The sequence below is a fragment of the Anas acuta genome, chromosome Z (assembly GCF_963932015.1).
Source record: "Anas acuta chromosome Z, bAnaAcu1.1, whole genome shotgun sequence".
Classification (NCBI taxonomy): Eukaryota; Metazoa; Chordata; class Aves; order Anseriformes; family Anatidae; genus Anas; species Anas acuta.
In genome coordinates, this window is record NC_089017.1 from 46,410,570 (window position 1) to 46,554,748 (window position 144,179).

At 40.3% G+C, this 144,179-nt stretch overlaps 1 protein-coding gene across 9 annotated transcripts; it reads right to left on the bottom strand.

Annotated features, from left to right (window-relative positions):
- Window positions 1-9,962: 9,962 nt before the first annotated feature.
- Window positions 9,963-109,419, bottom strand: ZNF462 (zinc finger protein 462). 9 transcript variants are annotated; one of them, XM_068667998.1, is made up of 13 exons: window positions 108,808-109,415; window positions 68,523-68,774; window positions 62,420-67,923; window positions 61,324-61,488; window positions 59,000-59,271; window positions 52,674-52,792; window positions 48,634-48,825; window positions 31,170-31,434; window positions 29,049-29,185; window positions 21,672-21,895; window positions 19,073-19,205; window positions 13,761-13,875; window positions 9,963-12,680 (listed from the first exon to the last, which is right to left on the bottom strand). In XM_068667998.1, the coding sequence occupies exons 2-13, from the start codon at window positions 68,740-68,742 to the stop codon at window positions 12,479-12,481; spliced, it is 7,548 nt and encodes a 2,515-aa protein (XP_068524099.1). In that variant the 5' UTR covers window positions 68,743-68,774; window positions 108,808-109,415; the 3' UTR covers window positions 9,963-12,478. The 9 variants fall into 9 exon arrangements, with proteins under 9 accessions (XP_068524099.1, XP_068524107.1, XP_068524104.1 ...); XM_068668006.1 differs by having other exon boundaries at window positions 59,000-59,103; window positions 62,420-67,506; window positions 108,808-109,414; XM_068668003.1 differs by having other exon boundaries at window positions 59,000-59,103; window positions 108,808-109,414.
- Window positions 109,420-144,179: the final 34,760 nt, after the last annotated feature.

Sequence of the window (144,179 nt, forward strand, 5' to 3'; positions counted from 1 at the left end):
CTAGCATACCAACTCATGTCTCCAATAACCACCAGCAAAAGTACCAGAAGTCCTGATATCATCTAACCTGCAAAGTAACAAATGTGTGTCCTTATCAAGTGTTTGGACAACATGATGCCGCTCAAAGAAAACAAGTAGCTTGCCAAAGGAACATATTGTTCCTCTCCCCTGTAGCCGAATGTGTTTTGCAAGTCCTTGGAGTAAGCCGCTTCTTTTTACACTAAGAAATGGCATATTCGGGTCTATATTCTTTACCCAGGGGACTTATTCTTGATCTGGCATTTGTTGCCTAGCTCTGGGGTGGGTTTATTATCCTTCTGTGTACAGATGTGCACAGGAGCAGATGTTTAGTCTTTTTTTCAGGGCTGAACCAATTTTACGGTTAGTTCAGTTTGGCTGGACCCTTCTCCATGATGCAGACACTCCCTTCTAGGTTTACATGCTTGTTCTGGTTAAAAAGAGAAAAGAAGAAGAAGAAAAAATGGTAAGTGCTTCATCAAAAAGTGATGAACAAGGGCCCAACTCACAAGAGCTTATGTCCCAGTTATGATAGACTTCCCCAAGACAATATTATTTCCTATTCTTCCTGCACCAGTTCTCCATCTAGTAAATGGAGCTATTGAAACCTCTTTCTTCTCCAACACCAACACACAGCATATTTGTCCCTCTGATTGTAAGATTTCTTTTAGATGAAGAGTTTGTGCTCTGTTCATACTACAGCAAGCACTACAAAAATACTTCTGTGGCATGACTTCTGTATGCTATTGTCATGTACAAAAAGAATAGTGTCTTGTTCCTTTTTTTATTCCATCCTCTAACTATAAATTACTGTGTCTGAGGGTGCACGAGTGACAGAGGATACTAGCATGAAATACTAATGGGCTTTTGCTGAAATTATGACTACCATTGCTGAAAAGAAACATGAGAATTAAAATAATTGAAACATTTCATTAACAGCAGAAGCCTTCCCAGTGCTATGGATCCTTCATAAAGCAGACTTTGAAATGGTGATAGGAGACATTTATAAATAGGTTTAAGCCCTTGTCTGTCACTGGAGTATAAACAGGAATTAAGGTTTAGGAATTTTGAATGCAAGTTTGTACAACTCTTCCTGCTCAAATTCTTTGAGAGGACTCAAAGTCTAAATATTATATATTTCATGAATGTAATTCAGAACACATGAAAGCTAGTCAAGAGGGCAGTTTCACTACCTTTTAAAGACTGAAATCCCAGTATGAAATTGGACACAATATGGACTAACTAAAGCTGCACTGGAAACCTTCTGTTGGAGAAGCAAACAAGATTTATCACTCTTCACAGACAGCTAAAGATGTCTGGAAAGCTGTGAAGTCCAACAATGAAGCAGCTGCACAGAGAGATTATTTAGGAACCATCAATTTAGATGTTCAGATTAGAGATGGATTCAAGACACAGGACTTTGATCAGGATTCAGACATGCTGTAAGTTTTCAGTCTGACATGCCATAGGAACTGGGCAGTATTCAGCTCCTGACTTCTCCAAAGTTTATGCAGAATTTGGATCTGAGAGATAGATTGCACCCAACTGCAGCTCCTAGAGGTCAGGTGCCTCGGTGTTGAAAAGAAGTGCTTGCACCTTGAGTCACTTCATCAGTGGCTTTGAGGTCTGTAAGGAAAAGCACTGTGTCAGTATGGTTGACAGTCACAGGTAACAACAACAATGGACTAAAATTGAGAAGCAAGCATGTGGCATGGCTCTGTGTGTTTATATTTTCTCTTTTCCATCATTAGCTTTCAGATGACACTAGACATCTGGAAAATATAAGCATAATGGCCAGGTTTGAGATACATAATCTATCATAAAAAGGCAAGCGACCTACAAATGCATAAGATCCAACCACGAAATGAAGTCCTTGTTTTTGAAGAAAGTGTGACTAAAACTCAGAATCTGTCAGTAAAACTTGCATAAAGCAGAAACTCACCTGAGTGCTGGAGAACAGCTCATTTGTATTACATGCATGCTGCTTCCTTACAGCCTTTGCTTGTGTTCTTATCAGCATGCAGCTCTCTGAGTATGATCATTTTAATTGAGAAAACTTGAGGGTTCATACTATTCAAGGAAAATCAAAATGAACTCCTCTTTCATGAAAAGATTAGCCACCTGTGAACACAACACTTTCCACTGCTGACAGGTGGCTGTATCTTATCAGGCTCCTACGTGCATGTGGAGCAAGTAATGATGGAGTTTGGTCTCATCTGTATTACACCAAGGAGGAAGTCTCTTATTCTATAAGAGGCTGAAAGGTCTGCTGTAAGTGACTGAAGTCTTCTGCTCCAGTTGAATGGAGACACATAAGAAAAGTAGACACTTCCCTTCCTACAGTCAGAGATGTACTAGGAGGCCCTCTCAGTCACCATCACACCTATAATACAAACTCCCTTATTAACTCCTGAGCTGACATCTCCTGCAGTGGAAAGTAGGATTTTTGGATGTTTTTGAAACTACTCAGGTGCAAAAGGATTCCAACAGGCCCCTGGAAATAGAAATTTCAAACTTCTAAAAATCTCAAGCTGACATTTCAGCTGTTCAAAGGCAAGGAGGCTGCCAAGGAAGTAGTGCATTTGCTTACTTTTGCCACCATGTGTGTCATTAGCATATTGTTTGGAGAGCCTTATCCCTTATTCCTCTTCTCCATCTCACTCTCAGGCTATCCCAGCTTGCGCAGTGTTCCTGTGAGCAGCCCACCCACTCAGGGTCAACACCCATTTGATTTAAGTTAATGGGAAAACAGCATTTCCTTTTCAACTTTCCAATTCCATTACATTGAAAGAAATCTAAGCTACAGCATGCCTGAGGGGATGAATGAGGTCCTAACTGCTAAACATGTATGTTAAATGGATTAAATAACAACATACATTTAATCCGATTATAAGAATATAATTACTCTTTTATTGCTCCTGTTAATTAATTACATAGGATATGTACAGCTATATCTAGAGCAGACCGCCTGTTCCTCCTGCTTTTGGTGGATAGGACAGTTGACCAGCCTGCTCCTGAGAGATGGATCAGGCGCATTTACATTCTTTCACCCCTCGAAATCTTTTTTCTGTGTGTGAGCTGAAACAGCAGACATCCTGTTTGCACCTCTGCTCCAGAGCTGATCAGAAGGACTGTTGAAGGCATGGACAACTGCTCTTTTGATTGCCATGTGCGTTGTGTCCGGTCCCAACTAGACATAGCCCAGCAGATAGCTCTGCTCGCTTGCCTTGCTGCACGCTCCACCCTTCCAGGTAGGGACAGTGCCTGCACGGTCTGTCATGCCCATACACAAGCATGGAATCCCTGTAGCACCAGGAACCACATTGACTTTGTCACTCTCCTAAGGATAATAGCTGAACTCCTACCAGTTCTAGTGTGGCCAGGGTTTGTCATCTGATTACTAGGAGCAACCCTGCAAAGGAAAGTGGAATAGGTAATTATAGGAGCAGCTGGGGTAAGGGGGAGGCAAACCTCATTTTCTGACCGTTTTCCAGTAGGAGACTCCTATAACAATAGCAAGAAATACCTGGTAGCTGCAGCAAGATGGCTCAAAGACCTTACTTTTTTTTTTTTTTTTTTTTTTTTTCTGCAGACAACATCCTTTTTAATGCCACATATTTATTTACCTATGGGAAACCAACGCCTTTGTACTTCTGAGTTATTATCATTACCTAAATTGTGTGGTTTCAACAATCACATACCTGAGGTTCTGAAGAGCCTAAGCAGAGGAAAACAGTCTCTGGAAATAACACATAAAATGCTCATTGCTTTACAGAGCCTGCTGTCTAATTATCCACTGTTTCATACAGACCAAAACTACCACTTCTCTTACTGCAGCATCGCTGATAGAAGTCTTTGGTGACTCCAGTCTAAATGACTCCACAGACCCAAAGCATCATTTGGCTCAGGAGCTTAATATGATTTCCTTCCGCTGCAGAGAAAAGTTGAAATTTCAGTCCAACATTTTCAACACAAGCTAAATTAATTTGCGGCATAGCTGGTAAATATATTCCTCTCTTTAAACACTACCGAGAGCACAGCAGAACAGCTGCAAAGAGACACATTTTGCTTAGATTTGGAAGTCATGCATGTACAGTTGGCTAGACTAAGCTAAGCTCTTCATTAATAGAAGAGTAAACTCAATAGAGAATTCAAGAATCAAGCTGAGCCATATTTGCTTTTACTCTAAACTATTCAAAGAGGCAAATTATTTGAGAAGAACAGAAGCACATCTCTTCTCATTCCAGTGGATGACTTCATTTTTTCCTAAGCATCCTAGCTGAAATGAATCAACTGGAATTCTTGACAGATTATTTTATAGACATGAAAAAATGCTTTCTATGGACAACATAAGAACAACAAGAGTTCACACAACTAACTTTCAGGATAACTAAAATTATTAAATTAATTTCAACACACAAAAATATTTTACTTGTCAATTCTCATCACAGAAGCCAAGAGTTCAGTAAAATTTACAATGGAATTAGTAGTGAAACTACAACATATTATGGAAAATGAATGTGAAAGAGGCAGGGCTCCTTATGTTTCTGAACATAAAACTGTCTTCAGAATGGATTATGATGACATTTTCATTAGGGACACACTATTCTCTTCCTGTTCAGCAGTCAATATTCTGCTTTTTCCTTCAGGAGTCAAGACCCTGACCTAGTCAGACACATGATCTGATCAACTCTCCCATTCCTCTGTGGGACTTGATGAAATGCATTCCCAAGTTCTAAGGAAACTGGTGGATGTAGTGGTTAAGCCAGAGTCCATCACAGTTAAGAAACCATTGCAGAGCAGTAAAGTTCCTACTGACTGGAGAAGAAGAAATATAATACCCATTTTCAACAAGAGAAGGAAGGAGGAAGTACAGGCCAGTCAGTCTCACCTGTGCTCTTGGCAAGATCATGGAGCAGATCCTACTGGAAACTAGGCTAAGGCACATGGAAAATAAGGTGACTGTTGACAGCCAACATGACTTCACTAAGGGCCTTTTTACTATGGGGTTACAGCATTGGTGGATAGGGGAAGAGCAACTGACATAATCTACTTGGACTTGTGCAAAGCATTTGTCATTGTCCCCCATGATGTCCTTGTCTTTAAATTGGAGAGGTGTGGATTTGATGGATGGACCACTCGGTGGGTAAGGAATTGGCTGGATGATCACAAAAAGTTTTGGCCAACGGCTCAACGTCCAGGTGGAGACCAGAAACAAGTGGTGTTCCTCAGAGGTTGGTACTGGGACCAGCGTTGTTTAACATCTTTGTAGATGTCATGGACAGTGTGATCGAGTGCGCCCTCAGCACATTTGCTGATGACACTGAGCTGTGTGGGAAGGGATGACACACTGGAGGGAAGGGACGCCATCCAGAGGGACCTGGGCAGGTTTGAGAGGTGGGCCTGTGTGAACGTCATGGGGTTCCACAAGGCCAAGTGCAAGGTCCTGCATCTAGGCCAGGGCATTGCCAAGGATAAAGAGAGGTTTGGCAGAGCATGGATTGCAAACAGCCCTAAGGAGAAGGACCTGGGGGTGTCGGCTGATGAGAAGCCAGCACTGACCATAAGGCAGCACTGTGTGCTTGCAGCCCAGAAAGCCAACCGTATCCTGGCTGCACCAAAAGCAGTGTGGCCAGCAGGGCTGGGGAGCTGATTGTCCCCATCTGCTCTGCTCTCATGAGACCCTACCTGGAGTGCTGTGTTCTGCTCTGGGGCCCCCAGCACAAGGAAAACATGGACGTAAAGAAGTTCAGAGTTGGGTCATGAGGATAATCAAAGTGCTGCAGCAGCTCTCCTGTGAAGACAGGCTGAGGGAGTTGGGGTTGTTCAGCTGGAGAAGAGAAGGCTTCATGCAGCCTTCCAGTGCCTAAAGGGGGCCTACGGGAAAGCTGAGGAGGAACATTTTGTCAGGAGGTGTAGAGATAGGACAAGGAGCAATGACTTTAAATTAAAAGAGGGTAGATTTAGATATAAGGAAGAAATTCTTCACTCTGGGGGTGGTGAGACACTGGCACAGGTTGCCCAGAGAAGCTGTGGATGACTTGTCCCTGGAAGTGTTCAAGGCCAGGATGGATGGGGTTTGAACAACCTGGTGTGGTGAGACGTGTTCCTGCCCATGGCAGAGTGTTGGAACTGGGTGATCTTGAAGGTCCCTTCCAACCCAAACCATTCTGTGATTCTATGATTCTGCTAGCAGAAAATAGTTCTCAAATGTAGAAGAAGAATAGCCAATAATGCTACCTGACTCTTAGCTGTGCAGTCTATCTGTTGGTACACAATGGAGTACGTTGCATGAGAAGTTATTTGTTTATGCTTTCTTTTTTTCTTGATGTTTTCATTCATTCTATTCTAAAACATCATTCTTGATTTATTTATTTTTTTTAAGTTGACAGAACTTTGGATGGGATTCTTCCAGTTGTAACAAGTGAGAATGCTGGCTCAATCACAAAAGCAAAGCAAAAACAAAACCCCACCACATTGACACTAGTTTTTTGGTTTTTGTTTTTTTTTTTTGTTTGTTTGTTTTTGGTTTTTTTTAATTATTATTTTATTTCACTTGATTTGTAGCATATTGCAGGAGTGCTGGAGAAAAGGAATTGTGAGATTCAAGGCTGAACTAATTAAACAGTTTGGGCCAAGAAGAAACCCAGAAGCACAGAGAGATATCTTCTACTATTTGATAGCTGTTTTCTACATCTAAGTACTGTTCAGTGCCGTCCTTAGCTAATGATGAAAATAAACCCACACAGAAAGTCTGCTAAAAATTTTCTTTGATTCTGCCATGAGATCTTTACCATAGGAGCATTACATCACTGAGCATATATTTGTATTGGTTAAGAATGAGTGGACATAGGATAGACAGAAATGCTGAGTTCAGAGAAGAACTCATGAGTCAATGAGCACATCCTTAAAGTATTTCATACCAAAAACATGGACTTGCAAAAAGTCAGGGGAAATTTATCTTGAAATAGGAAATGGGTCTGAGAGGGATTTTTGGAGGTCTCTGGTCTAACCTCTTGCTAAGAGCAGAATTATTGACAACGCTAGACTAGATCAGTCATGGCTTTTATGCGTTTGATAGAACAAAGGTGAAGATTCCATATCCTCCCTGGGTGACCTGCTCCATTGCTGTCCCACTCGGTTGTTCAGGAAGTTGTTCTGTTACTCTATCCAAATTCCTTCTCCCTTTCTATCCACACTCACACAACCTGCATGACTGATGAATCAGACTTCCTTCTCTTCCTGCACCCTTGCAAAAGGTGTACTGCATTTTCACATACAGGTAAGTAACTGCAGACAGAGCAAGAGGAATGATGCCTTCAGCTAGGTTCTCCAAACCTCTGTTGATCAAAACAGGCATCATCCTTCTTTACCAAAAATTTAACCAGGATGCTTGCTCTTTTACTTATGCCCCCCAGCCCTACCTTTGACTCATAGGGTTGTTTGACACCACCCGTTTATCTGAGGGCAGTCTGATAAGCGACAGACAAGACAACATCAAAAGGTCTATTTGTTGTGTCCCGGGAGGACTGTAGCCTTCATGCTGAAGGTTGCACTCTAGACTGCTCAAACTGAAATCCTTTTTTCCAGTGGCAGTTGGTGTGGGGGCAGTGCAATTAACCGCTCTGAAAACAAAGAGAGTTTTCTGTAACATCTTAAGCCTATCTTGGATTACACATTCCCTTTTTCCAAAATCTTCTTACCCAGAATCATTTCCTATTCAGTAATCTGGTTGCTTTGGAGCCGGACTGTTGGCTCACATGGTGGAAAAGTGCTGTGTTATCAGAAGAAGTATTGAACAAAACACACTTGAGGGTAGGGAGGAGAGGAGAAGCTTGGGGCAGTTTTCATTGAAATGTACCAAATATCTGTAATTGAGATATTTTCTTGAAGCCAGGAGACTGACTTTCACTGTTTAAGTTCACATGAAGTCTTCCATAAGGCACCAGTTTCCAAGATAACATAGGTACAAGTACAGGTAGGTCACTGGCCCTGTTCAGCCTGGAGAAGAGGAGGCTGAGGGGTGACCTCATCACGGTCTACAACTTCCTCATGAGGGAGTGGAGATGCAGGTGACCTAATCTCTGTAAACACCGGTGATAGGACCCGTGGGAATGGTGTTTAAGCTGAGGCAGGGGAAGTTTAGGCTGGACACCAGGAAGAGGTTCTTCACTGAGAGCGTGGTTGCACACTGGAACAGCTCCCCAGGGAAGTAGTCACTGCACCAAGTCTGTCTGAATTTAAAAAGCGTTTGGACTGTGCACTTAGTCATGTGGTCTAAACTTTTGGGTAGACCTGTGTGGTGCCAGGAGTTGGACAGGATGATCCTTATAGGTCCCTTCCAACTCGGGATATTCTATGATCCTAAGTATCACATAGGTCCCACTCATTTTGCAAACGGTAGACTTTCCACTGAAAGCCCTGCAGTACTGGACTTATAATCTTTACTGTGACGTTGACAATTCTCAGTTTTGGTCCCTAAGTCACTGGGTAACCTGTGGCCTACGCTGCTCAACCCAACTCTAGGGAGGCTGTGTGTTTGCAAGAGAGGGAGACCACCCTTCCCATAGCAACTCCAGCAAAGCCTTTGCACCAGTGTGAGCACCTCAAGGCCAAAAGAAAATGCCAGGAGTCAGCTAGCAATAAGGTAGTAAACATTTACCCAGACTTCTTAAGAAAAGGAAGGACAATGAGCCTGGGAACACTGTGTGCAGAGCACCAGTTGTCCAACAGCATGAATGCTTGTTGTGAAGCCCATGGCTCCCAGTTACAGAAAAAAAAAAAAAAAAAAAAGAAAGAAAAAAAAAAGGAATTGGGGAATTTCAAGTAAAGACTCATGATAGCAACTACTTCCTTTGCCTCTTCTTCCCCCAAAACCTTAAGTTGTATTTTAATTCAGAACAGGAATTTCAAGACAGGTGAGCCAGTCCTGTAAAGCCAGAAACCTGTAACTGGTTTAAAGACAGCGCTTTATTTCAATTTCACTTACACCTGTCCCTGAGGTGAATGGGATAACAGAACTGTAATACTCTAGAAGTCATTGCAAGGTCTTTCATTATGTCAGTGATGTAATTCTTGTTAGTGGCTGATCACTGAGCAACCCTTTCGCTTTTCAAAGTGCAGGTTAGTTCTGGGGTAGAACATAGTGTGCAAATTATTTGTAGGCCTCCCTCATGGACAAAGGTTTCCAGAAATCACTGAAAAAAAGACAATGTCTAAAAGCCTAAAATGCTTTTTTTTTTTTTTTTTTTTTTTTGGTATAGATAGGCTAAAGAATTAGTTATTTTAAGACACGTGGAAAATAAGGAGGTGATTGAGTGGGGGAGGGGGACACTTCTGACATCTTTTCAATGTGCTTTTAAAAACCTATACTTTGGAAAGAAAGATTCCAAGACAACACCACAAGCATCATTTAAAGTTTTCAACAGAGGAAAGGGCAAAAAAGTAACCCCCCTTGCTCCAGCCAACTGGACGTATATACAAGTCTGATTAAGCACAGTCTCAGGTCATCAGATACTGGAGCAAACAGTATCTCAAATCATGAAGAGACTGAGTTGATAATCCAAATAGTGGCCTGTCTCTATCAATTTTGATCCTTCAAGACAGACTGCAAAATTTCTTCATTTCTATGTTTGGGTTCAGGCAGAGTCACCAGACTTTGGCAATATGCCCTTGTCCTCTAATGGATCTCTGGCTGGTGGATATCCAAGGCATTCCTCGGGGATGTGGCAGACCCCTCATCCTGTGTGAGCTAGGTAAGAGCCACCCCACCCCACCTGTAAATCCAAAGTTCTGCATCCGTGAAATAGGGGGAGAAAGAATGAAGAGAGGAAAGAGATGCTCTGATCCCTCCCAGAGATGTTGAATGCAGAACCAGTCACATAGATATTTCCACAGTCCCACCACGAGAGAAGCCAATACAGAACAACACACAGACAGGCAAACACTCTTAAAAAGTTTTTATTAATTTTCATTGTTTTGTTTTTTTTAAAAAAAAACAAACCCGTCAGTGCAACAGTTCAGTATCCCCTTCCTATCCCCCATCAGTAAGCAGTAATTTTAAAATCAGGAAATACCGAGTGCTGAAGCCAATGGGTTAGCATTTTGCTATTTAATTCCTTCTGTCAAACTCTGAAAAAGTCCTCTGTATAAATTAAACAATGAAAAAAATGTTATTTTCAATTCTATGTCATTACAGTCAACAGAATCATAATAATGCATCTAAAATGTGTGTCCACAATATATCAGGTATACATTTTTGGGAAAAGAAAGAAAAGGAAAACAATATGACATTCTAAGCTTGTTAAAAGGATAATGGTCCCGTATGTTTTATTAACAGGTTAGCAAAACAAAATCCAATGGATTACAATATTTACATGTTATTTGAAAAATAAAGTAGTGATAAAAGCATGTCACAATCATTTATTTCTTTTTTTTTTTTTTTTTTCTTTTTTGGTAACCATTACAAACACCCAATCCAGGTATGGAACTGTTGAAATACATTTGAAATGAGGCCAATTAAAAACAAATACAGACACAAAATGTGTATTTATATTTGTCCCTCCAATGTGTTTTTCACATGACGTTCCCTCCCTACTTCAAAAAAAGGCAAAAAAGTTGGAAAAAAAAAATCAAAGGAATCCCCCTACCCCACAACTGATGAATCCTCAAACGCAAAACACCATGCTTCAAAAGTAGCACTTATTCTACAAATGCAACATTTTTGCCATCAATTTTATGTGAAGCTCTCTGGGACACCACTTTCCCAGCAGCTTCCTCTTTTCCCCCCTCCCCCTCCCATAGATCCCCCCCAAAACAAATGAAAAGAAAAAAAAAAAAAAAAAAAACAAAGACACATGCATTTCTAAAACTAGGTTTCAGTCAAGTACTTTCTACTTTTTGGAAAGAAACTCTTTTTTGTTCACAATCAGAACATACCATGGGCACCAGATCCTGTATTCCCTGTTCAAAATCCCCTTAAGTTTGGTAGGCTTTCCATTCCAGGAAAAGTGCAGGATCAGCCACTTAGGTATGCAGGTTCCTATTCATTCTACGCTGCTCCCCTCATGCTAAAAGCTAAGGAGGAGGGGAAAAACTCAGCAACTCCACCTTGAATCGAGTAAAGTAGTTCTCCAGGCTCAATGTCATATGTAACTATTACATCTCCACTTGCAAAAAGATGTGTTAACAAACACCCCTCCCCTCCCACCACACCGAAACAAAAAAGAAAGCACGCACACCACGGACAGAAGAAAACAAGGCAGCCAGTCTTAACAAAAAGTTACTGGTGTGAGACTGATAGATGTTAATATGACAAGCAACAGAACGGTTATGAGGACCTATGTGTTTGGCCCGCAAGCTGCATAGCTGTGCTGTAAGTTTGGTTCTTTAGTCTTAAAAAAAAAAAGTTAAAACATCTTTGTTATTTACGTATGTTTAAAATTAACAGCAACAACGACAACAGCAACAAAAAGTTCTATTCACAAGATCTAGTCTCCTTTCCCTGTCCCCCCTTGAAAAGAAATAATTCATTTTACATGACAAACTTAATTGTGCTGTATTTGTAACACCTCAGGCTGATAGAAAATAAATGTGGCAAACAAAACCGCACAATCAGTCACATGAAATCTATCAAATCCTAAAATTATAACTGAATACTAACAAACAGCTTACCTGGAATAAAGGATGACAATTCACAAACAGTTATCTAGGAATTAAAGTCTCTCTCTTTTTTTTTGTTTTTTTTTACTAAAATAATTAAAAAAATCACAGTATTTTAAGAAATAAAACCCACACTGGGATTTTAAGCACAATTTGTTTCTTTCTTTAAAACTTTTTTCTTCTTCCATTCACCACCTTGCCCAGCAGTCTCTCTACATTTAACCACAATGACAACAGGTAGTACTGACAAATGCAGAGATCTCCCTTGGTTAATTTTGAGGTACTAGGAAACAGGTGACTGTTTTAAGCAAAGCAGTTTCTGTTTTGTTTTTGTTTTCTTTTTTTTTTTTTTTTTTTCTTTTCATTTCTAAAGCAGTTGCATTCAGTCTGGAAAAGCATTATGTATTAAAACTAGAAAAACGCACCAAAATTTGTGCGTTGAAAAGTTATCCCCCTTACTTCTTCCACGCTCACGATGCTTCCATTCACAAACAATCCAAGTCTCCACTGCAAAGCACGTTGTGTAATGTAGGAGTATGGGGAGTTTCTTCATTAGTCCAAGATGAATGTAACTTCCCATTGTCAAGATCCAGAAGAAAAGATGCAGTGATGTAATGGAGCCACTTATTCCACCACTTAAATAACTTTAATACACACACACTCACACAGGTACCAGTGCTTTGAAAATAGATCATTCAGTCCTAAAAGCAGCTTTATTTCTTCCGTCTGCCCGCCCCACCCGCCCTCCCCATGCCACTCATCACTGTTCAAGTACGTTGGTTAAAATCACACCAAATGCTTATTCGTTTTTGGCCTCCGGGTTTTCTTGGAGAGGTTTGTCAGCAGCTACCACACTGACTACTGTTTCACTGTTGTGGGAATAGTCCAGCACCATTTTCTCAATGCTTTCTTTTTCTTCTGGCAGTGTGCTAACAGTCTCCTCCACGTCCTCCTTCGTCTGGCTGTCCTCGCTGGTCCCATGCTTACTTTCATTCAGTGCCCTGAAAGCCAAGCAGCAGAATACAGAAACACTTGCAGTCAATACAGAGAACAGCAAAGCCAATCCATGCGTATCACAGAAGGGGGAAAAACAGACCTCTTCCTAAAAAAGTTGACACAAGCAGCCACACCTTTGCTACCTCATGCTTAAGAGGAGAGGTGGTGGAATGAAGCTGCCAGTGGGACCCATGACATTACAGCTCAAAAAAAGGCACGGGAAAAGAGTATTTTTCCCAAAGAGTTAAAGATCTGATAAAACTTCTTCTAGCTTTCAACATTTCAAATACTCTTATCTAGGTGGACAAGATTAAAGGTATTAAGATTAAAGTATTTTTCATCCTGCCACATTTAAGTTACAATATTGTATTTAAATGTCTTCTGCAGGACAGCAACCTTGAACAAGATCTGTTCTTTGAAGAAACTCTTGTCAGCAAAGACATCTCTACTACAGAACTGATCTTCATCAAGAGAAGGAAAATTAAGCGTTCCAGAGACAGCTATCTTATCTGTGATGCGTATCATCCCACGGTGTGCAAACTGCAGTAGAAAGACAAAGATCTTTGCTATGAACTTCACTATGCTCATTTTAAGAGGAGTTCATTACAATTTTAACCTCCCTTTAAGGTCTTACCATAATTTCTCTGCACATAATCCTTCGCATTGTTCTACATGTTTAGCTGCAAGCATGCAAAAGAAACATAATAAGAAAGAAAGGAGAAAAAAAAAATGGTGCTTCCTAGAACATTCCTCGTAATTTTTTTGCCATTTTTAAGTTGCTCTACTGGCAGTTGAAGTCAACAGCACACTCTGATGAAGTTAATCCTGGGGCAACTATGTGGTATTCACTTAGGGACAGCCCTATAGTCTACAGCCACTCCGGGCTGTGCAGTTAAAAAAGGCTGAACTGGAAATTCTCATACAGAGACATCCAATAATTGCAGCAACACTTAAGATAGAATTCTTCCTTCATGTAAACATGTTTGTCTTCCTCATGGGACTTGCTGGCAGGTGAGAATACAGTGGGGGAATACACTACTACTGTTACCTCTGGCTCTTTGGTGAAGGAGTGTAAACCAACTTACATGCCATGTCTCAGCACATGTCGCTCCCACTCAGAGCCTTCTGTAAACGATCGGCCACAGAACTCACAAGGGAAGCGTTTCTCCGGAGGACCAGTGTCAGAAAACATCATGGGATCTGGAAAAGGTCAGCACAGCCTGTGAATTTTTACGTCCCAGGGCAAAAAGGGACCACTGCGATCCTACTCTGATCCCTTCTGCTGCTCCAAGAGAGAAAAAGTATCTCTAAGAAGCAAAAGGACATACCCATCAACTATTGTGTTTGTGAAAATGCAATTCCCCCAAAGCAAAATGACACTGCCAAGTAACATATTCCATCCTAAATCTTAGAACATCCCTGCAAAGAAACGTAACAGAGTTACTTATTACACCCTGTCCTTGTATTTCAATAAATGAAGGGACTGTGGAGTTTTAATTCAAAACTAACACTGAGATGAGCTTATGGTTAAAATGGCTTGAAAAAAAATGAAAAAAAGGCCATCTACATTTGAATTTTTTGAATTGGCTGTACACAAACTCTGAGAGCAGCCCTGAGGAGGACTTGGGGGTATTGGCTGATGAGAAGCTCAACACAAGCCAGCACTGTGCACTTACAGCTGAGAAAAGCCAGCTGTATCTTGGCTGCACCAAAAAGCAGCATGGCCAGCAGGGCTGGGGAGCTGATTGTCCCCCTCTGCTCTGCTCTCGTGAGACCCCACCTGGAGCGCTGTGTTCTGCTCTGGGGCGCCCTTCACAGGACCTCTTAACATGGACCTGTTAAGGGTGAGCCAAGAGGAGGCCACAGAGGTGATGAAGGGTCTGGAGCACCAACCCAAACCATTCTATGATTCTGTGGCTAACATGTGATCCTCAGAAGAAATAGACTGTTCATTATGAAGTCTTACAAGCTAGAGTATCTCTAAAAGTCTTGCATCATAACTGCATAGGTGTTTCATCCCATCCTAGCCTTTTTATATGAAGGCCTTGGGGCCTCATTTGCAGAAGTGTCTAGCACCTTGTAATACAAGTGAACTCAGTGGCAGCTGAGGGAGCAGTATTTCTGAAAGCCAAAACCCACGTGAACACAGCCAGCTTTAACAAAAGATGAAACATTTTCTCACAAATTAAGAAGATCACCACACAAGCCATTAAAAATAATTGCATGGACTATCTCACTTGATTCTTTTGCTGGATATGAGACAGCACCATCTGCTCAGAGCATTAATTCCTTAGCAGGGATTATCTTAAGCAAGGAATCAACAGAATGTCTTTCTGACTCCTCCCAAACTACATAATAAAAGGGATTTTGCTTCTTTCTAGTTCTGATCTCTGCTCACTTGATTTCTTCACTCACAGATTTACTCTGTTCAAGATCAGCCTATGATCCTAAAACTGTCCATGCAAGCACTACTATCCATATGTAAAGTTCTGTAAAGGTATTTTTGTGACACATATCCCACTTTACTAAAGTTCTATATGAAATTATTCTTAACACCATTTGTTGCTTCTTCCCCCTCAAAGAAACACCCTCACTTCCTATTTTTTACTGTTGGTGATTTATTTTGCAGATAAACATCACAAAGCAAGGTGCTGTGTCAATAGGAACACCAGAAATTAAATCAATACCATTAATTCAGTTTACACAGAATCACAGAATGGTTCCAACCCCCCTGCCATGGGCTGGGACACCTCCCACCAGACCAGGTTGCCTAAAACCCTATCCAATTTGTCTCTGAGCTCTTCCAGGGATGGGGAAATCCATCTGGATCTTAATACCATGTGTGTGGTACAAATTTGTAAGTACACTGCAACACACAGACATGGTACAGGGACAAATATTTGTAGAGGGCAGATGTTCTGGAAGCAGAAGTTGCTCTACTGTACAAGAAATATGCCTGCCATATAGTACACAATAGGAACTTCATTCTGGGCCTCTACAAATAAGAGATATGTACTACAGAGGATATTTTGCTGAAACAAATAGGGAGGATTTATATTGGCAATTCCCATTAAGATTTGCAAGTGCTACTCTAGTAAATCCACCTTCAGAATACACTCTATTGTTCACCCTACTTCCTGATCATTTTCATTTCTAGGGCTGTGAATTTGGACTGCTTCCCTGGAGGAGTATCAGAAGCTGCTCTTCTCTGGGGCCTGAGAATGAGAGGGAAGAGAGGTAACAAACCGCACAGACACCTGACACATTTTCATTTTTGGTGGTGTTTTGTTTGGTTGGTTGGTTGGTTTGTTTTTGTTTTGTTGTTGTTTTTGTTTTTGGTTGCTTGGTTTGGTTTAGTTTGCTTGTTTGTGTTTTGTTTGTTTGTTTTTGTTTTTGCATAATATTATGTACAAGAACTTCTGGATCCTTCCCTGCGCGCCCCCCCCCCCCCCCTTCTACCATGGAAGTAGATTCTGGTGAGACAGAGGTCATCTGGGACGCAGTCTCTAGCAGGGGCAGTGTTTCCTTTTGTGGTGTATGACAAACACCCTCTTTTTCCTCTCCAGCCCCTGCCATCTTCTTCATCCCAGGTCATTATGTTTTCTGCAGTCCTTCACCAGAAGCAAAACATTGTTTTCCTTTCCCATCAAAGACAGCTGTTCAGCTCTGCTGAGGGGACATACCTATCTCTGTCTGCTCGCATGGGCACTAGTTCTTCTTTGGTACACTGCCCCAGTTGTCCATCTGGAGAAGCAATATGCTCCTCTCTGCACCTTCAGTACTGTGCATTCCAGTCTCAAGTCAAAGCAGTGAATCTAGGCCACTTGTTTGACTCACAGGAAGAAACCTTGGTTCTGCCGAAGTCACAGACTTCAGAGGGTTCAGGCAGCATTTGCTTCCAGATACTCAGTGCACAAAGAGACACTCTCAGCAAATCCCACTTCCTGCTAACACCACAAAGGCTAGAATCATCAAAAGCACCCCCCAAGAGGAATATGAGACTACATAGTTTGATGTGGTTTGAAAGCTGTGACACCATTAGCCACTGTGACAGTCAATATTTAAAAGCATGGGTCTGGTCCTCTGCTAACACAGCAAACCATTTCTACGTTAGAAGTATCTTCTAAAAATCCATTGGGAGACGATGTCAACATGCAACTCTGCATCCAATCACACTTTTAGCTCCTGTCTCACTGGGACATTTTTCTAAAGTGTACTTTGGATCTTGCACCTTAAAGTAGTAAACTACAACTTGGCAAGAAAAATACAGTAAATATGACTTCTGCAGTAGGCATAAATGTTTTCCTATTCAACCCTGTTCAACCTATCATAGTATAAAATATTACAAGTTGTAATAGATTAAAAGGAGAAAAATTAATAATGGCGAAAAATCACCCGTATGGTCCAGTCAGGAAAGAATGCCTGCAAAACAAGTCAGAAAATACGCATGCTTTTTTAAAATTGGTCATCTAAACAATCATGCACAAGTCCCTTTTTAGCCAGCTGCTGATGAGAAATACACAGGTGGCAAAAGTACAGAATAAAACTTAGAAGTGTTCACACACTATCCCTTGCTTAACTATAGATCACATAAAGCACAGAGATAACACTTATCTATTTTCCCTGTAAGTTTAAATCTCCAGCATAGAAGGCAACATTTTTACATTTGCACAATGAATGTAACAAAATTAAGTATCCTAAAGCTAAGTTAACCAATGAACTTCACCTTGGGCTGTCCCCCTCCCTACAGCACATTTACACGGATTTGTAAGGCCTGGCAGACTGCATCTTCTTCCTCTTCGACTGGGTATCACAGTTTCCATGGTCACTTCAGTACCACTGCTTCTGTGTAATGCTAAGGTAATCCTCACAAGGTCAGCATGACTTTACTAGCTGTGGGTCTATACAAAACATTAATCACTATGCTGTATCTGCAACTGGGGGGGAGGGGTGGTCCTGTAGGCAAAGTGTTCCAGCCACGAGCCTCTGAGGGTTGAAGCTCTGCCTGAACTGACACCTGAGCAGGCTTTCAACACAACTTAATAACCCTGAACTTTGAAATGCATATGGAGCTAATATCCCTTTAGCAGGTCCTCTGATTTTTCTACTGCTACTACCTAAGATCTTGTGAAGGATACTTTTCATTAAAATGTAAATGGCTTCCTATCCAACTAGCTTCCTTTCTCATTTAAATAAAAACTATCATTAACTACACTTGAAGTGAAGTGCTACTGATAAGCACAGACTGAATTTATGCTGCAGGAACACTAAACAAAAGCCAAGACACTGAGGCCTGGCTATTAAGACGTGAGAGAAATGAGCTACACCTCTCTTGTTCTGAAAACAATTTGTGAATCCAGAAATCTTAATTTTTCAAGGTCTATAATGATTCGGGGAGACACTTTTTCTTTTGTGAACAACTCCTGTATGAGTTGGAAATCAGTCTTCCACTGAAAGTTGAAAATTCAGGAGGAAAAAGATAAACATCATGGCATATCTTTACTTAAGTACATACAAACTTAGCTAACTGCAGTCATTGGCACCTGGAGGGTGAATGACCCCCAAGATCCCAACATCGAGGCATCACAGGGCTTATTAAAGAGTCATGAACATACTGTATTTGACCAATGAACCAAACACCAGAGCAAACTAAACAACACACAGTTTAGACCAGATACTTGCAATAGGTTGGTTTTCAGACTGGGAAAGGGCAAGAACAACATACAGTTTGATTTATAAGGGTATTACTTTTTCCCTATTGACATAACTTTGACCAAAACAAATGCATTAGAGAGTACATGCCCTACCCTTGCTGAAATAAGTGGGATTATTCATAGAAATGCACTTATGCACATAAATACACAATGGTATATATTGGACATGGACCTACCCTAGCTCTAGAGTTGCCAACCGCAACAACTACAACAGGACTAGCTCTCTAACAAGGAAGGAATGCTGGGCACAGAGTTAGGAACAGCCCATAAAAAAAAAGTTTGGCCATGACTCCTTCGTCCCTTGCTTGATCACTGCCAACTGAGAAGCTAAAAACTGATTACCAACACAGAAAATCTGTCAGACCACTAAAGTACTCCCCGCTTGCATAGTTTTCCAAGACCTTATAGATGTTATCTGCATGGGCAGATAAAGTCAAAGATCCTATCTGCATTTTCTCATAGTACGTATTTTCTTAACAGACTGAAAACTTGCAATAAGGATTAGAAACATGAGATTCCCCCAGGAATGGTGTCTTCACAAAAGCTCCATTCTGTTCCTCCTGGCATGCCTACATGACTTTACTGGAATGTGCTGTAGAGTCAACAGCTGACCTTCCTTGTTGGGTCTGGTGGGGCACATTGCTGTGTCTTAAAAGAAAAAGAAAAAAAAGCACTGTACTGACCTCTCTCTTCAGTCTTGGGGCTTAACTCTTCTTCTTTTTCTTCCTCATCACTGCTGGAGCTCTCTGTTTTTCCCTTCATTTGTTCCAACTGGTCCAAGTTAACCCGTCCAACCAGCTCAAAGTTACGACTCACCTTTGACAAAAACACTTTTGTCAGCAATCAGCACAACCATCAGCTACTCAGAAAAAACACCACATATGCAAAATGAAATCCAGTACACCCCAAAGCCTACTCAGCCACAGGTGACATACAGATCTAGTCAAATTAACACATTTATTTTCACCAACAACAATTCATTTTTCACTGTTTCATCTGTGTTTCTCATTTTGTGGTTTTCAAAAAGTAATGCCATTCAATAAATTATCCTAATCTCTTCCTGTTTTTGAGGCATTAAAACAAAAGAAGTCCAAGAACTGTAAAGCACTAAGTTGTATCCTACTTTTACAGGATCATTCAACTATGATGGATCAAACATTGCCATTGCACAATTATATTGAAGGAAAATTGTTTGTGGCTGGTTCATTCAGCCTCACACATGAAAGCATGAGTCCTTTACTAAGCACGTGGCTGCTGCACACCATGTACACTTTCACTCATTAATAACAGATTAATTCTCACGAACAGCTTCAAAGTGCTTTGCAAACTGATATATAGACTATAACGTGAACACTTCACCCAGCAGTTAAACTCAGCAAACCCTAGGGTAAAATGCACCAGCACTTAATAGCTCAAGGCAGCAATATGTAAGCAGCAGCTTAGGGCACAGAAGTCAGGAACTCTACCACATTCACTAGAAACAGCAGAGGAACAGTCCAGATCTACAGTAGAGGCAGACAGTGGAAGCATGACCAGGAAACTATGGCTAATACTTGTTTGATGACGAGAGCCCTCTGAGCTCATTGATCACTGCTGGTAAGGATTTTGGATTCATCTTTCACACAAAAAGATAGCCCTCCAGCAGCACAGGCACTGAGCTACAGAGGCAGAGAGGATGGAGACAGGAATGAGTGCAGTAAAACACCTCCTGCAAGACGCTGAATGAAATACCAACCCCCACTATCTTTTATGCCTCTGCAGAAAAGGGAATCTGAATGAACCTAAGGGTCATATGAATTAGACTCTAGTATATGTCCAAATAGCAATCTATCCTAAACGCAGTGGTGTACAAGTAATCAGGTCCCTAGAACTACTACCTACAGACACCTGGGATGAGGTTCTCTGACTTGACATGTTACCCACTGAGACTTAAACAGACAAGATGATGTGCAAGGCATTTAATTCAACCCAGTTCACGCACAGGAACTCTTTAAGGTGCAACATATCATTTGGGTAACTGAGCCCAGAACTTGGACACAAATTAGTAAGATATGAATTAGTGAAGAGAGACACAGAAAAGATACTGTGAACTATTGGGATCATTATTGCAGGTCCAAACTGGAAGAAAAAAGGTGAGGAATAATATTCCCATTCTGATCCACTGTGAAATGAATGAGGATTAATGTCTCCTGGATATGCCAGAGCTTTTGCTGTGGTGATTGGAAAAGGAGGAGCATCTCATGTACCATATGAATTGCAGAAGACTCTGGTGGAGTTATAAAGAAGAAGACAAACAAAAATAAGCACATCAGGCCAACATTAGGTTTACAGAGTTTGTTTTTACAAGGCAGCCAAACGTTTATGTGTTTGCCTTTGTGTTTTTTTTGTTGTTGTTGTTGTTGTTTGTTGTTTTTTGTTTTTTTTGTGCGAAGAGTTTTGCTGGGACTTCTGATCTGCTAATACTGTCAACATAAACATGTTTAGAGGTAAGGGAAGTGTTGTTCAGTTAATGAAGTGAGAGTGAGTTTTAATGAGGACTTGGGCAGCTCAGCTCCAATAGACGGAAGCAAATAGCTGCCTCCCCTGGAAATGTAACAAGAAAATACTTTGATAAATACTCCAAAATACAACTAAATCCTAGAACTTCAGTGTCTCCCAGATACACAGTTCACAGCTACAGAAATTCAAAGTTAACAGGAGTCTGTGGGAAGTCTTGTAACAGCTTCTTAAAGACTGGATTAGGTCTGTACTCATTGACTCCACAAAAACTCCAAAGCAGTTTTAAACTAGGACCTAATTACAGTTGCTGTTTATCTTTCCTGTGTTAAATGTAAACGGAAGGTATTGCCCACTTTGTTATTAAAATATGCATGGCACTTCATGCTGCTGAAGTTGCCAGACCAATCTTATGTTTGGAATCTCCTGCCTTTTAGAAAGCTGAATCATATAGCCTTCATATTGTTTTCTAATGCTTTTTTCTTTTTTTTTCCCTTTAAAGAATAGCATTCATAAGTGCCTTTCCAGATGATCACATTCTGCAGAAAATAGTTTGCCAATTCTGATCAATCTAACAGTTTTAGAAACTCTCAGTTCTGACTTTCTAAAGAAAAAACAACAACAACAACAACAACAAGTGAAATACAACATGGGGTTAGTTTCCAGGTTGTCATGGGGTGGGAGGAAGAGAAGGCAGGTTGGCTTAATCAGAGTTAACATGCAAGTAAACTAAATGCTTCCTTTTCAAGAGTAGACTGTTACAAATTAAAACTATTTTGTAATTACCTTGTGCTCATCTCGAAGGTGAGCATCCAGCTCTTCTGTGTGTTTGGTCTCATAGTAGCAGAGTTGGCATTTGTAAGGTTTCAGTTCATTGTGCTTCTCTATGTGCTGCTGCAAGCTCTCATCACTGGAGCAGGTAAAGGTACACTTATCACAGCGGAAAACAACTCCCTGCAAGTACTTTGACAGTTTGGAACGGCAGACTTCAATGGGGACGACCCGCTCTTCTGTAGAAACAGGACAACATTCACTTAACAAATTTTATGAAATACCTGGCCACGTGTCAACAGCTTGGGAACTACCTCCCACACAAACAACAGAATTTTGTATAAGGCTATGCAAATCCACCTACATAGAAGTGGGACCCAAACTGGAGTAACACACCAAAAAAAAAAAAATTCTCTGCAACAACAGGGTCAATCCTCTAAGGCTACAGATGCACACAAATGTAACCACTCATTGGGTAAAGAGGATGGGAATGGAGCTTTTGGAGCAAATGATATTCAAAGCTACTTACTGGTGACTGTGAGGGCAAGTAAGGCAGCACCTTTTTCTGGAAGAGACTGTGCAGTTCAGCCAGCACCAGAAACTCCCAACACATCCATAACTGCTAGAAAGCTCAGATTCAAAATCTACACACACATCATGTCACACCTCCCACAGTTCAGATCAAGGATACAAGCATGTACAGCAAATGCTCTTGCTGAGTTTTTAAACTCTCAGCTTCTCAAACAAAATACAGATGTTTAACAGAGCAGCAATTAGTTTCAGTCTTTCGACAGAACCAGAATCTGATGTAACACACATCCACTGTGTTCCCCAAACTGTGTGCACAAGGGAAATCCCAAATTTGACCCTTCAGCTGAGGGTCACCAGAAGGTCCTCATTATGGGATTTTGTTACTCAACTGGCCTTTTTTAATTAGAACACTGAAATTTAGTACTGTTTTCCCTTATGGACTGCAGATTAAAGGAGGAGTTTGATCCTCCTCATGCAGGTCATCCTTAACATATTAAAACAAATTATTAAAAAAAAAAAAAAAAGCCTGAATATCTCAGGTGGTTGACAAGAAGGGTACAGGAATGAGATGTGGTAATCCACATACAAATCTGAGCAAATGGGCCCTTCTCTTTAGTGAGGAGGGTAACATCACAACACAAGACAACCAAAGAAATACAAAGTCCCCTATGGCTTCTGGAAGGTGGTAAAAGCTCCACTATTCTCTTATCTTCACCTAATCCATGTGCCCATGAAAATATTCCATCCTCCTCAGCTTCTCCCAGAATACAGAAGTTTTCCTACCTCATAACTGCCACTTCGGCCACTTCAAAAAACCAAAACCTCTAAAAAACCTGTAGGACTTTTCTACACCAGTAACAGCTTCTCTAGCTATAGAGCCGCTAAGTTTTGGCCATTTGGTGTGGGAAGCAGGGAAGGGAAAATACTGTCTAAGAGACAACAGAATTTAAAGCTGTGATTCTGTGGTCAAAGATTTTTTTAGAAGCTTGTTTCTACTGTGTACTTTTGGACTTGCTGAATAAGTGAAACAGCTGGTTTCAAAAGTGAAAAGGCTAAGTTAAGCATCCAAAAAGAGAAATACCAACTAAAATATCTGAAAATTCTCTTATCCTATAGTACATGGCACACATTTAAAATATAAAACAAAACACTAAAACATCAGATAGTACAAAATGTTTTATCTACTACTCTGGAACTCAGCATTTCCTTGCTCACATCAGGAAACCCTATTTTCTCGCAATTACACATACACTCTTCATATGGAAAGCAACACAGTAACATGAGAAAAGCAAAATAAACATAAATTCTAGAATGAAGGATTTTACTTTTAGGGAATGATTTAAAACTTTTACTTGATGAGCTCATAGTGTGATACCTCCAAGAAATTACTTTGGAACTCTCAGGATGATTTGGACCCAGAACCTCACATTTTGTAAGGTGATGTTCTTATATCTGGCTTGCCCCTATATAAAGATTTCTGTATTCAATTACTCATTTAGAACGCACTTATATGTGAGCAACTAGTGAAATTACAGCAAACCATAAAGCCTCTAACAAAATTGAAAGATTTAGCTTCTTAAGTGTAGACTTCTTCAGACTTTAGCTGTGTCTAAACTAATCTAATTTGGTGGTGGTGTCACCATTCCTGGGGGTGTTCAAGGAAAGGTTGGACCTGGCTCTTAGGGACATGGTTTAGTGGGTGACATTGGTAGAAGGGTGATAGTTGGACCAGATGATCTTGAAGGTCCAACTTAATGATTCTATGAAACAAAGACTTCTATATATGCTTCACGGAAAAGATGTCATGAATTGTGAAGTAGTAACAAGAGGTCTAAGAAAAAACAAGAACAACAAAATAAACACCTAAGCAGCATCAACTTGGTTTAAGAAATTCAAGCATAAATTAGACTCAAACATTCAGCTTAATTCCAGTGCAGATCAGAGAACACACTGAAAGGCCATTGACACGCTAGTTATTTGCTACTTAAAGCAGACATACATTTTTTGTCTAGAGTCATAAAAAAGACCATGACTCTATCAGTCCTTAGTTAACAAGGAAAATTATTTACTCACCAACAGACCATAGTACACACAACTCATTTCCTTCCCTTAAATGTAATGCAAGAGCAAATAAAATAGTTCTACTATCTGCTGAGCCTACAGAAAAGTTATTCGGTACTGTTGGGTGTTTGCACATACGCATTTTTTGCCTGTAATGAATGTAAATACAAACTACAGTCACAAAACACACAGCATTTTGTGTTTCATTAGCCAAAAGCAGGTAGACTACAAGGGTTCTGCATGTATGAATGAAGCTGTGTGTACAAGGGATAACAGCAGAAACAACCATGTGTAAGGAACATGGCAGCAATGAAGTCTTTTGTGGGGTAGATTAAGTTGGAAATTTGAATTTTTTATCTTGAACTTACTATTTGAGAGAAATCAGTGCAGTTTCTATTAAATGGAAGAACAAAATCATCATTTCAACCAGCAAGAGAGTAAAATGATCACTAAAAGAAGAAAATATAATTCCCCAAGGACTTTAAAGTAGACCTAACACTGATCTTGGTAAGTTGCATTCAGCCCTGGAAAAATACCAATGTGTTCCAAAATGCTACTGGACAGGATAATGTAACCTAATTACACTGTCCAGACTAAGTTAAAGGCCAGTAGTTCTGCTGGCCATGGAGTGAGATTTCTGTCTCCTCTGTAGAAGGTTCCTGTGCTTGCCTGCCAGAAAAGCTAGAAAGAACTCAAGAACCACACTCTGTCTCTTCACCTGCCCACATAGCTGAGGATCAAATCCTCTAGATGTGTCAGTCCCCAGATATGGCCCACCAAAAGGCAACGAATCTGTGCTCCACCTGTGCCTGCAAAAGGGATGGTGAGCAGCTTTTAAACTGATACGGAATTGATTGAACAGAATAGGTTACACGTGCAAGAAGGCTCTTGAAGGCATCCTGTTTGCCCGTGTCCTCAAGGTGAAGCAAATTTGTTTTCTAATTATTTCACACAGAATCACACAGAATTTCTAGGTTGGAAGAGACCTCAAGATCATCGAGTCCAACCTCTGACCTAACACTAACAGTCCCCACTAAACCATATCCCTAAGCCCTACATCTAAACGTCTTTTGAAGACTTCCAGGGATGGTGACTCCACCACCTCCCTGGGCAGCCCGTTCCAGTACCTAACAACCCTTTCAGTAAAGAAATTCTTCCTAACATCTAACCTAAAACTCCCCTGGCGTAACTTTAGCCCATTCCCCCTCGTCCTGTCACCAGGCACATGGGAGAACAGGCCAACCCCCACCTCGCTACAGCATCCTTTAATGTACTTATACAGAGCAATAAGGTCACCCCTGAGCCTCCTCTTCTCTAGGCTGAACAAGCCCAGCTCCTTCATCGGCTCCTCATAGGACTTGCTCTCCAGGCCCCTCACCAGCTTCGTCGCCCTTCTTTGGACCCGCTCAAGCACCTCGATGTCCTTCTTGTAGCGAGGGGCCAAAACTGAACACAGTACTCGAGGTGCGGCCTCACCAGAGCCGAGTACAGGGGGACGATCACCTCCCTAGCCCTGCTGGTCACAGTGTTTCTGATACAAGCCAGGATGCCGTTGGCCTTCTTGGCCACCAGAGCACACTGCTGGCTCATATTCAGCTGACTGTCCACCATCACTCCCAGGTCCTTCTCTGCCTGGCAGCTCTCCAACCATTCCTCACCCAGCCTGTAGTTCTGCTTGGGGTTATTGCGCCCCAGGTGCAGGACCCGGCACTTGGCCTTGTTAAACTTCATGCAGTTGACCTCAGCCCATCGGTGCAGCCTATCCAGATCCTCCTGCAGAGCCTTCCTACCCTCGAGCAGATCGACACACGCACCTAACTTGGTGTCATCTGCAAACTTACTGAGGGTGCACTCAATGCCGTCATCCAGATCATTGATGAATATGTTAAAGAGGACCGGCCCCAGCACCGAGCCCTGGGGGACGCCACTAGTGACTGGCCTCCAACTGGACTTGGCTCCATTTACCACAACTCTTTGGGCCCAGCTATCCAGCCAGTTTCTAACCCAACGAAGCGTGCGCCAGTCCAAGCCAAGAGCAGCCAGTTTCTTGAGGAGAATGCTGTGGGAGACGGTGTCAAAAGCCTTGCTGAAGTCAAGGTAGACCACATCCACAGCCTTTCCCTCATCCACCCAGCGCGTCACTTTGTCGTAGAAGGAGATCAGGTTCGTCAAGCAGGACCTGCCTTCCATAAACCCATGCTGGCTGGGCCTGATCGCCTGCTTGCCCTTCAAGTGCCGCATGATGACTCCCAAGAGGATCTGCTCCATGAGCTTCCCTGGTACTGAGGTCAAACTGACCGGCCTGTAGTTCCCCGGGTCTGCCCTCCGGCCCTTCTTGTAGATGGGCGTCACATTTGCTAGTCGCCAGTCAGCTGGGACCTCCCCCGATAGCCAGGACTGCTGATAAATGATTGATAGGGGCTTGGCCAGCTCCTCTGCCAGTTCTCTCAGTACCCTTGGGTGGATCCCATCCGGCCCCATCGATTTGTGGATATCCAAGTGCCGTAGCAGGTCACCAACCAGTTCTTCGTGGATGGTGAGGGCCACATCCTGCTCCCCGTCCCCTTCCACCAGTTCTGGGTACTGGGTATCCAGAGAGCAACCGGTTTTGCCGCTAAAGACTGAGGCAAAGAAGGCATTGAGCACCTCTGCCTTTTCCTCATCTCTTGTAACTAAGTTTCCCCCTGCATCCAGTAAAGGATGGAGGTTCTCCCTAGTCCTCCTTTTTGTGTTGATGTATTTATAAAAGCGTTTTTTGTTATCTTTAACAGCAGGCTCATTTCTCACAAGCCATTCAGCCTTAGAGCTTATAATGCTTTAGGCCTGTAAAATTCAACTTCCACAGACCCTAATTAAGAGGTAAATATACTCTCTATTTCAAGTGCATGCTGTTCCATGAAGGACTACAGGTGCAACAATTTGGAAGTAAGGTAAGAGTTATGCATCTGTAAATGTGCCTTTTTACACAGGCGGAACATGAAATGGATCAAATCCTTCACTCTTGATTTTACGCACTGCACCACTCCATCTACCTAAAAAATGATCTTCTTTGACCACAGATCACAACTGTACTCTTATTTTATCAGTGCAATGACTATAAAAGAAGAAGGCTATTCCAGACTGTATTCACCATCTCTCATTCTCTCTCGGTGCATGTTACTTCTTGTCAAAAATTGTAGGGGTGCCTTTTTTTCTTTTTTCTTTTTTATTGTTGTTCTGTTTTGTTTATTAAAACTTTTACTGTTTTACCTCTTCCAGTGCTCTAGCGGGTTGTTTTTTTGTTTTGTTTTGTTTTGTTTTGTTTTTCCAGCAGCACTATGGCTCAAGGCTAGTTTGTGCATTTGAAACAACAGGAAAACAAAAGAACAGGTCCAGAGTGTCCCCTACTCAGGAGGTAACCACCTCCTTGAAATGGGTCAGAAATACCTCTGTAAAGGCAGCACAGCTACATGAAGTGCTCTTTCGCTACTGCAACTAGATACTCGTAGTGTAAAGTCTATGTTTGATGGAAACTTCCCTAACTGAACCCATCATGTTCTTTCCTCCGTCTGTCTATCTGTATTTTAAATGTTTGGTAGCGTTCACTGGTGCGCTGGCACAGCCACAAACAAGAGCACACCTTGGCATCACTTGGAACCACACAGTCTACTGTACAGGGGTTAACTAAACCTTCCTCTCTTCTGAAAAGAGATAATTGTGGAATATGCCCTGAAGCTGGGCAAAATCTGACACTGCAACACCTTCAAAGACAGGAAGTAAAAGCATCTGCCAAACTTTTACAACCAAATAAGGCAGCTTTGTGATGTGCTTTTTGAATCACTGACAGGTCATTTTTTCCCAGATGTTTCATCAGAATAGCTGTGCTAGGAGATAGAAATATGTATCAAGTCTGCCAACCTCACTCCTTTGGTACAAGAAGGACTTTAACCAACAGTGGTAAGTGCTATGTTATAAGGAATTATGATAGCGCTTGTCACACCAGGATCTTCTCCAGGAAAAAGATGGCATGCAAAACTTGTGTTTGCACACCACCAGTATCCTACTGTGAAACTCTGCCCAACCTGCAAGCAGGCAGAGTGCCATCCCAACACATGGGTTTGGATTTCGGCAGCCAACAGACCATCTACAAGCATCAAATGTGATAGCTATGGGCAGGAATCCCAGCCCAGAGAGCCCAAACAGCTGTCTCTTCTGAGCTAGCAAGCCTGCAGTTAATACAATATAGAAATCCCTAATCCCATTTTTAGCTGGGTTAAAAAAAGAAGGGAGAAGAGCAGAAAGAAATGAAGTCTTAAAGAAAAAAAAAATATGATCATTCTTGTTTTGATCCTAAGAACAGTGACACATACTGAAGAGAAAGATTTCAAGGAAGTAATCAAGAGATATTCTGGGTACAGTAAGTTGGTATACTGTACCCCAGAGTTTTTGATAGCAAGGACTTTACAATAACAAGGACAAAAGCAGGATACAACTTTGGCCTAGATCAAAGCTGTAAAATAGTGCTACTCTTGGTAAATAGGTGCTTGAAGACTATTAAAATTGTTTTTAAGCTTTACTTTAGAGAGGTTGAATTTGTCCTGTTTCAACAGATTTGAATTTTACAGGAAACTATTAAGATGTATCATTTAGAAAAGAACAAAAAATACCGAAGGCTTGATGTCCTATTGGTATCCTAATGGCCTATTCAACATACTTGTGCTCAAGCACAGAGAGGTGAAAATTTAATGACGCCAGTCTAGAATACACGGATGTTGTTCAACATTTCCCTCATCAGACAGACACATAAAGGGATATCATTACCTCTGTGCAGAACTATGTGGTCAATCATGTTGCGTTTGTATTTGGTGTGATATAGGCAAAGAGGACAGCGAAGGTCTTTGGGTCCTTCCTCAGGAACTGCCGAATGCCCAGCTTCCACGTGCATAGTAAAAGCAGATCTGTGAAACAGGAGGGAGAGATGGAAGCAGTCAAAAGAGGTGTGCAGTGAACGATGAAGTGTCATGGCTCTATAAGGAAAGTGTCTTGTAAAATGGTACAGATACCACTCAGTCTTGTCTTCACAGTGCCACATGGCATTGCAGTAGGGCGACTCACATGAGTAACACATGAGCAAAAGTATTTGCAGGCTTGTATCCTCAAGTAACTGGCACACATTCTGACAATATATTCTGCATGGATTGCTCTATAGTCACATTGCTATAGTTAAGATAGCAAAAGAATTGCCATCTTCTATGTTCATTATTTGTCCTCAGGCTGAAATATTCTGTGTATTTTTTCTAACAAAAAATATTTGTTAGCAACTAACTGTTCTGGACTGCAGGGGTGAATACAGACATATTTTTGGAGGCAAATAATACTCTTAACCACCTCTGTCTTTGTAAGACAAGACTATTGTGATATTACATTACAGGCATACTTAGAAGTTGTAAGAGACGTGCAACTCTTCCTCCATACAGAGGAAAGTAACTATATATCTACCTATCCACAAGCTCAACTACTGAAATGAGAGTTCTCTGTAAACTTGGAGGACTTAGTTGTTTTGTTGTTGTTGTTGTTGTTGTTGTTGTTTTTTCCTAAGGTAGTCTGCAAAAACTAGTGAGATTGACACACTGAACTTGAGTTAAAAGTCCTCACTTAAATTCTGCAAGACTGCTAGCTTGAACAACTTACTAACACAAGTGGCTCTGGGCACAACCAAGTGATCATCGAATTTTACAGGTGTATTTCTATCAACTTCAGTGAGTGCTTTCATGCATTGAAGTTTCTACAGTGATTTTAAGAGGGGGTTTGTATGGGCTTTTTTACCCCTTTTCTTTAAAGGGAGAAAACATAGTGTACTTCCACAAGAAAACTTAGTTCTTGAAAGTTTGAGACACCACATGAAGAAATACAACTCCTTTATGCAAGTATGTGTATCTTTAATTGCCATTTGATTTAAGATGATTTCAATTAATCTCAGTAAAAGGCACTAGGAAGATGTGAGCAGATTTAATGGATCTAATAATAACTGGTAATCTTTAAGACAGATAGCAATAAGGGTATAAAGCATAATTGTACCATAAAGGCAGGGGGGGTCTGAAGGTATAAATAAATAATAAATTAAAAAAGGTTGTTCTTGTGGAAATTTATAAGGTTTGTGCTCAACATTTCCTTTAACACAACATCTTTCCTGTACCCAATCATACTATTTACTGTCACCAGTCTCCTAAGTACTTAACACATTTCAGAACTCAAATGGCAGCTAGGGAACTTAGGCTTGAGGGTCCAGCATATCAGAGTGAAATGATGCACAGGTGCATAAGCCTTTTATCCTTAGGGAACAACAGCTAAAATACACACACAATGACAGCTGAGATTTTACATTCTGCAACATCTAATTGGATTTGCTGAAATGTCTCTGTGTGCTATCAGTTACTCTGGAGAACACACTCCAGCTAGATAAACAATGGGAGAAATAAAATTACATGAGAGAGGTTTCTTCAGAAAGGGATATAACTTTTCATATCTCCTTAAAACACTTGTGTGTGTTGTTTTTTTTTTCTCATGCTTCATGCCAGTCTCACCGGGAAATGACCTTTTTTTCTAAGAGAACATTTTCACACCTGAGGATAAGGAAAACCCTCTACTTGCGTATGTTAAGGAAAAAGCACTACCTGTACCATCTCCCTCAGCAAGTAAAAGCTACTGCAAGGACTCACTGTGCTTTCGTCTGCAGCAGATGGTACCGGCTGTTGTAAGAGAGAGGAAAATGGATTACATGGATGCTGCTGTGATCTGGCATGGCATTTCCTATGTTTCTCTCTCTGGTCAGCAGTGGCCATGTTTCTGTTAGCTACAGCCAGCTCTCAAAGATCTCAGAAGTCTTTTCAAGTGCTAAAAAATCCTTGTGAGTTCAGTTTATCTGTTTTCCACAGTACTTACTTAAAGCCTGTATAAAAGGAACAATCTTTGCACTTGAAGAGTTTTTTCCCTCCATGCTTGTCACGGTAATGACGCCGAATGCTCTGTATGTAACCCGAGGAGAATTCACAAAATTCACAGTTAAGGATGGCTTCCGTTTTTTCCATTCCTGCAGCACTCCCTGAAAGTGGGATTGGACTGACATTGTTGTTGTTCCTGGCTAAAGCTGCAGACTGGTAGTGGTTCAACTGCTGTTGAACATCAGGAGGCTCTGAGTATGAAGAGTCTGTAGAGAAACAGAGAGAAGCTATTATTCCGTGTGGATCAGCAAACCTAAAAAGGTTCAAGACATGCTCCAGCACCTATTGGCTTTTAGAGAGGGTTGACCAGGGGAAAGACATCAGTTATGAAATCCGCTGACAGCATTCTGAAGGGCTTAAGAAGAAGAGGTATATCAATTCTATACCTAACATGCAATCTACAATATAAAAGTTGATCAGTATAAATTATGCTTTTTAAAATCTGATTTGGGGAGGGAAAAAAGAAGTGACAGGTTTAAGTTAAAAGTAGTTTAAAAAGAAGTCTTAAGACATTTTTAATTTATGAAGGTAAACCATATTAATCATACTGCTGAGCACTTATGCATTTGGCAAATCAGTCAGACCAGGTTCTTTCAAATTGTTTATGCCAATTCACGCCAGATAAAAATCTGGCATAGGATACATGTGAGTTGCCTGTGTAATAGGGGAAAAAATGGTAAAGAAAAAAGAAATGGATACTCTTCCCTAATCATTCATGGAATTATTTGAGAAACCCACACAGAAAGTTAACTAGCGAAAAGATGAAATTTTACTTTGTCACAGTTGAAGAGGTCTTCACAAAACATATTCAAGTACTCTGAGTTGAGGATGTTTGAAATCAAGTCATCATGGAAAAAAGATATTTACTCATAAATTTCAGTAAAGCAAACTTCTAAACCACATTTCCTTAGAAGTTACTAAGCTTTGATATACTGAGAAAAAGATAAATCTGTATAGCCACCTCCATTCTACAAGCCAGCAAAACTCTGTCACACCATTTTAATGGCATGTGGAAAAACACAGTCCAGAGGTATCTCAGTACTGACACTAAAAGCTGTAATACTTCTACTTGGACCCTTCAAAAAAGGGAGGTGTGGGTGTTGAACGTTTTCCGGCACACTGCTTATATGTGGAGGTTAGGAATTCATCTCTTTGTCCTGTGTAACCCACAGCTGCCCATGAATGGCACAAGTGAAAGCAAATGAATAAAGCACAGATGAATTTCAGTGTAACTTTCATGAAAAGAAGACAAAAGACTCTTTTCTTAAGCTTTTTGGAAGAAGGAAAAAAAGAAGAGAGAAAAAGAAAAGAAGTCGGGATACAAACTGTACCAGCCAGCTCCTGCTTTGATGGGTACTTCATTTTCCAAAGCTTAATTCCCTGAGGCTAGATATGCAGGAATTCTCTAACAGACATACTTGCGGGAACTTAATACCATCCATTCTAACCAATTAGTAAGGAGAAACAAAAGGCAAACAGGCCTATACAGCACTCAGCATGGGGACTTCTCCACCTGTCTTCAAAAGAGTAAAATGCTCACCCCTCATTTCTCATAAATACAAAAGAGGGTTATACATGCCTGAGAAACAAAAAAACAAACCAACACGAGAAAAAAAAAAAAATACAAGCTGGAGATAAATGTCTCCAGGCTCCCCTGGCTTCATCTCCAGGTGTACAGCAAAGACAAAAGCAGAGACATGAAAGATTCTGGTTAAATTAAATACTTTTTGTTTTTCCTATCCAAGTCTCATGAACAGAGGCTGGATTACAATACAGCATTTATCAAGTCTTGTTTTCACCAATTCTACAGCAGGTTCCCTCACCATGGAGGACTCACAGTGAGCTCTACCAATTCAAATGTCAAGTCTTTCTTTTCCCTTTTGTTTGAAGCAGGCTCCCATTAGATTAAAGTTAGTAATTAGCAATTTAGTTAGTAATTTACTGTTCTCTTCCTCCGAAAGAAGGCATCAAAATTTTACAACACATCATGAAGATTCCCAGCCAAGGCCTCAGTGATGTCCACCACTAAGAAATCTGTGGGTTTAAAAAAGATGTCTGGTGTCTATTATTCCAGTTTTGGAACTTTCAGTTGGGTATTTATATACTTTTGTGGAATCTGCCACATGAAAATTGCAGAAGTAGATAGCTACATGATTATTCCCACAGGAAGAAAAGTGTACAAGGTGGCTTTCCTTGTCATCAGGAACAGCCAAAACCAAATCCTACCTTTAAATATTTACACTGGTCACCTTATAATTTTTAGTCGATCATTCTGTTACAACTAAGAGTTATGATACAGGGGAAAAAAAAAATCTGAAGAGCTTATATGAAGAGTCTTAAACAATGGTAACATGCCTGTTCCTAGCTCTGTCTGAATATTCTTCCATTTTTGCCTTGCCAAAAGCTATCATTATTTTACTACCCTTCTGAAGTGCAAGATTTAGTACTTCCTTAAGAAAAATACCCATCATTAACACGTGTATTTGGCTTCTGTCAGTTTCTGAGGATCAGCTTGCCAGACAGCTATCCTAGCATGCAGGTGCAACCCAGCTCCACCAGGAACACTTTGGATAAAGTTCAAAGCCAAATAAAGGCATGTGAGGTTTTCCATGAACTTTCAGTGAGCACCGAACCACACACTGCTCATGCCCACTCTGAAATGAGTGAAGGTAGTGGAAGGATGGAAACTGCCTTGAGTTGCTTCCAACCATGCCGTTTAGCACACAGCACAGATGGGAATGCGAGAAAGTAAGAAACAAGTGATGGGGGCTGGAAGTTGGGATTTAAAAACAACAACAATCAAACAAACAAACAACAACATAGCAACTGAGGAAAGGACCAGTGAGACAAATCAAAAATTAAAAAATCAAAAAGTCACGGACAATGAGCAATGGTACAGTGACTTTTAAGGAACAGCACTACCTCAAACTGGCAAAGCACTTCCATGTGTGCACCTACTCTACACCTGCTGAAAGAGCAGGCTGATGTTCCAAACTACTCTGCGTATGCCAAACTGACTTAGATGATAACGAAGTACCATAAGTGCCTTTGCATTTACTCAGGTTTTGAGCTGGTGTGCATCAAAATGATGGACACCTTTTGCTGGTGTTGCTGCAACAACAAAATGCCCGGATGTTAAGACTGAAGAAGGAAGTAAGAAGAGAGAAGAGTTTTATCCTCAAAACTGCCCAACAACTGAGTAATGGCTACACGCAACGTAAGTTCCACTTCAGTCTTCCTGCTTGTATCCATGGCTAAAAGGGTTGGGATTACAGAAGGAGATCATCAACAATCTTGGTCAGAAGCAGGAAGATGGTCCAGCCACTCGTGTGAAAAAAATAAAGTGGCCATAGAAGACTATATCAAAGTCAGAAAACAGAAGAAAGACATTAAAATAAGCAAAGGGAAGAGTTAATGAAATTATATGAAGCAATGTAAAACAAGAAGTAAAAAAAAAAAACATACAGAGGGAGAAAATGAAGAAAAATTAAACACTAGGAAGTACTGATTACATGTTAACAAAAAAAAAAGATGTTTTCTTTTTCATAAAACAGCCTCAAAGTACCACAAGAAAATAAATGACAGAATACTTAGCCCTGGTAACTTAATAAAACACACACACGGGATCAATTTTTAAAAATTATTTTATCCAAAGTGAAATAAGGACCTTACTGTGCAACTCCAAAAGCAAGCTAATGGCATGGGATGTTCTGAGGTAAAAGAAGGACTCCTATAGTCATGCCAAGAGGCAAAAATTAAAGGTAATTGATGCAGTCGAACGCAGAAGAACAGTGGCAATGTTGCAAATCTTATGACTAGAATTTTGAACTAACATCTCTACCTACAGATTACCTGCACAGGAAGAATAACAACGTTAGCAGGCAGTTTAATCCATGCCAGCACATGTGGATCTAAAAGACCACAGCATTCACCCTTGCTATACAACACTCTCATATCCAAATGAGAAAATGACTAGCTGAAAGGAAAGCAGAAGAAAAGACTGCCTGCATGGTGTCCCATCAACACAGCCATATCTGAATTACTGCCATGTGCTGGTAACAATGCATTAGAAAGTCTCATAGTGGCTCCGCAAGGGGGGAAGAAAAACAGCATTTCCAGAAGTGTCTAAAACACTTCAGTGCCAGGTCAGTGATTTTGCCATTCTGAAAACTTTACCCAGAGTGCAAACACAAAGTGGCATGAAGTGCCTGTCCTATCTACTGAAAGTCACTACCTTGTTCAAAAAGGCATTCACAGTCTCCCCTGCAATGCAATGGTGAAAATGCAACTTGATACACACCTGCGTACTTTGAGACTATACACAGGTAAAGAATATACAGCAAAAACACACCACAAAAGCAAAATGAAAATTCAATTTTCAGGGATCCTGTGCAGCATATTACATGCATATAGCAAGTGTTTCAGATACCCGAAGAAGGAAAACTTAGGTATTTTCAGAAGAAAAAAGTAAATAAAGATTCTGATCCAGTTACACAAATTTGCTTGGAAGTTAAATGATGTTTTAGCCATTTGTAGGTGTTTTCAAAACTATCAATAACCATGGACACAAAAACAAAACAGACAAGAACATGGCACCTAAAAGAAACAAGAAAAACAGATCAGAGCAACACCTGGAAATGTCTAAGTAATGAACACTGAGCATCAGGTGAGAGATAGAAGGAAAATTATCTATTAAAGGAAAGAAATCAAACCATTGCTTCATCTTTTCGTGGTAAGCAGAACTTGATACATCTAATGTGGCTATTTACATTTGCATAATCAGAGATATGGATGGAGGGAGAAATATTGTTCAAGAGAGAAACTGTTCATCTACACTGGAAAGCATCTTTATTGCATGCACATCTACAAATAATCAAATAGCTGAATGACCAGAAGAAGACAGATAAAAATGAGGACATCATTCTTTCCTGGTAAATCCATATGGCAGCATCAACCAAAGTCAAAAAAGAGTAGCAACTGTGAGACAAATGAAACTGCAGAAGGCAATGTTTGGCTCCTGAGATAAGAACACTCAGACAGAATGTATAAATAACTAAAATAACTCTATGGGGAAAAATATTACATAATACCAATACAAGTCTAAGACATAAGAAAAAGTCCCAAAGAGACCAAAAGGAAAAAATTGGAATGCTATTTAATTTATTCTGAGTTCATTCATACAAATAGATTTCTATGAAGAAGGCCATAGAAATTCCAAGGAATTAAGAAAAGCACTAGACAAATGGAAACACATTTATGAAACCAAATCAAGATGCAATACTAGGTTTAAAAAAAAAAAAATTAAAAAAATGCATGTTTAAAAGCAAAGAGTATTGAACTACTAGTAACAATTATTTTTAAATGAGGAAGTTATGGCTACTAAGTTCAGAGTAGAGATGAGTAGAGTCCAGAGGAACCTTACAGTGTCTTTCCAATACCTAAACAGAGCCTACAGGAAATCTCTTTACCAGGGAGTGTAGTGATAGGATAAGGGGTAACAGTTTTAAACTAAAAGAGGGTAGATTTAGATTAGGAAGAAATTTTTTACTCTGAGGGTGGTGAGGCACTGGAACAGGTTGCCCAGAGAAGCTGTGGATGCCCAGTCTCTGAACTGTTCAGAGGCCAGACCAGATGGGGCTGTGGGCAACCTGAGCTTAGCAGGAAGTAATCTTTAAGGTCCCATCCAACCTAAACCATCCTATGGTACTATGAAGGCTAAGAGTGGAGCTTATGAGATTTAAGCACAAAACCCCTTCTGAAATTCAATGGAAATCAAAATTACTAGCTCAACAAATGGCAGGAAAGCATACAGTCATGAATGGCAACAGCTTGAAAAGTGGGAAGGTGGCAAAGCAGAGTGTCATACAAAGACTGTCAAGACTACACACATTTGTTCACTTTATGCCATGCAGCACTGACCTGGAAGGAAGAATATGTGGGAGGGTGAAATGTTCTGGCAGTAAATTAACTGAGGGAAGAGGATGATAGAACAGTATAAAATTCAGAGGGATGCAACAAAACATACATGAAAATGCTTAAGAAACCACACTATATATGTTTTATTCAATGAGAGTTTAAAAACAGATTATGAACCTACTCCTTTGCTTCATTCTGTTTTTTACCGAAGAACGTTTACATTGCTAGGATGTTATGAATGAATTGGAAAGGAAATAAACTTTGTATCCTTGTTCACACACTCCAAAGACTAATCACATGGGAAAGAAAATAAACCCTTTTAATTAAATAACTATTTAAAGGATTTCAAATAAATGAATAGATAAATAAAACAAAGAGCCTTCTTAGAGGAATTTATTTCACCACTATCTGTAAATCCACTTTTGGATAACTTTGGACTAGCTTGTACGTTTAAGAGAAAGATATTACATATCTGTCCAAGGTTCAGAAGAAGGAAACCAGAAGGATACATGGGCTGTGCAGTCTTACTCAGAAGAGGTGATGTCCAGGGATCAGTAACAAATGGTGTTCCTCAGGGGTCAGTATTGGGAACAGCACTTTGTAACATCTTTGTCAGTGATGTGGGCAATGAAATCAAGTGCATTCAGCTCTGGGGCCCCCAGCACAAGAAGGACATGGACCTGTTAGAATGAGTCCAGAGGAGGCCACAAAGATGATGAAAAGTCTGGAGCAGCTCTCCTATGAAGACAGGCTGAGGGAGTTGGGGTTGTTCAGTCTGGAGAAGAGAAGGCCCTGGGCAGACTTTACAGTGGCCTTCCAGTACCTAAAAGGGGCCTAAGGGAAAGCTGAGAATGGACTCTTTGTCAGGGAGTGCAGTGACAGGACAAGGAGCAATGGCTTTGAACTAGAAGAAGTTAGGTTTAGATTAGACAATAGGAAGAAATTCTTATACTCTGAGGGTGGTGAGGCACTGGCACAAGTTGCCAGAGAAGCTGTGGATGCCCCATCCCTGGAGGTGTTCAAGGCCAGGCTGGATGGGGCTTTGGGCAACCTGGTCTGGTGGGAGAGGTCTCTGCCCATGGCAGTCGGGTTGGAATTAGATGATCTTTAAGGTCCCTTCCAAACCAACCCATTCTATGATTCCTTATAACTTCGAATTCTCTTTTATGTGCATACCTGTCTGAGAATGGAACTGAGACAGGATATATTCTATGCAGATTCTTGTGCTAATATCAAAATTGCACAGAAGGGATATAAATTGAATCTACTATGAAGAAAATAAATAATTTTATCTTATGAATTCCTCTACACTGCCAGGCCCACACTGCTATCTAGTAAAGCATCTTGGAGTTTCATAATGGAGATCAAGGATAAAGCGATTATAAGATAAGATGCAAAGAAAAGCAGTAGAAATTATAAAAGGCCTGGTGAGGATTAACACAATCAATGAAATACATTGGACCATGTTCCTTCCCTCAGAAGAGAAGGACCAGTTCAAAATCTTCACATGTCCTCTCATTTTTGAGTTTCTAAAACTACAAGGTCCTATTAACATTGTCTTTAAAGACTTCCATCCATCCTTAGGCAAAGCATAACATGATCACGAACACTGCCCAATTCCTTACCATACTCTACCAATGCTGTGATTTGGAAGGATCTGTTTAGGGTGTCCATGAAACACTCCATCATATAGCCACTTAATTTCTAGTTATCCCTCTCCCACAGCAGAGTTTCTTACTTGGCTTCAACTCAGTTTAATTTTCCTTCAGTTCTTCAGGTGATTTGGTCACTTATTAATTTTTACACTGTACACAATCCTCCCTTTAAAATCTGGGCTTTTTAAGTAGCTACTTTACTGCTTGCAATTGTTGCAACATCAGTGGCAAAGTCAGTATACCATTTTAACCCCACCAGTTGCTTTGTCTATTGCCATTTCCCCTACAATAGAGAGATGCTCCATGCAGTTTGCATTGTGTTTCCCTGCTGCATGTTCTTCCATGTCTGTTTACCCACTGCCTTCTTTTAAAGTAAGAACATTGCAGGCTGAGAATCTACTGCTACCCACCTATACTGAGTGAATAGTTCAACCTGTTGGTCATGTTTCAATCGCGTGTTCTTATAATTTGTTATTGATAAAATAAAAATACGTTTCTGAATATAATGTGTCAGATAAAAACAAGCCTTCTGTCTACATGTCAAACATTCAGATTCATGTGCTTATCAATTTCCATACCATGCATAAACTACAAGTTGTCTAGCTGTTTCTTACTCTGTTGAATTAAATTCAATCTCCTAATGAAATCACACAGAATATAGGAACACAAGTAGCTTTAGCGAGATGCTTATTTACCCAATCTGCCCACAGGTAAACAGTTCTTTTCTGAAATGACCCTTTACTCAGGCAATAATCTATCAAGTTTTATTGTTGTTTTGTTTTGTTTCATTTTTGTTTGGGCACTGGTAACCAAACAAGCCTTGTGATTTCCTTCTCATTTTTAAGGGCAACTCATCAGATTTTTTTTCAGGTTCATTTCAGGTTTCCCTCTCTATTTTCCTGCCCCTTTTATCACAGAACCAGAAAGTATCATCAACTGGAAGGGAATCATGAGGATCACCAAGTCCAGCTCCCGACTCCTCATAGTGCAACCTAAGTTAAGCAGCATCTAAGGACATTGTTGAAAACATTCTGAAACAGTGACAGATTTGGGCCATGACCACTGCCCTGGGGAGTGTGTCCCAGTGCCCGACCATCCTCTGGGTGCAGACCCTTTTCCTAACCCCCAGCCTGACCCTCCCCTGTCCCAGCTCCATGCCGTTCCCTCGGGTCCTGTCGCTGTCCCCAGAGAGCAGAGCTCAGCGCCTGCCCCTCCGCTCCCCTCGTGAGGAAGCTGCAGGCTGCCATGAGGCCTCCCTCCCCTCAGTTTCTTCTCTGGGCTGACAAACCCAGGGACCTCAGCTGCTCCTCATATGTCTTGCCCTCTAGACCCATTGCTATCTTTATAACCTCCTTGGGACACTCTCTAATAGTTTTATGTCCTTCTTACACTGTGGCACCCAAAACTGTTCACAGTACATCAAGTTAGTCTGCACCAGAGCAGAGTAAAGCAAGACAATCACTTCTTTTGACTAGATATCTCTAGTAACACTAGATGTGCTCAGTGGACCCCAACTGAGCACACTAGATGTGCTCAATGCACCCCAAGATACCGTTGGTCCTTTTGGCCGTCACAGCACATTGTTGACTTATACTGAGCTTGCCACCAACAACCCACCCCAGATCCCTCTCAGCAGGGTTGCACTCCAACACTTGTTCTCCAACCTATGCATAAGCCAGGGTTGCCCCATCCCAGGTGCAGAATATGGCACTTGCTTTTGTTAAATTTGATATGGTTGGTGATGGCCTAGCACTGCAATCTATCAGGATCTCTCTGCAACACGTTTCTACCTCAAGAGAGTCAACACCTCCTCCTAACTTAGTATCATGTGCAAACTTACTTATTGTGCACTCAACTTCTGTGTCCACGTGATTGATAAAAAAAAAAAAAAAAAAAACTTGAAGAAAACAGGCCCTTAAAATTGAGCTCTAGGGAACAGCCCCGGTTACTGGCTGTTATCCCATTTACCCTAGCTCTTTGAGTCAGACCCTTCAGTCAATTGTTCACCCGTTATATTTGTTCATGTCTTGCTATATGCTGGACATTTTGTCCGGAAGGATACTGTGCAAGACAGTATCAAAAGCTTTACTTAAAAAAAAAAAACAAAAAAAAACAAAAAAAAAAAACAACAACAAAAAAAAAAAACTTCTACTGCATTCCCTTTTCCAGTAGGCAGGCAACCTTGTCATAAAAGGATATTAGGTTTGTATGGCATGACTTTCCCTTCAACAACACATGTTGGGTTTAGTATAAATATTAATACAAATACACAGAAACACACATGCTGCTGTCATCTAAATGCTTCACTTGTCTCTAAACTTGAGATGTAGAGGGAAAAGAAATTCAGCTCTATGAAGTGCTACATTTTTGCATTCTACTTTAAAACTGGCCCTATTAATGTAGTGAAAATACATGGGTGCTGAGGATCCATTCTACGTTTTAATGTTTTAGTCCTATGACAAAGTACCACCAGGTTCATGCTTCAATTCTACATAAAGCAAACATCTTAATTAACACCACATAGTTAGAATAGAACAGTTATAGCTGGAAGGGACCTATAAGGATCTGTGAGTCCAACAGTAATTCTAATAATATTCTACAGAAAATAATATTATAATCATAGAGCTCAGCAACTTGTAATTTGTTCAGGAGACCTGAAGCATACGCCTTGGCATTATTATTGCTGCCAATGGAAAGACCTCATCTCTATCCCTAGATCTGAGTCATCTCAGATCACTGCAGGCAGCATTTTCAAACATTGGAGCTGAAACATAGTAACATTTCTTAAAGAAAAAATAAACCCAGCTATTTAAATGTCAAACCTCCAGCCGCCAACTATGTTGATGCTAAAACGTATGCCCATTTCAAAACAGCTAAAATGAGCAAAGGCGTTTTACCTCTCTGTCAAACATCAAATCCCTCTAGCAGGTTTTAGATCAATGGAAAGCAACTGGTGTCTCAGGAAACAGGGAGAATATCAGTTAGCTTACACATGAAGACTACTAACATGCCTGCAGAAACACTACCTTGCACAGCGTTGGTCAAGTCATATCACATACTTCTTCTGAGCAACAGCATCCTATTTACTTTGTAGAGAGTTTTCACAAATTCCAGGGATGACAGTAGAAGTGTCACTACCATTTTGTCTCCTACCCTAGGTATAACAACCAGTACCAAGAATGAGCAAAAACCTCAAGAAATAAATAAAGGGATCTCCATATGCTTCTTTCTTTTTCTTGTAGGTGCAATGAGGTCTATTTCTGGCTAACAGGAAGGAATCCAACAGATGTTTCTTCCTTTATTACTCAATCCATCCTCACAACTTGTTCTATCTTTTCTCCACTCTGGGCAAGTCTTTCAGTATCACTTCAACCCTATCACAGCAGGCTGGCCAAATCCATACAAAGACTGGCAGCAACATCCTTCTCCCAGCTGCCCAAGTTCCTGTCTCCATCCTGTTCAATCTCAATTTTGCCTCTGCACATTCAGTTCAAGCACAAAAAAGCTCAGGACCAGAAAGGAGCACAATGAACAGCAAGTTGACACCCCCACAGAGCACAACCAGTGACGGAATAAACATCTTCCTCTGTTCCACTGGCCACAAAACTTTTCTTAAAATGCTGCAGGAAAAGGCCAAAAGCCAAAAATCCATACACCAGTGGAAGAGAGCTGCAGAGAACAAGGGCATCATTAGTGCCCTAGGGCCTTGAAACAGTGGGAAGTTTGTTCAGTAAACTTTGAGGTGAACAAGCCCTGCACTTGTTCTGCCAGTCCTTGCCAATCTGATGCAGGAGAAAAGTTCCCATCTGATCCCACATCTGATAATTAGCTAAATGCTGACCACAAGAAATAAGACACACCAACAAGTACCTGAGAGTTTTAACAAGTATTGGCAAGCAGTGTGGCCACTGACAGCACTTCTGGGAAGCCAAACTCTTGGGAAAGCAACAACTAGCTCTACGTTAGGGAAACAAAGAACACAGCTGGGTAAGGAATGTGGCTTGGGAAGGGCTGCAAGGAAGAAGCATTAATCTGATACTTGAGATTTAGGAGGTGGGCATGCAGTATTACTCCTACAGGGCACAAAGCCAGGGAAAAAGGCAGAACAGGGAGACATCCCTGTGAACCCTGACTATAACTACAAAAGCAGAGGCATCTTCTGTTCAGCAGTATGCAGACCACAATCTTGCATCCTTAACATGGACGCTACTCTTCCAATTCACCTTGCAATTGAAGAGTTTATGCATTAAAGCATCACCTAAATTTGCCCTGTAGTCACTGCTGGCTGGCTGGCTGCCCAGTCAAACAACAGTCAAAGGAAAGGGTATCGTATTCCAAAAGAGTGGGGTCCAAACTCCCTCACCTCAACAAACAAACAAACGACACAAACAAACAAACAAACAAACAACACAAATCCCAACTTAAAACACAACAGAAAGGCTATTCTGCTCCAAGATGAGGCTTCCAGGATTCTGACATTCCCTGGTTTTCCCTAAAAATGGTAGCCATAAAACACTAAGACGCAATAGCAACGAGACAGAAACAGCAACAAAGGTGAAGATTGATACTCTTAGGGATTGTGCTTCTGCCATGGTTGGAAGGCTGGAAAAACATACTTTATGAATTGCTTTTTTTGCTATTCATACTTTTTACTTTGTTACAAACTAAGAAATGGATTTAAAAAAAACAAACAAACAGGGGTAGCATGTCTAAGCATATGTAAAGCATGCCTCTTCCCTAAAGTAGAAGAGGGAGCTGAGTGTTTCTAGGGCTTACTGGATCACAGTAACAATCCTGTGTCACTGGCACCAGCTGAGAGAATTTTACTTAAAAGCCTCCTTGCTTCCACACAGGTCTCCTCTTATTCTGGCAGTATGTGAAATTGCTTCAGCAAACCTGCTAAAGATCCTCTGCACCCTTCAAGATTTCCTCTGACCAGCAGCATAGAAGAAACACACCCTGATTTTGTGTTACATATTTTGAAAAAGTGTACAGGAATAGGAAGGGATTTACAGTTCTTAAACAACAGTCCCAGAGACATTACTTAGTCAACCCCTTTTGTACCCTACTTAGCTCTGGCAAAGCATGCAGGTGTATTTAAATTCCAGTTTCTAGATGAGACAAAGTTCTTTTCCACTGGCAAAGGCTAAAGTTTAGAAAAAGCTGGAACAGGGTAATGGGTGTTTCACTTAGCAGTTCATGCAGTCAGTGCTCCATTTAATTAAATGTAATGAAGATGTTGACATAGCATGCACTGGGAAATCTTAAAAAATCTTCTAACTCTGACTCTGCATGTGTTTTGTGATGTGTGCTGTTATTAATGATAGATACTGTTTGGTTTGCATAATAGTGAAAACTGTGACTATTGAGCTTCAAGGGCAGACATGAACGGTGCTGCTTTCTACATTTCAAGAGCTGCTTACCACTAAAAAGGAATGATCTTGTGCAATGGCAGCATGACTGAGAAGACACTGGAAGCCACATCCAGATCTGTTTAGTTTATCACTTGCACTTAGTACTGTGTTATTCCTGCAATTCATTATCCTTAATCAGTAAAATTAAAAAACTATTATTTTGAATTACTGCACACAGTTGTGATACAAATAAATTTATGAGGCTCCAAGTCTGCTAGCCATATGAATATAGAGTGGTACTCTGCTCTACAACACAGTTAGGCCAGAGGGTTTTGTTTTGTTGCTTTTTAAAGAGCTACTCAAAAAAGCAACAGTATTAGCCAGGGCAATTTAGAGCAAGTATTTTATAAATTCCCAACAAGCTTTTGCTTAAGGGTGAAGTAATAATGTGAAACCATTTATCCATCTTTTGAGCCATTTTGCTTTATGGCTTTAAGACAATTGGCTACATTCATGGATTTCTCCAGTTTATACAAGGAAGGCAGTCCACCACCTCCACAGCTCTCGAATACAAGCAAACATGCATAACCTCGGTGCTTATACAAGCAGTGCCTCTCCACATATGCTTTCTCCTTAGCTGATGATCACATTGCAGGTAATACTTGTTCCTCTGTTTTCTTGTGTTCAGTCACTCGATTTTTGTGCTTGACTTGCTTTCAACTCTTTCTTACTGAAAGTGACAGTGGTCTTTTAATATTATGACTTGAACATACAGACCCTGGGAATCCATTGCCCCACACCCAAGTCAACAGAGCTAACTCTTCACACTGTAGTACTGGAAACCCTTATCTTTGATACATATTGCCACAACATGATAGTACCATTAATAAAGCCATACAATCCTTCTGGACTGAGAGTAATACAAATTTAAGTTCTGCTTCTCAAAAGGACTGTGAAAGAACACACAAATCTTGTTAGGTAATTCATCCACTACTCCTACTAACAGTTTGAAGTCTTTCAATATACACTTTTAATTTTTACTGTGTAAGACAGCAAAACTGTTAAGCCACAGTGTAACTGCTAAGTCAGTGTAAAGAGTAAATAAGGAAGAAAAAAGAATAACCACACAACAGCAAATAGTCGCAACACCACTATCCCTATTTTTGCAAGAAGACAAATACTTGTAAATTATCAGGAGTGCAAAAGAACAATTTACCACAACAGCAATCTTATCATTTTAAGAAGAGTTGGACACCACAAACTACTCAATGCCCTTATGTTATGCAAAATAGAGAGAAGTTGCAGAGGTGATCAACACTTGTTGATCTTTTGTGTCTCTCTTTTTATTTGAAAAAAAAAATGTTTTACATCTAGTTAGATTAGGATACAATAAAAACAGGTTCCTTACACATCTAAAAATCACACAACATGCAAGTAGGGTACAAAGAACAGCATTAAAAACAAAACAAAACCACCAATGACTATAAGAAAGCCTGCACTGCTGACTCTTTGCTGAGATGGACGCAAACACCTTCTTACACTACTGCCCCGAGAGAAGCATACAAGCATTAAAGTGGCTGTTATGCTTTCTAAGGACAATGTAGTTGCCAGTGATGACCTGCCTCAACCTTTCAGTATCTACCCTCCTTAAACTTCACTTCCACAGAAAGTACATCAAGCACCCAAAACACATCCAGGATATACAGTTGAACACTTCGGATATGCTTGCTGCTACCCACATAGAACTGAGTCACACAAATTCAAATATATTTGCAACTTTTAATGAATGGATCAATCTAGCAGAACAAAAGAAATGTTCTAAGAAAGGCCCCTCAGGGAACAATTTCTGCACAAAAAAAAAAAAGTATCAGCAGAAGATCCACTGTGCTCTTGTCCCAGAACAGTTCTATTCAGACATGCACTCTGCTATTACAGTTTAGGTACCCTTTTTCCTTTTCTCCATTTTTATAATGCTCAGCAATGGACGAGAGGAATTCTGTTATACACTCAAATCTCCACAAGCCATCCAGCTCCCTACCTTCTTCCAACTATGATATTAATCCAAAGACAAAAACAAAACTTTTCTGCAGCCATTTCAATTATACTGTATGCTGTATGCCTTCCAGCCTACAAAACAAGTCCATAACAATATGAGGCAGCATTTTGACAGTCACTCACCCCATCCCTAATTCAATTTTGTATCCCAAGTGAATTAACTTGATCAGAGCCCATGTGTAGATTATTTATACACAGAAAAACTATCAAAATCCAACTACACCTTGTATGAGCCCCTCTTATTGGCTCCAACAGGACATAACAGAACCTCTGACGTAGACATGCATTTCCAATTATTGGGACCAGTCTTTTATGTAGCTTTATGTATCACCTGCAATTTGCAGGCCTAGGTCACAGACAACTTGTTTTATTCCCTTTTAAAAACCAAAAATAAATGATGTCATAAGAGCCTTTGCCATTACCTTGATCTACAGCCAACTTCCTAATGAAAAAAAAAATAATAATTAAATCAGGTTATTCCTTCCTCAAACAATGCTGAAAATGTTAACACTATTATTATAACACCTGTACTCATATGACTAGCTCCCCAGTGGGTGGCTTCTATTATTGTCAAAGTGACTTAACCACTAACCCTGTTTAAAGATGATCAAGCTAATTGGGACAAATTCTGCCTTGGTCTCTGGCTGCAATACAAATCTAGGTAACTGAGTCAACCTCATAAGGTGTTTTTGTTAATAGATTCATCTTCTTTTATTTACTTTAGGAAGAATTTATATTAAAGATTATAAAATCATATTCTTTACTTGAATTTTTGACTTCTGCACTTGAAATTTTTAACTTCACTAATCATGACTTTGAGCTATGGGATAAGCAAAAAAGGTGTAAGTGTACCATTTTTCCCAAATTCAAATACTGTCCTTCTGTATGTCTCAACACCATTATTACTATTAAAAGATTGCTAATACACAGTGAAGAGTAGGACAGCCACTAAAAATTATTCCCTACTTCTTGAAAGAGAGCAGCTGATTTTTTTTTTTTTTAGCAATTAAAAAGCAGAATACAATCACAAGATGTACTCTGCTTGTTGGATTAGCTTAAGCTAGCATTAGCAAAAATAAAAGCTCAGTTAGTAAGTCTCCATCATACTGTTCCAGACAACCCTTTTACAAAAGGCAGTCTGAGAGCAGCTGGTCAAAATCGTTTGATAAAGATTCTGATTCTGACCCCAGAAGTGACTTGCTTAACCACAAAAATATTATTCACTTCTCTCTTTTTCTTCAACTAAGTGTTTCTATGCCAATTATTTTTTTTCTTTAAATTCCTTTCTGCCGTTTTCTGAACTTTCTTCTTATCTTTCGATTTATCATTTCACACTTTTTTTTTTTTCAGGAGAGAAATGAAAGAAAGGAAGATGGGAGACCAGAAATGCTACAAAATGACTACTGATAGTATTCAGAACATCCCCCCCCATTTTGCCAGTAATGAAGGAAAAAAGGAAAAAAAAAAAAAGGTTTTTACCAAGAAACAAAACAAACACAAACAAATCCATCAAGAACCTGGCAAACTTCTGGATTTTTCCCTCCTTTTCTAATACCTCTCATGCCAGTTCCCTGAACATCTGCAGATCTCAAACTTTTCTTTATATTCACCTACATTCTCTACCCATTTAACGCAACTCATCTAGGAATCAACATTTTTTTTGCCCAAAGACCAATTCTCTTGATTGCAAGGAAGTGACACCCAAAACTTGCCTCTTAAGCTACCCATTAAAAAGTCTTAACACTTTCTATGATACCACACAACATTTTTTTTTCTAGAAGCCTCTTTTCTTTGTTCACAGCGCCCTTCCTCTCCTGCTTTCTAAATATCTTCTATGTACTTCCCTAGCACTAGGTGATCAACAGGTTTGAAGAAAAGTGTAGGAAAGAAACAGTTTCTCACTCTTGCAGATGCAGCCTAGTATCTGGAGGTACTGTTTGTGTCCTCTGTAGCAAGAGCAAGAATAATAGCTTTTATTATCGCTACAGGTCTGCATTTTAAGCTTAATCATATGGTTTCATTGAAGTTCTCCAACAGGACAAAGGGCTGTTTTTCAGGTGCATGGATGGAATTAGATGATTCCTTTCCCACTGGTTATCAATAGGAGTTCTACATTTGAAAATTTTCTGCAACTTAAATCTTTCCTAAGAAGTAAAGCCAGCACTGACATATTCCAAAGTCAACTGGTGACAGGACAAGTTAATGAGGTATGCACTGGTGAAGGTCATGACCCAAAACACCACGTTTATTCTTGGTTTTGATGCAACTTCAGATTTTTATTAATAATCAAATGAAGTTGCTTTTGGACAAGCTGCCTGCTGGTTTTCTTTCTTTTTTTTTTTTTCTTTTTTTTTTTTCTTTTTTGTAATCAATATATTAAGTGGCACCTTAGAAAATTAAATTCTTGCTCTGAGGCACCTCTTACCATTAGAGTCCTCCACTTCTTCAGCAGGAGTGTGGTTCTTGGAGGTGTGGTGGGCGTGTGAGGCTGCAAGGTTGACAATGCGGGGTCTTGGTAGTGTCAGTGCTTTCCCATGCACTTTCAAGGAGTGCTCTTTCAGCTGGCTGATTGTCATGGTGGAAAATGAGCAGGAGGAACATTTGTAGGCATGTTCACCTGGGTGAGCGAAATACAGGCAAGTCATCAGCTCACAAAAGAAACAAAATGGGGTCCCCATACTTCTCCTATTGAACTTGGAAGTAAAGTTCCCATGGATTCCTTCAGCACTAGACTGATCCCAAAGAGAACAAGCTATGTGCACCTCCTCGTTGGAACAGCCTGAAGTCTGTGGGTACAGACACCTGCTTTGGAACAAAGTATTGCTTTTGGACAACTGCAGATCCTTGTAAAGTGACTGATGTCAAAAAAACAGAGACCAGACTATTAGCATGCCTGTGTTGCATGGTATGAGAAGAAAACAGACTCTGAGATGAAAATGGAGTCACTTAACTATAGCTTTCCAAACTTCTTTGGGAGCACAGCAGCTATAGAGAGTGAAATCACTTGTTTCTGCATGCAGCACGTTCAGCATCATTATTAAAGAAGAAAGAAGGATACTACAAAATGATATCAAAGGTTCCTCAGAAAACCAAAGACAAACAAACAAATGAACAAAGCAAAACAAACAAAAAAAAAATTACATTTTCTCCTTATCAAAAATTTCCCATTAGGCAGGAATAATCTCCACAGAACTGGTAACAAAGTCAAAGTTGTTTTACAACAAGAAGTGAACATGGCAATACCAAGAACAGCGCATATCTGTAGGGCTATGTGTGTTATGAGAAAGCACTAAAAGAAGTGAAAGAAAAGAAGTAATGAACAGTAGTGAACTTAATTTTGAATACATTCCAAGCTACAGAGACAGCAAACAAGGGGAAACAAATCTTGATATAAGATTTGTTTTGCATTAAGCATGGAGGCAATTGGAACACAAAGTGAAACTCTCCCAACACAAACAATGTGATAGTAACAGGTGCCAAGTTGTTGTTTTGGAAGTACCACTTCCATGTACACTGGCCACATATGAGCTGTATATAAAGAGCCACAACTCATATTGGAGTAAAATATTCATGAACAGTACAGCAGACCAAGGGCTCTGGTAATGAACAAGGCAGAAAATGTTTTCCATCTCTCAAATTTAGCAAACAGGATTCTCAAATAGCATCATTTCCAACACCACAAATACATGAACCAAAACAGCATGTGTAAACATGCATATTACATCAAGTCAGAATAAGCACACCTGAAAAAATCAGCAACCATCTTACAAAAAAAAATAACTCCCAACCCTCTCCTTCTGAAAAACTATGCTAATCATGGGGACAAAACATAAACTTAAAAAGACTCTTTTGGTACATCTGAAAATAGATCACGGACTCTGAAGAAGTAAAACAAGAAATTGTCCCATTTCTTCAAATGGTATTTCTCACCTGCATATTACATCAGTTATGTATTACCTTTATACAAACAGAAATAAAGCACTTTTTGGATAGCATGTACAACAAGCTGCTTAATGGAACACAAGAATGCAATGCCACAAGAAACTCCCAAAGTATAACATACCAGCAAGATTCAGATATAAACCTTCACAGTTTAAGAAATTGCCGGACAATGGTAGGCACCAACCATGAATTTATAAGCATCACAAGACATTCAAGGAAAGACGACGATTACATATTAAGAAGGCTGGACACAACTAACAAATATACGCGCTATCCATCAATAACAGTTCAGGTAGACTTCAACATGAAAGGATGTAGTAGCTTCTAGAGGCAAGACTACAGTTTGACTCAACATAAAACTTTGCATGTTTTCAACTGCCAGTTTTGCATTTCATAAAAAAGATTGTATAAATATACATACAAATACATACATCTAAAATTTTCAGGGGGCAGTAGGGGAGAGTACTCTCAGCACTTGATATATACTTGGAGCATTACGTTTCAGATTGTGTAGAATGTAAACAGGGCCAATACTCTTCCACTTCAGGATCTGGGATTTTAGTGAATTTTAAAAGATCTCCAGGAGACTAGATAAATGAATAAAGGGGCACGAAATTTCTACTTCTAAACAAACTGATAATGAGAAGATTGATAACAGAGAAAAAATGTTAACAAAAGAGGTTCAGAGAACCACTGTGTCACTGAAAAACTGGGGGAGTCTGAGGAGAAGTCTTCATAGAATGTTTATTCACTATCATATATTTCTGAAGGTCTGACTCAATACAAAACAAAGCAAATCTCTGACTGAAAAACATCTGAGCAATTTTCTGTGATGTGAAAATTTGGTAGAAATGGACTGAGGCAGAAACAGATCATAAGCCTCTGAAAACCCTATTACACAAATCATTGTGCAAAACACTATCTAGGCAACCATGAAATTGTGTTCTTGTATGATGCAAAACATGGCCCTTCGAGGAGTGTCCACTAATCAAGTTCAATAGCATGAATTCATACTAAGTAAATCAATAACCTACATGAAGAGGAGTGTGAAGTAAATATCAGTTGCATGCAAACTTCAGATCTAAAAATCTGGCAGGTTTGAACACGGTAACACAAAGAAGCCCAGCTTTACAATAGCGTAGAGAAAACATTTTATGGTTGGGGAAGATGAAGAAACATGTCATCTCTGTACAGGATGTGGGATTCTATAAACTGAAACTGCTGCATGTAGTTGGACTGCCTTGGAAGCAGAGAATGCCATAGTCATATACAGCATGAAGTTGGCAACAGACAAGCTAATCCACAACACCCATCCAAGTACAGAGAAGGGTCCTGGCAGAAGCTCTGTGAGATCTGAAACCAGTGTAGGAAATGGAGTACAAGAAAGACCAACAATCCCTCCTACATTTTGTAGACAAAAAGTGTCTTGGATCAAGGGTGAAAATTACCTTTATTAAAAATTATCAGACAGTTATGAATTCCTCTTATCTTTTCTCCCCATTTTCACATCTTCCTCCTCCATACCATCTTGAATGTAACATGATATGAACAAATAATATAGGAATGTACTTCTAGACCCTTGTTATCTGTGCCAGTAGCTTCTGCATGTGAGTTGGAAACAACTGATCTACTTTGCAGTCTTTTAGATCAGCCAATAGTATGTCATATGTATCAGAGTGGATGTCTGGACAGTGATTTGGGGTTCATTTTTTTGTCTGTCATCCAGGAAGATGCAACAATTGCAGACAGAAACAGCGGTTCTTGCCTCCAGTTTTCTGATAATTTTTCAATGCATGATGCATGACACTGCCAAGAATCTAGGGCCATGGAGTGAAGACAAGACACCTACCAGGATATTTCGAGGATCAAGTTTTTTAACAATCACATGTGCAATACTCTGTGGTGACCTATCCTGTATGATATATCACCTTCCCAGTTCTTGTTTAATAGAAGCACGTTTGCATGCTCACTTGTACGGATTCTGTACTGCAATACAGAGAACTCCAAGATAAATTTCCATGTGCAATAATGGAATGATGATGTTCTCAGTCTGCTGAACACAGACTTGAATCCCAAAACTTCCAGTGTTTGGCTTTACCATGAAAGCCAGCTTAAGAATCCACCAAAACCAAGATTCAGTTCACAACTGTTTTCCCACTTAAAACACAAACATAAATACAAACATAATAGAGCAAAGTTGAGACAGTGGTATAAGCTGACTAGATTTTCCTGGAAACAAGCAGGCATAATAAGAACAAATCATTTACAAAAATGAAACCAGAAGAAAAGGAAAAATTTCTAGAAGTACTCATCACAGTTTTATAATTTTTTTCTTTCTGAAAATGTTATCCAAATTTCTACTGATTCCAATAGGTGCACAGGTTGGCCAATCCTGACTTGCTGTTGAAATCTTACCCAAATCTGGTGACAAAACACGTGACTCGAACCAGCATTTCTCATCAGCAACAAGAATACATGGGCCATTTCTGCTGCTGCACTGCAAAACTGGGAGAGAAAACTTACCAGCATGAGCCTTGAGTATATGGGTTTTCAGGCGGCTATTATATGAGGACTTGAATGGGCACAACTTGCAACGGAACGGCTTATGATGTCCATGATGGGTCTGCATGTGACGATCCAGACTTGAAAAGAGAAAGGCAAAAAAGGGAAACACAAAAAGGTAAATAATTTCAACTATTCCTTCAGATGCAAGGCAAAACAGTTACAGCAATAATTAAATAAGAGCCAAACCAGGCTCAATTACAGTTTCTCATACAATCTCTTTAAATTCAACAGGTCTACCTACAGATAAAGTAGAATCTAATTTGAGGAAAAGGAGCAGAGCTGACACCAATTCTGTTATGCAGAAAGCAAGCCTCTTAAATAACTTCTAGTGCAAAATTAGTATAAATTAAATTATACCTGATTTAGACTTCAAGGACCAGTTGAAAGAAACAAGTAGCAGATGAAAACAGTAGAATTATCATTACAGAATATTTTTCCTTGGAAACATTTTTGTGGAAGTACGCCCACCTTTGTCCTCTTGAAAAAAAAAAAAAAAAGAAAAAAAAAAAAGAAAAAAAAAAAAGAGAGAAAAAAAAAGAAAAAAAAAAAAAGATATTTTTGACCAGCTTTAATGAGGAAGCCTTTTGGTTACAGCAGCAAAAGCAGATTAGAGATCCTGCTCTGGGGAGGGTGCCAGCAGGCTGCAGTTGATGAGTTCCAGGATTAAAAGGCAACAGAGTTTCAGGCAGAACAGAGTGGGATATGCTGCACAAAGCTCAACAAGAGAAGAAGGGGTGGCTAAGACCAGCCTCTACTTTCTTCAGGGAAACTGGAAGCTACTGACAGCTTGATAACCAGGGTGTGATCAGAACCTGCTCACCTGCTCTCTCTCCACAGTTTCTTTTAACAGTTCAGTAAAATTTAGATGGGGGGATAAAAAAGAAAGAAAGAAAAAAAAAAAAAGGACATTTCCACAGTCTTTAACAAAAGATCAAATTCATTCTAAAGTCCTGCAGAGCTCTGCAGTTTCTATGCTGTGTCTCACAGTCAAGAGTTCATAGTCTCCAGGTGGTAGGCAAGTAGCTTCAGCTTGTGTTGTAAACATTTCTAGTACAGCCTCTTCCCTGGAAACATTAATGCTTTGTGATCTAGTTTTCGCTTGAGTCTCCTTACACAAGGCAATGGAACAACAAGGTAGTTAGAGAGAGCTGTAGGAGTACTAATTTGACAGAACTGTCCCCCACTTGCCACCTTATTCTAAACATATTTTAGGCTTATTTCCTTGTTTTACCTAAATCATCACGTTCTGCTTTACTGAACATCAACATGGAATCAAGCGAAGGCTGTTCCAGCCCTCTTTCACTACACAGATTGTCATGGGATCTTGAGTCCCACACTGACAGAGCTTAAACCAGAACATCCCTGTTTACAAGACCTAACACTAAAGTCTGTGTCTTCAAAAATCTGATGGTTGCAAAAAAAAAAAAATTAGAAATAAACTTATGTCCCTCTCAGGGCCACTTCAAATAAAAAAAAAATAAAACAAATCCAGGATGAAGTTTGCAGCATGACAAACTGTACAGCTTTTCCAGGGAAATAGGAAAAAATGTCTCAATATGCAGACTGGACCCACTTCTTAGGGACATCTGCTGCTTCATTGGGACCCCAATTAAAGATGTGAAGACAAAGCTTCCTACTCTGTCTGATGCAGCCCTCAGGTTATTATCCATTATTGATTTTTCAGGCTAGTAGCACTGAAGTTTCAAAGTCTAAGGGCAATCAAGAGAGACTTCAGAGCCTTGTGCCAACTGGTTAAGGGATCAGGAGCACAAGTAGCATTCTCCCCTACCCCTCCAGTTGCAGGGAATGATGAGGGGAGAAACAGGAAGAATCAGCAGGTCAATACCTGGCTACGAGCCTCGTATCACTGGCAGGACTTTGGATCATGGGTTGTTGTACAGGATACCAGGTCTGCTGGCAACAGATGGGGTACACCCATCTCAAAGGGGGAAAAGAATTTTTGCACGGGAGTTACCAAAGTTCACTGAGGGAGATTTAAAGTAGATTTGAAGGGGGAAATGGATAAAACCAGGCTCACTAGAGACAAGTCTGAGGTAAACATACCAGTGGTTGTGGGACAGTGTGCTAGCAAGGTCCTATGGTCTGCCATCCCAGCAATGTTAGGGGATGGAGAGCTATGTGACAGAAAAGGCACAAGAGATATTGTTGATGGGTGACATCACTGAAGTGCCTGAGAATGGTCATGTAGTAATTAAAACTTCTTCCCCCCAAGAGGTGACAGAATCAGTAGCCCAATTGAAGTGCATCTACACCAATGAACACAACATGAGCAACAAACAGGAAGAACTGGAAGCCACTGTGCAGCAGGAAAACGAATATAGTTGCCATCACAGAAATATGGTAGGATGACTGGAGTGCTGCAAAGAATGGCTATAAATTTTTCTGATGCTAAAAGGAGAGTCAGTGGTGAGCCCTGTATGTTAGGGAGTGGTTTGACTGTCTTGAGCTTCATGATGGTGAAAACAGAGTTGAGTGCTTATGGGTAAAAATCAGGGGGAAGGCCAACAAGGCAGATGTCATGGTGGATTTCTGTTAAAGACCATCCAACCAGGCTGATGAAGCTCCTGGAGTGCATGGAAGATAACTTCCTGACTCAGCTGATGAGTGAGCCAACAAGGGACGGCGCCCTACTGTACAATTTGCTTGTGCACAAAGAAGGACTTGAGGGTGATGTGAAGGCTGGAGGCTGTCTTGGGCATAGTGATCACAAAATGATAGTTTTCAATTCTTGGAAAAGTAAAGAAGGAGGTTAGTGGAACTGCCACCCTGGACTTCCAGAGTGCAGACTTTAGCCTGCTTAGAAGAGTGGTTGGTGAAGTCCCTTGGGAGGCAGTCCTGAAGGGCAAAGGTGTCCAGGAAGGCTGGACACTCTTGAAAATGTAAGTCTTAAATGCAAAGGGGTTCCCATACCCCTGAGCTGGAAGATAGGGATAGGAAGCAGAATGAAGCCCCCGTAATCCAAGACAAAATGGTTAGTGACCTGCTACACATCTTAGACACATACAAGTCTATGGGGCCAAACGGCATCACCCGAGGGTAATGAGGGAGCTGGAAAAAGTGTTCACCCAGCCACTTTCCATCATTTATCAGCAGTCCTGGCTAGCCTGGGAGATGCCAGTTGGATGGAGGAAGCAAGTGTGATGCAAAACTCCAGGAAAGGCTCGAAGGAGAATCCAGTGAATGTACTGATCTGTCAGTCTGACCTCAGTGCCAGCAAAGATTACGGAGTAGATCATCCTGACTGCCATCATATGGCACATACAGGATAACCAGGTGATCAGGCCCAGTCAGCAGTGGTTTATGAAACTGTGGCTAACCTGATCTCATTCTGTCACAAGGTGACCTGCTTAGTAGATGAGAGAAATGCTGTGGATGTTGTCTACGTAGACCTCAGGAAAGCTTTTGACCCTGTTTCCCACAGCATTCTCCCGGAGAAACTGGCTGCTCATGGCTTGGATAGGCATATGCTCTGCTGAGTGAAAAACTGGCTGGGTCCAAAGAGTTGTAAGTGGAGTTAAATCCAGTTGGCAGCTGGTCACAAGTGGTGTCCGCCAAGGCTCAGTACTGGGGCCAGTTCTTTTTAATATGTTTATCAATGATCTAGACAAATGGATCAAGTGCACCCTTTGTAATTTCACAGATGACACCAAGTTAGGAGGGAGTGTTAAACAGCTTGAGGGTAGGAAGGCTCTACAGAGGGATCTGGATAGGCTGGATCAATGGGCCAAGGCCAACTGTATGAAGTTCAACAAGGCCAAGTGCCAGGTCATGTATTTGGGGCACAACAACCCCATCCGACACCACAGGCTGGGTGAAGAGTGGCTGGAAAGCTGGCCAGTGGAAAAGGGTCTGGAGCTATCGGTTGATAGCCAGCTGAATACAAGCCAGCTCTGGTGGCCAAGGCCAGCAGCATCCTGGCTTGTGTCAGAGTAGCATGGCCAGAAGGACTAGGTAAGTGATTGTTCCTCTGTACTTGGCTTTGGTGAGGCTGCAGCTTGAATAGTGCATTCAGTTTTGGGTTCCTCACTACAAGAAAGACATTGAGGTGCTGGAGCATGTCCAACGAAGGGCAACAAAGCTGATGAAGGGTCTAGACAACATGCCTTATGAGAAATGGGGTTACTCAACCTAAAGAAAAGAAGGCTCAGGGGAGACCTTATCACTCTCTACAACTACCTTAAAGGAGGCTGTAGTGAGGTGGGGGTTGGTCTCTTCTCCCAAGCAACAAGCAGTAGGACAAGAAGAAATGGCCTTAGAGTTGTCAGGGAAGATTTGGGTTGGATATTAGGAAAAGTTTCTTCACTGAAAGGGTTGTGAAGCATTCAAACAGGCTGCCAGGGAAGTGGTTGAGTCACCATCCCTGGAGGCATTTAAAAGTCACGCAGATGTGGTGCTTAGGGACATGGTTTAATTGCAGACTTGACAGTGCTAGGTTAAAGGTTGGACTTGATCTTAGAGGTCTTTTCCAACCTAAATGATTCCATGAAATCTCTCAAATAGTAAGATACTGAATGCTTGCAGTAAATACTTGTAGCAAATATTAAAACATGTTTTAAACAGCTGATAGGCAATGAGCTTGCTGAACAATTAAAGCACACTGTCAAAGATGTGTACAACACATGTCTAAGCTATTCTAAAATACATACCTTAAGATATTCAACATTATAATACTTAAAACTGTATTCATGACCACATATGTTGCCAGCACAATTCTTCCAAGGGCAGGTTTTTAAGTTTTGGTAAGATTCAGGAGAACAGTGTGTCAATTAAACACTGGTTTGGTTTCTTTCATAAACTTAATCTCTCAAGACAACAGTTGCATCAGGATCAAAAATAAAAGATAAAGCAGACCACCTCAACAATAGCAACAGCACCTATTATCAAACTAGGTGGTAACTGTAGTGTTCTTTGCTGCTATTCACTACTTTCTGACTTACCAATCCTTCTACTTGTAGGATAATACTTTATTCATTTCCTAGGTAGAAAACAGAGTAACCAGAGACAAAACTCAACACAAGTCTGATCTTGGAAGCAAACCAATTTACTAGGCAAACAGCAGGCTTGGCTTTGTGAGCCAAGAGAGGTCAGGACATCCCCATTGTCGGCCTCAACAGAGATGGGTGGTGTAGTATCCATGCTTCCACAGTAGTATCCATGCTTCCTCCACCCTATGGATCTTTCTAACATGGCACACCAAACTGTAGCATCAGTTTGTCATGACACTAGTAGAAAACTTGGTTTCCAGTGTAAGGAGTATAAAAACATTTTGTATTGTGCTTGTCTCCCACATACATTTAAAGGCAAAACAGCAACACATTCAACAAATTTGAGAGTGCTATTGATAGTGCTACAAAATGTCTATGTTGAATGAGCACGTGAATCATCTCTTCTTTTTTTAAAATGGTAAAGGAGCAGCTCTTTACCAAGAAACTAGAAAAATGTGTGTCACATATGATACATGTCACACAGAAAACTCTGTGTGTCAGTCCAACATGCTCCATTTTTTGGGGAAGGTTTATATATACATATATTTGTTGTGTGTGTATATATATATGTACGTGTGTATATGATGGTAAGAATTTTAAAAACTACCCATCTAATGGCGAACTCAACCTGTAGGAACAAAATCATAAGAATTCCGACTATTTTTGATGACAAATTTTTCACATGCTGCATGAGACAAGAAAACAACTGATGGAATCATAAGTGTACCATGCTGGTGTGAAATTGAAATATTTTAGAGTGAAATTGCACACCATGATTAAGGAAAAAAAATCTATTTTTAAGGAATCTTATGATAGCTATTTAACATTAGATATGAAAACACAATGATCAAGGATTTGTAGTAGTTACAAACGTGTAATTGTGTGCAGCAGAAGTTCACGGCGTATTAACAATTAAAAAGAAAAATACTTCTCTCCTCTTCTTGACCTGTTAGGTCTCATACATTTGACATGGCTTCATAAGTGGTAAGCTTCAATGTTTACCTACTGAAAAGAGTCATATTATTTGGATTGCATGCTTTTTCCCCTACATGCAACAAAAAGGGGCTTAAATAAATTCAAGAAGATATAAAGATGTGACGTTTTAGAAGCAGTTACAAATAATGATGGCTAAAGGGTTTGCAGCACATAAGATACCTAAATGCTGAGAAAATGGTTGCTCAAAATCAAGTTAAGTGTACTCGCCTTCACTGTCAACCTATAGAACAGTAGTGCTAATCTGTGCTTCTTTTGAAAACAAAAATAAAAGCCAGAACTTACTTGTGCCTGAAAGCAGAGACAAAGGAGCAATACTGGCAGCTGTACTTGTCTTCCCGGGTAAACATGGCCAGAGCCAAGTGACTCCTCTCGTGAGATCGCAGACCCTGCATAGACATCAAAACCCGGTCACACTGGCTGCAGTGGTAGCCCCCAGGCCTGGTTTCATCTTCCAAGGATGCTCCAGATTCAGCTTCTGTAAATTCCACAATGCCAGGGTCTTTGGCTCCCTCACAACCCTCCAAAGTTGTGTTTGAAGAATCTTCAGCTTCCTGCTAAAAAACACATACCCCCCCAAAGCCATCAATTCTCTCTCCCTTCTGCCCTTCAGGCTTTCCCACGTGTTCATCTTAATTCCTAGGTTTCCCACTACGTTGTTTTTCTAAATATATCCCTACATAAGCTCCATATTAATGGCTTTCTGAAAAAAGAGCCTATTCTCGGGAGGGGAAGAGGTAATTGTATGTATACATACATGTTAAAAAAAATCTCTCTGCACAATAAAATAATGAATGCAAAGAGATAAGAAACTGAATCAACTCTCTCTCAATAGCATTTATATGAATCTTCTAGACTTTATCAGTGAAACTTTGGTATGGTATAGAGCAAGTTCATTTTAATTTATATTGCTCTAGCTTATAGTGTAGCTACTTTACAGACTGATAGAGTAGTCCGTCTTACCACATAGACTTTGCCCATCAGCGTCAAATTCATAAGAAGCAGGTGCTCTAATATCCCAGAATCCTTCTTAAAACCAAAAGGCAAACAGAAAAGGTCTTTTCTTATTCCCTTTCTTAACTGATCTGTCTTTTCTCTCTTCTAACCAAAGCATGTGTATTTGCAGCAACTTTAAAAACCTGTAAGAATATCTGCATCATGTTCTTTCAGCCTTGGATTTCAACTTTTGTTCCCTGCTGCATAACATCTATTTATTCAAAAGATGGCATTGACCCCACATTAACTTCATAATTTCATGTGAGAAGCTGGGAGGAGAGGAAATGGTCTGATAGGAGGGAAACATCACTGTCTTATTAGCAGTAAGGTAAGGTTAAAAAAAAGGCACATGGGAGGGCAATTAAATCTCTCTGAGGTTGCATGAGTTTCCTCAAAACACACAGCTAGTGTCACAAAAGAGGCACCCTAAGTCAGGCACTGAAACCTGCAGCAGGAGCACAAGGAAAAGGAATACAGACCTAGCTCCTGCAGCCTTATTGCACCTGCACTGCCCCTGACAATACCGTGGAAATCAGTCTGTGGAGCATGGTCTATCTATCCTTGGAGATGTCCTAGAAGATGTTCTCTTTCAAAGGGAGAAAGGAACAACATTTACAACTAATCATCTGAATGGTACCACCCTCTCAGCTGGCCATTTAAATGTTTTGTCTGGAGCCAGTAAGGAAATCAGAGAACCATAGAACAGCTCGGGTTGGAAGGGACCTTAAAGGTCATCTAGTTCCAACCCTCCCCCCCCACCCAATGGAGGAGTAGGGACACCTCCCACTAGATCAGGTTGCCCAGGGCCTCATCCAACCTGGTCTTGAACACTTTGAGGGATGGGACAACCACAGTTTCTCTAAGCAACCGGGTCCACCGCCTCACCACTTACAGAGTGAAGAATTTCCTCCTAACATCTAATCTAAATCTACCATCTTTTAATTTAAAGCCATTCTCCCTCGTCCTGTCATTGTCTGCCCAAGCAAAGAGTTGTTCTCCATCTTTTTTATAAGCCCCCTTCAGCTATTGAAAAGCTGCAATGAGGTCTCCCCGGAGCCTTCTCTTCTTCAGGCTGAACATCCCCAGGTCTCTCAGCCTGTCTTCATAGGAGAGGTGCTCCAGCCCTCTGATCATCTTCGTGGCCCTCCTCTGGACCCAAAATTTCATGTGCAAAGGTATACCATAAGCAAGTTCACAATTCACCCATTTGAATGCACACTTACTCTTCTTAAAAGAAGAAACAAAAACAAACAAAACAGGAAAGCAGGTCTTTTATGTTTTAACTAAGCAGAAATGTATCCCAGAATAGCTGAGAGAAAGCCTCCTGCTCATAAACCAAGTCTTTCGGTCATCAACGACATCAATTCCTTTGTGGCTGAGAAGAAATGAGAATTAAATAGTCTTCGTGCCCCTAGATCAAGAGTGGAAAAAAGTTAAAACATCTTAAAATAAACCAAATACACTGCAGAAACTTAATGTTTAAATGACTGAAACATTACACTGAACTGGAACACCCAGCTCAAAATCCATTCAACTTCACAAGAGCAGGTTTTCAATGAGTCCTTCATTTTAAACAATGTTAAAAGGTTTAATTACAGTTTTAAAATTCTCACCTTTACTGTAGCTGACACAGAAGAGACATTTCCATACTGGACATGCTTGCGGAGGTGATTACAGATGGCTCGAAGCGTTGGATGGACTTCCACACAGAATTTACATTTGTAGCCAACCACTTTCCGCTCCTTAAGTTTTGAAACATCTTCCAAGTGCCCAAAAGCCTATGAGTACACAAGCATAAATCAATTCGTATGCTAAATTGGGCTTTGATATCTCATTTTTAGAAATGCAGGCCAGATTTTGCAGCTGAAGGGAAATTATGTTTGATATGCACATGTCCTGTTTTGCAGGACTGTAAGACCAATTTTTGTTGATGTCCATCACTGCCTCTAGAACAAGTGGGCAAGACATCTGTGCAGGAGAAACCTTCAAGTCTTGCATAACAGTGGTTCTCCAGAAGACTATTCAATCTGGCCTGAAACTGCTCTTTCACGACCCCATCACATCCCCAACAGCTGTCAGGGGCTTTTCTGCAGCAACTATATTCCAAATCAAAGCAGAATGAAGGGAGTGAGCGAGCAGGAAAAAGAACACAATTTGGTCTTCCAGTTATGGTGCACTAGTCCAAAGCTTCAGTCATCAGATAGATTCATGTCATGTTAATATTGAGCACTTTATCAGTGAACACACTGGAAGAGACGAGCTTAAGAAGTAAACTGATGCATTACTCAGAGGTACTCTTAAAAAGGAGATTGGACATTTTGTGAAGAGTATGCAACAAAGTACATGGCAGCCTTGCAACACAAGAACTAGAAACTGTCAGATACAGATGGCCTTCCAGAAGGGTGGGAGGAAGGGAAGGAGATACAGAAAATAGCAGTAGGAAAGGATAGGGCTTCCTACGGAACCTAGGGAGGGGTGGAGGATGAAGGAAAGGATGAGGAAATTAAAGCAGAATGTATAATTGACTTATGGAGCTCACTGACACACTGAGTCATTCATTAGCCTGTGGTCATTTGGCTGTCAAAGAGAACATGCAAGTGGGCATTAGTAATAGGCAGCCTCTTGGGGTGCAGAAGGGTAGTGTTTTTGTTTCTTTCCCCTGGCAGGGCAGGGAGAAGAGGGAAAGAGACCAGACACACAGATCCTTACCCTCTCTTGTTTGAAATCTGCAAAAGCACCATCTGCATATTTCTGCTTGCTCAGAAGCTGCTTCCTCCTCTCCTGACGTTTGGCACGCTTCTGGAATTCCTCGTTGTGACCATTCAAGTGTGCAGTCAGCTCTGCCGTGCTATGCAATTTCATATCACAGTGCTTGCACTGGTAGACAGCATTCTGAGAACGGGTGCCACTTCCCAGTATGGTAAAGTCTCTCTTCAAATCCTTGCTGTGGTGGTCAGTGTAATGCATGCACAGCAGCTCTGCTGTGCTGAAGGACAGCTTGAAACATTTTATGCACCTGAAGGGAAGCCACTCAATTTCCTGAGCCTCACTCTCCACCTCAGGCTTCTCAAATTCATTTCTCTCTTCAGTTGGAGTTGGCTTTTCATGCTCATCGGCATATACGGCAGTGAAGTAACCCCCTAGCTTGCTTGCATGCTGCTTCTTCGGGAAAACACCAGGGTGACGCTTCATGTAGTGGGACACAATACCCTTTTTGCTGAAGGACTGGAAGGAACAAAGCGAGCATTTCTTCTTCTCTACAGCCCTTCTCAGCTCCTCACTCAACTGAGGAGTGTCATCTTTGGGAGGAGATGGAATGATCACTTTATTGGGTTTGTCGCTTACTGTCCTGGAGGCTGCTAAGCAGTGAGTGTAGTAAGCATCAATGTCATGTCTTTTCTGGTAGTGTGCCGCAAGCCCTTTGCGGATAGGGTTGGTGTAAGAACATAAAGCACATTTGAAGAGGTTGTTCTTACCCTCTGGCTGTGCCCGTACATTGTTATGTTTGATGCGGTAGTGCCTCGCTATCCCCTTCCGGGTAGAGCAGAAATATTTGCAGAGCTGACACCGGAAAACTGTGTGAGACACTAAATGAGAACTGGAGAAATGAGGTGCTGCAACAGAGATTTCTCCAACATCCTCAGCAGCAATTTCTGGAGAGGCCTTGATTTCAGTCACCATGTCTGGCTCCAGTGAGGCAGACACCTTTGGTGGTGACTGGGCAAAAACATCAAATTCAGGTTGATTGTGGTATTTCTCATAGTGAATTTTGAGCTTCTCCAGTGTACCATGGGTATAAGGGCACAGCTTGCACCTGTAAGCACCATAGCCTTGCTTGAAAATCCTGCTTGTCTCTTCCACATCATTCTGAGCAATATCATTTGACTGCTCCACATCATGCACAAAGTCTTCAGCAGTGACCTTTATTGATGGGTGCCGCTTCTGGTAGTGTGTGAGAACGCCATGAATGCGTGTGTTAATGTACGGGCAATGTCTACACTTATATACAGCCCCTGGGTTAATGTCTATATCCTGAGCAAAATCTGCAGCTTTCACTTTCATGCCAGGATGCTTTTTGCCATAATGTGTCAGAAGGCCATGCAAGTTGTTGTATTCAGACTGGCAAACTGTACACTGATATGGAGTAGAGGAGATGGCAGGGTTTGCAGAAGACAGCTGCACCGTTTTCTCCTGGGAAAGACTGGGATCCTCTGCACACTCTGTATCCTGGTCCATCTGTGACGTTGTTATCTGGTCTTCAGAATCCATCCTGATCCCAGATTCATCAGGCTGTGTGCCAGACTTCTCAGCAGCATCTTTCTCCTTAATGATATCTAACAGCACAGATTCATCCCCATTCATGGCCCAAGGGTGAAAAGCTTGGTAGTGATTAGTAATATCCCAAATGGAAGATGCTTCAAAAATGCAATCTCTGCATTTATAGGACTTTGCCTCTGTTGGCATCACAAGGGCAGGAGGGGAAGGATCAGGACCTGCCCAGAGTTTAGTTGCCATGTAAGTATAATCAACGTAATGCTCAGGATGCCTCCTTTGGTAATGCACAAGCAAACCACTTGGCTCTGTGTGTGAATAAATGCACCATTCACAGTGATAACCAGCCTCTATCAAGCCATCCAAAAATGCCCATCTGAGAATGGATGTGACTGTAGCTTTCAGTGTTGGGTGATCTTTCTTGATATGCTTCCTCAATGCATAGAAGTAAGGTGAAGTATAGCTACACTGCCTGCACTTGAGGGCTCTCAGCTTTGACTTGTCCCGTTCAGTGCTAGAGGTGTGAGCAGGCACGTTGCCAGTCGACTTCTTCTGGCTGCGATCACAAAGGCTTCTAATGGTGGCTGTATGCTGTCTAATCACATCTGCATTAGCTTTGAAGTCGCGATGCTTCTTTTGATAATGAATGAGCACACCTTTCACGGTCCTGTTTCCATAATCACAGTGCTGGCAGAAAAACATTTCATTCTCAGGAGGATTCACAGAGGTCTCGGAACCACCTCGGCTCAACTGCTGCATTGACACTGGTGGCCTCTGAATACCAGGTGGCAGCTCACCAGCCCTCATCATTGCTGCAGTGGGAGGTGCCTGTCTGATATATTTGGCCGTGACCTTTATCTCTGGGTGCCTCTTCTGGTAGTGGACAAGCACTCCAACAACTGAGCGGTTGCTGTATGAACAGTGTTTGCAGTAGTAGAGTTCAGTAGCAAGGTCTGGGGGTGGTGGTGGGGGAGGTGGAGGCTGAGAAGCCAAGTTGGACAGTTTTGGGGAGACAGGTGTCCCCATCTCAAAAGACATCTGAGCCAGGGCAGAGCCCCTATCAACAGAGACGACACGCATGGTCTTCTGAATTCTGAAATATGATGCTTTTTCTTCGGGGTGCTTTTTCTGGTAATGAACCAAAACTGAATGCATGTTAGGGCTTGCAAATGAACACACGTCACAGTCATAAACAACCACAGTATTGACGGAAGGATCCTTCTGATTTTCACATTCAGGGCTAAAACTCTTGGCGGCACTTTTGTTAAAGCCAGCTGGCACACCAGCCCCGCGAGCCACGGGGGTGGAGGTTGCCATAGTTTTTGGAGCAGAATTCAAGATCTCTCTCAGTGTCTGAGACTCTGTGTTCAGCCCTTCTTGCTGCTCAACAACATAGCTTGAAAATATCATTGCATTGTTAATTTTCACGGTGGGATGCATTCTTTGGTAATGTGGCATTAGACTTCTAACATTCGGGCTTGTGTAAGAGCAGAAGCGACAGCGGTAGATCAGATCAGAATGATCAAAGTTCAGTACATTCATAGCTTCAGGGTGATGCTCTCCATAATGCTGCTGCAGGTCTTCAAAGTTTGTATAGTCAATATAGCACTCAAGACACCGGTATACTGCACTGTGATCATTGGGATCCAGGATATATCTAAAGCTGAATTTAATATAGGGGTGCATTCGCTGGTAGTGGGTGCTAACGCTCCGGGCAGATTTGTTGCTGAAATCACAGTGTTTACAATAGTAAAGCCTGCCAGAGTCATTAAACTCTGCATTTTCATTGTTCTGATCAGTACCATACATGTTTGGCTGGCCCCCCAGAACAGAGGCATTAGGGCTCTGATGTTCTTTCATGCTGACAGAAGAATAATAGTCTTCCTCATCTTCTGATAAAGTGAGCTCAATCTCTGCTCCATTGGCAGAATTGTAATCATGCTGCAAGCTTCTGAAGTTTGCCTCCTTCTGGGAATCATTAGCCTCTCTTCCCCACATTTGCTGTGGTGCATAAGAACTGGAAACATCTATCATTGGTTCTGTTTGCTCTTCTTCTCTGTCTAACTCAACTTCTATCTCCACCTCATTGTCTTCCTCCTCTTCCTCATCATCCTCTACATTAATCACAGCATCTTCTTGCTGTTTGTTTTGGTTGATTTTGCTCTGCAGGTTGCTCGCTATTTCGTCAATCCTAGTTCTCTTTTTCACTGGTGAGAGATCTAAAGGGAAATCATTTGACACCTTCCGAGGGGCCTTTGCAACAAAGTTATTTTTAGATGACAGCCCAAGGATCGAGGTCTGGCTCTTCTTCACTGTGCTGGCAGAGGTGTGAGCATCTGCCTCGCTCTCTTGTGGTGTGTTGGATGGTGGTCCATCATATTTCGGCAGGTTGTCACAGAATGAGTGCTTGTGCTGCTGATGAACTCTGAGGCCTTTCAAAGTTGTGGTGGAATAGTTGCACATTGTGCACTTATATGGATGCTGTGAATGGGGCTGGGGTGATTGCTGCTGTTGTTGTTGTTGCTGCTGCTGCTGCTGCTGCTGCACTGGCTCCATCATCCCAGCTGACTTCCTGCCATTTATATTTCCACTCTCATAAGACACAGCACTGTCGTTCAAAGAAGAGGCGATGCTTTCAGTCTGAGAGTTCACAGTGTCCCAGTCTGATGTTGTACCTGTATGACATTGCTTGTGGGCGCCAAGCTTTAATGAACTCTTGCAAGTGAAAGGGCATTCGTCACACTTGTACACAGCCGTCTTTCCAGACAGGTGGATGTTCTCAATGTGACGGGAAATGCTTCGGCGGTGCATAGTCAGGAAAGGACAAAAAGGACACTGGAACCTGTTCATATATCTTCTAAAGGGGATCCCCTTTGTTTCCAGGAGCTTGTTGCCATCAGATCCCATCAGCTGCTCTGCAGACATTCCTGTGGTCTGGTGATCCATGGAGTTCAAGCCATTCTCGCTGTCCATTTCATTTAGCTCTTCATCTGAGCTGGAGTCATTTAGCATACTGTTTGTTTCCAGGTCAGCAGAAGAATTTGTCATATCAGCAATTCCATAGCGGGATCTGTCAGACAAATTAACCATGCCCGAGTTGTGAGGTGACTTAGGCTTCATTTGAGGATAAGACACGGAAGAAAACTTGGAAGATGTAGAAGAGTTGGGCCTGATAAGGGAATTGCCCATAGAGCTTCTAAAGTTTGAGACATTAGCGTTTGACATCTCACGTCCTGTCGTATTCATGGACATATAGTTAGAGTTTGGGGAGGCATTCTGGGCACTCTTGTTCTGTACATCAGTTGCACTGGTTCCTTCTTGTTGCTGCCTCAGGCTTGACAGTATTTTTACCATACTGCGGTGCTTTTTCATCATGTGGTCACACCAGCGTTCCCTTCGAGGTGTCTGGTAGCTGCACCATTCACAGCAAAAGTTGCCCCTCGACTTTGTCAGGGGCTTGACCATGGACTCCAAAATGCTCCGCTCCACCACCTCTGCAGGCAGCTCCTTGCAGGGTTCCTGCACTGGCACAGAAGCAGATGTTGATTCAGATATAGCAGTGGCAGCTGTAGGGGGAGTTGAACTCTCTTTCAGGTTGTTTTTGTGATACATTTTCTGGTGCTTAATAATCCTTGCACGCCTGGGTGACTTGTAGGTGCAGAACTGGCAACTGAAAACTTTGCCAAACCCTTCATGCATCATGATGTTGTAATTTAAGGAACTAGCGGTTGGTGGCCCCACTGAGCTCCCCCCAGCCTGTGTTCCATGAACTTTGCGTGTGTGCTCTATGAGGAGGTTTTTGGAACGGAAGTAGCGCACACAGAACTTGCACTGGAAAAATTTGTTGGTTGGTTTAGGATTTGGAGCCATATGCTGACCATAGAAAGTCTGGCTCTGGCTATAGTAACTTCCAGTCCCCATCTGACTTGTTGCATTTTGCCCTAAAATGAGAATTAAGGTGAATATATAAATAAATAAAATCAAATATTGAGGCTTTTTCTCCACCCACCCTATATGCGTAAGAACACAACTGCATCTTGAACAACTATCAATCACACCAGGGTTCTCTCACTTACTTATGACTTAAGTACACTCTCTGTAGAGAGTACACTCTCTACACGTATCTATATATCTGGCGACTTTCAGAAAAATGGCCATCGTCCATAACATAGACATATACATGCTATGGTGTAAACTTTCAGATGGACCATTTCCAAAATAATCTTCTTTGGGAAAAAAGAAAGCTAGTACACTAATAAGGTTGAACATTTTGAGGTGGTTCACAGTGGTGAAGAACCATGAAAATCTGACAAACAAAAAGCATTATGAAGAAATACACTAAAAGCGGCTAATAAAACCACCCTCCACATTTCTATTTACAGGAAGAGCTGTGGTCAGAATCAATATGGCTGAAGCTAGATATCTGCTTTGGTGTCACAGCAGTAAGGATAATTGAGTTTTTACAATCACATTAAAAGTATTAACTAATATGTACTAAAATAAGCCACATGTGAAATTGGTGGTTAGAGCTGAGATTTACCTGCTATTTCATCTGCAATCGTAAACTCATCCTTTACAGAAGAAAACTCAACCTCAGTCTGGTTGCTAGCATTCATGGAACCAGATCTTGGCTGGCTAGGGCTTTCCTCCGAGACATCGGTTGGCTGCAGGAAAGCAGTGTGAACATCCTGAATATGAGCTTTAAGGTCTTCATACGATGGAGCTCGAAAATCGCAGCCATCACACTGCAACACCTCCATGGTTCAAGAACGATCTTTCACATGAGAAAATTCTGCAAGAAAAAGAGAGGGAGAAGAAGAGAGAGGTTTTAGAGCAATGCCATTTTAACAAATTCTGAAACAGGTAATATCACGCTTATAAAGACAGTCATTTCCAGATACTCCATTTACTGCAGTGTAAAACTCAACCTGTGCTTGCTATATGAAGATGCCTCAGTTTGGATTCACATGAATTCCTACCTAGGTAGCTCACAAGTTGCTGACTCAACTCTACAGTCAACGTTCTGACAGATGACTACTGACTCTGTGGACTTTGTCCTCTTGACTTTTCCATTATATAGGACAAGGCTGTTGTTCAGAAGTTTGTCTTGTTCAAAGACCACAAACAGTATTCTAGAGAAATAGCACATTACTCCCAAACAGCTGTGTACTCTATTTTACAATCAGAAGACAATGGCTTCTGCCTCTGTGAATCTCACTAACATTTCTTGGAAGTTGAAAAGTATTGCCTGCTTTATCCGCCACAGATTAAAAGCCTCTACAGGAAAAAAAAATCTGCCTTTCTTCTCAATATACTCTCAGTTCTGAGGTTGATGAAAAACCTAGACAACACTGCAAGTTGAGATGCAGCCACATGCACTCAAAGTAGTATGGTTTGTTCTACCTTAATTCCACCATGCCTTGCAAGGGCATCTCCATTCTTTGTTAAAATATTTACTGCTTAATTTGAGTCTGTTCTGGGGACACAGCCTTTGCAAGATAGCAGTCTTTTGGGAAGGCAAGAACTGGAGGATGGGAAAGACAGCAAAGGAAATAGGAATTTTGCAAAAGTACAACAGAAGTATGAGTAACAAAGACTTTCCTCAGAAACATCATGGCTTCTTTGATTTATCCAGATGCTCTACATATCTTGAAGTACCAAATAACACAAGATATGGCAATGTGAATTATGGAAGTTTGGTTTGTGACCAACTAACCCTGCTTCAGAGAGTTGTATATTTATACATTGCCATGAAAGAGAGGAGACACAAAACACAAGCAAGACAAAAGCCTTAGACTGTCCTACTTCATGCAGTATTTAGACACAAGAGCAACTTTTCTATATTAATGAAAGAATTACTTCTTTAAGTTTCCACATGCTGTGCTGGTACAGGGATAATCTGGGCAGTCCAGAGGTCCAGTATACAAGGGCTGCCTCGAAAGCTGAAAATTCCATGTTTTTTGCACATAAAGTGCAAAGCTCCTTCTGCAGTGAGGAGAATGCTCCAAAACATTAGTGCAATGAAATTAGAGAGGACACTACATCAGGATTTTACATAAAAGAATGCTTCTTCTGATAGCCTGCTAAAATTAACTTCTAGCAAGTCAAATTCTGGACAGTCTGAGCACACAGGCTCTCCACATATTTACCTACATTATTTTGCAGGCTGCACTGTGTCCTTTCTCTTCCAACCCCCCTCTCTCCCTCCCACCACCAATAAAGAAAATGAACGCTGTACCAGCTTCTTTTCGGCTAACAAAGTTACAATAATCGAGATACTCAAGCTTTTATGTGCAAGCACCAGACCAAATTGTGTGGAAGAGGTTGCTATCTGCTCTGGATCAAATTACAGCAGTGAGTGAAGCCCCACCCCACGTCTCCTTTAGCACAGTCCATTAGACCTGAAAACAAATTTTTCCATGGAGCAGACGACTCCTGCATTTAGAGCACTTCACAGAAAAGCAGATCATCCAGTTTTCACTACCCATCCCCCAAGCTTAGTCCTTTCATCTCAGCCAAACAAGCCACAGCTCTGCTGAATGTGTTTATCACACTTTCAAGAGATATGAGCCCCTGCGTCACTGAAGCTTTAAGACTCACTAAGCTGCCCTAGTCCTCTGAGCTTTGGGAGCAGCCATTTTAGCTCAGACAACTCCTGCACTGAGAGGCTCAGAGCTTCTCGCCCGTGCACAACATGGCCTCACTTATCTCAGCTTCATCTCCAGCACACCAGGGTTTTTCCTTTTTTTTTTTTTTTTTTCCCTTTCTTTTTTCTTTCCTCCTCCTTCTTGGGTCACGCTTGAAAAATCAGCATCCCCAGAACACACCTCCCCTTCTCCTGCGTGACTTGCACCCCAAACCATGTCACTGGTGTCCCCCTGCACTGCCCAAGCAGCACCTTCTCTCCCTGAGCAGATCGCCGGCAAGCATCTCCTAGGGTTGGTTCCCCTGTCCCATGGATGACAAATGTGATGATTCAATCCAGAAACACAGCATTACAGCATCAAGACACTGGTCCAAGCTGTCCTACAGACAGAGGAGGCAACACAGAGCCGAGCCTCCCAGGAGGAGGCGGGGTTGGGGGGAGGCAGGCGGGGGGCCTCCAGCCTGCCCTGTCCCTGGGGAGCCCTCCTGCTCAGCGCAGAAGACACACCACCCCACTCCCCTGCCAGATTCCAAAGTCTAATGACCTTTGTTAATCACCAGCCAGCCTGTCTGCATCAGCAAACCCTGCCAGCAGACACACCCTTCAACACAAAGGCTGTAGCTATGCCTTTTAAGAGAGGTTCTCTGAAAGCTCCATTGTGTAGAAGAGAGGAAAAACAACACACACACCACACACACACATGCACAAATCCACCCCCTCTGCCCCCCAGCCCCCGAAATCTTCGGACCCTTTAGAAAAGGCCACCACGAAACGCTTTCAGCTGTCTCTTTCAGAAACTTCGGGACAGCTTACAAAGCAGAAAAAAACAGGGAGGGCAAACCTGAAGTTCTGAAAAAATTGTAATTCTGGCAGCTTCAAGAGGTTAAAAACACCACCACCCCCACCTCCAGCAGTCACAGTTCTTTCATGAGCTGACAACCAGAGAAGGCATCCTCAAGGATGCTTGCTGTTGTCTAGACGATCTTAGATCAACAACAGCATCTTTCTGCTACAAAGCAGAAGGATGAGTTGGAAGATCATGACCAACTGCTGATTACAAAACCTGATGGGGTCTTTCTCATGGGTTCTAGCTTTAATAACTGCAGGATCTCTATCATAAAGGTAGTACCAAGTGATAGAAGAGGTTAATGTTACTGCAGCTGAGAGGAACAAACATCAGGTACAGCTGCATGGACTTCAATTTTACGTTTTCACCAAGCATCAGGCTGAAAGCAGGATGAAGCATTTTATAAGGAATTCTGCCCTGCTATTTCCACGTTTTTCCTTAAAATTCAGGCATTTCACAAAGGCAAGTAAAACACAGTGCTAGTTTGAGATCATATATCAAAAGAAACTGAAACACAATGTGTGTCTTTCTCTCTTCTTTATTGTCTGCATGGAATACAGAAGAGAGAGAGATCCACCTAGCTACCAGTGAAGCGCATTTTAACTGTAACACTTTCCATGCATACAAGCAATACTACTTTCTACATTTAACTTTCTTTTTTTTTAAAAAAAAAAAAAAAAAAAAAAAAAACCTACAGTCCATAATCCCTAAATTTTTGAACAGCACAATAAAAAACTGTAAGGGGGAACAGAGGTGGATTGTGAAGGGAATTAGCAAATCCGTTAACTCAAAAGCAGAACAGGAAGCCTGGAAAGAAAACAAACAAACAAACCGACCAACAAAACAAACAAAAATAAGCAAACAACCACCATGAAATGAATCCATAAATCCCACAAGCCCTCTAACATATTCACAACCAATCTCTTGAGACCACATTGCCCACAGATAATGTGACTTCTAAAATACTCTTACTAATGTGATGCTAACCTCACCAGATTATTAAAATGCCATTGTCTGACTAATTTTCATTTACAACCTCTTCTTAAAATACATGGTTTTAATGCTGAATATGGAGAAGAGGTATTCTTATTTCCTTTATGAGTGAAAAGCTTCCAAAACATTGAGCTCAAGAGATTCTCAAAGTTTTCATAGTTTTAAAGACCCAAGCTAAGTTTTCAAATTGTCTTTGACATACTCTCTACGCTCCTGAACATGCAAGGAGAACATCAGAGAGACAGTTGCATTAGATTTCTAAGTTTTTAAAAATCCAAAACAAAAGATAATTGTGCTTGTTGAACAACAGTCATTACAGAATTTGGCAGCAGCCAAAGTAGTACAAATCATTATGTTTAAGTTTGGTTTTAAAGCTTCAAAATACAAAATTAATTGTGAAGCCCAAGGCACTGACCTCAAAATTGAGCTTCTGTGGTTGACTACCCATCCGTTATATTTTGAGATGGAGTCAGCGCTGCTTCTAGAAGTTAAGAATATGCACATGCACAACCACAGCTGAAAAGGTCACTCAGACCACACACACTATATCTGAACTTCCACCTCAATATTTTTAACATCGCAGTTAAAATAAAGAAATCTCCAGTTTTCCAAGCCTTGCCACACTCTGATGATCAGACGTGTCTTCATCCCTACCTCACACATGCAGGTTGCACTCAGCGGTTTTCACTTTACTCATTGCCAAAGGCGAAGCTGAAACGGAGCAATCCTGGCGTTTCGCTCATGGCGCCAGAGGCAACAACACCGTCCAAGCCTGTTTCCACTTTACAAAGCTCCCCTGGAGGCACAGACTCTGTCAGGGCACCGAGGGCACCCACAAGCTTTGATGTCCCTGCCTGGTTCCCTGGGCCTCCCTCTAACTGCCCACAGCCTAAGGCCCCATCTCAGCCCCACTCAGGTCTTCACCACCTTGCCCATGGCCTAGGATCCCCCCACGGCCCTCATGCCTGCCCAGCGAGAGCAAGGCGGGTTCCCGGCTGCCCCCAAATCTGCCCTGAGATCAGCTCCGTCCCCAGGGAGGCGCCTGATGCCCAGGCACTGGGACAGGCCTGGCTGCCAGGCCCTACACTGCGGTTCCGGTTCCGGGGGGGTGTCTCCATGGCGCCTGCCCATATTAAAGCGTATCAGCATAAACAAAACATTCTCACAGAGGCTGGAGTCATGCATCAGGGTGATCTTTTTCCTTTAAAACATTCAGGAAGCTTCAGCATTGGTCTACTGTTCCGTCACCACCATTTTTTTTGTTTGTTTGTTTCCTATTGGAGATTGGTCCACCAGAAATGAACTACCAGACACTAAAACAATGTGATTAGCATGTAACTAACCATAGACACATTTTTCAAGAATCCCATGGATAACACCACAAGCCAGGCAATTTTCCCTGCTGCACAAACTGGGATTTCATGAGAAGCTAGTGCCTACAGGCTTGGTGGGTTCTCAGAGGCACTGCTTGGGCTCCTGACAGTACTTGCTTCAGATGACCTCAGGTTTAGGGCTTTTTTCTTCTTTAAAAGCAACAAACAAAACCAACAAAAACACAACCTCTTTTTATAAGACAAGATTGCAATAGGGAAAATGGGCAAAACAAGTAAAATTACAGGAACGTTGAAAAATCTGAGGAACTGGAAACCTGAAGGCTGTTGTAAGTGAAGGAAGACATCATTTTTCATTTATGAGAAAACATAATTAGTGAGGAACTCCATGAGTAAACTCAACTCTCAACTAAAGTCAGACAAGCCTACTCAACTCATGGTTGAGTAGGTTGACTCATAAAGTCATTTTTAATGACTATATTCCATTCAAACTATAGCAGTTCTTGGTCCTCCAAGGGTTGTCTTTGGAGCCACTCATCCATAATAAATGAATATAATAATATATAATAAATTATTATATAATTTAATAAATATATTTTTAATAATAAACTGAATTGAAACACTGGTTCTTTTCCACTTTTTTTTTCCTTGAGGGGATGAGGGAGATAGGAGACTTGATAGAACTGGACATTGATAGGACTCTATGAGTTGAGTTGCAACTGTCCACTCACATAAGGTTAATTCATGGTTCCTATTGTCATGTAAAGCATTTATGGTAAAATATTATCACGAGATACAGGCTTTACTGTCAAAATTTCCATTCTGATATCCAGTTTGGGACCATTTATGACATTTTGAAACTCAACGGTTATACCTTTGAGAGTAATATGTTGCCTGAGATATGTGATCCTTATTTATGTTGCCCATTTCTTCCAGTAAATATTTTACCATTTTATTCTGGTTTATTGACCAACAAGGAAATTTATAGCATATTACAATACAAGATGTTGTCAAAGTTTTTGGAAAGAAACTTCTATTAGAGATGCATTACAACTCAACAATAAAAATGATCTAAACTGAGAAGAGACAGACCCTCCCACCTTTTTTTTTTTTTTCCCCCTCCTCTGAAATGTCCACCTGGAAGACTGCTTGAACTTCAGGTGAGTTCCAGGTTAGATTCCTTCTTTGCACAATATACATCAAACTTGTCAAAAGTCTCCCTGTCACAGAAAACAGGATGACCAACTTGTTCATCGCTATGAAGTCACCATTTGCTTCAGTTGCATCTCTGTACTTCAATGCAAGCATTCATTTAACATACAAGATACCATACTATGGGTCACTGTAAAGCTACAGCATAGCTTGCAAAATCTTCAACACTAGAGGAAATATAAACCACATTACTCTTAAAACTTGGGAAAGAGCAGCTACACAGGAGCAGCTACGCTGGTAGCTGCCCAGCAACATGGATGGCTTTTTTAGTTCTAGAGAACAATGATTCACAGAACTTCTGGTTATTTTTCCTGGAGAACTCAATAGGTAAACATATAAACGACCTGAAGCAGGTCCATCAGTATCAGTTCAACCAGTTCCCCAAGACTATGACTTTTCAAAAAACGAACATGATGTCAGTTTTAGCAATGTATCAATAAAAAAGACTGCAGTCCCTAGCCTCAAGCAGACACAGCAACTGATAATTATCTCACTGCAGAAAAAAAAAAACTCAAACTTCCCCAGCAGGGAAGACAAAATTCAAGGATCATAGAATCATACAATAATTAAGGTTGGAAAAGACCTCCAAGATCATCTGGTCCAACCATCACCCTACTACCAATGTCACTCACTAAACCATGTCTCTAAGCACCAAGTCCAATCATTACTTAAACATCCCCAATGACGGTGACTCCACCACTTCCTTGAACAACCCGTTCCAATGCCTGACTACTCTTTCTGAGAAGAAATGTCTCCTAATTTCTAGCCTGAACTTCTCCTGGCACAACTCTAGTCCTATCACTGGTTACCTGCGAGAAGAGGCAGACCCCCAGCTCCCCACACCTTCCTTTCAGGTAGCTGTGGAGAGCAATAAAGTCTTCCCTGAGCCTCCTCCTCTCCAGACTAAACAATCCCAGTTCCCTCAGCCTCTCCTCATAGGACTTGTGTTCCAGGCCCTTCACCAGCTCCATAGCCCTTCTCTGGACATGCTCCAGGGCCTCGATGTCCTTGTAGTGAGGGGCCCCAAACTGCACACAGTACTCGAGGTGTGGCCTCACCAGAGCTGAAAACAGGGGGGCAGTGACCTCCCTGGTCCTGCTGGCTGCACTATTCCTGATACAAGCCAGGATGCTGTTGGTCTTCTTGGCCACCTGGGCACACTGCTGGCTCATGTTCAGGTGAGCATTGATCAGCACCCCCAGATCCTTTTCCTCTGCACAGCTTTCCAGCCACTCTGCCCCAAGCCCGTAGCATTGCATGGGGTTGTTGTGGTCAAAGTGCAGGACCTGGCAGTTAGCCATGTTGAACCTCATCCCACTGGCCTCTGCACATCCACCCATCCTGTCCAGGTCCCTCTGCAGGCCCTTCCTGCCCTCTGACATATCGACTCTTCCCCGCAACTTGGTGGATGGAACACTTCATCCTAAACCCAGGTGTTCCTTACAAGAAAATCAAATCAATGAAGACAATTTAGATATACATAACTTAAAAGAGCCATGAGTTGGGGGCTTTTTTTTTTTTTATTTTTTATTTTTTATTTTTAGCCATGAGGTTCATTCAAGTTACCTAAATGCTGATATGCTGATCAATCAATTTGAAGTTCTCACAAATAACTTCTTTAACTTTTTCTTTGGTATCCTATTTGGTATAAATATATGTTTGTTCTTTTTAAGAGAAAAAAAAAAAAGTGCCTGAAAAGCAGATTGTAAATATGATGGCACTACTTAATTAAAATCAAGAAAGCATCTTCCAAATGTACATCCTCCCTGCCTGACAGTTAGCTGTCAAGCATTATGTGATACAGAGCATGGACAACTGAGATGTAGGATGAAAAACTTCAGGACTATGAGAATGCTCTCAAATATTAAATTATTTTGCTCCAAACAAGACTAAGATGTACTTTTCTCATTTTCTAAATTACCTTCTTGGAAAGTTATTAGTCTGTACAGAAATCATGGCTCTAAATATATGTTCAAGGCTTAACAACTAATGGTCAGAGTAGAACTTTTTCTTTATTACATATGTCAGTTACTCCATTTACTGTACAAAAGTAGTTGTGGAGGTTCAAGTATAGACACAGTTTTGTCAGCTTTTCCTTTGGTTCACAGATTCAATAAACAGTATACTGCCCTGGCTACATGTTTCCTGAAGATGCAACAACTATGCTAAGGAAGGAGGTCATTCTGATCATCTATGCTCCTTTTCCACAGAATGAATTCAGTTTCCTTTCTGACCAGGAAGAGAAGAAGAAAACAAAACACACACACAAAATGCAGTAAACCATTTTCTCAGTCAAAACCTTCAAAGAAAATATGTATTTCAAACCTGAAGTTAATCTAATACAAATTTAAAATAAATAAATAAAGGAATATGGAAAAGCACAGAGCAAAACTGTAGAGCACAAATGAGGTGTGCTACTTGGTTCCTATACTAAATGATCACAGGAAATGAGCTGCCACCCACCTCAGAAAAACTCACCTCATTGACACTACCAAAACTCTCAACACACTGTTCTGCACAGACATGGTGAAAAGGCAAATGGGCTGCCCCCCTCTACCCCCCAGGAGAACAGGTAGCAGAGTAAATCAATTTTGCATTTGTACCCTACTCCTCGTTGCTCACACAAGGCATAGTAGAAGTTGAAAGCAGTGAGTCTGGAGTTTCTTATTTTGAGCCAAGAGTATATTGTTAATTACTGCAAGAAATCCAGTTCCTGTGATGTGAGCAGTGGACTCTCCTGTGTACATGGACTTGGGAGAGAAAGATGTCAGTAGGTGGTGCTGAAGAACACGGCAGTGCTTTGCCTGGGTACTCCAGAGACAACCCAATTCCTTCTCATGCATTGCAAATAACATCTTCCAGCAGCTCTTTACACAAAGGGTGCATTACCAGCCTCACCCTCATAGGAGCAGGGGGAGGAGCAGACTCCTCAGCCTGGCATAACCCCAGCAAAGATCTCTTTCTTGCCAAGGAAAGTCAGACCTGTTATAAATGGTGTCCTGACAGTAGCAAATCAGATATGACAAATTCAACCACATACCCTGCTGCACCATGAACTGAAGAGGGAAAGAGCAGAGCTGTGGCTGAAGACAAAAAAGATTATCTCCTGATGGCCATCTGCCCTTAAATGAACCCTTAAACAGCCTTGCATAGTCTGTACTGCCTTTAAAAGCAATCTTGCCATTCACCCAAAGTACATACTCCACTGCATGGTCTGATCACTTACAGTGCTGTGGCTGATGAGTTGCAAGCATGCTATAAAGAGAACTGATCTTAGTTTGCAAAGAGCATGGTGTTTTTACAAAGGCTAAATACAGCTTAAAAACTGGTGACAGAGATAAACTATGGGAACACATGAACTGCTGGTTTATTTAGAGGCCACAGAATTTTAATCCTGGAGATCTGAGATTAGACTGGCCAACACAGTTGGCTTAAAACATGAGCAGGTACTCTCAGTGAAGTCACAGAGGTAGACACCAAGTCACTAGCACTCATAAAGTACCAACTACAAGAGTAAAGCAACGTTGAAACTGATACAGAAGTTGTCAAGAAGGCAAAATTAAGAGAGATCATCTTGTAAGGCATATTTGAAAAACTGCTTTTCTGGACACATGTTCCTCCTTGAAGTGCAGAGACCGGTCCTATGTCACAGCAGGGCTGACAGAAACTAAATTGGCCTTTTGGGAAGACTAAGCTTTCAGCCACAGGTTCAAACACCATGTATCGTTTCCAAAATACAGTGTCCACTTTGGTAGAAATACGGGACTCCCTAAATAAGACAAATTCACAGGACAGTTGGGAACTGATCCAAGAAAGCAAAAGGCCACTGCCTGCTTTCATCACCAACATGGGTTCAGCTTAGTAAGGACCCTGGGGACGGCGCAGTCCTCTCCTTCAGTCTGTCCTGAGATCCTACATGTTCCAGATGTAATGCATCTCATCAGTCCTCTTTCAAAGGGTACATGCAGACAGCATATGGACAGGATGAAAAAGGGCATTCAGAATAACAGTTTTAACCCTGTAAAACCAACCATCAGAAGTCATGTTCTGTACCAACAAACAAACTTGAGTAGAATAGCACCATCATTTCATGCAAACCCAAACCCATCTCATGCATGAATATGATCCTATAAAGCAGGATCTGTGGCTGAAATCCTACTGGAGAACAAGAACACACTGATTAGCAAAGTCTAAATATTGCTCTGTGTTCCCAGTACACTCCTCAGAAAATCTTATTTGTTTGAGGAGCTAGCTCCATTGACAACCTGGCTGCTTTACCACTCCCTGCATCTCCAGCTATCCATCCTCTTCCCCCAAGCTTCTTGCTATATCTGACATTTGCTGGGCAGCCAGCAGAAGCCTTTTTGTCAGCCAGTTCATTTCCTCAGGTAATACAAATCCATCACTGACCCATTTTTAATGCCAGACAGAATTCATGGTTTTATTTGCCCACTGACTCACTCACAGTATGGCAGCCAGCATCTTTGCCCCAGGTAGAAGAACATATATTTTTCCAGTATTTGACAGATCTCAGACTAGTGATTACCACTAGTCTGCCACCCTTCATTCACCCTGCCACCCCTCCAAGAAGATCTTTTCCACCTGTGCAAGTGAAGATCCTCTGTTTGGAACGGCAGCAGCAAGATGCTGGTACCATCATTGACTTTGCTGAAAATTGATACCACTATAAAAAAAAAAGGAACTGCAGCTAACATTTACATGTTGTTCAAAATATGTTGTCCCAAAAACTGTATATATACTTCACTGGATTACTCGCTGGGATGTAATATATAAACACTGAAATGCAATATCCTGCATCCAAATGAGAACCTAGTTTCTTTTACTCCCCCTTCAACCTCCATCTCCACCCACTTGGTTCTTCCAGGAAAAAACTTTTTGCAGTTGGTGTAATATATAAGGCCCGAGTACAAACCATTTTAAATAAGGGAAGAATGCTGACTAGATCATCATTTTTGTGATCTGCAGGTATCAGTATCTAAAAGGAACTACATGGAACATCTACAATGCACTTCAAGGACAAGAAGAAAAAAAAAATAGAGAATTTGGAGTGCTCCCAGCATTTTGCTTCACAGTATCTATGAATTAACCAAGGTTAATGTAAGGTCTCCAGCTAGAAGGTGTCTAGATCAAAGAGATGTTAGAAAAAAACTGCATCAAAAATAGGGAAAAGCTGCTATTCCCTGTCTGTGAAAGAAGTATACTTTGTAACTCAGATAATAATTAAGAATAATCTACCTCACAAAACAAAACAGAGCCAAAACAAACAAAGAAAACCACCTCATCTTTCCAATAATAAGCAGCCCTTTCCTCTAACTGTTCTGGACATATTCAAATTAAAGAGTATTATTAAAGCTGAATTATATCAAAGGTTGAAGCTTCTAATGAAGGTTTGTCCCAGCCTATTCCTTTTTCCCCTGAAATAACCTATTTGAGGGTCAACCACTAAAATCCAATTTCTTTTGCTTCCTCCTAAGGAATACCCAAACAGGAAATGAACTACAAAGAAAAATAACTAAGACTTTATTTGTAATATGGCCCACAGCTAAGGAGGGCTGAGATAATAACCAACTTCATCCTTCAAAAGCTACACTCCTTGAAAGCATGTAGACATTAAAGAACTATTGTGGCTTGTTTTCTCTTTGCACACTTTTTTTTTTTCTTCCCCTACTATGATAAATGATTCACATTTAGCAATAAAAAGCTGCAATTTTTTTCTAGAATTTTAAGTACTAAGGTTACAAAATGTAATTTTAGACTAAAAAATCAGTTCCTATTAACATTAGATTACCTTCATTTTGAAGAAAGTGGGACCATTCTGCCTTTATACTAAAGATACAGGGTGAAAGCTGACAAAAGAGAAACTAGTATCCAAAACTTTATTCCAGAATATGCATACCAACGCCAAACTACATAAAAAGAAAATTATCTTTATTGTCATGAGTTCAGGTCAAGACTAGTTTATCAATAGAAAAAGTGTCCCTTTGAAAAGAAATTAAAGGGAGACCATGAACACCTTGATGGTATATTTTCCAGACACCTACTCTTCCCATTTAATGTACTGAATTAAACTAACAGCTTCACATAATTTACAAATAGATCATTAAGGATTTTAGCTACCTCAGGCCATCAACAATTTGAAACGTGGCTGTCATGTTTTATTCAAACACTCTAAAAGAGGATAGTGTATCTTCATTATGCAAAAAGAAAAGCATAGGACAATCCACTTCAGAGAAAGGCTCCAGATAATTTAGATTCCATAACCTTTGGAAATCTGTATAACTTGTAATCTGAATCCAAATGCTTGATTATTTTTTTTAATTAATTAATTATTTTTTTTTAAGAGGCAGGATGTAGAAAACTCAGCACAGGTCCCTAGAGAGCACCGTCTAAGTTAAGGTGAAGCACAGAAAAAATCTTGTTTCCCTGGCTTAAGAAAAGAGACTTCTTGGGCAACTTTAAGGCAGGATTTTTTTTTTTTTTTTTTTTGGAAAGCTCTCATAATTGTGCCTAGTGAATGAGGAAAAAATACCAATACAAAATAAATAAATAAGATTTAAAAATAAAAATAAACACAACCAAGATACTTGGACAAATTCAAGAAAAGGCAGAGATCGCAACAGCAGGAAAAACCTAGATTTCACCATGATTTTGGGTTTGCACAAAAATACTAAGCAAGAAAAAGCAGTCTGAAGAGAAACATTAGATAAACTGCCAAGAAATTTAATTAATCTGAAACCAGTTCACTAATGTTCTGAAAGTAAGGAAAGGGTAATCTGGCTCATAATGTTTTCAACAAAGAGAAAGAATATTCACATATGGTACTGACAAAAACATGATGCAGTGCACTGCAGTTCCAAAGCAAAGGGGCACATTATTGACAATGCTTTTATTGATGGTTATGCAGTCACCTAAAGGAAGGAGCTAAAGTCTAACTTAAGGGGAAGAAACTTACAAAATTCCCAACTTACTGATTTCCCAAGAGGTATACATAAATAGTTTAGGTAGACCAAAGGTCATTAAAAACTCCAGCTCAAGAGGAGGATACAAAATGAACTAGGTTTACTTCAAAGCAGAACCATATATAAAAATTCTCTTTTGTACTTGTCACTTCTCACTAAAGTAACTAAGGAAGAAACAAGCAAGCAATAATTAAAAAGAAAAAAAAAAGTAATTAAGAAAAAGAAAAAAAGAAAAAGAAAAAATACTCAACAAGAAAGACTGTAGATTGAACAGTTACAAAATTACATGTCCTCGGATCTATGCTGGTCAAAAGGGACAGATGCATCTTTTCAATTACACATGGAAAGGAGACGTGGACAGTCACAAAGATAAATATGTCTCTTTCCAGTAAAAGTCCAGCTAAGTGAACAGTCCTTCAGGTGCGTCATTCAACCACACTACTTGCCAATCAGGTGAATCTCCTAGCTGCTTTTTCATCCCAAAAGAGACATATATAAACCATATGACACTAAAATATAATGAATTTTTGAAACTTCCTTTATGTTAGCCAGTATCCTTTAAGAAAAAAAAAAAAATGTTTTGTAGTCTATTCTGGACATTTTTTTCTTTAAAACTCATTTGATTAAAAGCCACTTGTAGTCTTTTATTTGTTTCTTGCAACAAGCATTCATTCAAGCGTGGGCTCTTGTTAGCAAGAATGTATGCAGAGTTTCACATTCATTTAGGACTTCATTGACAAAAGAGTCTATGCCAAAAGTATACAATCAGTCCTGCAGAAATTTCATTTTTCCTTCTGCTGTTCATGGAACACCAAAGTGACACAAGACAGTATCATATGTCTCTGGTTTCCATTCATTTGTCATAAACAAGTCATTTAAACCAGCAGAAGTGACTTGCTCTCAGAGACAGTAAGCCAGAAGTAGTCCTGTGGTTTTCAGACAGATACAGATTATTGAACATTAGCTGTGGACTTGCAACTTGTAAATAATACATAAAGAAAAAAAAATGTAGAATTAAATATATCAAGCAGCAATACTGATACTGATACACTGTTCCATACAGTTGCTACCTATTTGTTGGAACCATGTAACTTCAGGCCACACTGTGGTAGGTCTCACTGTGTGAAAAGCAAGAGGAGCAAGTCTTCACCATGAAGAGCCTTCTTCCTTTACCTGATGATAGGGAAGCACAAGGAGGTGAAGTGGCCTGGCTACAGATTGCACAAGTAGCCTAAAAGAAAGTGGGCTTCCAAATTCCAACCTTTCCTCATTATGCCATGCTATCTTTCTATGCCATTGGCTGTAAAATCCCAGTGCTAACTTCCCACAACAACTATAAATGCAAAGTTCTCCAGCACAATGGAAGTAAAAATTTTGGTAGCAGGGGTAAATCATACACCACCCACAAGTATATAACCAATGTTCTTTATCAATCATCTTTGTGTTTACTTTTTAACTGGAGTTGCCGTTTCTAGCTTTCTGCACAGAATCCAAGTCTTTTGCTGAAGAATTTAGGTCAACTCAGCAAAATGCCTGCAGAGCTGAAGAAAAGAATACCAGGGGAGGCAGAGGTTAGGGATGGTGATCATGGTCTAACCCTCATATTACTTGAGATCACAGGAGTTCAAGAGGGAGAAAGGAGATGGAAAAAAGGGAGGCAGTTCAAAAAAGGACCTTTATAGTGGGGTGGGAAAGGAGATCTGTTTCCAAGGACTGACACTGGGTAAAATTCAAGTTACTGTGAGGTCTGAGGGGCACTTCTCTTGAGACAACTTTACCGAAACTGCTGAATCCTTATGCTCTTACCAAACTCTTCTAAATATTGGACAGTGTATTCATAACACCTTTGTTCTGGTAAATGTCCAGGAGAGGGAAAAAGAAATAATAACAATAATAATAATAAAAGAGGATATTATTTTCTTTATAGCACCTTTATAAAAATATCTGTAAGAGGAACACTCTAGATCTTCCTCAATGTCTTCTGTAAGCAGGAGATATTCATGACCAAAGAAGAGGAAGTCTGATTTAATCAGACCTCTCTTTTACACATGCTAGCTGGAGCCACAAAGCTTGTGCACACTTCCACTCCACCCTGGCTAACAAAATTTATGAGAACAACCCAGGCAATTAGTTTTCACATGTTGACAATTGCACTTACCCTTCATTGTTAGGACAACACCACAAAAAGAACAAAAAAAAAAAAAAAAAGATATTTAGATATTTTATGGATTATTTTTTTTAAAAAGTTCAGATTGCAAGTGAATCAAGTCTTAGAAAACCTCTAGTCTACAGCACCACCTTCACTGTATGTTCAGCTAGTACATTTTTCCTGAAAAACTTCAGTAAAATAAATATCCTATCTTGACAGTCTGGATGTCAAACACGTTTTTCCAAAAATGGCAATTAGCCTCTGCTGAGAGCCATATACAACCTGCCAATGACTCCTGATCCTGTTTAATGTGAACCCAAATTCTGCAGGAGCTTACAGACACAAAACATTCTCTGTAGTAATCCAAGATACTGCTGGCATTCCAGCTGAAGGAAGCATACTGATCGTGCTTCATCCTACTTCTGCAGAGCACAACCAGCCTAAGCTCTGCCAAAAGCCAAGTGTGTCATGGGCAGCTCTAACTTACTTGGCCTGGGCAAAGATATGAAGTGGTAACACCTCTTCTTTGTTTTTGTTTTTTTTTGTTCCCCTATAGCTGTCAACCCACATACACAAACATGCTTGCTGCAGCTGGAAAAAGCCTAGCTAAAAATCGATTTTGAGTTTTTTATGAGGGACATCTTGGAATCAGGGATTTTTCTAGAAACAGCATCTGCCAAATCTCTGCAGTCAAAAAAAAAGTAGTCTTCAATATTTTAGCACTCTAGCTTAAGGCAGCATACAGGCAGATGGACTGTGCACATCATATCTACAGACAGCTTTCTTGTTGTGTCACCTGAAAGAAACAGACCCCCTGCAACCTCACAGCAAGCCACTGGAAGAATCTTTACTTCCCAACTCTGCCAATCCAGCTCACAATTTTCTGGAGAAGTCTGGAAGTAGATATGACATCAGCCTTTTGAGGAAGTAAGTAAAGAGTTCTTTTCTTTTTTAAGAACATTCCTTTCTAACGTAAACTATCTCACCTTCCAAGCTGTATTCCTGCCATAAAAATATGGCTTTTCTGCCATATTTTTTCCTGGTCTACCTACTCCTTGTTCTGTGGGCCCCTCCTTCTCCAGGTCTTTAGGAAAGATGCAAACTGGTCATCTGCTATTGTTATTTCCACAGCCTAGCAAAGAATGATGCTGGTGACATACAACTTCAGTGTAGCTCTGAAGTCAAAGGAACTGGTCTTTCATTTCTTCTGTGTATGTTTGGTGTGCTGGTCCCGAAGTACACAGGATGAAATAAAAGCTACTGCTTTCATTTCCTAAGAAAGGCACATAGTAGGGCAGAAAAAATAAGGGAGAGAAAAGGGAGGGTTGGGAATGCACTACAGCAGACACCACCAGGAATGACCAGAAGTCATCTGGTTTGACTGTCTCTCAGCCCTGCTGGTGAGGAAGGGCCTCCCTTGCACTCCACAATCTGGTATCTGAGCCTGCAACAGTCTTATATTTCTTCCTCTTTCTTTTTGAGGAACAAGACTCCCTTTTTGGTTCTTATTGTCTGTTGCTCTGAACTCAGTAACTGATATAACTGTGGTCAGTCAAGATATTGCATATGTGTGTGTGTGCGTGTATGCTATGTCTGGATCCTCAGGAAGGCAGCCTGGTATTTTATTTTTAAACTTTGGCTCCTGTTGCACAGCCCCACATATAATGGCTTCACTCCTGAAGGTTGGATACTCTTCTGATATCAGTTTTCAAAGAAAAACAAAGCCATGCAAGCCAATACTACCAAGAGAACAGGAGCAAAGTTCTCTCCTAAAGATTTTCTTTCCCTCGTGAAAAAACAAGAGACCACAGAAAGATTAAGCCATCAGTGTCATTCCAACTTCCTGCTCCTGTATTATTATGAGCTGCAGAATATTGTACAAACTCCAGTACCTACTGTGCTTTTTGAGATTTCTCCATTTTTATTTATTTATTTATTTTTATTTCTTGCTGGAATTCTGCCAATTTTCCCCAGCTGAGGAACAGACCCATATGTGGATCAGTACTTACTGATTGGCTTTTATTATAAAATAGAAGGTCAAAATGGGAATCTGTTTCTCCTTACCTGAAAGCAGAACTTGCAATGGATCTTCAAGGTCTTGGAAGCTAAAGGAGACAGAACCAGACTTGGCTAATCATAGGATTGGTGCTACAGCTTACCCTTCCTTCACCCTTCCTGAAGAGTCTGCCCTTCAAACGTGTTCCAAAGTTGACAAACTAACTTGTATCATATACCTCTAGCCACCTGCAGTCCAAGATCATTTTGGCAGTGAAGTTTCACTGTCAAAAAAAAAAAAAAAAGTGGTTTCCTTTTCAGCTGAGCATACAGGGGCTATATCTGTAGGCTTGATTAGAAGAAGAAAGGAAATGTTCAAGTTAAAGACAAGAAGGTTCCTTTGCAACCATGCAAAAAGAAGAAAAGATTTGAAACTGAATATAGAAGATAAATGGATTGGGAACAGTTGGAAGAGAGGAAGTCACCTTCTATCTCAACTTCACTTGCACTTCATGATGGAAGACAGCTGTTATGAGTTAAAATAATCACACATTCCCAAGGAAATACAGAAAAAACAGCTCAGACCTCTTCTCCCTTCTTCGAGAAATGTTTTGTTCTGCCATTGTCTTCTCACTCCTCCAATTAGACTACTGTAATAGTGTTCTGAATCTTAAAAGCCTTCCAAAACTAAAACTACAAATTAAAAACTGCATATATTTTGACAATTAAGGAGTCAAAACTCTCCTTCATCCTGTTGTAATAACTGTTTTACAAAAATAATAATAATAATAATAATAAAGAAAAGCATTTACAGTGAGGACTTTACTGCAGCATGACCTTCAAAAGAAGCTAATATACTATTTTTCCCAGATATTGACTCATTTGTGTATCAGTTATCAAGAAACCCAGAAGATCTAATGACAGTGCTAATTTTTAAAGTGCTTTGATAAGCACAGAAGACAAGAGAGTTAATCTATAAGTTTTCTAGATGTATCATCCTTATCAGAATAAATATGGTTTTGAAAGGTGCCTAACAAAAAACTGATAGATTACTATAGAAAGATATTATGAATTGGTTATTGTGAAATTATGACTATTATGAAAACTGGTTATTATGAAATCACAAGATAATTGGTGGGGTATTTTTAATAGAAAGTTAGGTTGCTCTAGGAAATCAACATGTTTACAAACAGATTTTTTTATGCCACAACCACCTCTGTGGTAACTGCAGGACCAAAGTCTGTAGTTCCTGTCTGTAAAACCAGGACTTAATTTCTGGGTGACTAAAGTGCTGGTCTGTAGAGTCCAGAGGAAACCAGAGGTCTTCTGTTTGGGGGATTTACTGTCCTTTAGAAACCACAATGTGCAAGTCTGTAGCAGCTCAGCTCTGTCAAGACTGTATAAAAACTCTGTTCCATTTCTTCTGTTCCTCTAAGACAAAAGGAAAACGCACCTACTTTGTAAGAGGAAGGCAGCTTCCACCAACCTTGTACATAGATTCCACGTTGAGAATTAAGTGCAAATTGTTTATCCTTAGTTCTAAGCCTAAGATGGGGAAGTGGAGGAAAACCCAGGAGAGAGATAATCAAACATCAACTGATACTACAAACCTGCAGTGTGCCTTATTATTTCATTTAACTGGTTATTTGCTTCACTCTGATATGCCTGGGAGAACAGATTCTCAGCGCGTGTTCCTGTAAAACTCGAGTACCTCTTTAGATTTCCTACATTTCAAAGCTCCAGCATTCTCATCAGCTATTCTTTAAGACAACTTACCCCTGACCTGGCATGAGATAAGTAGAGTCACCTTGCTCAAAGTTCACCATCTACAACTAGGCAGTTGTCCTCATCCAACTCATTGATAGTACTTTAAAGCCTGTCTCTCAGCATGGCTTCTAGAGAGAGCCTACAGGCTTCATGCCTTAGGACTTTCTACTCAGTCCATTAGTTATTCCGATAGCTCCTAATCTTTTTCCACTATTAAATTAGAAATAAATAACTATTTATATAGCAAACATTTTCTAGTCTTAGATTCCAGCCACTGCATCTTGTTACAGCTTGGTACAGATTCCAGATTCCTATAATATCGGGCATAGCCTGGCAAATTAACTGCTTTTAGCCTCCTAAATGTCACTTCTGAAATCCTCTGAAAGGGGAGAATGGACTATCTGTAAGTTCTCGCTGTGAAGCACAATTTTCCAGAGTTCAAATCATTGCTATCCTCAGCATTTCTACCCTTATTTTTAAAGACATGCCAACTTCAGGAATGGATTTAATATTCCAAGAGTAGTACTTGCACAGATCAGCAGAGAAATGACAGTATCCTCTGTATTTATATATCTGAGTGCTGTAGTAGTCCGTTTAGCTGTTCTAACCATTTTGAATGATATCTACTCCTTTACAGTATTTCTGTTTTCTAATTCAAGAGAAAGATGGGACCCTTGAAGTCAACATTGGCCATCAAGCCAAGGCATTACTCAAGTGATTCACAGAGCATTTTCTATTCCATATTTTCTGTTCATTAGAGATAAAAACTGAATGAGGAGATTTTAGGTCTGTTTTATTTCTAAATATAAATTACTGGTGTGGAGAACAAAAGGAAAAAGGAAAAGTCTCTTTAAATCCTATCAGATACCCCTCTTTTCTGACCTGTGGGATGCTTTTGTTTGCAGTGGAACAAGTCCAAAAGAAAAAGGAAGACCCTTGCTTTTCTCTTTGGGATCAAGGGCTCTCAAAGGCACAGTGCTGGTTTTATCTGTTTGATCTATTAAAGCAAGGTCAGTATTTACTTTGGTCATGGAAAGCCCCCAAAGTATTTTCTGATATACTAGAAAGTGAGTATCCAATAAGACCTGTGATTCTTCTGTGCTCTCTGCATGAGGTTTTCTTATCCCAGAATCCTCCTCTTCTAGAGATGCAAAAGCAGGTACCTCCATCTGCATAACCCCAAGGAAATGACTCAATTTTCCATCCCTTTTAATGGAAGAAAAATAAATAAATAAATGTTAGACTGAGATTTAAAGATTGTACAAATACATGTTTTGATAACTCCTCTTCAGCTTGGCTCCTTTGTGAATATTTGAGGACAGCCCTCTCACCCTTTTCCCCCAAATGACTATTGCCTTGTAAGGATACTGGATACATTCCAAAATTCAGCATTTACCCACAAGAACTTCAAATATCTACCTTCCTTAGCCTGGATAGATGAATGACTGAGAAACACAGTGCTCTTGCTTATTGCACAGTTCAAAGTTTCATACAAGCCAACCCTTCTTGGTTTCTCTGTTATCTAAGCCATAATATACTCTGTATTTTGTGAAAACATTACCATAATTATAATTGGTAGTGTTCTGACTTTCTAGAAAACAGTGATGGGTCCAACTGTCTTGTATCTTAAGGAGTTCTATTGTTAGGAACACACTAAAATAAAATCCCACAAAGCAAAGATGAGATCTGCTTAATATAAGGTTGGCATATGTAACATATTCAATGGATCTCCCAAACTAGCCAACATCCTCTGCTGTGCCTCCTGTTTCCTGAATAGGCAAGCAGAACACAATAAGAAATGTTATTGCAGCCTTCGTTGATAGACAATTGACTTTTTGTCTCTGCTTAGCATCAAGCTGATCGTGTTCTTTTCAGAAAGTGCTCCTTCTCAGAACCACTTGGAAGAATGCTTCATGATTTGTGTGTGAGATTTATGTCCACCCAGGAGATTTTTCATCCTGTCCTCACACCCAGGTATTATTTGAAACTTAACTCTTTTCCAACAGACTATATATGTAGCTTTGGTCACCCTGCCCAAAGCTGATTTAGTTTAGACATGGTGCAACCACAATTGAATAATGGAGGCAAAGAAGCCACAAAAGCTCAGCCATGGAGCAACCAGTATCATCATTTCCTCTCCCAGCAGTATTTCCTCTAGGTCAAGACAGCTGGAAACCCATACTGAAGGATATTTTGGGTCAAATCCAGCATGGCACATCCTCTGGGGCTGCATTTAACTCCTTCCTAGGCAAAAGAAGACGGAACTTTCACAATTGCTTTTGGATACTAAACAAGGTGATTATGATGGCCCAGACATCACTTATTTAAAAGATTCAACATAAGGTTCCTCTCAAGGGGTCTGATGACTTTCTGATGTGCTTTTCTAAGCAGGCTCCTAAAGAAGCATCTTCATCCCCACTGCAAGGTAGCGATGGACTGTGTCCATATCTTGTGGAACTAATTACATCTCTGCAGAATTCATATTATCTTCTAGATAGTTTGTTGGAGAACAAAGAATGGAAGAGATCTCATGGATAACCAAGATTCATTCTCTTGTTATTAGACATACAAATCCCAAATCAATTAACTTAAAGAAAAAAAAAACAGCATGCTTACTAAAGAAATGAGGCTATGGGTCCCTGAACCAAGGAAAGCCTGGTTTTAAAGAGATGGAATTATATATTATAGTCTTCTGATAACCAGAAATTTAACTGATAGCAACTGGTAGTCCCAGTGACCACACAAAAAGGTAACACACAGAGATCTAACCAATTATGATGCTGAGGTAAGTCCTACACCCCTCCCTATAAAGGATTCACTTCTCAGCTGTAATCCCCCTTGAGGGTGGAAGTCAAATCTTACAGCTCTGGAACATGATGTAACCCTCAGTTCTACTCAGCTTATCAAAAATTCCTGTTCTGCTCCCTCTCTTCTCACATTTCCTTGGCCTCATTATGGCTTTAAAAAGGAAGCTTGCTACTAAAATCCCACTTGGGCTAATTTGCCTATGACAGCTTGACAGCTGTAGCAAGAGAAACAGAGGGATTCTTCCAAGCAGATGATGATTCTGACTGTCCCATTAATTTGATCAGCCCAGCTCTTCCTATATAAAAATCCCACCAGGAACACAACTGAGAGGTATCCCAGAACACGTGGACAGATTATTCAGAAGAGACAAAGGAAAAGGGAAGAAGGAAAAAAGAGAATGAGAAAGGGGAGGGAGGGAGGAAGGGAGGAAAAACCTCTGAAATTTTGTTCATGCAAAGAAAGTCTTAAATCATTCTTTACTGGCAGGTAAATTGGTCTTCTGCATGCACTGAGTTCCCTTCAAGGTAGGTTTGGTCCCATATTGCAAGCATGGTATATTTCTTCTGCCTCCCAATAACAGTTAGGACTTTCTAAGCAAGCTACAGAAGAGAAAGTACTTGTTCAATACCAGTAGCCCATTGCCACACTTTCCTATTACAAGCTTGTCAGCCTGCCAACACAGAGAACTTCCAGAAATCCTGCTTGCTCTCTTCCCACAGAACACAAAGCAGCATATTCCTTCAGAAGCTCTATTCAACCTCCCTTTCTTCCCTGTAAGCTTGCATCTTTGAGACAATGGATAAGAGGAGCCCTTCCTCCATTCATTTGCTCAGCCTGCTGAAGCATCAGATCTGTCTGATCTTGCAGCAGAAGCATTATCCTTTGTTCTGATCAGGTTGCACAAATAGCTGTGCTTGTGTCAGTCCCCAGAGCAGATATTTTTTTCATGACCAATATGATTACATCTCACACACCACATTGTGTCCACCTAAAAATGTTGTGGTTTGTTTTCCCCAAGATCCAGGAGATCTACAAAAATACCACTCAGTGTTATGCACAAAGAAAGAAGGAGAATCTGTGCAACACTGTCACTACATGTAGCCTAAACAAATAAGGACACAAATAAGCCAAAATACTCATATGCCTACCAAATAAGTACAAAGTCATAAGGCTCACATGAAGGGCCTCAACAAGTTGAAAGATTTATAGGGGTAAAAGTTGATTACAAAACCCAAGACATCTCAATACTTCTCTGCAGATTACATACTCCCCATGCTGATAAACAACAGCTGCTTTTACAGGTTCTGACACTTTATTTCTTCCCACACAGACGTATTGGGCTGGTCCCAGCAACCTCACCACTGTCGTGACATACCTTCACCTAGAATTCACACCTGGACCACTTGCAAGCTATCTTTAACTGAAGAGACACGTGTTAGCTACTGCCAAGTTAGATGAATATTCAAAGCAGTATGGCTGGTAAGCAGTTCAGTTTCCCACACTGACAAAGAATAATAAATCACCGCATCTATTGATATAGTCATGAGCTCTCAAAAGGTTACAAAGCATGGCTTTAATTTTCCCTTCCCCCTATTTTACCATAATGCATGCTACTTATAAAACTGTTGCTATCACACAGTCTTTTTTTCCCTAGGTCAGAAAATCATATTAACCAGAAAACACAGCCTGTAGGTTCTTCAGAACTTCAGTCTGTCAGAAAGCACTCATTCAAGTTGGAGGTTTAACTTTATCTAGTACCTGCAAATCTCTTGTATTTTTTGCCTACATGCAACTATGTATGCTGTGTGGTGTCTGAGGCCAGGTAAAAGCTTGAATACCCCTTTCTAGCTTCTAGCCAGGATTTAAACATGGGGGGAGAAAAAATGCTAATCCATGGTTTGCAATGAACAAAACAAAACAAAACCCTACCACAGGGGAAAAAGTCATCCTGCCTTTAACCAAATCTAATCTAATCTTTCCTCACAGCTATAACATCACTCTGAGTGCTTCACTCCTGATCTTCAGCTTCACACACAGAGCACAGAGAATTACTGATACAAGCCTTCTGTACAAGGCCAGACTCAAAAAAATACATAAATGGGTCTGATTAACACTGCTGAGTTTGCAATCAGAATCAATACAGTTCCATGAAGATATTGCCATTTTTAGTAAGTACAATATCCTCCAAAATCCAACAGCATTATATGATTTCTGTTTCATAAAGGGTTTGACTTTCCTTTTATTATCCCAGTCTTGCTTTAACACATATTTTATATTAGAATGCGTTCCAGGAAGCATATGGCAATAGAACTAGGTCAACCATTAACCAAATAACAGGAAGCTGCTCTGCAGAGCACACCCTTCAGAGCTTGCTTAATGAGCTAGCTCTTCAGAATGTGTCCTTCAGTAAGGTTGCAACTAACTGTTCCACAGGATTTTCTTTAAAGCCACAAGGTCACCCAAGTTAGGCAGCTCCTAGACATGACACATTCAGAACAGCCATCAGTAAGTACAAAGGCATCTATCTAGGTCAGATGTTGAGATGAAGAACACTCTTTAAGCATACATGGGTCACTGGACATCAGGAACCAGTTCCAATGCTTTCTTCATCTTATCAGTGAGCAGAACCCATCCCATCATTAATCTACTCCCACAATTTCAGGAAAGAACAGATGAATTTGCCTTTGTAGAGCTTGTGGAGTGGGATACCATGAGTAGATAAAGAACCTTACATCTCTCTGCCTTCTTCCATGCTTTCCTATCAGAGGAGGGCAAATTACTTCCCAGATGAGAGTCACTTGTCTGGCTTGCAAAAAAGGACTGTTATTAAGGCTTGCAACTCAGTGTCTCACTAAATATTTCATGTTCTGGTTTTCCCTTGTTCTTTTAGAGATACAAACAGTATTTAACATGGTCTGTCAAATCAGAGAGAAAAAAAATTTTTATGGTTAGTACCTTCATTTGTTCCATCTCAACCTTACCAATTGCTTCAACTGAAGATCACTTTCTATATTTTTAAACAATCAAAGACACATAGGCTTGAAGTGTAAGTTTTTAGGTCTCTGAAAAGCATTGGGCGTCAAGGAATAAAATCCATAAATAATTCAGAGATTAGACAAAGTTCTGATTCATGCTGTACTGTTAACAGAGCAGTAGAGGTGGCCCAATCAAATTGTTTCTAAACAAATAAAACACAAAATTTGCCATCACTCTACTTGTTTTGCATAGAACAGTCAATGATATCCATCAAATCACTGTTGCAACAACTTAAGTCAACAGCGACGTACCACAAAGTATCAATTTTTAAAATAAAAATAAGCCACCATCAAGCTGTGTGACTACAATCAAATCTTGACACTGAACCTATAAAGATATTATTATTATTATTATGATACTCTCGGAAAATAATAGATAGTCTCTTATGTCTTCTTACTGTAGTCCTTCATTTGAATATTTACAAATAAAAATTCCAAGATCTCAAAGTCATTACTTACCCCCAATAAATCAACCACCAACAACAAAAAAACTATCTCTACGTGTTCATTGCTAGTTGTAGGCATGTTTCACCACCACTTCTAATAGGAAAATGTGTTGTGAACTTCTACAAAACAAGAGTTTGGTGTCTACACTTGTGGCAACAACAACAACAAAAAAGCCATGTCCTACAAATGTTCTCATACCAGTGTTTTCAAAACTGAGAACTTCTCTGTCACCTGACATTTGAGATGGGAACTCAAGTTCATCTTTCTGGTACTAGAGCTTGGTAGAACCAGATAACAATTCCAGTTCCTAGTTATCAGACACAGGAAATGATGAGGCATCCATGATGACAGAGAAAACAGTCAGTGTGTGTGATCATATGTCCCTGCAGATTGCTTTGTATCTTAAGCGACAGCTCCTTGCTGAAACAGGCTAACTCAATGGAAGACTGCCAAGCATGCTGTGGTGAGATTATCATCTTAGTAGTTATTTATAATAAACTATCTTCAGCAAGTAGCACCTTTTTGGGTATGAAAAAGTGAAGGACCCTGTATTTTCTTTGCAGTATAGAGATGTTCTAGTTTGAACGAGAAAAGGTGCAGACAAAATTTAGAAGCATTATTCATTTGCATATGAAGAAACACTTCTGATGAACATTCTCTCCAGTGTACACTAGAAACTGTTCAACACACTGAAAAAGCCATAACATTTCCACTTCTAGAAAATAAAACCTGCAAGAGAAATTATATGTACACAGCAACTATACCTTAGAAGAAGAAGCCTATTGATTAGACTGTATCCTTGATACTTCTGATGCTCAAACAGCTACCACACATGGAGTTATCTATGTAACCAAGAAACAGTTCTGCCTGAGATGGCGTTCAAGTTTCACGTCATTTTTCAGTGATATTTATTTCCAAGTATACTATGGAGAAGTGCTACTCCTCCATAGTTTTAACCCAAAATTCTGCTGAATAGGGCCAATGGAGCAAGGAGGACTGTGTAAGGATGAAGTTATTGCAGAACAGAACAAACAGTCTTCACATACAGACATGTTTTATATGCATCCCCTCCTCCCATCACCAAATTACAACTGGGAAAACATACCTGTGGGTTGACTACTACCACACTCCCACTCCAGTTCTTAGGAACATATGAAGAAAGTCATACCTTTGCAGGGCTACCACAGAGCAGCATCTAAGACAAGGATTCATTCAAGAGAAGCTGTAAAATCATTCTTTGAAAATCCTGCTGAACAAGCAAGAGAAATCATAAGAGCTCTGATTATGAAGTAGAGCTCTGCCATGCCCATCAGGAAGCAAGTTCTGCTATTCTAGAGCTTCCCAGGCTGCAGTTACGAGAAGATGTCTCCAAACACTGGGAACATTAAAATGACAACAACAAAAACAAAAAAGAAACAAAAACAGGAGACCCATCCATGACTGAGCTCACAGAAGACAAATCACTAAATTTTTTAAGTTTCAAAAGTTCACAGAATGTCTGATAAGCTTATTTAGAATATTTTTGTTGCTGTTTGTTTGTTTTTGTTGTTGTTTGTTTGTTTTGTTTTGTTTTTCCCCAGAGATTTAGATTCATGTAACGGTATTTGGTACTTTAAAAAAAAAAATGGTGTCAAAGTAATTTGGCACTAGCTTTAACCAAATAGGAAAAAAAAAAATCTAATAGGACATTCCTGCTTAAAAAAAGCAGAAACAATTACAATAGCTTTCTATAGTTTCTTAGTAATTACAGTTTCAAAGACTATACAGTATCACTTGCAGTATTTTGTACCTTTCTGCATTTCACAGCTGCAGTACAATGTTCTTAAATGGTTACAGCTTTTGAACAAACTGTCTCTGCACTAAAGCCAAAAGGATCTACAATGAAACTTCAGCTGAAGCTCAGAACTTTCACATGACTGAACTCTTCTCTTTCTCCAGATCTGCTTAGCCCTTCAGCCTCCCCCCAACCCCTTTTAAAATCTATCAGACATGCTTTTGGAGGGCACTTCACTTGTAAAGAAAAAAAAATAAAGTAATAATAATAATTTAAAAAAAAAAAAAGAAAAGAAGAAAAAAAAAGAATTTCAAAAAGAAATGAAATCCTGCTGGGCTGAAGTTTTCAGATGACAAAGCAGAAGGTAATTGTTTAATACCAAGTATGAAAGCAGCATAAAAGGACAAGATGCAGAGGGAAAAAATCTATTTAGGCTTCCTGCGCTGGCATGAAATGGCTGCTTTCCTTCTTACTGCCAGCTCCCATGCTTCATGTTGACATTACACATCCTGTACTGTAGATCCACCCCCATGCTGATGCTTGCCCAACAGAATTATCTCCTGCGTCACAGCAGTGGTAACAGAACTGCTGGCTCTGCAGATCTGAAAGCACCATTTCAGTGCTTAATACATGCAGCAACTGGACACGTTACCAGATATTCTGGGTTGGTTTGTGGTACTCTCAGCACTGTATTACTTGGCTGAACCTTCTGTTAACCAGATGGTCTGTTCTCCCCTTGGGACCAAACCATTAAACTTTATTTTATTAATTTCTACCAAAACGCGGGGACAGTTTATAGCACTTGTGTCTGGTTTATCTCCAACAGGGTTGCTAAGATGAAAATGACCTAAAAATAACTGGAAGTGCTGCTTCACACCAACAGAGAACAAGATCTTTTGGAGTAAATATTTAAATGATCTGCCAGATGAAGTACCATAGTAGCACGAACACATGGATAGCAACTTCTATTATATACAAATATGCAAATTTACACACTCCTATCATTGTAAAAGGGTCTATGTTACATTTCCCTGATCCAAAGCACCTCTGTCTTGAGAAGGCAGTTACCATGTTAGTGTCTATTCAAACCATTCTCTTAATGGCAAAAAAGTGTGAAAAGTCATGGCTTCCAAAAACACCAGTTTGTGATGTGGCTCCAAAATGCTTGAAGATCATCTAGAGGCAACAGAGAAACATGAATGTTCCCAGTTGAACACCCCCAAACTCAAATAAAATCATACTTAAGGAACATGCCAGCATTAGTTGAAGTCAAACTTGAGTATTTGTAACACACATGCTCCCCCTGTCAAAATACAAAGAGTGAGAATGAAAGAAAAGGAGCACATGAATGAAAGTGAAAGAGTTATCTACAGCATTAGTTCCCATTGGCTGTTGCAAACCAGCTACAACCATGCCATCACATGCAACCACAAATGAACATCTCGTGTATGTAGGTGGTAGCTGTTGAAAGCTGAGGGCATCTTCTATTTAAGATGCAATTTCCAAACACCTCCCTGAAAACTCCAACAGAATTAGTCCATGTAGTTAAGGATTTGATCTTCAAATGCGTACTCAACAGGAGTAGCTGCAATCAAACTCAAAATCAGATCACAGGGACTATTCAAATGAATAAGCTTTTACAGGATAAGGGCTTCAGCCCTCATCTTGTATTATCTGCCAAATGCACTGCAGTAACAACAAAATACAATGGGAGATGAGGTCTGACCTATTAAAAAAAGCTTTTGTTAATGTTCATAACAGTGGTAGTGAGGATTTATTAAATAAGTAACACATACATGTCTGCACACAAAACAAAATCCCAGGAACGTCAGAAGAATCTTGTAGAAGTTGCAGTTTTAGTGCCTTCAAATAGGAAGCCAAACTTAAAATCTAACAATAATAAATCATTAAAATAGGTTCTCCAGGGCTACCACTACAGTGCAGTGCTTCCAAAGCAAGGCTGGAGTCACTATTCAGATTGCTGCAAGCAGACATTTTTAAGAGGCAGATTTCTCAACCTAGAGTTCCAGTCTCTGTAAGGCTGGGATCTCAAACATGTGTAAATAGGACAGCACTACTAGTGTCCAGCTTCCCACATGTGGCTAACTTCTGATGTGGAAGGAGATCATCAGCCATCTTCTTTGCACCACTTGGGCAACTAAACAGTCTTTTGGTCATTCGTTATTAAAATTCGTACTTAGACACGAATAACCCTCCAATATGGATGTCAACAGATCAGCAGGTATTGCCTTCAGCTCATAAGCAGGCTGCTTATTTCACCTGTAAAGAGGATTAGATATCTTCAGCATATCAAGAAAACAAGCATAAGAATAGACTGTATAGCATTTTAGCTCCATCTATCTTTAAAATTTCCCCAATGAGCAGGATTTTTTTTATGTCCCATTTAAGTTACTACCTCATCATCATATGACTGCCCTCCACTGCCATGTCATACAAAACTTCAGTGTATGGTAACAGGCCCCCCAGAAAGTCATTCCACAACCTGAAACATCATCTACCCTTCAAACACACTAAAAATAGATTGCTCACCCTCTTGAGGTCTCAGCAGCCCATCTGATATTACAGTACAGTATTAACAAACCTATGTAGACATGAATTCTTAAAATAAATATCTTCAGAGATAAGACCATAACACCAGCAAGCAAATTATATTCCTATACACCACTGAAGTAGCATGGGTGAACCTGTGGAAGCAGTGAAGCAACATGGAGGGCAATGAGGATTTCATGTTAGTTTTGCAAGAGAACACCACACGCAACCTTTGGTCAACCTGCCTGTCATCCTGCCAAGCAACTTCTGACTCAAGGCTTTTGGTCTCAAAGACATTTTCTGAGAGGGACCTTAGCAGTTTTATGTGGTTCCTTGGGAGCACAACACACTGAAAATCTTGTATTCCCTCCTGCTCCACCGTGGAAGGAGAGCAGTGCATTTGTGGAGAGGGGGTTGAATGGAAAAATCTTTGTAGTTTATCAGCTCTGTAATCTGATCATTTTAAAATAATTCAGATTTACTCATTTATTCATGCAGCTGGGAGACCCAGAATATATTGACTCATTTGTTTCAGCAGCTTCAGTGAATAATACAGTTATGCCCTTGGAGCCAGGGGTTTCAGAAGTCTCTTATGTGCACATATCACCTTGGCAGGAGAAATCTGCATGCTCTTGAGAAGCAACAGCTTCTTCTCAACCTAGCAGAATGGAAACACGCCAGGAGCCGGAACCACCAAAGGGTTAAAAACATGACTCCTGCAACTCCTGAGTGAAGATCCATCATACATGCTGATTCACACAATGGCCTTCGGTCATATTTACCTCCTGAAGGCCTGATAATGTCCTCCTCTCCCCAGGCCCTGGTGCTATCATGCTCAGGGCTGTTTTACACCATATGCTTGATCACAGACAAGAGAACTTGACCTCTATATGACCTAACATAGTTGAAAGCTGATATGCTTTCTCCCCACTGCCCTCCCCCACCAAAGATAAAAGGTCATTTAGACCAAAAAGAACCAGTCCAGACTGACTTCAAGTTACATGAATTCAACTTTCAGGATGCGCTCCTGGCCAGGAACCCAAACCCTTTCTTGCAAGGCTGCAAGCTACAGCCATGTGAGAAGGCAGAGAAAATTCAGCAGTAAGGAAGTTAATTAACAAGGTTGAGAGCTGCCTGGCTATGCTCAGTTTTCCATCATCCATTTGTTAACATTTTTACACTCGACAAGTTATTCAGCTGGGCATGCTAGAAACACAGTTTCAGGGCCTATCAGTGCTGGAGGTCCTGTATCTTGCAGCCAAAGCCACCTAGATGCAGCCAAGGAAGATAAAAACTGAAATGTATGATCAAAGCTTCCAATCAAATAAAGAGATATGAACAAATTTGAAATGATTTATTGACATTTATTTATGTTTCTGACAGTACCGTTTGTCACACAACATAGGAAACATGATGAGTCCTCATGGCCATTCCTTCCCAGATTTTAATGCATTAATAACTAAAGCTAAGTAGATGCTGTATACATAGTTAGCCTCTTCCATACTCACCAGAAGTAGTAACATACCTGAGAAAAAATGATCAGTCAGAATGAGAGCAATGACATAGAAGAAAAGTCTCAGATATCTCCAGTTGCCATCTCCTAGTGTTTGCAAACAGAAGAGATCTGGTCCAATCTCACACGACAGAACCACTCCCAAAAGGAACTTTTTATTTTCCTACATACACATGGTTTTGTTTCAACTAACTGCAAAAAATCTAGTACCAAGGTCTTAATTTCCAATATCTCCATTTTATTCTATTTATGGCTATTTCACTGAAAAGAGGAATGGATGGTTTAAGGAATTCAAATAATTAAGACCAAGATTTAGAGAGTTGGCCACGGGAAGGGAAGGGAAGGGAAGGGAAGGGAAGGGAAGGGAAGGGAAGGGAAGGGAAGGGAAGGGAAGGGAAGGGAAGGGAAGGGAAGGGAAGGGAAGGGAAGGGAAGGGAAGGGAAGGGAAGGGAAGGGAAGGGAAGGGAAGGGAAGGGAAGGGAAGGGAAGGGAAGGGAAGGGAAGGGAAGGGAAGGGAAGGGAAGGGAAGGGAAGGGAAGGGAAGGGAAGGGAAGGGAAGGGAAGGGAAGGGAAGGGAAGGGAAGGGAAGGGAAGGGAAGGGAAGGGAAGGGAAGGGAAACTACCTATGTCAAAAACCACCTACACCAATCCGTCTAAAATTTCTGCAAAACCTGACATAGGAAATATGGAACAATGTGAACTGTCAATTTAACATCATTAAGAGGGAAGAAGACAGGAAAAAAAATATTATCATCACACAGCTGAATTCTGGCCTTTAGACCACATTCTGGCATTCAGACCCTTTATTAATGATCCCTTTCTCAGCTAGACATTTATTTAAATCTTCACCAAGTCAACCAAGTTGGTGAAGAATGCACCTCCCAGAATATCAAACTCATGCTGTACGCATATTTTCCAGCACATGTAGTCTTACCTTGGCTACTCTGTTTATCTGATAAATCAGGAGAAACTCAAAGTATGGGCTGCTGGAATACAGGTCGTGGGTGTCACATTCACCCATTCTGCTCTTTTCTTTGACAGCAATGAAAGATGTAGGGATAATGTGTGAGAGGGATGAATTTGCCTGGCTCTTGTGGTAAGTAGCTATCAGATTTTGAAATATTTGCATGACAACAGGCCAATACAGTATGACCCATCTTCTTCCCAAAAAGAATATCCTGTGATGCCTTCTTTCCACAACTACTGCTACCACCCTGAAGCAGCACTATTTGAACCTTAAGAGCTGCAAGCGGGAAGGAAGAGTTTGCTCATTCGGGCAGTGCAAAGAAGCCCCTATTGTCCTACAAGGCCACGGAAACAGTGACCACATGTACATCAGAAGATTCCATTTTTAGCATCTTTCAAAACAAAGTCTTCTCTTTCACATTATCACGAGCACACTGAATCCTCAGTCTTCCTATATCATTCTCTGCAATGTCTGCTTTGTTTTGTCTTGAAAAATCATTCTCCTGCCTCTCTACCCCACGCAATTGCTCTATTAGCAGCAAGTTTCCACTACACATAATTATGGCATGCCTTAGCCTACTTTTCTGTTTGCTGAATAGCTATGCCTATTTTCTACTTGTGCTGATGCTACCATTTACTTTTCCTGACACTCTAATCCTTGTATCCTTTGAAGGCCTGACTTCCTCCACCACAACAGCAGCTGGGGTTCTCAGGCCCCTTTCCAGAGCTTTTTAATAGCAACAGTAATGCCAGTGCTGAACATCCCCCTTCTTAATCTTCAGGTCATCACAGAGGCTATACCTGTAAAAAAAAGTGCTTCAAATACACTGTCCAGTGCTGCTAACCACCCATCATGTAAATGAACAGCAAGTTATTAATTGCATCTTCCTGGCATACAGTACAAGCATCTAGCTTCTTCTCTCCCACAGGTGTAAAATAATGTCAATTTTCTGCACATTCCCAATTAGATTTTTTTTTTTTTTATCTTCCACCACACAAAACAAGCTACACACTTCAACTAAATTCTTAATTTAACTAGTGAAAAACTAACCATAGTCCAGTGTTCTCTCAGAATTATTTGTCCTCAACACAGTGGCCTTGCAATGATTGCTGCCCTGATAAGCTCTCAGTAAGTCCTTCCTAATCACTCATGACATTGACGCTGCGCCTACAGCTCCTTATGCTGACATTATTAAATGTATTCTTAAAGAGACTGTGTTTGACTCCACTCAAGAACAATGACTGCACATCCTCAGATGTCTCGTTTCCATCTTCTTTAAATTACCAAACTGATTGTTTTTCTTGAGAGATCCTACGATCTTCTACCCACTAAACGGTTTCTAGCCCCAGCCAAAAACCCACTGTATTCCCTACGGACAGCAGCTATGGAGGTCTATCATTATATACAAAATAATAATAATAATAAATAATAATAAAAAACAACACCTAGCCAAAAACAAAGAGGTGAAGATCAAGAGGAAATGAAAGGTATAGTAGTACGGCTAAATCTGAGACTGATGTTCTGATAATCATTATGTCTCAAAAAATGACTACAAACCAATCACAATCAATAGTGGAGGAAAGGTTTTTTTCCAAACACTGTTTAAAGGAAAGCTCCTTTAATCAGTGGTTAAGCAAGGATATTTTGAGATGACTGCTGTAACAGATACTGACTCAAGCTGAACAAAGCAACTGTACCATGACATTCAACCAGTAAGAGATGAAGAGAACACAGAGAAAAAAAATAAAAATAAAAATAAAACACAAGGTTGTACATAAGCCTGCGTATTTCAAATATCAGACACCAGAAATTAAAGATTTCCCTAAATAAAGATTTCCCTTTCCCCATCTCATCCCCTCTTTCAAAACTCTCCAGACTTGCGTTTGTACTGCAACATCTGGCACAGCTTCATAAAACTCTAGAGATAAGTGTCAGACTTTAGATCTTTGGTATTGTTTCCAAAGTTAAAAGAACAAAATGGAACAAACCCCAAAACAATCTCATATGACTTTTTATTTACGCATGTGTTCAACTTCCCAAACACATGCTGAAAGTAGACTAATACTTCCAGAACTCAGGACATAAATTAAGATTGCATTAAATCTAGTCCCCTCATTTGGAAACTTCTGCTAGAGCCTTTTCACTACAACCAACAAGATAATTATCATAAGTTGAGCTATCTCCCTTCCTCCCCCCTTTTCTTCTTTCAGCACTGGCATACAAGCCATGCTATTTTAACTTCTTTCCTGTTCTCCCAGTTCTTCTGGAACATTTTATTTTCAACAGTCAACTCATTTGGAGAAGTGCCATGCTGAAGTTCAACCGTTTACATGTTAACTGTGTCTCTGCCAGCAGCTGAAGACTTACACCACACCACCTTCTCCAGGACCTCTTTCATTAAAAATTTTGAGTTCCTCTCTCTGAGGAACTTAAGTTTCTGCAGGTTAGCAGATATTTACGCAACTTTAATTCTTATCATTCTCCTTCCTTCTCTTCTAAATTGCCCTCGCTTTCACTCCCTGAAGAGCAAGGTGGCAGTTCTCCTCATCCCCTCCTCAATTAATACTTCATTAACAGCTGCTCATGTGCTGTGGACCCATATTATATCTTAATGCTACCTGAAAGATTTCCATTAAACAAGCCCTTTCAGAGAGACTGCTTGATTAGTTAGCACTCTAGATGGAAGCAACTCTTTGAAAAGATAGCAAGCATTTAGCTTGATGAAGTTTAAACATTTTACTAAAGCCAGCAATTAGAACTTCATACTTGATCACATCCTTCAAGTGTTAAGCAAATCATACAGCTGATAGTAACAGCAGACCTTTTTCCTCTGGAACAAGTTCATGAAAGACGTGATTTCAGTTCAAAACAAAGATTAAGGAAAAAAAAAAAAAAAGCATTTATATTATTTTCTGCTACAGTACATTGAAAATATACCAAAGTACAAACTATAGGGAAACATAGTACCTGAAATGATTCAAAGATGATATGGGTCTTCATGGACCTTTCCTGATCTGTCAGAAGAGTATCTCTCTTCCTGTACCATTGTGCTTCTTCCAAACATTCTTTTCAGTATTTCAGTTCATTTTTTGTTGTGGTGGTTTTTTGTTAGGATTTTTTCTTTTCTGATAATTATTGTTCTACAGGTTTTGTTGCTAGGTTTGGTTATTGTTAGTTTCATAATAGGGTAATGTGAGTAAATGAATACTACATAGCTTTTCAATAATTTCGCAGATATAGGTTCTTTTTCTGCAGTTTCCTACTTCGTTTACTCACATTGCCCTATTATGAAGCTCAAAGTAGTGTTCTTCTGCTCAGTTTAAGTAATTATCCACAACAACATGCAGAGAAAGTGTTATAGCAAAAATAGAGCAATCTCAATTTATACTGTAACTCCACATGTTGTTTGGAATCATAGGAAAACTCACAGAAAAAAAACTCATTTACACTTGTTTCTTGGAATTCCAAATTTCAGGAGGCATCTTAGGGCTTTTCTGAAGTAACCTTCCTCAAACGGTAACCTATACTATTATAAGATTTTAGTTCTTCACATTTCCTTTCTAAGACTAAAATTAAACTTGTCCATTCTTTGGGGCCCAGTGTAACACCTGCCAGCTGTCCAGACATCTATGTTGAAAGCAGTTCTTCTCCAATACTTATCAACTCTTTAATTACTCATGTCTTCATAAGAGACAATTCTCCTTTAAATCAAAGTTCACAACACTATAAAATTTGTTATAAATTTTACTAAATTAAAATGACCATCTTTTTTCCACTTGTCTTTGCAGTTATACTACTTTCCATTTCCAGCATCCAACTGTGTACTCATATTCCTCACTGCCTGGGCATATACAACACATTTTTAGTTTTCCTCCTGTATCAAAATTATTTTTAAAACCAATGGAAAGAAATTCTAAACATGATGTTTTAAGTTTCTCCAGTTCATTTTTAACCTAATAAAAATGCATAAGGAAATCAACTATTTGTTGAAATATTTTTAAAGCAGTGGTCCCTAGGTTTTGTTTGGTGGGGTTGAGAAAAGTGATTAAGAAAAGCTAGTTTATATACTGAACAATAAGCTATGAATGCAGTTTCTGATAGATCTTGCACCATGGACAAACTGTGGGTGCTCATAAGTCAAAAGCAATTGAAGCCCAATATCTGAATGAAGAAATTTGTGTCTGATGACAAGAAACATACTGGTCATCACTATCTCTTGAATTAAAATTATTATTCTAGATCCCTTGAAAGCCTTTTGTTTCATTTTTTGCTATTTTGTTTTGAAAAATAAAAGTCACTCAGCTAGTCTTCTAACAGTAAGGTGAAATTCAGTCTGGGCAGACTAAAATAAGGATCATCATTAATGAGAATATTCTTCTCTAAAGATAATTTCAGTCTCATAGTAAAGAAAACACCCATAAATAACACCACTCTCCAATACAAACCAATGCAAAAATGTTCTTTTTCCTAGGGTGTCTGTCACCACAGGAGAGGGGCAAGATGCCCTCCCATCAAGATCCACAGCTTAAATCTCAACCTTGTTCTTGTATTGCACGTGCCACATTTATGAACAATGTATCTGCAGGTCACGTTGTAGTGTAAACAGAGTTGACTTCTCAAGAAGTAAGAGGAAATTCATGATTTTGAACTATGAAACACGTTCAGATACCTATGGAGACAATATACTGAATAGAGAGAATGGATACTTAGGATCTGACCCAACCAGCAGAGGTCAGTGAGGACTTTGCTATTATCTTCAGTGGCTGCTGATTTAGACCTGTACAGAAATTGTAAAGTGCATCAATGAACATCACATCAAGGAAAAAAGAAAAAAAGAGAAAAAAAAAAAAAAAACAGTTAACCTCCTTTCTTATTTTGTCAAAGTGTAAGGTGAAGCATACATGAAATGGTATGTTGCATAGTCCACCTCTGAAAGTGCTTCATTTCAGAAGGGTGGAGATAACCACGGTATCTCAGTACTTTGTGTGACATTATCAGCAACCAGAACTAACAAAATGCACAGCTGATAATGCAGTATACTTTCCAATAATATTAGAGTATATACTACACAATTTATTCCACAGGAAAAATGAAACAAGGACATTGATTTTAACCTTGCAGTAGCTGGATCCCAAGTTCATCTTTAGTGATTACAGTCATCACATCTTTCTATTCTTGGTGCCCATGTGGGAGTGTGTTTTGATTCAGATTCACTGGTCTCCTATTCTATAGCACATACCTCCCATATATAACACATTCCTTCTTAAATGCTTCAAAATAATCTACATATGAATGCTACCTTTCTATGGAGCTGTGCGTTCAAACTCAGTAGTACTGCATCCTGGTATCCACCTCATGCGTTTCAGCATGTAGTTTGAATTTTTTGAGGAACTGCATCTACTACGCATCTGATGTGCAAATCAAGATTGGTGGGAAAAGAGTGAGGCCTGGTTTGAGACTACTAAAACTGATTTCAGATTAAAAGGTGGGCTAAAAAAAATCACACAAATTCCTTTTCAACTGCTATATCTCTTTAAAGATCTTAGGTTTCCATAATTACATTAAAATCATAACAACAATGTTGCCATAAGTTTTCAGAAAAAAAATAAAAATAAAAAAGTTTAAAGACACCAAAAAAGACAGCTGTGAAAACTGCTTCATTTTTTCCAAGAGAAATTGTGTATTTTATGATGCTCTGAGGAACCTACTAAAAGCTTGCCAGTATCGTTTTAATGCAACCTAGTGAGTGGGGAGAAATATTCCATCTTAATATAAAATAAATCCAAAAGAAGGAACGCTCTTGAAAATCAGAAGTTAAAAATCCCATAAATCAGGCATCAACAGCATCACCTAGAAAAAAAAATGACATTTCATGACATTCTCTGGAAGAACCTGAGCAGCCTCAATCTCTGCGCACTTACCTCCAAATGCTTTCAAAAATCTATAAATATAAGCATATATACACAATTCTTTGGTCAACTGATCAACCTCCTAAATTCTGTGGTCTTTAACCAAAGAAAAATGTCTAGAAAGGTGACCTCCACATGAAAGCATAAGAGCAAAAAAGCCTGAGGATGTGTTTCTCTGTGTGAAGGAGAATCTGAGCAATTTCCTCCAATCCTCATTTCCTGATAGCATGAAGTCAGAGAGAAGACCCATCACAATGTTGTACATTGAAAAAACTGAAGAAACCCTAGGGGAAAAAATCATGATTAAGCCAGCTTCTGCCAGCAAAGCTTCAAAACATGGAGACACATCCACGATGTTAGGAGCACTTCCCATCTCAGCTTTGTCTACTCTCTCTCTCCTCCATTTTCTGGTGGAGCTAGAGAACATGACATGGCTTACCTGACTCAGATCACAGCTCTCTGCCAAACTAGTCACTTCCTCTTAGACATGCAAGCAGCTTCATGAGACAAACAGACCCCCACAGACACACACACAAAAGCAGCAGCAGAAAGCACTCAAACTTGAAGGTCTTTCTCCTTCCAAACACCAGAAAAACGAATGAAACTTTTCCCTTTTCTCTCCCAAAAGAGGGATGTGAGACGGGGAGAAATCCTATCAGATCACAACTACATGAAGCTCCAGGAGGATCTCTCTGTGTGGAGAATAGAAACCACAATGCTAAGAGGACGCGGGGGGGGGAGAGAAGAAGGTTACTCCAGAAGACATAAAGAGCCTGTAGACTGTGTGTGTGCATGTGTGCGAGAGCGAGGAGAAGCTTTGTGTTGTGGAGCCTGGACTGGAACCAAAGCAGACAGCTTGCAAATGGAGGACAGGGAGATAAAGAAAGGGAAAGAGGGGGAGAGATAGGGAGAAAGCTGCTCCGGGTGGTGGAGAAAGGGGCAGGGGAGAAAGCTCCTTCTCCCTTGCCTGGTTTAAAGGTAGGGACATCGGAGAAGTGAGCAAGAAGAAGTGGGCTCCTTCCCTTTCCTTTCTTCCCTTCTCGCTCTCTTTCTCTCAAAGGAGAGCAGAAGCGTGTGTAATGGCTCCTGCTCTCCAGCTGAACGCTGTCCTCCTCCAAGCAACCTCCTGCGGGCACCACCAGCCCCCCAGCCCCGGCGCCGCCGGGGACCCCCGCATCCCAAGTGGAGGAGCGCGGCGGCGGGGGCACCAGCGGCGGGGTGAGGGACCAGCCTCGCCAGCGGCGAGAGAGAGGGCAGCGAGAGGGGACGAGGAGAAAGAGCAGGAGAGGAAGAGGGGGAGAGAGAGAGGGAGAGAGAGAAAGAAAGAAAGGAAGGAAGAAAGAGAGAGAGAGAGAAAGAAAGAAAGAAAGGAAGAAAGAGGTCACCCGATTGCCTGGGTCGTGCCAGCACGGAGCTTTTCTCTCCTCCGTGTCTCTCCCGTCTCTGATCCAAGTCCACACGCACAGCACCATCCAGACCTCGCACACACACACATATCCACACGGGCACCCCCACCCCGAAAGCTCGACTGATATCTCACTTATCTCCCCATACCCCCCCCCCCCTTTAATGCAACAACAAAAAATTAATTAACCGCCTTCCTCCTCCTCCCACCACCACCACCACCACCACCACCAGCACCTCCTCCTCTTCTCCTCCTCCATGCAAGAGACTTCTCTCAAACAAAACACCCCGCTCTCGCTCCCTCTCTTCTCTTTTTTTTTTTTTTTTTCTTCCTTTCTTTCTTCCTCCTTCCTCCGTTGGCCGAATGAATGGATTTCAGAGGAAGGTGGTGGAAAGAAAGAAAGACAGAGAAGACCAAACAAAAAGATATATATATACACATGAGAGATGATCTCTCCAATGCCAAACCGGAGATGGGTTTTAATTGCAAGAACTTACAGGAGCGTCCCGGCACTGCTGCTCTTGCTGCTGTCTCCTCTCCTCTTCCTCTCTGCCTAGCTCTTCTTCTTGTTATTGTTGTGGAAGTTGTTTTGTGAGTCTCATGTGCTCCTTGCCAGGTCTCAGCAATGGAGGATCGCCATCTTTCCCTGCTTTTCCCCCCCTCTCTCTCTCTCCCTCTCTCTCTCTCCTTCACTGGTTTGCTGCAGCTGCAGATGACCTGAGATATCCGTCTCTCTCTCTCTCTCTCACTCACCCTCTGTGTCTCTCTCTGAATAATGAGCAACCAGAGGGAGAGAGAGAAAGAAGACAATCTCCTCTCCTACCACACAAAACGCAAGAGCACCAGGGGGTGCAAGAATCCTTTCTAACAACAACAACAACGTGTAGGGGAAGAGGAGGAAAAAGAGAAAGAAAAGAGAAGAAAAGAGAGGAGGAAAAGGCAAGAAGAAAGAGAAGGAGGGAGGTGGAAGAGGAGGGGGGAAAGCAAGCAAACAAGAGAGAGATCCAGGAGGCAGACAGATGGAGGAGAAGATGGTAGTGATAGAGGAGGAGGTGTTGAAGATGAAGGAGATTAAGAGGAGGAAGGTGGTAACAAAAAGTTAAGGTTTGGGACACTGAATCACTCACGGGCCAGGGAGGAGGAGAAGAAGGGGGAAAGATCTGAAGAGCTTCCCCTTCCAAGCTGTTGCCTTCACAAAGCTTCCTGCACAGGAGCTCTCAGCAGCTCCTGCGATGCTGGGGGAGCCGCTCAGATGGAGCACTCTGCTAGGTCATAGCTCTCTTCCAGCCATGGCAAAAACCGGTTTCTGCATGCAGATCTGCCCCTGAGGTGATCCCTCAGACACATCCATCTAGAGGCTAATCTTCCCTGAGCAGGGTAAAGAACATAAATGGAGCTGGAGGTTGCAAAGTATAAAACCAGATCTACCACGTGGTTGGTTTTTAATCCCCCTTCCAGCTCGCATTTGATGTGGAGAAAGGAGACTCAAATTGTCCATTTCTGGCACGTATTTTGAAGTCTACTCCCGGAAATAAAGACAGTCATCTCCAGGTTTTTTATTTCTCACAAGCATTTAGGAGAAAAGAGAGCTTGTACTACCGAGCACCAAAATCACTTCCTACATTGGTGAAACGTTTTTGGCTGCAAAATAAAATAAATAATCCTACTTAAAATAACTTTTATGCCTTCCAACACCTAGTTGTCTGCTCTTTTGTGACTGATTATTTAAACCGAGGAAAGAAACGATCAAGGCTCACAAAGAAAGGTATCTTGGTGATGAAGGCAAGCAAGGAAAGACAAAGCTGCTGTAGTCTGCATTTATATTTAGCCTCGTTCTATTAAGCATTGTGCTTAGCTACTTCTTTTGCTCGACCCCCCTCCCCCCCAGCCTTCCACTCTTTCTACAACAACAGGTCAGATTCTTTCTAGGGTTATGCCTAACACTGGGGGTGGGGGGAGTGGGGGGATTAGGGGTTATGTGCAGACTCATAAAATCAATGCACGGGAGTGAGGGAAAATCAATTTGAGCACAAGGGCATGGCTGGTATTGGAACATCACTGGGATTTCTCGAGCCCTCAAGCGCTGCAATTTGCATGGGTGGAAGAGAGACTAGAACCACAGAGCTCCGGTTCGGGTGAAGGGGGAGATCTCTCCCCGGCTCCGAGGAAGTTTTGTGTGAGTGGTGAAGCTGAGATGATCTTCTTAAAGGAGTCCAGATTTTACTGGCTCTGGGAGAGGTCAGGCATGCTAGGACTTCATTGTCTGAACTCTCCCAGCTTAGCTGAAGACCAAATGCAGAAACTCTAACGATAGCAGTAAAATAAAATAACAAAAATCGGTCGCCCAGGTACTGGTCAAACATTAAACCCATGCACTCTCCGGTCTTCCCATCCGCAAGAGTGCCGTAAGTACAAAGCACACAGGCAGGATCTCTCCTATTAAATCTTCTCTTTCTTTGAGCCGTGCAAGTTAATCACTAAACAGGAGAAAGATCTTCTCCCTCCTCCTCTCTCCTCTTTCCGCTCCCCCCCGCTCTCCCCCTCGCCCCAAACAAGTGCTGTGAGAAATAGGAGGAAGGATAATATCTGGGCAGAAGGAGCACTGTTGGATTTAGAGAATCCTTCTTAAGGAAAAGGGGAAAAAACATCAGAACTGGGGATTCCTACTAAGACTACTGGTTTCATGCAGACAAATGAAGCGGACACCTCCTAAGAAGCTGATAAAAGAACATTAAGGAAAAGGGAGGGACTGTCTTTAAGGCTGCCAGAATGTGCATGTGTTCTGCCTGCAATTTTCTATAAATCATCCTCTTCGCAGGAAGAGAGCGCCTGGGCTTTGCAATCTTTGACGTACCATCAACGCCGAGGCAGATAATTTACCTCTTTGTCTCTCAGCATTGTATTTTAAATTAAAAAAAAAGAAAAAAAGAAAAAAAGGAAAACAGAACAACCCCACAACCACAAACCCCAAAACACCTGACTTCTGACCAGCCACCCTCCAGGGAAGCAACAATTCCGTTTCAAAATGAAGGTTCTTGGGAACAGTGGGCATCACACCTGGGAGAATAAAAATAAAATAAAATAAAATAATAAATGAAAAATAAAAATATAACAAAATTAAATAATAAAATAAAATAAAATAAAATAAAATAAAATAAAATAAAATAAAATAAAATAAAATAAAATAAAATAAAATAAAATAGTATCTTCACGGATGTAGACATGGAGCAGTACCCTGCACTCTCCCCCGCAGCATGGGTCTGGGCACCCACGCGGGGCCACCTGCGCGGGTGGGGATCTCGGGGGGATGAAGGTCAGGGCTGCCGGAGAAACCCCGGCGCTGGAGGGCAGTGCCGGGGTGCCCGGGGCGGGGGGCTTCTCGCCAGGGGTCTGGTGGTCCATAACTTCGTCCCGCAGACTTTTTGCCTTCCCCTCCGGGCTGCGAGCGCTGACGGGGGAAGAGGGCGGCGAGGTGGACACGCTGGGCTGCGGGAGCCCACCAAAAGGCGGCCGCCGGAGAAAAGAGAGGGGGGAGCCCCCCCGTGTCCACGCACGACTGGTTTCACACGGGGACGGGCTGCCGGCTCCCGTGGAGGTGGGGAGGGCAAGTCCGGGGGGGCGCAGGACCCCCGCGGGGAGAGGAGGGGGCGTGCAGGGGAGGCTCGAGCAGCGGGGCAGCCCCCCCGAGTCGTCCCGGTGCCGTGCCCAGCGATAAAGAGGTTAACCGCGCTGACACCCCCCTGGCCCTAATTACCCCGGCGAGTTAACAGTCCCATTAAGGGGAATGCAGATAGTTTGCACCTCCGCCGGTGCTGGCATCTGGGGACGCCGGAGGAGATGAGGGTGCAGACAAAGGCGCCGGTGCCTCCCGTGCCGGGCAGCGCGGCAGCGGGGAGGGGACGGGGGAAAAGCCGGCACCGACCCCGGGCGGGGGGGCTGAGCAGGAATGTCAGCCTGCCTCCGGCTTCACAGAGCTCGTGTCCCACCGCCGCCTTGGCAGAGGTCACAGGAAGAGGTGTTCTGGGCTAAAAAAATAAATAAATAAATGAATAGAAATAAAACAAGTAGGTCCCCCTGTCCTCCCCCGACCTGAGGTTGGCAGATGATGCTCCACCATGAGGCCAGGGGAAAGAAAGGAGAAAACCGTTTCCAGCCTCTTGGACTGTGTACACCTTTCCTGACCCAGAAAAGCTGACCAGCCTGGGCCCAGATCTTTATCCCCAGGCCAGGTCTTCACTGGTGTGCAATTCAGAGTTGCATTGCCCCATTGCTCTGCCAGAAATCCATGTCCCACTTCTGCAGCCACTGGAAGTCCGTGGAGGCTGCAGAGTGAGCCCCGCAGATGGAAGGCCACAAGCAGAGGGGTGAGCAGACCACAAGAAGCTCAAGATGGTGCTGTTCTGCCTTCCCATTTTTATTTATCTTTATCTTTTCATTTTTTATTTTTATTTATTTATTTTTTTTAACATTTCCCCATAGGCTTTAATTAACTCCTCAGGTTGGAAAAACTCTGATACGTTTAGCATGGACAGTGAGCATGGCCTTAGTGAGCTGGAGACACTAGGAAAGCAATGTGGAAAATAAGACTCTGAAAGGACACTTCTCTATACATAATCAACAGTGAAGCACTGTTGTTCATGTCCACTCACAGAACTGAAAGTGACCATTTTTTTTTTCTCCCTAGATTTGGAAGATTTTCTTCCTTTTCCTGCAACAAGTTTGAGTGAACTTCCTATTTATTCTTCACTTCTTCATGGCTATTTTATCCTACCAGAGCAAGGTTTCTCAGTCTTTATGCAAGAGGTAAGCATTGTATCAGCTCACTAGAGAACTGAATATCACTCTCTCTAGAATATTATGTTCTGCAGCTATTGAGAGAATTTCACTCTCCTATCTAAGAAGATTAGAAATGTGCTGTTCTGACCTTTACCCTGGCAACTTACTTATTTCTTTAGCCTCCAAGGGTTTCGTTATTGTGAAGGACTTTGAGGAGAAACTGGTTGGTTGGAAGCAGAGAAATCCTACTCTGATCTATGAAAGACAAGAGATATCTACTCATCAAATTTTCTTTTAGCAAACAATCTTTGTGAGGACAGTGCATTCAAGAGGGTTTACATGCAAATAATCCAAATCCAAGCTCTCAAGAACCCTTCAGAAGATTCTTTTATTAAAACCTAAACTTTCAGCCTGCTAATAAAATTTGAAGCATTTTATTTCTGGCAGTGCTCAGACTGAAATCTCCAGAAGCAAGCTCTCCATTATAAGATCACTATTATCTGCAGGGCCAAATCAGAATATAGTACACATTGCAGACCTATAGAAAGGTAGACCTTTATGTTGGTGGGAAGCTTAAGGGAAGAATGCTCATGAGGTCTTGTATCAGCTGGGTATTGGAAGTCACTTTACTATTGGACAGATGTATAGCTTGAAATTGCTAGAAATAAAATTTTTGCTCCCCCGAGGAAACTGAATCTTCAGTTGTCAGATGTTTTGGATAAACTCATGGTTATTTTTTATACCTTCAAGTTTCCTCAGAAACTCTATACCAAGACCAGGTGCCAATAAGTCAGTTCATGAAGAGAACAAATCCTGCTTCAGAACCTTTTAATTTAGGCATGAGTCAAGAGTAGTGGGCATGCAGTGCTGGAAGGCTAAAGTAAACTTCAGAGTGGATTTGGTAAGTACTACATATCATCGATTCCCCAATCTCAGAACATGTTTGAAAAGTGCAGGCAGCAGAAAACCTTGTGTTTAGAGCCCAGTCAAATTCCCAGTAGATTTAATGAAAAAATTCCATAAGCGTTAAAATTAACTGGGTTGGAACCAAACAGAGCACATCCTTAGTAACTGAAACATGAACTACAAATGGCCCCAGACCTCTACTAAGTACTACGTCAGTGTGTATTCTCCTTTAAATGATAAACTTGAATTAATAGATGGATAAAATACAGTCAATCAAAAGGGTGTTTTAGCTGTCACCAGAATGCAGGCAACAAACTGATTTTGGGAGAAATCCATAATTACTGTGACAAGGGTTTTCTGAGTAACTAAAGACACATCCTGACTTCATTTCTTACTCTCTAAACAATGACCATGAAGTTTAGTTCATTTCACTTGGCACATTTGAAATGTTTAGATGCAAAATATTCTTCACTATAAATGCAAATTAACTTTTAAGAATTCAGTTATTCCAATCACACAGCTGGATTTCACTTAACTTCTGCATAGTTTTAGATGGAATCAATGAGATTGAAACCACAGTCACTTTACAACATCAGACCTTCCGGATCGTGATGACCACTTGGTGATTAGTATAGCAATGTCATATCCCAACATGATATTACACTTGCTGGTAAGAAGTCTTCAAGAGAGAAACAGCTTGATTTTGTCTTCAGAAGAGATAGATACTGAGAGATCTGTGAAATAGTTTGAGTTTATTGGTCAGATATAAATGGTCTCTGGCTATGTTTACTGGTCATTTTTCAATCCACCTCACCCTGTATATTTTACTAGGTGTCTGCAATTCAATACAAAGCTATTCTTACTTGCATATGCTGGAAAAATGCCTGTTTTTCCTTTCTCTTTTTTTAAGATCTAAATGCAACACTTCCATCTCTTGATCTCTCTTTCTAGCACTCCAGTATTTTTAAAACTTAAGCTCTCAAATGCCAGTCAAACAATTTTTATTCCATATGTCCTATTCAACCTGTATAATATATAACCTTCAATAGATTTGAGTTCCACTTCCTAGACAGTATTTCTGATATCTAATTTTTCTAGACCCACCATAAAATTGAGCAAGGCCATCTCTGGCTTTGTGGGGAAGTGCCTGGTACTGCTGAATAATCTGTCTGGTATATGCAGTTTGATGACATTTTTATTGATACATTACAAATTTAGCCCAAGCTTCATTTTTTGAAGCAAGTCCAGTAGGTATTTTCATTTCCCATGGAAGCATTACAGGCATAGATGATTTCCCATCTTGCATGTCTTTGAAGATATAAAAAGGAAACAATGCATTTTATCTCCTACTTTTGAATTGCTTCAGCTTACAGTTTATTTGTTAACGAAGTTGTTTCTTCCTCTGCTTTTGCTGAAGTCCCAATTGTACATATGGGTCAATTCCAATTCATTTTCCCTATGAGCATTGGGATGCACATTGCAGAAAATTGAACACTGCTGAAGTGCATGCCAAAATTCTACCTTATTCTACTAATCACATCATTTGTTTTGGGCACACCATTCCTATCTGAGATCTTGTCACTGCTACTGTAAAACTGGAGATGTTTTAGGAAAAAAAAAAAAAAAGACAGACTTCTTTCACGATCTAAAGTTAGGAACTAACAGAAAATGAAAGTCTTCCTCATCCATCTGCTGTCCATTTCTCTCTGTTATAAGATTTAATTTGTTCTACCCCCGTGTATTTACGGCACTTTTTTTTTTTTTTTCCCCCATTCCATGTCTCCACATGGTCAGCCAAATCCTCAACTGATGTAATTTGGCTGGCTTCATTGACTCCAGTGGATATACTGCTAATTCAAACCTTTTGCCTGGCTCATTCTTACAACTAATTGGGTTAATAATCTTTACCAATTACTTTCAATACTTTGTAGGTGCCATTTCTTGAAATCAGATGTTCTTCTCCATTGATGCTTTCACTATGATTCTTCTGATACTACGATGTCTCATAGGGTAATATTCTGTTCTTTAAATTCATATTTCTTGTGTTCTATTCCTTTGATCTTCCTAGAGTTACCCAGTTTCCTAATGCCCATCTTGACTTCCTACATTTTAAGGTATAGTCTTTTGCTGAGTTTCTCTCTGCATTCATTTATTTCAACATGCTGTATTTCAAAGCAGCAGTTCTTCTCCTGTAATATTGCACCTGTACTAGTATGCTTCATTTATAAAGTAGATATTGTTTCCAGTTTTCTTCTTTCCAGCCAGGTGTTGTGTTCTCTAGAATTGAAGAGACACCATTTGTAATATGAATTCATGTTTACAATGTTGCACACTAATCATAGAATCACAGAATGGTTTGGGTTGGAAGGGACCTTAAAGATCATCTAATTCTGCCATGGGCAGGGATGCCACTCACTAAATTAAATACTGGTCTGGTCAGAGGTGGGCAGTCATTATGAAAGTTAACTGCATATGTAGGAAAATGTGCTATAGTGTAGACTTCAAAATAGATTTCACAACCCACAGCCATTTTAATTTGTCTTGAATCTTCCAATATTAAAGTTTCTACATTAATGTGTGGAAATGGCTGGGGTATGTTTTGCTTCCTTTTTGGCAGCACCATTTCAGTATCAGAATTTTCAAACTTCTTTATGGAAACCCAGTCTACATTTCAGTCTTGAAGGTGACTGGGTGGATCCTGTGAATAGGGAGAATGTAGGACACACACACAGATTTAAAAAAAAAAAAAAAAAAAAAAGTGAAAAGAAAAAGAAAAAAAGAACACAAAAGGAAGTCCATAAATAGTATCAGTACACTTGGAAAAAAATCCCCACCTATAATTACAAAAACATTTCGGCAACCTATTCTATCTTCAGAAAGGTAACAATTATTTATACATATCAGTCTCTATGTAAATGTCACCTGTCCAATCAATATATTAATATTTGAATTAATTTCAAAAGAAGATGGCAGAAAAAAAAAAAAAAAAAGCCGTCATTTCCTCAGTAATGAACTAATTTATCTGAAAATCTGACAACTGCAAGTGGGTGGTACTCTTTCCTGTATAGTCTTACAAAAGATATTACTGCAATCAAGCTGGTACTTACTATTTTAATAGTAAAACATGCCGAGCATCAAAACTTGACATGGAATGTAATGAGAAGCGATATGATTGAGCAGAGATTTAACAGATATGTTAGTTATATTATGTTAGCATGATTTTTGATGTCATTTTTGAAATCTTCACATACAAACACACACACAAAAATACGTAACAAGAGAAAAATTCTTGTGGATGGTGTAGTTTAATGAAAGCCTTGGAAGAGAAAACAAAAGAAATATCACCAGTGAAGCAAGAATGCTCTGATTTTAAATGGGCAAATACAAGAGGTTGTTATGACATATGTATAGTGCCTAATTCAACAGTATTTTTGCATAGGGATTGCCCCAGCCCAGATGTAGAATCTTGCCATTGGCCTTGTTGAACCTCATGAGGTTCACACAGGCCCACCTCTCAAGCCTGTCCAGGTTCCTCTGGAAGGCATCCCTTTTTCCAGATTGTTGACCACACCACAGATTTCACTGTCATTGGTAAACTTGCTGCACTCAATCCCACTGTCCATGTCACTGACAAAGATGTTAAATAGATGTTCCTTAAAAAGAAAATAGAAGTTTTGACATGATTGTAAGTAACAAGCAGTGAAGGAGATTTAGAAGAGCTCTGAGGTGTAGACGGAATGACAAGCTGAAATATTTGGGACAGGTAGAAGTGGACATGGAGGGTATCAAGGGAAAGCAATGCAGTGACCGTAGCAAAAGTAATCATGCAAAAGGTGTGACAAAATAAAAAAATAAAAATGAAGCCATAAGTAAATTAACATCTTCAGGGAAAACAGTCAGAATTCATGTGTTGTATACAAAAAGTTGAGGACAACAGCAAGTTTGTAGCTGTTCAGAGAGAAAAGTAGGTGGATTATGCATATAGGGATCATAAACAGCCTGTGCTGCAGTTAGTTAGGTATAATTCAGTCAAATTTGCATTGAAAATTGCTCCCTGACTTTAGACTGGCTTATCATTATTGTGGCTGCTTGTCTGTACTGTTCTCAGATTGTTATTTGTGCTGCAGGTGCTGCTGCCTGTGGAAGGCCTGATGCCCAGTTGTGCTCCAAGGCCAAAGTCTGCGTGTTGCGTAACTTGTTCTTAATTTTTGTGGCTGCAAAGGAAATTCTGATAAATGTAACTCAAACACCAGCTGATTCAGGTACTTCTTCTGAGCCTGCAAAGAGCCTGGAGCAATAGCTCCAAGAGGCTTGAACCTTCTCATTCATCTCAATATGTTCTTAAATTGTCATTCTTCACCTTCTAACTTAATCATCAGCTTTAGAGCTGTCCCCACATTTTGAACTGTTTCTCTTTTGATCATTTCAGTAGAAACACTCTGAAGTTTTTATTCCCTAATTTCAAAGTGTTTCTTGTGCCCTCCAGGTGAGAAAGTCTAGAGCTGTGATGATATCTGTTTTCCCTCTTGACAACTTCCAAGCTTCAGATGGGAATTGCCAGTGCAAGAACCCATGGCATACTAGAAAGAAAAAAAAAAAGAAAAAGAAAAAGAAAAAAAAAAGGGACTCCAATAAATTAATTGGTTTGCCTACCTACTTAATTGTCCCTAAGATTAATGTACTGAATAATTAATTGCCTTCATAGCTAGCTAATCACAGATTTCAGAAACTTTAATGTAAAAATCAAGCTGCCATGTAATTTCATGGCAACAAGGGTCCTTTGGTGTACCAACTCAGCTGTGGTTTGCTGGTGAGGAGTCATGGAGGTCTAAATATCTTTCTCACACCTGGTCTTACACTTCCAAGATTAGAGGGCTGATGTGAATCAGGTTTTTCTTCCATCAGACATTACATAATTGCCCTGACCAAATGCCAATTCACAATGCTTCAGTATTCTACAAGTTTATTCAAACATCTTCCTCTTCCCTTATGTTAAACTCTTCATTTGTTCTTTGTCTCTTGTATGTGAGGATTTAAGAATGCAGCCAAGGCAAGTGTGAGTTGTAGGAGATGGCCACTGCCATTCCTGTGAAATGTGCAGCTCTTGCCTCAGTGTTCACTGGCCAGAAGGGCTCTAGTTTCCTAGCTAACATGTCTATCTGTCAGATGTTGTTTGCCTTGGTCTACCCTAACAAGCAGGACTGAAAGCCGTCTTTGGAATAACCAGCTCAAAGTCAGCCATACTCTATTCTGATTGATAAGACCAGACAAACTTGTGTCTTCCTGTCTCATAATGATTTCTTTGCCTTACTAAGGACTTGTTTACACTGGGAAACTAACCAGCCAAGCTATAGCAGTATCATTATTTCAATATAACCAGTCCATTTCCCGTGTAGACAAGACGTTAGTCTAATCTTCTTGTCTGACCCACGGCCCCTGTTGCAGAAACCTTGGAACATATTTCTGAGTCTTATTCCACTCCTAGATTATGAAGCATGCCAAACGTTTTCATTTCATTCAAGGCTTTCTGCCATTTCAGCCCTGGAACCCATCTGATTCCAGATCTTTTGCCAATCAGCCAAGACTCTCCAGCCAAGCCACACACATCCTACCACCAGGATGCTTCTGTTTTTGCCAAGCTCAAAATCCTCCTCTGTTCTTCTGTCCATGGATATCTAACCTTGTTCAAATGTGAACAAACCAAGCAATGGGCAGCTTGAGGCCAGAATGCACGCCTGTAGTCGAATGGGTCTATTCTTTTTCATCCTTGTTAGCTTTCACATAGATGGATGTAGCAGTCCCTGCTCCTGAGATACAAAAGCACCAATACACTCCAGTGTCTCTAATGTTTCCTAATGAAATCAATAAATTCCATCATTCGTCTTCAATCCTTTTCATAGTGTAAGCGCCAGACACTGATTTCATCAACTTACCTCTTTAAAAAAGACAGGCAAATGTGCCATTCTTCCTTCTGAACACTTTATTTCATGGCTTTCTGCCTCTCACTGTTTTTGCTTTTAGTTATTTTCCACATCAAGTTATTAAATTATATGAAGAAAATGCCAAAATACTAATGGATTTGCTGTAATACAGACCAATGTGTCCTATGAAGACCACCTAAATGCAAGTACACATCACAAGGTAGGTGGATACTCCTTTTTATTGGCTTAGTGTAATTTTCAGTATTAGTTAGCCTCACACCATATTCCTTTTGTTCCCTTTGTTTCTTTCTTTCTTTGTTTTCTTGGAGTCCCAGCCAGAATAACATTAGTAAGCATAATGGAGAATTTTTTTGCATTGTAGTCATGTGTTATAAAAAGAAGACTGCAATAGACATACGAGTTCTACTGCATAACAGTTGTTCTTCCTCTTGCTATGTAAAATTCATCAGCACAAAAGAAAACCACTGCTCAAATGGTCTCAGGTAGTATGTGCAGTAACTCATAGCCTGCAAGCTTGCCCCATCACTGAGAAAAAAAAATAAAAATCAACACCTCATAAAGATCACAATCCAGGCTATTTTCCTCATAATTTCAGGCTTATTTCTATGAAGTAATGCAAAGCTATGTTATTGTTAGGGTATATGCTTCATATCCAAGGCCTCCTAAAATCCACCACTGAGTGCCATCAGGCTCAAGCTTGCCACCTACGTCTTTCCCCTCTCATTTGTATCTGTCCTTTGGGGACCACACACCAGCAGCCTTCACTTGTCCTTCATAAGGATCTGTTTTATACAGGTCTGACTAGCCTATAACCTATCAGGGACCCACTTACTCTCCTTTGAATTCAAGGAAGGAATATATCCCTACTTCCGACTGTCTCTTTCATCCTGCATTACCAACCTTCTTTGGCAGCTCATTTTTCTCCAGTGAGTATTCAAGGTTGAGATCAGGGTGGGAAAGGCCTTGCAAATGAAAGAACTGACCTGGAACAAAGGGTTGAAACCAAATGCTATAAAGATGAGGAACGGTATGTCTAGAGGTCAATCTAACCTTTTCCTATCTCAAAAGTGTATATGAAAGGTAGAAAAAGCTTAAACTTGAATGCTATTAATTACTTTCTTTGGCTTATTAAGTAGTATTCTTGCAGGTGAGGATAGAAGTCCAATTAGTCCCATTCCCTACTACTGGCAGAATGGTTCTCTTCTTTGTGGTCTTGGGAACATAAATCATTCTGTATTTTCTCCTTTCCTCAGAAAGAACAAGTCGCAATGGCTTTCAATTGATCTTCCTGAGAACAATAAGTATATTGGGTCACTTCAGCCATGCAATGAAACCCAATTAAGCCTATTCTAAAGGCGTAAAAAGCACACCACGAAAGGCCACCAGTGAATTTGGGCACTTCTCATTTTAGATTTCCTTTCATAAATGGGTGTGTTTAATAAATGTTAAATAAAGTTGGCTGGGAAATACACTTTTGACTTCATGAAAGTTTGGATATTTTGAAACTAGATTTTGTTTGATTCAGAACAGGCAGTCAAAAATTCTTCTGAATAGTTCAACACATTTAATTTCAATGATTCATTTTCTGATTAAAAATAACCAAAATCATATTATGGCATTTTGGTAAAACTGTGTTTTCCAACAGAAACTGTTAACTCAGAAGTCATCTAACTAATTATTGTATGCATCTATGTGTGTATCTAGCAGTAGGTAATAAAATAATTCCAGGTGATCCAATTTAAATATATATATATATAAATATATATTTTTATTAATGATTTCCTCCAACAAAGGTTTGATTAGAAGAACTGCTGCACTGAAACATCGTCATTTTTAATAGAAATTCAGTGAATACAGAGATGGGGATTTAAAGAGTGTAAAATATGGAATGGATATTTTCACACCACTTTTGTCATAGTATTTTAAAAGTTATTAACATTTGGGTTTATCAAATATTCATTCACTAGTGTATGAATTTGGGAAAACTACAACCTCAGTAATTAAGCTTTACAGAATAATTCAAGTGAAATTTGTATTTCATTTATCACGGTAAATTTGATAGAAGTATTTGTATTGCAAATATGTAAACAATTTCAGTATAAAATTGAAGTGAGCATCTTTAAAATGTGTGTAGGCATAGCAGATACCAAAGACTAATACTTACTGGGCTAACATTTCTCAAGTGTTTTCAAACCTAGGTTGCTTACCAGTATATTCAAAATAATTAGAGGAGTAAAACAGGAAGGTGAGCAAATCGAAGTTTGAATGACCACAGTTAAGTAGACTTGTAATAAGGGTGCAACAACACAAAAGCTGAACTGAACCTTTCAATGCCAATGTTGCCTGAGGAAACATGCAGTTAGCAGGAAAACAGTGTCTGTACCCAATTTAAGGCATAGGTGGACTTGGCTGTGTAAATGAATGAAGAAGGAAAGGAATAATCACTAATTATGCTACCTCTGACAGCTGTAAGCACTTTACTTTTACTACGTGTAGCAATGAGAGGCACAAACCATCCTTGCTCTGCTAATGCAGTTGCATTGTTTTCTGCTCAGGTCTGCAAAGAATCAGTATTTGTTGCTACATCTGACATACAAGAGGTCCTGATGAATCCCACACGTGCAAGTACCTACACGTCTGTCTTTTAGCTGTTTGTTGGATTGGTTACAGGATGCTTTCTGGGTATTGAATTGCCCAATATAGAGGGGAAAAATGGAAAAATGAATCCTAGGCCCATCTGATTATTCCAGAAGCCAGGGGAGCAATGTTTCATAAATGAAATAGTGTCCTGACCTGTGCTTCTGTCCTCCTTCCACCCAGCTTTTTTCAGCCCCGCTATTTTGTTGGTCTCATTTTGTTGCTCAAGTGAAACCAACATAATAACAGAGACTAGAGTTTGCAGGGTACATATCTGCTGGATTGTGCATGTACTCAACATTGCTGAAGGCAGGGTAATATTTATCTTGAAGATCAAAGGCTTCCTGTTGTGTGAACTGTATCTAAAAAAGACTTCATATACATTATGAGCCTTCACCTTTCTAATTCATTCCTGTCTTAGGGAACTGCTCACTCACTATCACCTAAACAATGTATGTCATGAATCATTCATTTATTCCACTCACATGAATGGAAAGCTTTCCATCAACCTCAATGGGGTTTGACTCAAACCTTGAGGGCTGATGCATCTACTCTTTCTCACACTGAGTGATGTTTTACTTTGGATGTAGCCCCACAGCCCCATCATCCTTAGCAGCATCTGCCTCCTCCTCCCCAGTACAGCCACTGGCTTGCTCTTTCAGCTACAAGGGCTGCCACAAGCAGAGGCAGGCTGCTTCCCCTCTCTCCTCCTCCATGATGCTGTTTCTTGTCTCATCTGCTGAGACAAGCCATCAAACACTTCAGAACAGAAGGCAGCAGGATAAGGAAAGCTTATGGGCTGCCTGTCACATTCACTTGTTGGAGTTCTGTTTGTATTTTCAGATGGTTCTTTCCAGAAGATTAGCTCCTTCTTGCCATCCTTCTAAACCATTTGAGAAAGACCTGCATTTCTTACTAGAAGCACTTGTACTTCACTCTTTTATAGAAGAATCCATCAATGCTTCAGTTTAGAAAGGTTCCCTCTTTGTTTGTCTGGAGAACAATGTCCTGTGGGGTGCCAATCTGCTTTTCCAATGCTTTCCAAGGTTACAAATGTCCCTCATTCCATCTGCAAACTGGATCTTCACACCACAACACTTGCTGAAAAGAACACAGCACCTCTTCTGGGCTTGCACCCATGCTAAGAAATGGCCTTATTAGGACAATTGCAAACGACAATGCTGTTTAAAAAGGAAACTGTATTTCTTTGAAATTTCTTTGTCTCATGCAAATAGATAGCCACAAGCATACGTGTATGTGAAAGCTATATGCATGCAAACACGTACAACGGTGCAAGCAGTGTACCTGCTATCCCAAATAACCCATTGAAAGAGGATATGAGAACAGACATGCAATAGACCTACTGGAAACACGCAGAGGCCCAAGTGATGAGTGTGCTATATGAACCCCAAGCAGAAAAGAACAGAAAGCTCTTCAACTAGTTAAAGTAAGTTGATTTTGGCTGGGCTACTAAAGAACATTTGATAAAGTCAAAGTTTTGGCAGGCTCCAGGCTCCTCAATCCAAGCTCAATATAGTGTGGATTGTTCTACAGAAATGAAGGGATTGCCTGTTCTATTTTGGCCAAATAGTTTACAGGGTTGAGTATTAGTAACACTCGGGTTTAAGAGTGACTATCATCCTCACAGTGTTAACTCCCCCAGAGGCCCTCAGATTCCTCTGTGTTTAAATCTTCCACAGCACAGTGAGTAGCCTGATCCTATGTGGTTTTTGCTTCTGTTGCTAGTATGTATGTTTTATCTCATTCCCAACCAAGTTTATTTGGGAGGGGTGGAGTGGTGGGGTGTTGTTCAGTCTTTCTGAGATCAATAAAATCAGCCTGGGCAAGGCTGCAAATCTGAGCTGTGTTCAAGTAAAAGTGAACGACTTGACTAGGTGTTATTCTCTGACACCATATTCAAAGACTTTGGCTTGAAAGCTCTGTTCTGGGGTACAGCAGGTCAGATATGTTTTGTTGGATTTACTGTCCTGTAAGCCAGCTGTTGTTCAAAGTGTGAGGCTGGAATAAATTGACTGGAAGCCCCTTCTAGACAATCATGCATGACACTATGTATATGGACACAGACAACTATACAATTTAATTCTCTCAGTATGTAGTAGTATATACAGTTTTGTAGAGGCTTATCCATTATTATTATTATTATTATTATTATTATTATTATTATTATTATTATTATTATTATTATTATTATTATTATTATTATTATTATTATTATTATTATTATTATTATTATTATTATTATTATTCAGAGTCTGCTTATCTGTACCAGAGAAAGATGTCGCTGGAGCTGTTCTGGCATCATATTCATTCCTCAAGAATCTACTATTGGCTACTGGAAGAGACAGGATTACCCTGACCTAATGTGACAAATCTTACATACCTTACCCTAGGTAATTGTGTATTTATTTTTTTCTTGAATGTTGTGGTGAATGGTCAAACAAGATGGAGTCTTATTCATGCCTGATGCTGTTAAAATAAATAGTATTAATAAAGAAAAGAAAAAGGAAATGGATTAAATTCCAGAATCTCGTCACTGCAGCATCTCCACAGAATAATTTTCTCTGTTAGGAATAAAACTGACGTTCAAAACTCATCAGTACATTAAGCTAAGCCAAAGTAGGCCTCAGGTTTTCCACAGAAGTTAAACAGATTTTCTGATGTCTTGCTATTTATTTGTCAGGGAGCATTTCAAGTTTTAGATGAAATTTCTCTTTTGTAAACTCTTAAAATTGAAGAAGATGTCATTTTGTACTTCTGGTTAAGGCCGAGATACTGTTTATCAGGAAGAACCTCATGTTTTTATTTTACCAGGCAGCTAATAAAGCAGGCATTCTTTCAGAGGAGGAATTTGAGGTATTCTTATGATGGAAAAATGATCCACTTACGTTTGTTGTGGGCACATGAACAGTACTGCTGTTAATAGGGGTGCACAGATTTTATGTTCCCACATCCTTGATCAGCACGCATCGTGTGGCAACATTTTCTTCAGCAGAACTGTGTTAATTGCAGTGGTTGATGGAGTGCATTGTCCACTGCAGGTATCTAGACACTTATGTCAGCATATATGATAATTTGCAATTCCAGAAATTCTGTGTAACAAACGCTGTATTTGCATACCTTCCCTACTGGTTGGGCAGTAAGCTCTAGATGTTGAGGACCAAGGATCTAGCTACTTTGCATCTCTCTCAGAAACCCCAAGAGAGGGCCATTAGGTCCTTATTCATTCATTTTTGATAAATATATTGTCAGATATTAATTTACTAGACCATCATTTTCTCCTATACCTTTTTAATTAAAAAAAAATAAAAATTGGAAATTGTACAGGAAGAAATTCTTCATGTGAAGTAATCACTTCAGTCTAAACTTGTCAGTCTTTGTTAGCTCTCTTTTTTTTTTTAATGTAAAGTTAACATGTTACAAAACAAGCACAATATATTGTGTATGATTTTATTTTTCATGAGTAAAAAAGAAAATTATGAACAGTTATATTATAGACATGTTAAACTTTTGGAATGTAAACATTTAGAATAAGAGAGATTTTGTCTTTTCATTGACATGAATGCTATTGAACTAAAGAAGTATATCCCTGTGCTTCCTGCTTGATTTAATCTCCTATTACCTAGTTTTATAGTCAAGTATAAAAATGTGAGCAATGTATTTTGTAAATCACGTATAAATAGAGGCATCTCACGTATTGTAGAAGTTCTGTATATCTTTAAAAGAATCATTCCTGGAGAGGTTTAAGTTGGTGAGAGGTAGAATGGAAAGACCAAAAAATGATTTGTAAATGATTTGTAAATTTGTAAGTGGAGACATAGTTGGATGGAATGGTAAAAAAATATAAGAGCAGAAGTCTGAGCCAGAGGAAAAGGATGTTAAAGCTCTCTTGTGTCTTCAAGATACTTGCATTAATGAAGAAAAAAAGTCCTCCATTAGTGGCAGAAATACTGAATTTTGTTTTTTAGCATCTCTTTTCTGTGCTTTTCCCATATCTAATAAAGGGTGAGGTTATTATCCGTTCTCAGGGATAGAGGAGGGAAACATCATACAGACACTCAACTATATAAATGTCTTCTTGTTAGAAAATGGGTTGAACTTATTGTAAAGCCTGTGGAAGCAGAGTAGAGCCAAAGCTACAAACACCCCAGAAATGAATAAAATATCTGAGGTAAAATTATGGTATGCTGATCTCAGTGACGAAGATTTCATTGACTTTACAATACTGGGCTTTCATCCCAGTTTTCAGTTGTCTTTTAAAGGAAAAAGCTCTGTCTCTTTTCCATAAAGGTAATATATGAAATGTTTAGTAGCCTTTTTGTTCTTGATTAGCCAAGATTTCCCAGCTATCTGGGGATGAATTAATATAATCTAAAATTAAAAAGTGCCCCAGCCATGAAGCTGGTCAAAGACACTGTCATCTCGGGCTAAAATATCAGAAGGCTGCAATGCTGGAGGAGAGGCTTAGCACATCGACTTTTTTGTTAAAAAAAATAGTACTTCTGATGATGCAGTGATAAAGCTAACATGGTTATGAAGGCAAGTGACTACAGACTTTCCAAGCTTAAGGATTAAGGTTTTAGGTTAAGCAGTCCTTCTGGACAGAAAGGAGGAAGGATTAAAAATCAGAAGCAAGATCAACTGTCTCTTTTCATAATATGGGTGATAGGTAAATTGGAAAAGCACTATTAAAATATTTTCCAGTTATAACATTAGGGTGAATGGACATGCAGGGCCACATGGGAGAAGGGGTAGTCCTTGTATGTTAAACCCCAGCTGTGTGACAAGGAGTTTTCACATGACATGGGCTAATCTGTTTACAGCAGCGATGCAGATGATCTCATGTTTTTTGTTGTTGTTATTGTTGTTGTTTTGTTTTATTTTTCTTTAGGGTAATATACTGGCATAATCCATAGATCTGAATCTGCAGAACAAAAATTAAAAATCTCCTTCTGCTTCTCAATTCTACAGGTTTATTCAGAGTCATCTCTGAGCTCTTAGCAAGAAAGGAATGCTCTTCCAAAGAGAAAGTGAGGCAGATCTGCCTCTGAATTTTACAATGGCCAAAAAGCAGACAATGCAAGAGTCTTTGTGGTGTGGGTGATTAGCCATTCTTCTTTGTTCAGATGCAGACACAAATCCAACTTCTTCTTTCTCCTCTTAATCTTGGTTTGTGGAAACTTGAATTTAAAAAAAAAAAAAAAAAGGTTTTATCTTTGCTTGAACTTTAGAAGTATGCAAAGTATTTTTATACTTGGTGTACAAAAGGTGTTACAGAATTTGTTTGGTGGTGGGGCAACGTAGGAAATCTATCCCATCATCTCAAATATTTACAGAGCTAGAAAAATAAATATTAATTTGCATAGTGTTTTAGAAAAAAAAAAAAAAAAGGACCATTTAAATTTCTGATGCAAAACACGTTGAATAAACTATGACTTTTGGGGAAAAACAGAGTGCTACAAAGGCTGAGTTATAATCAGCTCAGCAAAGGTCATAGCAGGTTGATCCAACAGCCATCCTCACTGAGGTCTCAGTTCCATGCAGCATTTAAATGCATGCTTAATTTTAATCACATACATAAGTCCTGCATGACCTTAATGTTAAGCACACGCTTGAGTGCATTGCTGAAGTGCGGATGGAGAAGCGGTTTCATGAATGCTGGAGACCGGAAGAAGACAGAGCCCCTTACTGTAGGTCTCACTTGCAGGGCTCATTTCAGGATCAAAGGCTGCAGTATTAGTTATGAAGCAGGAAATGTCCATATAATACTGTGAAGCAGAGAACAAGAGTAAATAATTTGTAATGGAAGGTGCACTAGGAACTGCAAAACTTGTCCCACAGATTGACAATGTACCTTTTTATTTTTTTTCTGTGTGGGCTACATTCAATCCTATGGTCCTCATTCTGCAAAGATTTCAGCAAATGCTTGCAGTTAGTAACTGATGACTTCCCTGGGAAAGTTAATCACAGATCAAAATTGAACCCATAGTCTGCTTTTGCAGAATATAAATTTACACACTAGTCATTGATACAGGGTTGAATTTTGCCACCTACTTTCTTTAAGAATTTGCTGTCATTCATTTGATTTGACTGAAGTTTTCCTTCTTACATAGGTGAAAAAGGGAGAGGTTTCCTGTTAAGACCTCCAGAATGAAATTGCAATAGTATTCATATCTCTCATTTGTATTTTCTTGTTGGTGGTGCTAGACTACTAGAAGTATCTTGATGTTTATACGTGGATACCAGACTGGCACCCAGGAGGACAGTTTTGCCTCTCTGAAATTCATGAGTCTCCTGCAGAAACATTTCTGCTTCTCCATCCACACCAGGGGAAAACATGACACTGCTTGCCTTACTCATAAAAGCCATCCCGGAAAGGACTAAGGCAAGCCCCATAACACCATTTTTTTTTTTTTTATCTAATGCTGATTTGAGTGTGAGGGAGGAGCTAGTGTGGCTCATTGTTCACCACCCATTTTGCTGTGATTCCAGCCAGAGCGGCTGGCAGCACATGGACTTCTTTAGCAATCCCACTGTTTGGCCTCAGCCAGAAAGTGTGTTCATGACTTGAGCAGATGTTTCTGCTTTTAGGAATCAGTCGTTTCCTCTTTTCCAGAAGCACATGCCAGCACAGTCAATATCTGGAAACCTGCTGCTTCACAGTAGGTCCAGAGTCTAAACTGGTACTTTACTAGAAAATGATAATAAAGCAGTTTGAATTGCTTTTCATCCTTCGTGCTCTTAATGGTTTTCAGGTTCATATGAGACCAATCAATTAATCCTGCTTCAGACCTAGAGAAATGGGATGTTTCCTACCCTCTGAACAGGAGAGAAGCCCATAACAGAGATTACCAATCTACTTATTAAGACTTATGTCAGTAGTATAGTCTAACAGAGCCTCCAGCTGGGGTTGGGACTACAGATTTGCAATCTTGCATAAGCCTAATGTTCACTAGTCATATGCTAATTAATTGCTAAATCACAAAAGGCAAATCATAATTATTGTTTCAGGTTAGCAATTTTCCCTGACCTGATTGCATGCTTGCTGTTTCAAAGAATTAAGAAATGAGGCTCATTTAGGATCATTTACCTGTATAACCTATGTTTCTAGTTCTGTTTGTTCTTGTGTACAGGTGTTGAAAATTTCTATTTAATTTTAACAATTCTTGGACAGATTCTGCTACTCTTAGTGACTCTATGAGATCAGTCAAGAAGTAGGATATTAATGATGAGAGAGAGTCAGATCACATAACATTGAACAGATTATGTCTCTGGTCCAGCAGATTTCATGCAATGTCATCTTCAGCTGAATTTGTGCAGACAAGGGGAACTTCCTGTGCTGCTTCTTTCTGAAGGCAACTGGACCGTTGTACAGCAAACTCATGCTTTTCTATCTTCTCTATTTCTCTTCGGTAGTGTTAGAACTTTGTTAAAAGTTTCTGCTGCAGTTGTAATTGGTGGATGGAGCACAGAAATTTTAAATGCTCTTTCAAAAAGCCCACTGAGATTAGAAGCAAAGCTCTTCCTGATTTGAGGTATAAAGTCAAGCTCTTGTTTAATAATTGGTAAAGTCATATTTGAAAACAATAGACCAAAGGAAACATCTCCAGGCTTTTTTGTCACCTGGTCCTGTGCACCCATAATTTCCAGTGAAGTCAATGGGACACAAGGAAGCCTTCTGGCTTCCAGTCAGGCATTCACACATTAGGGATGGCCATCAAACATATCACATCTCTTCCAGTCATTATCTTTTTGTAGTGTGGTGAGAAGGCTGAGCTGGCAGCTTTGGAATGACAATATAGAAATTGGAGTAATTTCCTAGCTACAATTAAGGTAGTTCTGGAAATCCTGAGAGTGACTAGTGAACAGAGCCAGATCTGCTGCATAAATACCTACTCTGAGGAACAAACAGACACTGATCTGTCCATTACTTGTTGTAGTCATATGTAAAAGATTTTGATGGCTGCACTGAATTAGCCAATAGTCAGGACAGTTTATCCCTGCTGATCTGTGTTTTCTGGTTTTAAACAGGGACTGCAGAAGAACAACCCCTGGCAAAGGACACCTGCATGAGTTCTTGGAAAAAATAAAAAATAAAACCAAGAGAAAAAGAGAGTCACAGCTCCTGGACAGTAGGCGATTCAGGAACACTGATGGAATTTTCTAGCAAGTGAGAAGCTTCTGCAGATGAAGGGACATTTGCGTTCGGTTCCCTCCACCCTGCTGTAACTCTAGCCTGCCAGTGAATCAACACAGCAGACATTCAGTGGTACTGGCCCCAGCCCAAGTCTCCGTGCCAGACTCCTAGCACACCTGTTAAACAGATTCCTTTCACCCAGCTTCCAGCTAACATTTCAGCTGTAGCTGGTGATATGCTCAGCCTGCTGCAGTCTTATGGCTGCAAGCTGCATTCATCATCTATCACACTTCAGCTCCCACCAAGATGTTGGGATGTGAAAACCAGGCAAAGAGCATGGTTGACCTGTACTGCATAGGACAACCCACCTGACTGGTGTAATACTAAGAGCACAGGGAAGATGTCGTCATGTTGGTGTTAGCCAGCACTACAGAAGGGTGATGGTGAGCTCCCCAGCACGTTGACATACAACCTCTCCCAAAGGTCTTGCCTTCTGTCCTTAGCACTCCAGTTGTCTGACTCATTTGTCCTGCAGGATCATGCCCTGTCAGTCCCACCTGAGTACAGTGAGAGCTCCATGGCCTGGTTGTTGGCTGGAGACGGTGCAGTTCTTCCCTTCTGGATGCTCAGGGGGACTCTGGGAAGGGTCTTCAAGGGCTTACAGCAGTATCACAAGAGCTTTACCCAGATGGTGTAGAGCAGTGGGAACTGCAAGTACTAGGGGCAAGGTTTCAAAGGGAAACTGAGGCTTCTCTGCCCTCCCTCACTGCTGAGCCCTGTTGTTTTGAAGTTTACGTCTGAAGTCTGGAAATTGGAGTTGATTTAAACTTATAATTTGATTTAAGCTTATAATGAATTTCTTAAGAAACAAAGAGGGGAAAGGAGCTGCAGGGAGACTAGGAGAAGCAGCAGCAGATTCTTTGAAGGACAAGGTGGGCTTCAACTGCCTTTTGAGTCATCCATAACATTTGAATAGGGTACATACTCAGCCACATAGGGATAGCAGGGAGTAGACAATGAGCTCCTCCTCCTCCCTATTTTCCTTGTCTCTTTCCCCTGTCTATAAACATGGATGGAAGGTTTTTGACTTAGCTTTTGATGAGCAAGTTCCAGGTTTGCCCTAATTAGTGTTGATTCAGTATTGTGATACCAAGAGAATTAATCTGGTTTCTTACATAACCTCGGGGTGGTGGCTGTCCACAGCTTGGAAGTCCATTGGGGAGTTTCTGTAGCAAGTTCTTAGAGAAACAGCAGCAAATATTTTCACCTGACTTTCTGGGTTAGAATCAAGACTTTTAGAAACCTCAATAAGGGAGAAAAATAGAGGTGCAGACAGCAGGACTCCATGCAAAAGGGTAGGATGATTTATTCCACCTCAATTTGCAGCTACATATGCCACTGTTCGTATGTAGTGGGTTTTTGTTGTTGTTGTTGTTTTTGTTTTAAGTACTGCTGCTGAAGCCAAAGTTGGCCTTCATTTTTATAAACCTAGAGATAAAGCCATAATACTTGCAATATAACACAATTCACACACAGTGATGGATGGAATTCACAGCTATTTAATTTCAGGCATCCCCATCTGACAACACCCTGAGGGTGGGGAAGAGTCACAGAGGTTTGGTCTCTTCCTAGCAGGCTACAGAGAAGGCATTATGTAAACTAATTATAGAGGAGCCTTAGACTTCTCTGCTGATCTTGGTCTGAGTTCTTGCTCCTGCTCCAAGTTACCAGGGCTAGAACTGGCTTAAAAAAATTTGGTTTGAATACTCCTTTCTTGAGTTATGACCCTTTCTCTTTCTGTGGTTGTTTAGCACAATGGCTTTTCTCTCACATGGAGAATGCATTGCTTGTGTAGACTTCACCGTGATGAAATGAAGGTCTGATTCTTTTAGTTAGCAAAGTCACATGTGAGATGTTCACTCAGCAGTGCTCAAGGGTAGTGTTAATTTATTTTTGTGAGTCTTTTTCAGAAAGAGGAGTTGGTGACAGCCATAATTTATTCATGGTGCTATGCAGCTTTGCATAGCATGTCACACTGGTCTGCAGCAACTGGAAGTACTTATTTTCCTAGGAAAGTGTAGAGACCAAAACTGATAACGCATAGTGACGCACAGGAATCTGCTTATGTTTGGGGAAGATAATGCACATCAGCAATGGGAACTGCAGATGGTTAAGAGTTCTTGTTTTCCTCATGGCTTGTCCTCTTTCACAGCTTTTCTGATGTGGGTGTGTTTGACTTCATAAAAAGATGTTCGCAGCAAGCAGAAATTATTATTTGCATGCATTCGTATTGGTGTTCACAGCTAATACAATCAGAGAGTTGTGTTTAAGGGCTTTCTCCACAATTCCTCAGAAAAGACATGATGATATAACCAGGTCTGTTCTTTAGAGATGAAAGCTCAAAGTCACATCTGCTCTCATTAGGTTCAAATTTGACTATGCTGAACACATGCCATCATCACTATCATTTCCATGGTAACACATTGCATATACTACACTATTCAAGTCATGTGACAGAAGGTCAGGCTGAAAAGAAACCTGGGCTGGGAGAAATGAAGCACTTGTGTCTTTGGTGGTATTAATAAACAAAACAGATACCAGCAAAGTAAATTGGTTTTTGTATAAAAATTCCTTCCTCTAGCTTGCTTGAATGAAAAAGCTGTTCTCCAGGGATCTGTTCAGCAATTTGGTCTGTCTGGGGCTATAGCCTGCTTATTCTTCTATGAACTCTCTACAGCTATACTACTGTCTTTCCGTGGAATTGTTGGGAGGAATCTAGTTTCATTTTGCACAGTTCCTATCAAATTATAAAAGAAGATATCTCAGGAAACCAGGTGGTCAGCTTCATGCAGTTTATGAATGTTAACCTCCCTGTTCCTCTGATGGAATGCCATACATTTCTTACTTTTTTTTTTTTTTTCTTTCTGATTGATGAAGTTGTCTGTTCTTCTGCTCAAAGAGAGGTGTAAAAACAAATCTTTAAGACTGAAGCAACATTTGAATAGTTTATTCATATTGACTTTCAGGAGATTCTGGATTAAAAGGAAATTAAACACAAAGATAAGAAATTCAAAACTAGCATTGTTGTTCTTTCTCAAGAAGCCCTCAGGTCAGTCAGTGTCCTTCCTCTGATTTCCACAAGCTTTAACAAGATCTCCAATAGCCATAATATCCCAGTTCTTTCCCATTAAAGACAAAAAAATCATGACTAGAAAGTTTGCAGCATCCAAAACAATTTCACAGTGTATACAAGTTGAGGGCTTGTTATGCCACAATTTGGAAAAAAAAAAAAAAAAAAGTTTTGGAAAATTATCTAACAATGTCATCCTGTGAAAATTCAATTTCATCATGAAAATCCAAAAACATCATTTAGTATTTTGTCATTGTAAATACAGGAAGAATCATTTTCAAAGACAATGACGGCTCAGTTTCTATTTCAAGAATTAAAGCATAAAGTTAATTAATTAGCATATTTCATATCTTTGAAGTACAGGTTATATGAAAATTAACCAGAGAGAGCAAAATCAGCAAAGACATAAAAGGGAAGATAGCAGACGTGTTCTGTGTCTTTAAAACCCTGCACTACCCCATCATTTCAGGGACAATCTTCCATTTACACTATCTTTTCCAAGTGAAAGACAGGCACATGAAAAATTATGGCAAAATTCTAATTTACTGTGGACATTTCTATTCTGAATACATTTTAAGAAAGCGAGGCAAAAAAATAAAAATAAAAAATTCAAAGATGTCCAACAGCCACTGAGGAACAGCAACCAAGAAGATTTAATTTGCAAACCACAGATGTCAAGAAAAAGGGCTCTCTTTGGTTTAATGGTTGGACTGGCTTCATAGTGTTCTATTATGAAACTTGATGCTAATCAAGTTAAAAAGAACGAATACCTCTACATTTCTAATTGGAAAAAAATGAAATTGTGGAAGAGCTATCCTAGATATGCTGGTAGAAAAATTATACTTAGTCTTATCAGACTGCATTTTTTAGAAAATCAGGTTGGAATAATTCAGCCTTAGAAGAAACTTCATTAATGTTAATATAGCAAAAAAAGGCTGTTTATTTATTCATTTGTACAGTCTGTTTTCATTTATATATATATATATCATTACATTCTATAACATTTTAACAGCCTAAATATGTTAGTTAATAATTAGACATGGAATGATAGAATAATTTGTGTTGGAAGAGGTCATCTGGTGATTCAATACCCTGCTCAAACCATGGCTAAATAGGTCAATTTGCTCCAGAACTTCACAGAATCATGGAATAGCTTGGGTTGGAAGGGACCTTAAAGATCATCCAGTTCCAACACCCTGAGGTCAGGAAGGACACCTCTCACTAGACCAGTTTTCTCAAAGCCCCATCCTTCTTGGCCTTGAACAGTTTCTTGACATCCACAACTTCTCTGGGCAACCTGTTGCAGTGCTTCACCACCCTCATAGTAAAGAATTTCCTCCTAACATCCAGTCTAAATCTCTTCTCTTGACCAGCTGAATTTTTAATATCAAGTGTAGAGGCACACCAATTCTGTGTCTCTGTTGCAGTGCTTGATTACCCTTAAGATTTCAGAACATCACTTGGAGTTTGCACCCATTGCCTTTTACCTTATTGCTGTCTAATTTAAAGAAGAGATTGACTCTATCCTCTCTACGCACCCTCTGGAGGGCTGAAAACTGTAATAATGTCCTTCTTTAGCACTCTCTTCCAAAGACGGTACAAAAATGAGCCTGAACAAAGTAACTCATGGAAGAGTTCTGGAAAGAAAAGTATATGCAAAACATATCTGTTATGAAATCTACTCAGCATTATTTGCATAGGAGAGGAGCCTAGAAACATCAGTTAAGAACAGAGAGTCTCTTTGCTGGGCACTGAGGAGGAACTATACCTGCCTGCACACAAATATTTTGCAGCAATGGACCAAAAATAAACAGATGGGAGGGAAAATAAGGTACAAGGAAGTGAAGCTGTGATCTCATTAACATACTGTGAATTCACTGAGAAAAGCAAGATGATGGCAGATGATCATAGAATCACAGAACTGTTTGGATTGGAAGGGACCTTAAAGATCACCCAGTTCCAACCTCCTGACATCAGGAGGGATACCTCCCACCAGACCAGGTTGCTCAGAGCTCCATCCAGACTGGCCTTGAGCACATCCAGGGTTGGGGCTTCCACAACTTGTCTGAGCAACCTGTGCCAGTGCCTCACCACCCTCAGAGTAAAGAATTTCTTCCTTATGGCTAATCCAAATCTACCCTCTTTTCTAGCCATCTTTTTAAAAAACATTATTTCGTCCTATTATTACACTCTCTGATAAAGAAGGATCTTTACCATCTTACTTGTAGGCCCCCTTTTATTACTGGAAGACCACTATATGGCCTTCTCTTGATCTCTAAATACATTCTTGTTTTACGTATGGACTTTTCAGTTGGGTCATCAGTACTTTAAGAACTGTATTGAAGGAAAGAATAGAGGGCTTCCCTATACACCCAGGTATCAACTGAGCCTCCTACACATGTACAAAAGGTATTACTTACATCATACTTTACCAATATGTGTTCATTTAAGTGTAATTAAATATCTCTGGGTAACCCTCCATTCTCAGAGCAAGAGAATCTGGATAGACTTCTATGTGAATTGGGCTGTCCACAGCAAGAACTCTTGTAATGAACCGTCAGTGTAACTGGAATTATTTAAATTATCAGTTGTTTTTTTCTTTTACCTCTCACATTAGGAAGAATCTAAGAAAATTAATGTCTGGTGTCCACAGTCAGACACATCAAACAATTAAACCTACATGAAAGATGGAGGATAACACCTTGAATTGAGACAATGAGGGTAGAGTCTCTGTCAGAACTTGAGTCCTATTTGCTATAGCAGTCTTTGCCATAATTTAAGAAACATCTCCAGTCAGCAATATCCAGGAGAATAGCTGCTGTCAGTATAACATGCAGTATTACACATTCTGTAGATATGTGCTTCACTGCTAGCTACTGAGAGATCTGAGTTCATTAGTAGTAAATGCAAGTTACCTACTTGAATACAGTTTCTCCATGTGTGCAAATTCTTTTTTGGAGCTGACTCCAAACCTGAGATGAAAATATGTGCTTCAGAGGTTAACAAACAAAATTCTGTTAGCTGAAGGGCAGCCAGGAGGTGAGAAGTACTTTTTCTTCTGGATGTGTTCACACATCTATTTTTTGCAACATTAAATGCTAAGAGGGGTTGCCTTGAAGGGAATTACTGAGTCTAAACTATGAAAAATTCCAAAAGAGAATTTCTGTCTTCCTGGAATTAAGGAAAGGAAAAGCATTAAACAAAAACAAACAAACAAAACCTCATACTACTGTTTTTTCTCACCCCCAGCCAAAAGTTTCTTCTCCATCAACTCAAGGTTTTTCCTTTAAGCTCATTTTTTTCTAGAGAATTTTTTAAAAGTTATAGTTACCTCAGTGATTTTTTTTTCTTGGAATACATTGATGGGGTGAACAAAACATTTCCCTCCACATTGTTTCTACCCCTGCAAAGAAGTTTCCACATATACTTAAAGTAGATTATTTCCTACTTTGGTCCTGTTTCCAAACACTACAAGTACCAGAAATCCAATCCACTGAAAGAAATAGGGCCATAATACACCAAAGTAATGAGAAGCCTGTTAACCTTAATAACTTTTGGATACATCTGAAGGAACACGGAAAGGAAGATATTTTATGAACCTCAGTTCATTTTGATGTTAATCAGTACTGATTCAGAGAAAGTAGTTCATTGAATAGACATGGGAGAGTTGATTTAGATATCAAAAAATAAAAAAATAGAAAAAATAAAATGGAAAGAAGCCTACACAGCCCTGTTGGGCTCTCCAGGGCTGGATACCTTATTAAGCTGCTTGCCTGGGGCTCACAGAATTTGGTCTCATGAAATTCTTCAACATCCTCCTCTAGCCCCTGTGGCACAATGCTGAAGCTCTCCATATGCCACCTCTCCATAAGAATAGGAGATACAATCCAGCCAACCTGGAGCCCTGGAGCAATGCTGGCCACCCTGGCTTCTCAGCACTTTGCACTGTTTAGAACCTGAGATAACTGAGGGCAAAGAGATACACCTGCTTTCTGGAAGCCATGAACCACTATTCCAACACTTTAGCTCATACAAGGAAAACACAGCTTCAGGCCAAATCAAACACTGTTCTGCTTGGTTGCTTCACCATTCTTCCTTTTTGGCTTTAGGCATCCATTAAAGAGTTCAGGATGTTCCTTCCTCCACTAAAGTCCTCCTCTGAATCATGCAGCTGATTCTCTGCAGCCCAGCCAGCTTCCTTCTGTCTTGGCTGTTCTTACAAGTTAACAAAAAACACCTGCCAATTAAGGATGTCCTGCTCAGGGGTCCTCAACTTGGAGCCTTTTCTCCAGCTTCTCATACCTCATACATTTTAGAAGACTGCATTGATATCTGACTTCTTTGTTTTGGCTCCAGGAAAATTCCACTGCCTGGAGCCTGCTCTGAGCATGGACTCATGTCCTCAGCCATCCCATTGCATTACTGATGCTTTCACATAAATGGAAGATGTATAAATGAATTATCTCCCATTGTTAACCATGTGTCATCCCTCCTGTGCAATTTCAGTTCAAAATGGTGGTAAAAACATGGCCAGGAGGGATAACTGTCTGCTTTCAAAGCTGGGTTTTCAGTCTGCCAAAGAAAGTCCTGCAATATCAAGAAGAAATAATAACTTCAATCTATTTCCAAATATACAAGTCTGCCAGTAGTCTCTGTTTCACATTTGATTTTAGAGAAGGCTTTCTAAATTGACCACAGGCCATATAATTAAGTTAATAGCTAATAATCTATATATATAGTTTAAAAGAGATATTTAACAAATACTTAGATGAAGTTGATAAAGCATCTTGAAGAAAGTTCATTGGCTCACTGTCTTCAAAGCTGATTTTTTTAGTATGCTGGTGTAACATGACTGGAAACTAACTTGGAGTGCCCTTCAAATCTTCCATAGTTAAATAAATACTGGGGCTTTCAAGCCTATTAGAGACTGAGATAACTAAACTGCATTTGGAGAGCACCTTGGAATTTACTTATTAAATTTCATCAAGTTCACTTCACTTCACTGTGCTCAGTTCCTCCCTCCACCTCTTTTTTTTTTCTTTTCTTTGTCTCACTTTTTTTTTTTTTTTCCCTAAATTAATCTTTTGGATAAACTCAGGCCATAAATTTTAGAGCAAATAATTCAAAATCTCCATGGTGAGTTTTTCAAAATTGCATAGCACTGGCCAAATGATGTTCTCACTGAAGTCAGTGGTAAAGTATCCAGCAACTTCAAAGGAAGCAAAGTTAAACCAATCCAGAGTCCTTCTTAAAACCCCACCTTCGGTATTTTAAAAAGAAGGGGAAGTTTAAAAGGACTAACTGAGGAAATTCAATGCCCAAGTTCCATTGTAATTCAATAGGGATGGGGCGCCAAATTCCCTTAGGCTGTTTTGCAAATCTTCTCCTACAATGGATGTCAAACTGGCTCCCATAATGAGCCAGTCATTCTTCAGTATCAGACGGTCAAGGTGATTGCTAGGTGGTGATATCTGGCCTTAGTTGAAATAAAGAAGTACTCTGCAAGTACTATGTTTACATCATTGTGAGTCTGTGAAAGAAAATAATCCGGATGAGTTTAGAATGGGTTAAGAATGACCCAGCTTGAAGCAGGAGAGGATGGGGCTTGTTGCTGACTTTAAGAGGGCCATTTAGTGCCTCCAGGATGCTTCACCTCCACCTCTAGGACCTCTTGAGTCCTAGACAGAGCGATAGGGCAAGTAAATTACGGGCAAGATCACAAAGGCATGAAATGTAGGTTTGAGAAATCGCCCAAAAGATCAAAGACTGTTCTTTATGATTGTCTCTCCAAATCAATTAAAGGCAGTTGCTGGTGATTCTTCATTTTGAGCTAAGTCCATTGAGCCCACAGACAAGGTGTTGACTCTTCCTCTCCACTTGTCATTGTGCTACATAAAGCATATCTTCTGCTGCAGCAGAAACTTGGAAAGCTACAGCCAGCAATGGCAGAGCCTCCACCCCGTACTCAGACCTTCCACACCACCACCAACCATGATATTGTTCCTGCAGTGTTTGCAGCAGGAAGAGGAACCAGTGACTCTTCTCATTTGCAGCCTTGTGTGCCAGCTACCTTTGTGCCTAACAATATTCACCTGTAAGATCATGTGAGTATAAAGTGACTTTAGGGAAAAGAAGTTCAAATGACTTCACATGCCAAGTCAGAATTTCTTCAGAAGTCATTTATACTGAGGTCTATTTAATACTTCCTTCATCTTCAAAACAAGAACCATCTCAAAAAAAATTAAAATACAGGCATCCTCCTCCTCACCCCCTACTGTTAAGACTGGTGATCTTCGTGGGCTGAACAAAGTGATATATATGATTTCTTTCATTTGGTTTGATTAACTCCACATGGGCTTGGATTCCTAGAGATTTTTTAATATACAAGATTAAAGAAGTACATTGTTTTGATAACTCAACATTTTAAATAACTAGATCAATTTTTGCATCAGATGAACTCCCTTCTTTTTACCCCAAAGCTACTTACCAGAGACCAGGGGAAAGAACCCAACAGTGCCTTAAGAATGTGTTTGTTTCAAGTGGACTCAAAGGGGTCCCTTCAGAGTTGTGTTCCTCATGGCTCTCATGATGTTGTTTTTAGGAGGCAAATTCTTTGATTATGCATGATTTGGCTTTGTTAATCGAATTAGTCTGTTTACAGACACTGTTTCATTAACAATTCTCAACAACAGAGATTTCCACTTTGTTGATATTATTTAAAACAGAGTAGGTTAACATCACATATTAGGAAGACAACATTGTATATCATAGGGATATGGTTTCCCTTAGCAATGGTGTATTTTTTCAGAGGGATTTAAAGCAAAGCCCTTGGAAGTCTACAGAAACATGCCATTTGCTTGGTTGGGTAGCTTAACATCAGCAAAAAGCTCAGAGCTGACAACACCCCGTCCTGAGTGCAGAACTATTATTCATATTTTTTTCCAATTGTTTTCAGTTCAGCTTCTCCAAAAGTAATATATATATAGAGAAATCTACATCAACAGCTACCTCCTATCCTTGTATATAACAAATCAGTTATGCTGTCAATACTTCCTGCAATGGATTTTATAGAGGACTGGATTTGAAGCATTCCTCATGCTCACTATGAAGTTACTGAAGTGTGCAGGAAATGGCTGATGAAGCTGGCTAGAGGGTAAGCTTTGGGGTTGCAATGGAGATAGGAAACAATTCTGACACACAGTCAACTATCTGTTTTTAGGTGCATACATCATGGTTTGAAGCAGAAACCCATATTTGGAGTAATTTAATCTTTCACAGGAGGACAGCCATGGACAGCCATATTGTTTTTTTCTGTAAAAACTACTTCCAAAAAGTAGTTCAGGTTCATTCTTCCTCAGAGCAGTGAGGGCTAGTGGTTATGAGGTAGACAGGAAGTCAAGATTCCTCAGAATTCTCTTTGATGTGGGTGCAAGAACAGCTTTTGAGTGAATAAGACCACCTCTCATTATCTGTTTTCCTCATTCTTCTCAGCTTATTATGAGCTTCTGTGAATGCAACTATTCCAAGTGACTGCTTGTAGGGACATTTTTATTCAGATAAGCACTCTCTTTTAGAGTTTGCTTTAATCCACTTTAGAGCAGTAAGACATTCCTAACAGTGAAACCAAAGAAGCTGCCAAATGGTGGTTTTGCTTAGCTCCATGAAGTGTGGTACTCAGATTCCTGGTCCTCTGTGATCTTAATGGGGAGAGAAAATGTCAATGTCACTCAGCTACTCTCCTTCTAGAGTCCTCCTGCCCGCAGCCCAACACCAAAGTTGTGTTGTTTAACAACATCGCAAAGAATCAGTCAAAATTCCCGGTCTAATGCTTCAGTTGTCATGCATTAGGACCTTGACAAATTACATTGATTAAGTTTTCCCCTTCAGGTGGTTGTTGCAGGTACAGTCTCCTGCAGTGCAGCTGGGAAAGACCACAAGGCACAAAGGCCTCACAGGCAGGGTGCCTTCTCCCCCAGCTTATGCATAGGCTTCCCTGAAAATTCTGTGATTATGCAAAAGGAGTTTTGCCTAAAATGCAGCTATTTAAGTTATGCAGGCATCAGAAACAAAATATCCCACATGGACAGGCCTTGCAGTTGGTCTCTCTCTTTACCTATATATACTTCTGCCTGCTCTTCTGGACACTGTAGACATTTTATATTAATTCCCACAGTTATCATAGGGAGCCACAGAATCTTACTGATGTGACCATGTAACTAGAAATTAGTTATAATCTTAAACCATTTTATCAGTCATTTTGGATTTTCCATTGTTAAGTTTTCTCTTACAGTGCCAACAGAACACATACAGTTTTATGTTATGCTTCACATTTATGTTATTCACCAGAAATGCCAAAGAGAATATAAAAATATGCTTCAAGTATTTCAAAACTGAAACTAGGTCTCTCAGTTCATCTATCTGTGCCATTTGAGGACGAGCAAACAAATTCTTAGATGAGAGTGAAATGTACGCTTGTCAATGTATTATTTTTTGGGGGGTGGGGGGGGAAAGTACTTGCTCACAAATGAATCCCTGGTGATACACAAAGGCAGCTTCTTTTATTTGTTTTTGCATTTGATATGTGTAGATGCTTAAAACATTATCCTTGCAATGTTGCATTCTGATCAAGGACCACTAAAATAAGACATTTTGTATCAGTGCTATCACCAAGCTTATATAAATTGTCATATGTTTTAAAATATAACTCACCCACACTGGCTTTGTCTAGTTCTGTTTTCTAGCCTCAGTAATCGTCTTTGAAGGGCTTTTCATGCTGTTCCCCTAAAAAGTCTGTTAAGTAGACATATCCAGTAATTCTCCTGTGGACTTTCTGAGTAACTCACCTCTCATGAGTCCCTGCTGCAATGTTTTCTTGTCCCCCTCAGTCCTCCCCTACCACTCAAACACTCAGAAAAAACAAACTTCCTTCTGGGGTTTCAGCAATATTGCTCATGTCAGTGCTACTGAGAGGGGGTGGAACTGCAACATGGAACAATGTGGGAACAAAGGGGTCCAAAGGGGTCCAAGCTTATGTCCAATACCTTGGACATAAGCTTGTCTGTGAGTTTCTACTGCTGTTATCAAGCAAAAGCAGAAAATGTGTGTAATCAGAGCTCTGAGTGAAAACATTGCCAAAACAGGAAGACGTTCTTCATCATCTCTTTCTGTCAATTTCTGATTTGTTTATTTGTGGAGTTTTTCATGAATGTTACAGCACATAAGGACAAGCATAGTTGCCTCTTTTGTTTCTTTTCTCAAAAGGTGATTCAAGGAATTTACCCCAGCAGAATTTCTCCATTAAATACGTAACTTGAACTGTAGCTGACACTTTTGGAAAGAAGAAATTAGTGAATTTCTAAAACAGTCATTCCATTAACGTCCTTCCCTGTATATCTCATCTAATATTGTCAAGCATCATGTCCCACACACTCATTGTTGCTGTTTACCTTCACTATCATGTAAAAGAAAGTATCAGAAGCCAGTGGATAGTGTCAGACTTCCAGGCTTGCCTACCTCCCTTGGGCATGGCTGAACCTGTCATGATGCTGCCTTTTTTCTGTGCCTCCATACCCCTACCTTTATCAGTAGATTTATTTTGCTGCTCATGGCAAATTTCCCTCTTTCTTGGGCACAAGGAAGAGGGGAAGGAACCCCAGGGGTCATTCCTCTCATTCCTCAGAAATAGACCACTACACTCAAGTGCCTGCTTTGCTGGTTTGCCAAGTAAAGGGCTTAAATGCACTTCTTTTCTTTTTCCTGCTCACCAGCTTGCAAAGCTTTTCCCTCTTTTTGTCTCCATACGTTTCAAGCTATTTACAGAAAGCTGAACAGCTTCAACAGAAAAAAAATAAAAAAATAAAAAAGTAATTTGATGAACACTCCCTTCTACCAAAAAGGACAACTTGTTCATAGTTCATCCTTTACCTCTCGCTTCTGCCCACTCAGTCGTACCAGCTCAAGTTTGTTGCAGCTGAACAGAATGAGGAAAATTATCTCAGTTAAAAACACACCTTCTAGTTTTTTTAATCCCTAATTCCACCAAAAAAAAAAAAAAAAAAAAAAAAAAAAAAAAAAAAAAAAAAAAAAAAAGGTAATAGCATGACTGGGGAAGCATCTAGGAGGGAGAGGAGAGCTGCACAAAGGTACAAGTTAAAGCGGCATTATTGTTGAAAGTTCACAAAACTGTAGTGTCAGAGAGCTCCACCTCAAACATCCTACACTTCTGCTGATAGACCATTCTCCCAGAGATTTACAGGAGAGAGTAAAGGCACTAATTCCTACATTTGGTCTCCTGAGTCTAAGCATGCCACTTTAAAAACAAAC

Coding starts and splice junctions, on each gene's coding strand:
- ZNF462 (XM_068667998.1), bottom strand. CDS start 68,742: ATGGAGGTGTTGCAGTGTGATGGCTGCGATTTTCGAGCTCCATCGTAT. Junction 59,272..61,323: donor CTGTGTCAGCTACAGTAAAG/GTGAGAATTTTA, acceptor TGTGTTTTTTAG/CAGGAAGCTGAAGATTCTTC. Junction 29,186..31,169: donor TCCTTTTATACAGGCTTTAA/GTAAGTACTGTG, acceptor CCTGTTTCACAG/ATCTGCTTTTACTATGCACG.